Source organism: Phaenicophaeus curvirostris, chromosome Z (genome assembly GCF_032191515.1).
Source record: "Phaenicophaeus curvirostris isolate KB17595 chromosome Z, BPBGC_Pcur_1.0, whole genome shotgun sequence".
Lineage (NCBI taxonomy): Eukaryota > Metazoa > Chordata > Aves > Cuculiformes > Cuculidae > Phaenicophaeus > Phaenicophaeus curvirostris.
In genome coordinates this window covers 51,924,090-52,040,177 of record NC_091431.1, presented here as the reverse complement: position 1 = coordinate 52,040,177, position 116,088 = coordinate 51,924,090, and the positions used below count along the sequence as shown (strand labels likewise).

Sequence of the window (116,088 nt, the reverse complement as noted above, 5' to 3'; positions counted from 1 at the left end):
TCTCCCCACAGAGATACTGTTTCACACTGTCTACACTGTCTCCCTTATTTAGCATTACAGCTGTATTCCTCTAGGGGTCAAAGTGCACTGTTCTACACGATTGCTCTCAGTGTCTGCACACCTAGGTCTCCTAAGAAGGCCAGAGCAGGAGCAGGAAAGAGGGAAATGTTGCTTCTCAGTGGGTGTTTGTGCTGTGGCAAAGTGACATGTCTGCCTCCCCTGGTTTAGATATGTCCAATGACCATGTGAAGCACCTCCGTGGAGCCTCTGAAGGAAAACTATTTCAGAAAGGCTAGTTTCCCCATGCTGCCTCTGCAGTGAATGTATGCTTCTTTAAAGCAGAACGTGAACTTCACTCCATGTTATGAATTCAATTCATGGCAGGATTACCTTTTGTCCATAAGCATGAGCAAGAATCTAGAGAAATAACCTTCCCTGAACTTATGTGAACGTGAAGAAAAATTCACAAAAGCTAACAACACTGAACCAAGCTGTGTTCCTGCCAGGCTTTAGGAAGTACCCAAAAAGTTTTGTTAGTGTAAATGCCACAGAACCACACACTAACCTTTGCTTATTTTGCTCTTATCAGATATCCCAGAGGTGATATCTTAAAGTAATAAAAAAGGACCCTTCAAGAAATTGCATGTGAGTGTGCCTAAGCTGTTACAGTTCTAGTCCTTTCAACGTAACTAACCAAGATCAAGGCAATGAATGCATATTCTGGAATGTACTGCATTTTGTGTAGAGAATGTGGTGATATGCATACTCCTCTTTCCGAGTCTATATCCACAATTTTTCACAATCATCACAAAGGTTGAACTAAAATGAAACATTTGCTCTGTATACCTTTTGACACTAATTTCTTGTACCATAATGGATCTGTTTCTTTGTACTGAGGTTAAATGGATCTAAACTTGGACACAATCCCAATGGTTTATTGTACTAATAAAATTAAAGAAAACCAACACAGAAATAATAATAGGAGTACATGCATCAATAAGGAAATACATTTACAGAGAAGTGGTGTGGCTGACTTGACAGGATGTTAGTTTGGGCCTCAGAACACAAGGGCATATTAATAGACATGCTGGTTTCTGATGACCTTGGACAGGGTTATTCATTCTGTGATTTTTTTTCCCCCAGTCTATTTCTTACATAGGGTAGTGATATTTAATGTAAAAATCTGAAATTTCTTAACCTCTAAGGTAAGAATCTCATTTAATAAATGTTATTAGAAAACATAACTTAATTATGTCAGGATTTATAATTGGAAGCAAACATGCTGCTTCAGCTTTCTTCTTAGTTTCCATGGGACATTAGTAAGGATTACAGAAAACATCAAGTTTTATCTTTTTATGTTTTTAGTCTAATCCACTGTATGCTGACATCTTGAAGCTGAATTTTTTTTTTTACTTCTCATGCCTAATGAATATTATAAAAAATATGTATTTTTTCTTCCCAAAAGGAACTATTGCCCCTTTCTGCTTCCATAATAACCCAGTTATTGAAACCTTAGCCCACTTAAGACAGCAGTGAAATTTCAGTTTAACAGGCTAGTTTTCTCTGTAAGACTGTCTTGCTCTGGAGGGAGAAGGAAAATAAAAAGTCGTCAAAGTCTTTGAGTTCTCAGAAAACTATGGAATATTTTTAAATATAAAATGAATTGAATCAACTTTTTCTTATAAAGTAACACCAGTTTCTGTGTGAAAAAAACCTTGAAGATTGTTCATAAGCGGCTTAGTTATTTTAAAATTTAGTTTGAAGAATTTTGTTATCTCAGCAAGTTTTTTCTCTTGTAGGACACCATCCTTCATGCTATCATTTCAGGCCATAAGAAATATCCACTTTGGAAAAAAGTATAAATACAGTCCAATTCACCATGACTGAAATCTGTGCTTATAATCTTCATCATCTCCTGCTGAAAATCTTGAGGGTGGTGGGAAAAATGGGACTGGAAGAGGAGAAACATTATTTTAAGTGATACTTCAAGGTGAGGAACAATTACAACTAACTGCAAAACTGCCATTCTCCTCTCACATTTTAGTACTGGAGTTATTTTTTGGCCCTCCTGCTGAGCACTGAAAGATGTACCAGAGATTCTTTTTGTGTCCTTTCGTGCTCCTTTGTGTCAACCAATGCTAGGATGCTTACAAGTTTATTTGTTTAATAATTCATCCATGAGCTGCTTTTTCCATTCCCACAGGCTGAACAACCAGCTGAACAGATATGTACCTAGTTTCTTTTACTCTTTCCTTCTCTCTTATTTGACAATGGACAGTGGAGATTGCTCCTTTCTTTTTTTTTAATGGAACTGGCAGCCTGTCCTTGTTTCCTGTCGTAAAAAAGATGCCTCTAACCCTTTGTCATATTCAAACCCTTTTCTTTGTCAAAGGACAAATAATTTGGAAAGGACTACCTAATTTTCACAATTATTGAGATGCTTCTTACTCATATATAAGATATAATGCAGCAGGAATCTAGCTTTAAAGGCTTTGTTTTCTGTAAGAACGTTCACCCATTCCTCTGGAATTTATACGTGTTCCATCTTCTGCCCTGGCCTAGGGTTGTTGCTCTTGCCTTATAGGTAGCTACTCCCTGGTGGCTTTCTAGTGTGGCAACATGCACTTCAGTGCTTTCCTCTAAATGTAGCTCTGTATCACCTTTTCTCTCTCACACATCCTGGAAAGTCCATCATACATGAAACTTTCAGTCAAATCCATCCTGACTCTGTTCAGTTCAAAATCTGCACTACACACCTTGGATTCCAGAAGATGATCAGTTTCTAGTACCCCTAGTAAGAAAGTAGAATTCTATGAATGCATAGAATTCTGTGAATTCATAGAATTTCATCGATTTTTATGATTCAATGAAAGACTTTCCTTGCACCTATTAAAATCCTATCTATTCCAGCTGATTCTCAGCCTGCTATGCTCAAAATACGAAGTTACTCCAAATTAATTACTGTTTCAACTCTTTTCTTTTGTATCAGAATGATTTTTTCAGATGCCTCTGTTGTGTCATACTTAAAAGTAACAGCTTCACAAATTTATTATTTCCTTTGCATCCAGGCTGTCTTTGGTTACCTAAGCATGACTGGAACAAACTTTCTGCTTTCAACTAATGTTAGTCACACAAGATAAGAAGGGAGAAAAAGCTAAGGAACTTCAAGTGATGGGGCTATAGAGTCAATACGAGGACTGAGGAGAGCATCACCTCAGAGTTTCTGCCATGCTAAGGCAGGATTTGAAGGCTAGTAACAAGTAGTGTACCTTGGGGTTCAATACTGGGTCCAATATTTTTCAACACCTTCATTAATTGGATCATGGGGCAGAGTGTACCCTTAGGAATTTTCCTGGTAACACAAAACTGAGAGGAGGGGCTGATACACCAGAGGTCAGGCTGCCGTCCAGACAGACATTGGCGTGCTGGAGAAATGGGCTGAAAGGAACATCATCACATTCAACTACTGGAATTGTAAGGTCTTGCTCCTGGGAAGGAAGCAGCATATGCAGGGGGCTGACTAACTGGAAAGCAGCTTTTCAGAAAAGGATCTCAGGGTCCTGATAGATGCTAAGTGCAGACTGGGCCAGCAGTGTCCCTTGGTGGCCAAGAAGGTCAAAAGTCTCCTGGTCTGCATTAGGATGAGTGTTGCCAGCAGGCTGAGGGAGGAAGGAGGTGGGACTGCCCACCGAAGAGAAGACTTAAGGGAGATCTCATCAAAGTGTATAAATGTCTGGAGAAATGTGTGAAGAAAACAGACCTGGGCTTTTGCCACTGGTGCCCAGTGACAAGAGGCAATGAGCACAAGTGGAAACACAGGAGGTTCTTCCTGAATATCACAAAACAGTTTTTTACTGTGAGGGTGAAGGAGCACTAGCACAGGATGCCCAGAGAGCTGTTGGAGTCTCTGTCCTTGGAGATCTTCAAAAGCCACCTGGACATTGTCCTGGGCCACCATCTCTAGGCAGCCCTGGTTGAGCAGGGGGGCTGGACAAGATGATCTCCAGAAGTCCTTTCCAAGCCCTGAGGCTTTCTCATGGCAGACAAGGGGTGAGTCCTTCTCCCTGACAGCCCCTAGAGGAGCCCTTGGCACCAAGGAGGTCACCAGGGTTCGCTGATGGCATTACTGGGCTGCCCATTGGCAGTTTGTCAGGCAGCCCTGGAGACCCTCTGATGTCACTGGCAGGCATCTGTCCTGGCACTTTCAGTCCAGGGCTCCTGCAAATGCACGCACAGAGTGTGTAAGCTCTGTTGAGACTGTGGCCCTCCACCTGGAACAGTACTTCTCTGCAAAGCCATGGCTAGCAGGGGTGCTGCTGGCTGTGGGCACCACTGAAGACTCTCCCAGCCAGTTCCTCTGCCTTCCTTGCCTGCCTCCTTCAGGTAGCTAGAGTTATGCTGTTTGTCTGAGAGAGGAAAAAGGGGCTGGAGAGTCTTGGAACAGGGGCAGTGTCCCTGGGAGGAGCCAAGAGGGACAGGCAGGTGGGGTGAGGAGAGCTGCCCTTGGGACTGGTATCCCATGGGGCTGCTTGTGATGCCACTTCTCAGCCTGCAAGGAGACCGTTCGGGAGGCCCTTTTTCTCCTCTCCCAATGCTTTCTGGGGCATTCTTTGCTTTTCTGTCCCTAGCACCACAACAACTCTGAACATCTCTTTTGGCAGGACATGGCATCCAGTGTTTCGGAGGCTCTGGAGCCAAGTGGCTCTGCCATGATGGCTGTCACCAGCCAGCTGCAGCAGGCAAGGCAATGGGAGGCAGATGACCCATGCTCCATATGCCTGGGTGAGATTAGCAACACAGCCTACATCGATGGATGCTTCCACACCTTCTGCTTCAGCTGCATTCTGCAGTGGGCTGACAGACGTGCTGCATGCCCTCTCTGCCAGCAGCCTTTCAGCCACATCCTGCACACGGTGAGGGCAGATGATGACTACCAGGAGCATGTGGTCAACTCATCTGCTTGCCAGCAGGGGACCACAACCATGGAGCCGGTGCGCAACCACCCGCAGACAGCGCCTACCAACAATGAGCCTGCATCTGGGAGAAGGGAACGTATAGGAAGGCACCCAGAAGCACAGGGTGACACAGCTCCAGAGCACTCTAACGCCTCTGCCTCACAGCAGCACTAGGCCAGGCTGACGGATAGAACCACTCTCCACTAAAACCTGCTGGTGCTGCATCCATGGCAGGCTGTTTTCACGGAAATCCAATAAAGATCCAGAAGCTTTTGGGGTGTGTTTCTTTCAAAACCCAATGCATAAACCATTGCAGGGAATGTTTTCCAGCAGGGTTGCAACAATGTAGGAAAGCAAAAGGGGGAGAATTTCTTGGAGTGTGCTATGAACTTTAATGCTGCAACAGAGCTCTGTTCACTCATGCTCTCCACTCCCCTTTCAAGGCACTGGGCCAGGACTCTCCAAGGTCCTTCACCATCCGCCAACTTGCCTATCCTGAAGACTTGTTAAGGCCAGGTGCCATGGATAGAGGCCATGCTGACGGTCACCTGCTGGGGTCTCTACACCCAAACAGCCTCTCTCATCTTCCAGTCACAGTCTTCCAGGCCTCTTTCTCTGACACCTGGCAATAGCAGCTCAGATCCTCCATCCCCAAGCCCAATGGCCTTCTCATTGGCTGCTTCCCAAAAGCCATTGCAGAGGCTTGTCTGTTGATCAGCATGCAGTGGTTTGGTCTCAGTCAGGAAAGCAAAGCTCTAAGTCTGGAGCATCACAGGATTTTGATGGCAATCCAAAGGCAGACTGCCATGCAAGCAAAGCATGCTTGTGCCATGGGCTGAAAGGCACTGCTTCCCCCACATCTGGTAGGACACATCCCCACCTGCTGCCTTTGAACCTTCCTCCAGAAACCCTGGCACGAGACTTGCACATTTCCACAAGCCCCTGAACAATGGCTCAGTGGCCCAGTAGAAACCTCTAATGATTTGTGTCCTCCAAGGATCCATACTGGGACCAATAGTGTTTAATCAATGGCATAGACCGTAGGATTGAGTGCGCACCCAGCAGGTTTGCAGGTGACAGGCTGAGGAGTGCAGTTGATAGGCTAGAGGAAAGGGATGCAATCCAGTACAACCTAGACAGGCTCTGGGAGTGGGTCCATGGAAACTTCATGAATTTCAATAAGGCAAAGCACAAGGTCCTGCACCTGGGTTAGGGCAGTCCCCAAATATCAATACATTCTTGGTGATTAATGGGTTGAGAAGAGCCCTGATGAGGAGGACGTGAAGGAAACTGGTGGTATGAGCCAGCAATGTGTGCTCGCAGTCCAGCAAGCCAATTGTATCCTGGACTGCAGAAGCATCATCTCCAGCAGGTCAGGTGAGGTAATTCTCAACCTCTGCTTGGCTCTGGTGAAAGCCTCACCTGGAGCCCTGAATCCATCTCTGGGGTCTTCAGTATGAGAAAGACATGGGCTTGTTAGAGCAGGTCCAGAGGAGGGTGACAAAAATCATCAGTGGGCTGGGACACATCCCAGTGTTCCACTTTCGAGCATTTCCCAAGAAACTCTGGCACGAGCCTTGCAATCCACAGACCTTTCATCACAACTTTTGGGCACCCCCAAGAACATCTCTGACAAGAGGAAAGGGTCAGAGAGCTGGGACTTCTTCCTGAGCCCCTTTATATGGGTCACAGAATCACACAAACACAGTATATTTGAGGTTGGATGCAACCTCTGGAGGTCATCTTGTCCAACCCGTGTGTCCAGGATCTCATCTATGTGTACCAATACCAGATGGGAGGGATAAAAGAAGACAGAAACAGCCTTTTCTCACTGGTACTCAGTAACCAGACTAGAGGCAAAGGACACAAATTGAAATACTGAAGCATTTATGTCAAGATAGGAAGAAACATTTTCACAGTGAGGGTGGTGACACTGTTGCGCAGCTGTCAGCTGCTTATGTCCATGTGTATTCAAAGTCTGTACGCAAAAGACAAAGTTCAAATTTGTAGAAAATACTTTGATTATAGCTATTATTTTTTCACTACATTTAAGATGCTAGCCTTTCTTTTAAGCTGAAATAGAAGGAAAAGGAAGAGATGTTCACTTAGATTGAACAATCTATTACATAAGCGTATAAAATGTTGCCACACATTCTTCTCATACATGACATTTCTTTAGTGTCCTCTACAAAGCAGGTTCTGAGAAGCTGTATTTCATGTACTGGCAGCACTGAGCTTTGGTGCCTCTCACAGGGAAGACATGTGAAGCAGAGCTCATTGGTGATTTGACTCCTGCCATGGGAGAAAAGCTGCAGCACTGTGTAGCTGTAGGGCAATATGTGCAGTATAGCAAGGTCTTATGTTTCCCCAATGTAGTTGTGTCCTTTCTGCTTTGATGTACTTGACACTAGGATTGCACACAGCAGGTAAGGAAAAGGTTGATGTTTGTAATGTATGACTGACAGTATGAATCATAACAAAAATTCCTAGTTCTAAGAAAGCAACATGCCCTTCAGAAAGTATAGAGATAGATAGACAGACAGACAGACAGATAGATAAACAAACTTGTTTTCACAGAATTCTGTTTAGAAGCTTTCCAGTACAACTTAAGGTTTACCTATGTTACCCCCGCTATATCCTTGCTTATTGTCCATAAAGATCTCGGGTCTTCCACAATTAGGAAAGGATGATGAAAGAGGGCTGCAGAGCTCAGCGCTCTGTTACTCCTGATACCACAAGGTCCAGAGAACTCAGGGGCAGTGGTTTGCTGAAAGCTATTGAGCTAGCAGGAACATTTTGGCTAAAATTTACCAAGCAATAAATCCCATTCCCTTTACGTCAGTTCCCATACAGAGGTCAAAACTAATGCCAGTGTTCTTCTTTACTAATACTGTAACCTATCTGAGAATGCTGCCCTTATGAGAAATTGCTCTTATATTTGGGGGCATAGGGGCAGCTGGTATGTTTTGCTTACGCAAAGGCGAATCAAAGCTACAGTAAGGGGCTATGAACAGCAAAAAGGAAAATAATATACTTCTAGCAGACAAGAGGTAAAATCGTGTAAACTGTAATTATATGCTTTCTATATAATTTCCAAATGTTCAGAGAGGTGAAGAGATGTAGGAAATAACATCCTGATACATTGTTTGTTAGATGCCAGTAAAGGAGTACTGGTGGGGGCAGTGCTTTTTCTGTGCATATTTACACGCTGTCAAGTATATAGATAAATGGTAACTTTGGATGGCAGAAGCATCTATCAGTGATGTACCTGCTCAGCAACTGAGGCAATGAAAGAGCTGAGTGCTGGCCCTCAGAAATTACACAGGCCTGAGTACTACAAACAGGTAAGCACATACGATGCCTTCCCATCATACATACTGGACAGTTAACGTAGCAGTGTATGTGCAGTGCGAGGGCATTAAAGCATTAAGTAAGTTCGTGGACTTACCTATTTCTCATCCCTAAGGACCACTGAAGGATAGATCTATTCTGTAAGCCAGATTTCTTTGCATGGCTTGTCCTTGAAAAGGAGCTAAAAGACTTATTAGATGGGAACATCCTACCTCAGAAGGCCCAAAAGCTAGATAATTGCCAAAGAAACATGAAGTCAGCAAAAACCTATGGAAACTACAGAAAAGGTAAATACGGCAGTGAGAGATTGTAACCACTGACTCAATTCAGGACCAAAGAGGCTCCCCCACCGTCCTCAGCCTTAAGGAGTGTGCATGCTAATTTACATAGCAAATAAAGCTAATTCAGACATGTTTAACCAATAGCAAATTATGTGCTATAGTATAACCAATGAGAGTAATTTTGGGTAGGTTTTTGCTAATCATATGACAAGATAGATACCTTGTAGTCCCTTCACGTGGCATGGTAGCTCTGCAGAACCCCACCTAGCATCCACTTCTGCACAGACAGGGGTTGAATGAGTACCTCAACTCCGTGTGCTTTGATTAGCATTTTGCACACCACGTAAAGAAACCCAATTTTGGGACAACAGTCCTGCAGCAGAACTGTGAGGGCAGGGGTGGTAGAACAGGAGGTCACAGCACATGTCATTGCAAGGCATGTAGCAGGAGTTTTATATTTCCTGCTATGAAAAGTACACAGATCTATATTGTGCAGGTAATTAATGTGCCAGTTCTGACAATCAGATTTCTCCTCCTAGCTCAGATTTTGTTTTTTTCCTTTAATTTCTCAAAGTGCTTGCCGTGGTCCTCCTTGAAAGGCAAAAATGAGACTTACACAGGAAGGCTTCCTGAGGCTTGTGCTGTTCCTATGAGGGGTTCTTCCTTATGGTGTCTCTCAGGGTGCCACAACCTGTGCTCACTCTACATCGAATCACAGAATCATAGAACAGTTTAGGTGGAAAGGGAGCTTTAAAGATCATCCAGTACAACATCCCTGCAATAAGCCAGGACATCTTCTACTAGATCAGGTTGCTCAGAGCCCCATCCAACCTAGCCTTGAGTGTGTACAGGGATGGAGCTTCTACCACCTTGCTAGGCAACCTGTTCCAGTGCCTCACCTCCCTCGTCATTTCTTCACCCTATCTAGTCTGAATCTACCTTCCTTTAGTTCAAAACCATTACCCCTTGTCCTACCACAACAGACCCTACTGAAAAGTCTGTCCCCATCATTCTTATAAGCACCCTTTAAGTACTGAAAGGCTGCAATAAGGTCTCCCCAGGGCCTTCTTTTCTCCAAGCAGAAAACCTCCAACTCTCTCAGCTTTCCTTACAGGAGAGGGGTTCCACCCCTCTGACCATTTTTGTGGTCCTCCTCTGGATGTGTTCCAACACGTCTTTCCAGTGCTGAGGGCCCCAGAGCTGGATGCAGGGCTCCAGAGCTGGATGCAGTACTCCAGCTGGGATCTCACCGGAGCATAGCAGAGGGGCAGAATCACCTCTCTCAGCCCACTGGCTGTGCTTCTTTTTGTGCAGCCTGGAATACTGTTGGCCCTCTGGGCTGCAAGTGCCCTAGTAAAGGTTGTTCAACCTGCCCTGTCCTGGTGGTTTGCACTGATGTTGAACCCTTCTTTTTGGGTTCACAGACAAAACAGGGTCTAAATGTCTGGCTGTACACAGGCCCAGGAAGAAGCATGCAGCCTTTGGGGAGTGCATCTGGCTGGCAAACAGTCTCCAGCAGTGTTCCTCAGGACTCAGTTCTAGGGCCAGTTCTCTGCAATGTATTCATGCATTATCTGGATGCAGGAGTTGAATGCACCAATAGGAAGTTTACCAAATCATCTGGGATCTGGGGGTGCTGCTAAGCAGCAGGCTCAACACCGGTCAGCAGTGCTCTGGCAGCCGTGAGAGCAAATGGCAGCCTGAGGTGCATCAGACACAGCACACCCAGCTAGTCAAGAGAGGGGATTGTCCGGCTGTATTCATGTTGGTGATGCCTCATCTTGAGTACTGTGTGCAGTTCTGAGTCCCACAGTTTAAAAAAGATGTGAAGGTCCTTGAAGGCCTCCAGAGGTGGGCAAAAATCTGGTGAAAGGGCTGGAAGCACATTCTGTAAAGAGCATCTCAGGTCTCTGGGTTTGTCTAGTTTGGTGAGAAAGAGGCTGAGGGGACATCTTACTGCTCTTTACAGGTTTCTGAGAAGGGGAAACAGAGGGGGAGATACATGTCCCCTGATGGTAGAATCCAATGGTAGAATGCATGGGAATGGTACAAAACTGCAGCAAGGGAAGTTTAAAACTAACATTAGGAAGCATTTCTTTACCAAGAGATGATCAGACCCTGGGACAGGCTTCCTATAGAGGTGGCCAATGCCCAAAGCCCGTCAGTGTTTAAGAGACATTTGGACAATGCCCTCAATAAGAAGCTTTGACTTTGCGTCAGCCTTGAAGCGGTGAGGCCATTTGACTTGATGACCATTGTAGGTCCCTTCCATCTGAAACAGTCTATTCTGTTCTGTTCTGTCTGTGGGTCACAGTGCAGTCTCTGAGCAGCGATGCCCTGCCCTGTCCTTCCAGGATTCCACCGCCAAAGGAGGGGCAGGTTGGCCAGGGCAGCACTGAGGGCTGCCTTGGCTGCCCATTCTGAACAACAGAAGAAGAGGCAAAGTTGCTGAAAGGGCAGTATGAGGTATTTGGACCAATCAGGAGAGAGAGGAAATGGATTTGTCCTTGAACTGATTGAAAGCGATGTAAGGGTGGTAGTGGCCTTGCTGCTGGTGGCAGCAGGCATGGACATGGGGCTGTTACAGAGCTTGTTAATGTCATTCGATGAACAGAATCAAGATAGTAAAAATACATCGAAAAGTCAAAGGGAATGATAAAACACAGAAGAAAATGGGAATACAGATGGAGGAGAAAGGTAACATCCCAGTCTGATTTCACCATTTCACTGACTTGTAAGATAGAAAACTGTAATGCCTTTACATAAATCCTAGACATGATAAAAACTATGCCAAACCATGCCAACAGAATTCAAATGGAAAGCTAGTTGTTCAGGGTTAGAAATGATAGGAATGAGGTTGCCTGTGTAATTTTAATTCAGCTGCTTTGTGTGTATGCATTACACTCACTTTAAGTATCCTTCAGTCTGCTGAAACAGAAATCCTATTAACAACCCTTGACAGCTAGTATTCCCAAACCCTCAAGTCTTCCAGAAGATGGAAGAGTGCTCATGCCAGCTTCAGAGTCATCTTCAGCTAGAATTACACAGGTATTGTAACAAGGTGGAGGTAGGTTCCCCAGAACAGACTTCATCTACTGTAACTATAAAATTAACCTCTCATTTCATTTCTCTTCCTCTTCCACTGCAAAACTGCTTCTCTGGCTCTTCTTAGAGCCTTCATAGTACAAGCCTTTTGTTCCAGGCAGGTAGAGCCAAGATTTCACTAGGATATATGTACGTTCCAAGCAATGCAATAAACAAGGCTTCTTAGAGGGAGATCTTCCAAGCAGATCCATCTGATTCATTGAATGAAGTAGGAATTCTGTGCAAAAAGTACACACACAAATAAATTACAGAGTTTGCCTGCGCAACCTCAGTTGTGGAATTTCTAACCCTTGAGAGCCTAACAATTCAACTTTTCAGTGCAATCTCTGAATGTCCTTAAAAAGTCTGAACCATAAAAGACAAATCCCACCTTGTGGCATCATATGGTCCCACACAGGCCACTGGCAGGATGGAGTCATGTTGTTTCTAGACTATTCAGAATAACCAGTACAATTTACAGTTTAGCGCTGTTACACAGAGGGCACTGGACGGGAGTGAATTGCAAACGCAGCCTGTGGGTTCCACTGCTGTGTTTTGACAGCAGAGGAATGACTCACTGGGTCCTTTACCTGCATCTGGAGAAAACACCTGTCCTGCTGAACACTCTGCCCATCCAGTTTCACCCATCAGATCTGAACAATTCTATCACACCTCATTTCACCCTCTCCTCTTTTGACTTCTCAGGTCTGTATTATCTTTGACTTGTCAATTTCTGCTCCTAAACATCAGGCTTTACAGTTCACTGACCTACCAGTCTGGAGCCTCCCTTCTACCTTCCTGCTTAGATTTTCCCCATTCTAGTTTTTAATTCAATCACTTTCCCTGCCTGATAACCCTTTTCAAGCTTCTCTCACTGGATTGTAGCTCTGGATCTTTGTCAGATCTCTGTTTCATTCTTGGTCTTTTTGATTGCCATTCCTTTGCCTACCATTCCTCTCTCTGGTCCTTAATCATGGTTTCCACTTGGACTTGTGACTGTTTTCCCATAATGTGAGGTGCTGGTCGGAGTTTTGACCAAGGCTGTCCAAGGTTGAAAGTAGTGTTTTCTCTTAAGCCCGAACTGCAGAATGGCACTGCAGCAATCTTTAAAGATTTAAAGGTAAATTCCCCAGCACGTGTGAAAAGTCTTCTTTTTGTTTCAAAATTTAGCCTTTTGTAAATCTGACCAATCTGCCAGAGGAATGGAAGAAGACTAAAAATGAATAAAACAAAACAAAAATTCAGGAAGTTTACAGCCAAGCTTCAATTTTCTGCTTCACAGCGTGAAGATGTTAGTGTTTCTCAAATCTTAGTCAGACTTTTCTCATGTGGAGAAAATCTTTGTATATGCTAGGACTCCCATTCTCAGCAGCAGCTGAAGTCCAGATGCATGGAAAATCTGTGGAAATAGTTGGAAATTCTGGATGTTCTGGATGGTAAGATTTACAGAAATACAGCATAATTTTCTAAAATATGCCTCTTTCAAAGTTTCAGAAAAACTCATCTCTGAGAAGGAAAACTCAGGCAGACAATGAAGTAGTTTCTTCAAATATTCACAGATTCTATTGTTAGAACATCTACAAGAACTTCTAAAAAATAAGTAGAAAGAAGAACTGCTAAAACCAGAAACTAGTTATTCTAAGACAATCTTGTATTCACTAGTGAATGAGTACTTCATACACTACAAGATTTCGTATCCTGAGAAATAAAAATATTAACTGATTGTTTCAAAGACAGGAGGAACAGATATAGGAATCGCAGGTGATATTTGGAATTTGTTAGATCTGCTAGCAATTGGCTTGGTCTGATTTGTCAGGAGTGATCAAAAAGAAAAATGCCATATGATTTCTATGACTTACTCTTCCTGAAAACACAGACCATATTGCCTATAATGTAAACATGACTGAAAGAACTTTTTTATCAGTATGTGTTTTCGCAGATGTGTTCCACAAAGAACACACTAGAAAAGAAGACTCATAGCTTTCAAGTACAGTTTTGCCAAGAAATGAATTCTTTTGGAGAGGTGACAGATCTACAACACCATTATTGCTACATTTCCAAACTCATAAGTGAAAAATACTCTGTTTTTTACAATATTTCCAGTACCTACAGCTGAAACTGCAAAAATATCTGCAAGGGTTTGGGGAAGCAAAGCTGAGGGATTTATCTAGATAAACTTGAAGTAATTAGACAAAAATGACAAACTGACATAATCAGTCTACTGTCATAAACCATGCATTCTGTATAGTCAGAAAAAACATTAGAGGAAATAACAGCTGCTGATAAACCTGACTAAGAAATAGAAGCATTACTCAGGGCTTGATATCTTTAAAAAATTTCTGTAGGGGTGTAGTGCCACAGAGCTGTGTAGGAGATGTGCGATCTATTTCTGGTAGTAAGACAATGAAACATTGGAAGTGGGTGTTGGAAAACTAGCATTCACTGGCAACAGGACAGAGTTAGAAATATTGGACCATAAGGCATCTCAGGGAATTATGTCATACAGTTGCTTTCAAAAACAAATCTAGTCTTAGTTTGAGAGTACCACATTTAGTTGAATATAAGGCAACATGTATATTTCTTCATCTATTCCAAGAGAAAAAACAGTGAATGTAAATTCCTCCAGAATCTCTCCCAGGCCCACCTAATATGACAGTGAAGATTTTCCAGTACTGATAAAAATGCAGACAGAAACCTTGAGCTCAGAGAAGAGAACCCCGGTTACTGTCTTCCCCTCTTTTCTCTACTTAATTTATAAATTAAATGCAGATCCTGCAAGGGAAAGTGATGGAGAAGTGATCCCACTCACTGAAAGAAGCATGTGTGTGGGGAGGGAAATTTGTGATTAGACAGGAGAAAAGAGGGCAAGGAAAAGGCATAAAGGAGTAGGAGGAAGGAAGAGACACAAAATAGCAGCAATGCATGAGAAGTCAGGGGAGTGTGAGGTGCTGGCTCCCTCATCTTCAAAGGGAATAAACATACTTGGTTTCCTTAGGGATTTTGGAATTTACATTCATCTGGTATTAAACCAAACAGAAGCTAATGTAAGAAAGCAGCAGGAGTGCCCCAGCCTAGAGCCCTGGAGGAAGCAGTGTCTGCAGGCTGTGAACTGTTAGTGGAAGGATGTCTTTATCCTTCCAGCTACCTTCACCTCCTCCCACATGCAGGCAGTGACGGTTGCCATCTCCGATCACTTTTCAATCATTGTTTCTTTTGCACCTAGTCCTTGTCTTGGAAGGCTACTCTTGAAGCTACCAGCTCTTTGAAGATCAACAGACTTTGCAATGCCAGGAAAAAATACTTTTAGTGAGTTCATACTGATTTATTCTTTAGGCCTTGAGTAGCTCATTTTGCTCCCTTGCTTGTGTTAACCTCATCCAAAATATTTGGAGAGCATAATTTTATGTTATGTTGGATTTTAGTTTGATAAACTAAACAAACCGATTTTTATTTTTCTACTCTAAAATAACAGCTCTGATGTACCCTAAACATCCTTAGAGTTTCTCTCTGGTTTTGGTGCAGCTAGAATTCCTTTTTCTTGAGCTGAACAAGGACTTGCAGTTCAAGTCTTCTCAGTGCTTCATGCACAGAAATGGGGTTTCCCTGCCTCTTACAAGCATGTTTTTCTTTTCCGTGCAAATGTTAGCTCCTAACTGATGTGTGGTCAGCCTGTAAAGATCTGGTTTTGCATAGAGAAAACAGAGGTTCCATGGAAGGTTAGGCAAAAATGCAGACCCCTGTGGTGCTTCTTGCTTTTCCAGCTCTGTTCTGCTGCTCTTTCAGGGCTTTGGCCAGGCCAGTCGCCGTGTTGATACTCAGCAGGCTTGATATACAGACAGCACAGCCATCTGGGCTTTTTTTTCATCTACAGGTATCCCACTGGGAAGTTCAAGCCAGCACTCCCTTCAGAAGTATTGATACTGCTGCCAGGTTTACAGGTGTTGCCCCAGCTGGTTGGCCATTCAGTGTCAGAACAGGCTTCGGCAGCTCAGTCACTGGCATGAATGCATGTGCCAGGAATACGCTACTTCAGAGCATCAAACATCAGTCTTTCTCCTGCACAACCTTGTGCTTTGCCCTACGTGAAGCCATCCACATCTTGTTTGATTGTGGCGTTGCTTGGTATCTTTGTGGAGTAAGAGATACTGACCTGCTGATATTTTCCATCAGGCAGAGTGCTCTACGGCTCAACACTGCCTCCACCAGAGTGCTCTAGGCAAAGAAATTTAAAAGTAGCAGGGGAAATCAATACAATCAACTAGAGTTCAGCCTTTTGTCACCGCTATTAAATTTCTCCATGTTATATAACTACAGTCTTCAAGAAGAGATGATTGCACATTGTTTCTCCTGTTAATGTCTGTGATTTGATCGCCTAGCTTGCTTTCTTTGTATCTGCACGTACAGTTCAGCCTTAGCTGATGGATGTCACCATGTTTTTGTATCATATTTTAATTTGAGGATTGGCAAGACAGAGAAGTGATTTCAGTAAGCTTGGCAAGCGTAAACAAAGGCTTTTTTTCCACAGGACAAATGATGTTAACTCAACCAAATCAACCTGGAAACTGATCAAAATTATAAAAGGGTATAATTGAGACAAAACTTAAGGATTAGAGGAAGCTCTGACAGATCTGGAGAAGAAGTAACAATAAATATGGAAGGGAAATAATCAATTATGTGAAGCTTCTACACTATATGTAGTAATCAGCAAACACTGTTTAAATGAACAATTTAGAACAACAAAAAGAAAATGAACTGTGAGATTTACTTGTAGTGATGCATTCTCTGCCCCTACAGCTCTGTTCCCCCACCTGGAATCTTTTCTGTCCCAGTACTTATGTTTTATTATTTTTAGAGGAGCATGAAATATATAAGGCTCTTCACTAGTCAGAAAAGGCACTCCTGTTATCCCACACAGGGTTGTTCTGGAGATAGCAGGGTTTCTTTGCCCCTGAATATTTTCACACCTCTGATTCTCAAGTGAACACGCAATTCTTTCCTACAGGGCTCAGTGTGCTTCTTTTGTATTTTTAATTTTTATCTTCAGTCTTGGGGATTTCTGATTTTGCACCCATACCCATACAGTGGGAAAACATACTTCATGTGAGCCAAATATGTGAACAAGTTGAAAGGCAGAGACAGATGGAGCCATCTCTGTGATATCTAAACAAAATGCTTCGGATATAATGAAATAATGAAGCATTTGCATTAGTGTGAGCTTGAGCTGAAAGAACAAAACTGATGCAACTGAGTTACTCATATTTGGATTTAGAGCCTTAGTTTCTTTGCTCCTGACCTGCCATTACCATGTGCAAAATGTCATGTGGGATTTTCAGAAGCTATTGAACCTGGGCTCCTAGCTACTTGACATAGAGGGATATATTTATGAGCTGTGTGATTTTAACATTTACCTAGCCTGAATTATTTTTTATTTTGGTCTCTTTTGTTCTTATCACTCTAATTATATGGAAGAACGAACTGTTGTGGATCTTTACCTTTCCCCCATCAACACTCGGGACTGCTTCAATCACTTTTAGTGATCAAAGCCTGTGCATCTAATTTGATTTTTAGTGAAATACACCTTGTGCCTCATATGTTTCAGAGTTGGTATGTGAAATCCAGCCAAGAAATGACAGTGGCAGTCCAGAGATATAATGCAGCCCTGTCATAAGCATGCATGTGCTGAGCACTGCCCACAACAAACCTCAGGCTGTTGCCACTCAGTGTGAATGTATCTCTCTGGAGACATCAGATTGTTAGATAGATCTTTTCACTGTCTTTCATTTTAGACATTCTCTGGCATATGCTTGGTCCCAGGCAGTAGAGATCTTCTGAGAAGACGATTAACCTTTTGTGAGAGCAACATCTGTGGACATATCATCGTTGGTTCTGTAATGTTTTACGATGACATGGCATCCAGTGGTAAAACTTGGGTCTTATGTTGCGATTGACATCTCGTACCTTATCAGTAAACTCCATCTTAACACTCGCAATAGTTTCATATGCCTTTGGTGGCTACAACATCGCTTGTGCAGGAAAAGACTGATGCTGTAAAGAAGCAAAACTCAATAATCAATGCCAATTTGATTATTAAGCAGGTATTCCTTTAATAAATGGCACCAGGGTACACACTAGGTAATCCACCTAATGTGTCCCACTATTGAGACTAGTTATGTGACTTTTATACTGGTTAAACTTGCACAAATTCTGGGAAATACTGGTTAAACATACATATCTACATAGATTCCTGGAAACATGTTACATGTCCATCGTTTTTCCGGGGACTTATTATCATGGTTTATCACCCACTCTCATACGCATATGACAGTTTCTTTGTCTCTTCAGAAGCCTCTGATGGTCTTTATCTCATCTCCTTCCTCACTACGTCCTCATGGTGAGCTCAGGTCTGTCCTTTGTTCCTGCTGCCTTCGATACTTGATTTGCCCCTTGTTTCAATTACTACGCAACCTGAACTCCTGTCACAGTCACGTTCTTTCTAACTGCCAGCCGGCCAAGACTTTATTCGTATTATTCTCGTTATTGTTTAGGGCAATTCATTCCCTTAACACCGTGATTTATTCCTTCCTCCAAGACCAGGAAGATGCTGAAAGCGGTCCCAGAGGCGGCAAGGAGCTGGAACGCACGTTACCCGCGAGGTATCCAGCGCCGCCGGCACCGCCTAGGGGCGGTGAGCACGCGGGGAGCTCACAGAGGCGTCCGCGGGGCCCGCGCCGGGGCAGGGCGCCAGGCGGTGCCCGGTGTCCGCGGGACAAGCCGCCGTCGGCCCCGTCGACGGGCTCCGCGGGCAGCGGCGGGACTGACAGGGGCCGCCGCCCGGAGCTCCCGCGCCGCCCCCGCCGCTCCCCCCCGCGGCAGCGGCGCTTCCGGGCCGCTCTGACATCATCCCCCGCACCCGCGGTGGCGTCAGCGCCGGCAGCGGCCCGTGACGTCGGTGCGTAGGGGAGCGCGGTGACGTGCACTATTTAAAGGTCCCCCGGGCGGAGGATGGAGGCAGAGCGAGCCCGTGCGGCGTGGAGCGGGGCCGGCGCGGGCGGGGGGCTGTAGGGCTGTAGGGCTCGGCGCGGCGCGGCGCGGCTCTTCCCCTCCCGCGGGAGGAGCGGGACGGCGGCGCGGGCTGCGCCTGCCCACCGCGAGGGGACGGGCGGGCGGTGGCGGAGCTGTGAGCGGGGGGTGTGAGCGGGCGGCGGCCGCGGCTCGGGGGCGCCGGAGCAGCTCGCTCGCTCCCTCCCTCCGTAGAGCGGCGGGGGCCGAGCCGCAGAGAGGAGCCCCTCCCGCCGGCAGCGACCGACCCGCCGCGCCCCGGCGCGATGCGCTCGCCGCAGCAGAAGGCGTGACGGCGAGGAGCGGAGCCGCCGCGGGAAGGAGGAGCGGCGCCCCGCGTCTCCGCAGCCGGGGGCGGGCGGGCGCGTCGCGGGAGCGCGGTGCCCGCCGCCTCGCGCCGGGAGCCCCGATGCCGGTGCCGCGGATCGCTCTGCCGCCTCGGGAGAATGCGCCGGTGCCCGCCGCGCTGCCGGCAGGGCTGCTAGGGGGAGCGGCGGCGCGGAGCCCCCGCCCGCTCCGCCACTGAAACCGCTCGCCTCCCGGCGACAAGCGCCGCAGCCGCCGCCGCCGTCGCCGCCGCCGAGCGAAGGAGGCGAGCGCCGTCGCCCCGCAGAGCCGTCCGCTCCCGGAGCCGCCGCCGCCGCCGCCCGCCCGGGGGCCGGAGCCGCTGCCGGCGGGGGGCCGGCGGGCATGGGAGCCCGTCCCGCGGGGGGCGCTCCCTAAGGGCGCGGGCGGCCCCGCTCCCTCCGGGCCTGCGCGGCGAGCCCGGCGCAGCCGCCGCGGGGCTGCGGAGCCGCGAGGAGCGCCCCGGGGACGCGGCACCGGCGGCCGCCATGGGGTAAGGAGCGAGCGGGGCCGCCGGGCTGTGCGGGGCGCGGGGGCCGCTGGCGGGGGGCCGGGCGGCCCCGCGGGGGCGGAGGGCAGGGCGCTCGCTCGGAGGAGCCGCGGCGGCTGCCCGAACCCCCGGCCGCGGGGACCTGCCCCCGGCTCGCCGAGACGCCGGCGGTCGCGGGAACGGCTGCCTGCATCCCGGGGAGCCGAGGGGAAACTTAAACCGAGCCTTCGGAGGGTCGGGAACGGCGCGTGGCTTCCCCGGTAACGCGAAGAAGGCGCTGAGGGGATCCGCTTTTACAGCGGGTCCGCCCGTAAATCGGGGTGTGAGCTTGAGGTTTTCATCTTTAAAATGAATGGGGTCACGTCTAGATTAGGCGATAATCAAGGGATGGTGGCTACCCGTGAAAACTTTCCGCAGTTGTACCATTAGTGATTTGTACAGCGAGATGAAGAAATAAACCCTGGTACCGGCCTGATAGCCTCTGAATGGAACGGGAGCTCGTCCATGTTCACAAGCAGCAGAAATCTGGTGTGATTTGGTTAACTGCAAAGCCAAGGCAGCCTTCTAACGCATTAGCAGGGAGCTGGTTTCCTAATACTAAAAACGCATAAAAGCTCCAAATGATGTCTTTTGTTATTTTGGTCATTCAGGAATTCGAATGTGAAATTGATGTATTAATATGGAAGTTAAAAATGCCCCTTTTCTCAAACCATTAAGGACAATTGGAATTCTCTTAATTCATTAGCTTCCTTGCATGTAGTGATAATAGGTGCATCCTTGGCTCTGTCCTAGTCGCTGGGGTTCATGATACAAGATGTAGGAAGAAATTAGTTATTTTTCCGTTGTCTTCACTTCCATTAAAAACAAAAAAAAAGGCAGAAGAAAAAATCCCAAGCTTGCAATCATCTAAAGTGTTTTTAAAACCTGCCGAAAGGCAAAATGATGCTATGAATTTTTGGGGATGTATTCATAAAACTGTTAAGCAGGCACAGAATTATGCAGGTTTTTACATTCCAGTTTCTGTACAATCACAATTCTGTTTGTAGATACGTCAGGTAAGTGCATAATGGTACAAATACAGATCTGTTGAAGAGAGGTAAACGTTCTTTCCCCAAAATTAAATTGAGGATTTCTGAAAATAAAAACCAGACTTAAACAAGAAAAGACTCTCCCATTTCATCAACACCAGTGCTGCTGGTGTTTCAGTATTGCAGCTTCTTAACAAATAGTACAAATGCATGTCTGTAGAGGCAGTTGAAATAATCCTAAATACTGAAGTTGTAGGTATGGTGATTTGAGTAGTATTTTGGCACATTGAGGTCAAGAAGGCACAACTTTCTGACAAAGATTTTGAAGCTTCTTTAGACACTACACATTGAGATATTGCAGTATAGAGTTCCTTTGCAGACCATTTTCTAACAAGTTGGACAAAAATGTAGGTCTGTGGTACTGATAAGCTCTGTGCTCTCTAAATGTGAACAAACACATGCAAGCGAGGGCCAACCCCAGCTCTGCAGTTACATATCACATATTTGATAGTATTCAGACTAGAGGTCTATATTCAGTAGCTCTTTTCTGTTAGCATCTTAATGAAGCTGAACATGGATTTAGGTGTATTTCTAGACACTACAGTTGTAAAAATAGTCTTCTCATACTCTACTGAGGTCTTAAAATCGAGTACCCTGGAAACAGCTTGCAAAATGGTTGATAAACAGTGTACCTGGTCTGTGTATGATAGCATTTAATAGCTACAGCTATCCTGCGTAAGCTTGTACAGGGAGCTTGTAGTACCTGCCTGGTGGAGAATTTACCTGTTCTAATGGTCAGAACACAGAAATCTTGAGATGGGAGAGAGGAACTGGCTTGCCAAACCAGCAGTGGCTTTCTAAGTTTCATTTGTTATAGTCACTGTTCTGCCAGTGTAGTTCAGCCTACTCAGTGCATTGATCAGGCAAGCCAGGTAATGATGTGCTGTGTGCATCGTGGGTGCCGAGCTGCTGGTGACTGGTGTCTGGACCAGTGCTGCTATTAGGTACTTGTTTTGAGGCAGTTGAACCTAGAGGGTGGACTTTGGGTGCGGTAGTTTAGCAGATGCTCTTCTTCAGTGCTGTATTCTGTATGTCTGTGGGTGTTTCTCACCTACAACAGAAGGTAAATGAACTGGGCTCTGAGGATTGTGTAGGCCAGGCACGTAGGATGTCCACTCTTGCTTCTCTGCCTGTCAGTCTGTCTCTCCTCTCTTAGTTCCTTGTCCCTGTTGCATAAAGACAAGTTCTGATTAACAGTTATTGATGGCTAATACAACTTTCTTCAGGCCCTTCTATTGGGTTGACCACGCAGAATAAGCTTTACTTAATAGGAAAACATGGATTTTTGTGTAAATGCATGTTTTGTCCTAGTTCATAACATGTCTCTCTTGTATTACAAGTATTGAGAAAGACAGAATTTGTCAGTATTATGCCACCTTCTTTGAGCAGGGGTTTGATTACATTAAAAAATCCTCAAGAAATAGATCTTAAGTAAACACACTGAGGATGTGTATCGGTAGCCTAGACTAGTGTATACTTTGACCAGGTAAATTCCATCTTCAAATTTCAAACCGTTGCCATTTTTTTACTGGTCACTGGTACTGCTTTTACTTCCAACTGTGGGCAAGGGAGTTGGAAGTTTGCATTTGTAATCTGTGAGAGAGTCATTGCTTAGGCTGAGGTGAATGCACTTAATGCTAGACACAGTATGGAAGCAGCACAACCATGAATTCTGGTAGGGGTGAGAAGCTGCTGTCCTGTTAATCTGTTGGATTAATTCCTGGTTTATTAGTGGGTAGTCTCACTGTAACCACTTTCCTTTATGGCATTCTGTGCTGAGGACAGTTATCCAAATTTATCTTACTAGCTTTTTCCTTCCTTCTTGCTGTATGGTAAGGAACTACAAGGCGAAAGTTTCTGTAAGATGTGCTTGTGTGTGTGTCATGTCATGTTAATCAAGGTGTCTTTATAAAGACTTCAGCTTTTGTTGGACTATATTTAGTATGCTATCTTCATAAATGTCGTTATGATATGTGTCAGTTAAATATGGCAGAATACGGGGATTGTTAAGTTGGCTGGAGAATATTATGGAAGCTGAATATTTTAGAATTTGATAGGAACGGTTGGACTCGATGATCCGGTGGGTCTCTTCCAACCTGGTTGTTCTGTGATTCTGTGTGATTCTGTGAATGTACTTTAGCATTGTAGTTGCCTAGAAATAAACATTTTATTTTAATTTTTGGCCGTTGGGAGTAGGTTAATGTGCTTAGGGGGCAGGGTCCCATTCTGGAGAGAGGAGGCTATAGCTGCAGAAGAACTGACAGATTGTGCTAATTCTAAACTGTAAAATGTAATAAATTTTATGAAGCCCATTTGAGGCTTTAAAGTCTAAAAATATGCAAAAGTCTGTAGTGTTTGAACATGTAGGGTAGACAAGGCTTGCTATGGAAACCGGTTTAGGTCTGCTGCCTGTTGACTTCCTTTTGTACGTGTTTCCATGCTACATACTTGTCCTTAAACTTCAGTTTCTTTTCTGTAGCTGGGTAACAAGATGTGAACACTACAAAGCTGGTAGGAGACAGAAGCCGTGTTGATGGTTGAATTTGTCCTGAGTCAGGTACCCTATCCTTTTCCCTTCCACAGGGCTTAATGATAGCTCTCCCAAACCTTCATGTTAGAAACAGTTCCATTTGCTGTAGTCCTCTGACGCAGAAATATTGAAGATAATGGAACCGAAGGCATGGTTTCTTGGCAGTAATTCAGTGTTACTGCAATTCCTGGTTGTCCAGCTGTCTTGGGGGGTAAAATGAGATCCTTACTGTGTGAAAGCAATGGCAGCAAAGTAGTTATGCTGTCTTCTGTGGAGAGTGTAACAGAAACAAATAAACACCACTGGCTATAGATAACACGCACAAAACCTGATTATCTAAACCAAAATAAATCAGTAAAATAAGTACCTAAACAGATGGACTGTATATAAATCGGCCCGAAATGGTTAATGAACTACTGTGTCAGGCAGCAAAGTGCGAAGACCTCTACCACGCTTGAATTATCTTCTCTCACAGTAGTTTTATGACCATGAAATAAGCATGAGAAATCTAAACCGGCTCTTCTGGCCTGACAACACATAAACAAGCATCCCGAACACAGAATCACAGAATTGTTTAGGCTGGAAAAAAACTTTTGAGATCATCAAGTCCATGCCGACCCGGTGAAGGTATCTGTAATGCCTTAAGGTTGTGATTGACCAGTTTCAGTATTTCCATGCATTTTAAAGATTATGTAGTTCTGCTGAAAAAAACCCCAAACATTTCAGTCCTTTATATTGATCATGGTGAGATTACTTTTATTCTCCGTGTCTCAATGAAAACATGAGATGAATGTTTCTTGTGCATGTTCTTGTGATTTTTCTCTTCCCGAACAGTACTTGCCCTACCACAATTCCCATTATCTTTGCAGAACTAATAACCAGATGTCAAGACAATACTTGAGGAAATAGGCAATCTCAAAGCCATAGAGATTGCAATAGCCTGAAATACTGCGACAGACCAGTGGTTCTAAACAGTGAAGGCAATGACACTTAACTGACAGTAAAGTGTTTCTGCTTGCTAGTTAGTAAAAGTAATAAGTAGAACTCTAGTATCACTTTTATGGGAATTTTATGAGAAAACATTTATTCTTTACGATTGTCTCTTAAGACTGTAATTTGATTTAAAGCTCTTAGCTGATCAGCCTTTAAATCACAGCTTTCCAAATCCAGGTCTGTGTGTTAGTGTACTACACAGAAGAGCATTATCATGTGATGTAACACTAATTTACTAGTAATTTCTCATCAATATAGGTGCTTGAGATACCATTTCAGCTAAGCCTATGGTTTTCCAGTGTATTTCAGATCAGTGACCATCTAACAATGCAAACACTTCTTACAGGTTAGAAACTTTGTTCTTCTACTCTTTTGGATATCTTTAATTTTGAAACTGTTGAGGCCTAAAATTACCAAGAGCTTATGTCTCTGCTGGTCCAGGAGTTACAGTTTAAGAGGTGGCTAGCAGGAGAGCAAGTGTGTTGTGGACGTAAACACTGAGGTTGAGATCAGGTCTGTAATGGACTCACTTGAGTGTGTGTGCTTGTGTATATATGTATATGTGTATATGCACACAAACATTAAGTGGCTTGTGTTTTAACACTGTATCCTTTGTGTCTGAGGCAGTCCTGCCCTGGAGAAAAACCTCAGGCTTCCCAGTTTGTGGTTATAGTCTTCATAACAAGAAACTGTAATAGAAGGACAAAGTATTCTGTGTTACTTACGATAGAAACAAAAATCAGAGTATTCAGTCCATATCTCTCTTTTAAGATACTACATCAGGTTGAAATGTTCATTTAAAAGCTCTACTTAGGTGAAAGCCTTATGTAAAAATATTTACAGAAGCATGCTTTCGAGTTCAGGGTTTCATGCTGTCCTCCCTATGAGGCTTTTTTTCAGATTTATTCCATCTTAAGGTGCAATGGGTAGGGAAGCATTGCAGTATGAAAAATCCTCTTTTAGGTCTAGTTTCAATAATAGGTTTCTTTTCCCCATTCTGTTGCGAGTTATTGTAGTTTTTATTTTTTTCCAAGACTGGGCCATGTAAGATCCACCAAAATTAGAGGGGAGAGGATCCTAGAGGGAGCTGTGGTTATGTAGTTCGTGGGCCTCGCACCATGCAGTGTTGGGCTCAGTTGTATTTACACAGAGCCCTGGTAGTGGTGTTAGTATTGTCTGCTCCATTCTGCAAAGTAATGGAACTGTGTTTGACTACTGTATTGATTTTCTGGAACTGCATCACAAATATGCTTCTGGCAACACGCGACATTCTGACATGCTTCTCTGGTGGCAAGTAATGGTGAAGTCATTGTTAAAAAAATTAGTCTCAGCAGACACTGAGCATGCAGTAGACAATGCTGGATTGCCAGATACAAGCTTATATTGACATTTCCAGGGTCTAGTCATGATTTTTTTTTTTTAGCTACAGATATGAACTTAGCTAACTTAAGCAATGCATGTCAATTGTTCTGACTAATGGCTTTTAGCTGAATAAAGAGGGAAGAACCTGAAATATGTATTTCCTCTGAGGTTTTTCTTCTTCCTTCACATACACGCAAATAATTCACAGGCACTGTTGGGTCCATGTTTGTGGCTGTATCCTTTGTCAACGTCTTTGATTGTTAAGCTTTCTCAGAACTTGCCACCAAAATATGGGAAAAAGGAAAGACCGGGGCTGCTTTTGCCTGTTTTCTGCTGTGGGACAAACATTTGTGCAGTGTGGCACACCGGTCCTGTAACCTGGCAGATAGGGGTTGGCACAAGGGAAGTGTCGTTACACCTGGGTTAGATCTACCTTTAGCTACAGTGTTGTCTGTTTCTTTTGGTGGGAAGTAGTCAAAAAGACCAAGACTCAGAGTTGTCCCTGTCTCAGTCTGCTCCTCTGTTTTGAAGATGAAGTCTGGAAAGGGTTTTTTGAGGCTGTCCAGTAGGTTAAGTCTTGGCTTGTTGAGAAATGGCATTTTTTTCCCTTTCAATAGAGTCTTTCATAGTAAAAATCATAGCAGGTAATGTTGTGGTTTAGAATTTGGTCTTTTTAAAGTGCTTTTAAATGATTTGTTCTGTAAATAGTGTACTGTAGTCTTGAATCCGTAGTTAATCTTGAAGCTATTCTTGTAACAGGACATATAATGAGACCTTCCTTGAGTTTTGAAAACTGAAGAATGAGCTCTAAGTGGTCAACACTTTACAGTGAAGTGTTGGTGAAATAAATCATCTTTGACACATATTCTCATAATTTCTGCTCCTTGTGCCTGTTCATTTCCAACAGTGTGCTAGCCTTGGCTTGTCTGTACAAAAATCTAAAAGAATGTACACTGTAATATTGCAGAAACCAGTGTATTCTCCAACAAATGACTTACTGTGGAGTGTGCAGCCATGTCACGGATTCTTAGGCTTGAAGTGTTTTCCATGCCAACAAAAATAAGCATATGGGGTAGTATATACCACGTAGCTCTGTTGTCAAATCATTGCATGCAGTAAACTGAGGTCCTAAACAGCTCTTTGGCCAATTGGCTTTGGAACTGGAACACTGGTGCTTTTGTACTAGTTGTGCCTTTCACTGACTTGCGTGTGAGTAAGAGACTTAACCTGCAGTCAGACTGGAACAATTTATTTTGGATTAACTTACTTTCAGCTTCTGTATACTGATTTCAATGTGCTTTTTCAACATCTGAGTATATGTCACTCCCATGTCAATATTTACTGTTGTTCTTTCACAAACATAGAAGGATTTTCCGTATCGGCTTTAGCAAGCCTACTGCACAGGCATCCAGAACTCTGTGTCTTGATATAGGTAGGAACTGGGTTCCCACCAGGGAATGACAGGTAGTACTTGGGAATAGGTGGTGCCCTGCTGTTTTGAGTCCTAGGTAGGCTTGGTTCTGCAGAAACATGGCACAGTGCAGATGGCAGTGTGTCTGGCTATGCACAATAGTAAAACTCCCAGGAACTTTGGGAAATTTTCTTGAAAAAGGCACAGGCTCTCAAGCACATGATTAAGTAACTGCCCATTTTGATACAGTTTCGGTGAAACTTGACCATCGAACTCTGGATTCCCTAAGATGCCTCACATCTGAATGCAAATGCTACCCATGCCTCTGACAACATATCTTTATGGGCTGCTCAAGATCTGAGGTAGTTTTTTACTGATTATTATGTACTTAGTGACCTTAAATGTGAGATAGGTATTTTAAAAGAAATTCCCTGTCTCTGTCCACATTAGTTATGAATCTTTAAAATCTGGTTGAAACAAATGCTAGAGTAGATCTTTTATTGAAGCTGACTGAAGGATGTTATAGGGACCTTTTCTGAAACATCTGTGACTTACTTTTATCGTTAGCAGAAGTTGAGAAATAATACTGTACTGGAGGGAAGTTCTTAGACAAAAGCAAGCAATCTCCTACTTTCCCAATTGTTCTTACAAAGAACAGTTTTACTTAACATGAAAATACATTTTAAAAGTCCTTCTCATCTGCTTCTTAGTAACAACCTTAAATCCTTGATTTAAAGAATACTGTTGCTCCTGAGTGCTCAGAGATGGGCGTGGCAGTCTTCAAATTGCTTGCACGAACTCAGCCTTTACAGATGGGATCCAAGTCTAGGTCTTGTAAAGGTTACCTTCTGTTCCACCTTGTTGCTTGTCTTGTTGTTTTCCTGCTTCTGCCACTGGCTATTGTTTCTGTAAAACTTCAGACTGTGCTGATTCAGAGGACTTTGTTGTCACTTCAAGCAACACGTGTAGGATGTTGCATGTGCTTCTGGGTAAAGAAACACTGGGGTGTGACTTCCTAGATTTAGTATCTATTCTGATATTTATGTCAAGAGTGGGTGAAGGAGGCTTCTATTTCTTGGTACATGCATAGGTTTTGAGTGTGTTTAACCCTACCAGTTCTTTCAGGTACCATGTAAGGAAAAGTATTCCTTTTTATAAAAGGGGTCATGTTGAAATAAGTAGCTAGCTTTTAACAAGCAGTTAGAAGACCATGTTCCTGGTCTTTGATTAGACTCTTCCCAGATTGTGCAGAAGTGTATGGTGTGTGCTTTGTTTGTCAAAATGCTAAGCAATTTCTTGAGATCTGATTTAGTTTTATATAACTACAATAAGTAAAACAATTTCCGTCTGGGTAAAGCCCTGATCTTACCTTCTGTCTTGGGATTAGAACTACAGTCATTGTAGGTGCCTTTCTGGAGGATAAGGAACGTGAAGTAATGTGTCTTTACATTATTTGGGTAGCAATACCCAAGGCTAGTGCTGATGCAGCCATTGCGTTTCCAGCATGATTGTCTTCCCTATGAGCTGCTCATCAATGAGACAGCCTACTCCAGGTATGACTGATCCTCTCCAGTTGCTGGGGCCCATCGCCATAGCACAACACTTGGTACAGTCCCATGGGTGACACTTATTGTGCAGACCTGTGTATCCATTCCCATGTCGGCCTCTGTAATGGGCTATGCAGGACACCATTTGCTCTGTGAACGATGTGTGGTCATGCTGATATATTTAAAAATGGATTGTGCTCTGTATGCTTGTTGTGAATCTCACCATTATGGTGGGAAGTTGCCTGAGAGTGCAAGGCATGTCACTGGGGGAAACATTATTTGGAGCTGTCCCAGGAGTACCTTCAGTGATTTGATGAGCAGACTGCTCTGGAAGCCCATCACAGAATCACAGAATAACCAGGTTGGAAGAGACCCACCGGATCACCGAGTCCAACCGTTCCTACCAAACACTAAACCATATCCCTCAGCACAGTAGTTGGTGTGTCAGAGACAGTAGTTGGGTGTCCTGCCTTAGAAGGAGTTTCAGAACATGTTTGGTCTATGTCTCGTGTGAAAAATCAGAAAAACAGATCTGTCACTGCCTGTTACAGCTCAATACAAATGCAACCACTGCTTCCAGAATTCAATAGTGTTTACTAGGCTGTAAGTTATCAGAAGGGAGGGACTTGCTGGCATGGCAATGGCATGCTCAAAGTGAATTAAAGAGGCTTTATAGTTCCTGCAGTGCTCAGTGGGATGATTCAAATTGATTTGTTACTTACGAATATAAAATTAATTTGTTTACCTTTCTAAGAGTCTAATTAAGTTCCTTGATACAAATGAAGTAATCCAAGTCTTATCTTGTGATGTGGGCCAGTGATTCTTTTTGAAACTTAGCATGTAGCTGTAGAAGTCTGGATGGGATTGCAAATTGTTTGAAGATAGTTGATGGAGATAGTGATGAAATGCATGTTTTTTCAGCCTGGTTCGTTCTGCCTACTCCATATGTCAGTTGTGATACTTCCACTGGTGCTGGTGGAAGCATCACTTGGGCTTGATGTGCCCGTGTTCAACGTGCAGGTTGTGCTAATGATTTATTTTGGGGAATTTATTTCTGAGAGTTAAGCATAAAAGCTCTCAAAACTGACTGCCAACTGATGACTTCTTAACATTAAATAAGGGGTTTGTGGGTTTTAAGCTGGAAGAGAAAGGGATGACAAGGGCCAGGCCCATTAAGGTAAGAAGCATTTTCACATGTAGAAGATGTCAGCCACCCCTGACATCTGCTGGAAAAGTAGCACCACAAGCAGTAGACAATCCAAGAGGCTCCTAGAGTGCATTGAAGATAACTTTTTAACCCAGGTAGTAGACACCCCTGCCCAAAGTGGGTGCAATACTGGACCTGATGGTCACCAGTGCAAGGGAGCTCATCAGTGACATCAAGATTGGAGGCAGCCTGGGATGCAGGAATCACACACTTGTGGATTTCAAGGTCCAGAAGGATATGGGACAGGTGAAGAGTATAGTCAGGACACTGTATTTCAGGAAAACAAAATTCCAGCTCTTCAAGGAGTTAATCAACAGGACCCCTTGGGAAATAGTTCAAAGGGACAAGAACAGAGCTGGCAAATATTTAACGATGATTTCCATAGAGCATAGGAGTGCTCAGTTCTCAGATGCAGGAAATCAGGCAGGGAGGGGAAGAGACCAGCATGGCTGAGTCAAGACCTGCTGGTCAAACTGAAGAGTGAGAGGAAGCTGCACAGGCAGTGCAGGCAGGGGTAAGGGACCTGGGAAGAGTCTAGGGACACTGCCCAGTTGTTGTAGTGGAGTCAGGAAGGCCAAGGTGCAGGGAGATTTTTTGAGACAGCCAGTGTGACTTCATCAAGGGTGAGTCCTGCCAGACCAACCTAGTGTCTTTCTGTGATGGAGTGACCACGTCACAGGAATAGCAATGTATGTGATCTGTCGGGACTTCGGTAAAGCCTTTTATACAGTCCCTTACAACATCCTACTCTCTAAATTGGAGAGAGATGGATTTGATGGGTGGACTGCTCTATGGATAAGGAATTAGTTGGATGGTTGCATTCAGAGAGTAGCGGTCAATGGCTCTATGTTCAGATGGAGATCCATGACAAGTGGTGTCCCTCAGGTCCATACTGGGACCAGTGCTGTTTAATATCTTCATCAACGATACAGACAGTGAGATCGAGTGTACCTTCAGCAAGTTTGCAGATAACACTAACCTGAGTGATGCAGTTGACACACCAGAAGGATGGGATGTCATCTAGAGGGACGTGGACAACGATGAGACTTGGTAAAATTGCACAAAATGACACTGAAAGTTAACTTAGGAAATACTGTGTTTACCTTGTTTGTTGAATTCTGCTGTGTTTTGTGGAACTGAGGCTAATGTAGGATTCCCACTCTTACTTTAGTGCTGCGTGACTGGGTGTTCTAGTGCCGAGCCTCTGTTCTTGATTCCTTCTTGATGCACTAGCTGCACACAGTGACACTTGTCAGTGCTGCTGAAGGATTTCATTACAGCAAGTAAATTGATCTAACCAAACTTCAGAACAGAGGGTGCTGATTTTTTGGAAATCTTATGCTTTCATTTCAGGACAAAGCAAGGAGTTTCAATCTGTCAGTTGTTTGAATGTACAGCTCTGGGTGGCACTTATACAGCTGCTGCCTTATGACCCTGATATCCCACTAAACAGTAAGATTAACATCAAGCAGTCTTCATGTGGCTGCAGGGCACTGTTTTTCCCCATCAACAGCACCTCAGCAACAGCACCTCAGTGGCCCCATCCGATTTGGCTTAATTTTCACTTTGTTTATTCAGCATCAGTCAGTCTAATTAGTAATTTGTGAGTGGCATTAACAGCCCTTCTCACAAACTGAAAATTGTTTTGCAAAGAAAGCTTCTGAACTTTATCTCTCTAAGAGTCCATGAACTAATTTGAGTCTGTCTTTGAAACGTGACAAGGGAAACATGCCAGATTAGAATAGTTTTGCATTCTGGAGATTGCAGTAGATTGAAAAGCACGTCTCATCTGGAGCCTTCCTCCTCCTGGCTTACCAGCACTGTGGACACCAAAAGCAACTTTGTACTCTTGCCCTCTCTGCTTCTGTATTTGAAGAGCGGTGTTTGTTCTGCTGGTACAGGGCTTTTCTTTCTTTCTTTTATCTTCTTTTCTTTTTTCACCCCCTGCCCGTTCCCCCTAAAAATTGTAGGTCTTGTAGTGGTTCAGAGAATTATGGAACTACTCAGGAACTACTGTTCCTGAGGTCCATGTCTAGAAAGTGTCTATTTATTTAAACTCCAGAAAACTGGTGGTGTTAACTGCATTCCTGACTTGGCTCCTGTGTCATACAGAAACTTTTATTCATTGATACAAATAATCATAAGTAGACAGTTTTTCTACTAACGAAAGTCCGTAATCACTGACCTGATTAGTTCTGTCTACTCATAGGTGTTAAAGTAAGCCTACCTTGTATAAAACTATATTCTTTGCATCTAGCCGTATGCATATGTGTTTTGCATATACTTCTTAGCCAATAGTTAAGTGTTTTTGTTTGTTTGTTTGTTTTAAAAAAAAAGCCTAGGTTTTTAAGGTATGCAGATAGAGTGCAACTGTCCCCCCTCCTGTCTGAATAGCTCTCAAATGTCAACTAGTCTTTGTAGGGACATTGAAATTTCAAAGATAATAGATTTCTGAGAATTTTATGGAAGCAAAGGTCCAGGTCAAAAAGACTTCTAGTTGAGAGAGCAAAAGCTTGACTTCTGAGTCACAGGAGTCTCTTGGGTCAAATATTCTGCCTGAAGATGCTGTAAAGTTTCAGGTGGAAGCTTCCTTTCATTGAACACTGAAGGTCCAGCTGTGAGTTAGAATTTTCTTTAAGACCAAATTTTGTTAATTCTACTATTTATACAGATACTTTGAACAAACAAACAAACAAACTTGATAAAGAAGAAAAGGGATTGCTGTCATTATCAACAGCTCCTTATGGAATGAACAGTGCAGGACTATGTGATAAATTGTCTTTTCAGCATGAATGGTGTGGGTGTGAAATTGGATGAATATGAAGTTCTCTGTCACATTTCCACTGGAATGGATACCATGGTATTTCTGTTAGGTCCAATTGTCTGCCTTCATTATAAGTAATACCAGTGCTCTGAAGTCTTGTCCTGTGGGCTGTTTTCCAGGGCCTTTTATATGAACCATCACAGAATCATTTCCGATATTAAAAATCCCTTACAGCTTGGACAGTATCTTTGACTATGTTGTAATCTTCCATTCACTGTATTAAAGCTGCTAAGTAAATTTGAATTCTAAAACCAGCTATGAACTCAGTTTACTCAACATTAATGTTACTGTTGCGCACTGCAGTTTTGAGAGGGGAGACAAGTAATGTTTTTTTTCTATCTTTTGTTAGAAGCTGTTTCGTTGATTCAGTGATGGGTTTGCCATTATCTTCTAAAGTTATTGGACATATAGGGAACTTTAAAAATCTAGTGTTCAAATAATTCTGTATTTTCAAAGTCTGATCTGCAGTTTAATAGGATTGGAATTACTTCAAACCACGTTCTGTATTTCTACCATCTTTGAAACTTCTTTGTATGACTAGAGCGGAAACATGGATAAAGAAGCATGGATACTGTAGTGTGCACAGAGGTGCAGGCTAGGGGGCAGAGACTACAGTGGGTTGTGAACCTTTCCTCCCTCTAAACAGGCGGTACTGGGCATCAAATTGTCTTTTGTAGATTTATAAAAATTAATCTTAAAAACATAGTCTAAAACTTTCCCTTGGAAAAACTATGTATTGAAACTGGCCAAGCTGATTAAGCCAGCAGGCCTGGCATCTGTCTTACGGTATATCAGCAAGGCTTGTGTCCTGATAACCCATGACAAAACTCTGATTTCATAGAAATGTAAATGTGAGCAGATCACTAAATGTGTTTCTTCTGAATTCCTGTACCTTATGTCCATTAAGTACTGTGAAACGCTTTGGTTGTGAAAAAACAGATCATTGAAAATCTAACTTGCAGCATATAATATTTCTAGCAAAGGTAAATGTATTTTCACTTACCTTTCATTAAACCTGTAAGGTTTCTAGACCATTTTTTTTCCCTTCAGATTCTGAAAAATTGCTGGTGTTATTTATGATAGTATGATAACTCTGAAGCAGTTAATGGCCTAATACTAAAAGATCATTGTTAAATGGGAACAAAACAGTTAAGAAAAAAAGCTTGAAGGGACTGCTCCATGCAGTATTATGTAGCTATACAACATATTGTATAACTCGTTAAATTTTATAGGTAGTAGGTATTAATATCTGACTGAGCACAAAAAACTTAGTAAGGTTTTTAGGAACAACTTCCTCAGCTTTTGCTGACCTTGATTAAGTTTGACTCAAACTCAAAACAAAATGGCAAAAGCAGGTTTAAGTATGTAAGTGTAAAACTAGGGAAACCACTGGTGGTATGGGAGAGATTTCAGTTTGGTTGCTTGATTGTAACTTCCACTAGTTTTGTTATCTCAAAGATCTTTTGGGACATTAAAGTTGTTGTATGTAAATACTATAGAAGTAAAATGTTAAGGTGTACTCTTTTCACAAGTATGCTGAGTATGTTTTGTCAATTATTTTATAATTATTTTTATTTCAAGGTGGCCATTGTGAGTCTTTTTCTATCCAGAAAAAAAGACATTATTTCAGAACTGTCTCCATGCAACAGGAAGTCAATGTTATGCAATACTGTACCACAAGCTACCATATTCAGTATTTATCAGACTTAACAGCAATTTTAGGAATAAGGAAAATTCTCTGGTTTTCCATAGCTTTGAATTGTGTTTGCAGAGCTTGTTCACTCAGAGTCCCATTGGCCATGTTTTGATGTCATAGTTGACTATAGCTGCACTTTTACTCAACTCTCCTCATTTATTTTTAGGGATCTCTCCTCAGGCTGCTTAGACTAACAAAGCTTACTACAGCTTTACGAACAAGATAGGGAGAGTATTTTTTAATACTGTAGCAGGTCATTGGGAGAAAGCAGTAGTCTTGATATGCTGTCATTTTGAAAAAACAAGAAGGTCTTTGTCCAATTCTAAGTCTGAGGATAATTAGCAGATGCCTAAGAGATTATGCAGGGGATTCATGCCTAATATGAGGAGAAATTACATTGGGTGGCAAATCTTACAGAGGCTCAGGACTCAACTCTGTGCAAAATTACCACCTGCACAAACGTGTGCGATGACCACTGCGAGAGCTTGCAGGGACTGCCAGGGGCTGCCTGTGACTGTGATGGGCTGAGGGCAGCATGCTTTTTGTCCAGTCTTTGTTGTGGATAGGGAACTTGGAGTGTGGTTGTACTCCAGTTCTGAGCACAGGGCTATTGGATGCATAGGACATCATCTTCCTCTGAAACTCTGAGACCAAAATCTGAAGGGTGAGATCTTGCTGTCTTTGCAGCTTGCAAATGTGATGAAAAGGACTTCCAAGACACATTTTGTTTCAACTTGTCTCATGAACAGTCTTGTGTGTGGACTCCATGTGCATCAAAGCCAGCTTGGATAACAGACTTTGGAGTTTTTAAGACCCTTATCAGGGGAAAAGAAATTGGTGAAATGTTTGACATAAATATTTGTTCTCATTGATTTCCCATTACTTGATAGATACTTTAGAGCTATCAAAGCTGAACTGAGTAGGAGGACCCTGTCCTGCTGGACATGCTTATTGATCTCCTTTTGTCGTACTGGTTGGGGGAAATAGCTCTGCTTAGACCTAAAACTTGTAGTGTATTTGGACGATTTGAGGATCCAAGAGGCTGTTATATAAAGATGACACCTCTGCTTAGGTCTTTTTTCTTTTTATCTCCAAGCCTAATCCTGGTCTGCTCTCGTGTCTGCACAGGGCAGACCCTGACCCCATCCCACATGGTGTAGCAACCCTCCCTACCAAAACCCTATCAATGTAGCCCACTGGAGATGGGGGAAGGAGGAGGGTGTCTAATTAAAAAAAAAAAAAAAAGCATTATTAACACACCATAAGGGGAGACAAGTAGAACATCAACTGATGTTGTAGAATTTCATACCTGCTTTTCAGTGACCTTATTGTTTTTGCACTAACAGATATGGCAGAATCCCAGCCTTGAAGTTGTGGATATTATTGCAATGAAAATAACTTTGGAGTTGTTATAAGCAACAGTGTGGGAAATAAATAAAGGAACAGAGGTCTTCAGTACTAGTTTTGGCATGATCTGAAAGTACCAGACATACCAAAGAACATATGCTTTTTCTAAAAAAAAAAAAAAAAAAAAAAGGCAAATATTGATTATGGATTAGCAAGGAAAGTTCTTTCTAGCCTTCTGTACTAACTTAAGCTTCTTTTGTGAAAGCTTTAGTTAGTCTAATATATGGAAAAATGAAAACTGAAGTTCTTGTATTCAATAGTCTGCATTTTTTTGAAGAAGATAATGTTAAGATGTCAGAATGGAAAGAGTGGTTGAAAACACTGTTGATTCAACTGTAAGGACACAAGTTTTTCTCCTAAGCCAGGGACTAATCGTGTGTTGGTGAACAGATTTCTGTATCAGTGATGAAAAATTCCGATGTGAGTCTGCCTGCTTGAGTGGTACTTCTCATGTTTTTTTAGTCCTCACATTGCTACTTAAGTCCAGGAGGACTTGGCACTTATTTCTTTTTAGTCTGTGTTTGACCATTGTAATGTTGCAGTCCATGCTGATGAAGAACAGCAGTGTATTATCCTTAATGTTTCTGCCATGCCTGAGGAGACATTTTTAGTAGTCAGAGGATGTTATTATGGTATTCTTGTTAGTTTCAGCATCAGGATATTTCTGGAGAAATGAAATACTTCTTTTCCTAAGTAGTGATGAGTTCTCTTCTTAGTTCCTATTGGTGTCTTTAATTAATACTAAATACTTTGTGGTAATGAAAGAATTGCAAGAGAGAGATGAAAGAGGAAGTAAAAGGAGAGGAAAGAACTGTCAATGAATTTTACAGATTTTTTTTTTTGTTTTTTAAAACTGTTCTCTTTTTCCTATCTCAACACTATATAGGCAAAAGTAGGTTTTAAATTCTTATATATAAAAATATATATTATCTATTATCTATCATAAAATATGATTTTAGTATAGAGTAATAGGACACTTAGTAGGGGGAAAATTAAACTATTCTCCATTTAACTAATACTCCTATAACTAGCATTACTTCAGCTGACTTAATTGAAACTTTGAGATTGGGAGGGCATCATGTCCTGTGCGGACAGTGGAAGAACAAAAAGTTTGAGTAAAGATTGATCAGCTGAAATTACAAATCTTGTGTATGTTTTTCTTACTGCCTTTTGTTTGTTTCTGAAAGTTTTAGCAAATCTAAAATTTAAGTAGCTCTGTCATATGTTGCTACAAATGGGAACGTATGACCTAATTGTACAGCAGCTTTGAAGGACTTCAGTGGCATATCAGTAACTGATTCTGTAACACATTTAGTCCTGTAGACATAAGGTGTATAATTTCCATTTGCTTGAAGAAATAATTGTTATAAATGTTCATCATCAAGTGTCAAAAAGTTGTTCTAATTCAAGAGACATCTGAAGTTTAGCGTCTTTGTTAGAAAAAAATCCTAATTACCCCAGTCATCTGGCAAAATCATGATTTATCCAGCTAGTTCAATGGAGATATACTTTTTTTTCCACAGAATGTGGACAGCTTGTCATTCAGCAGAGCTGTAGCTCTGGTTAAAACATGGAAAGAAAAGACTGTAACTCTAGCTTTATCAGAAGTGATTAAAAAGAGTGAGTCTGCTTCATTTATGCTGTTCCATACCCCTCTGTAATGCCTGTGCCAGACCCGCACACGTGCCCTGCAAAGTGCGCTGGTTTGTCTTTGAGCAACATTGTGGAGCAATCTGCAGGAATATGCAGGACACCTCATCAAACAAATTAAGGATATTTAGCTGGGGCTGTGAGGGAATTTTTGCTGACACTGCCAGAGAGCAGCAGCTCAGGGCTGAAAAATCGGTCTTTTACTGACACTCCCATTTGCTTTAGTTGTGTAGGTTTTGCCTGCCTTTCATGTATTAAAACCCTAACCCGTGGAAAGTCCCAGTTGTGTGATACACTGTATTGTGGCAGAACTGAATATCAGGCTGGTCAAATATGTATTCATTAACCACACATCTACAATTAGGATTCAGCTCCTCTTTTGTCTTTTTAGTTAATGTGCACAGAACCTTTATTTTCTCCTTTCTGTGTCAATCTTCATCCAAATAATTGTCAGACTCCTAAGATTTTAATTTTGATGGGCTCTTTAACTTTCCAGAGTTAGAAAACTGGTTGTGTTATGGCAGTATGTATTGCGTTACATTTGGATATGCTTAATTTGGAGGTAAATGCAAAATATATTTGATAGTGAAGATAAGAAATAAAGTTTGATTGAAGAAGTAATTGTAGATATTCAAAAGAGTGATAAGAATTAATGTTAAAGATTCTGTTAAACAAAAGGTCTGTAACAGTCACCTTTGTATAACTTTTGTGTGCAAGGGGTTGGGATCAGGAAAATGGCTACCCAACGTCTTCTAGCTTGGTGATTTCTGGCAGATGAGCTTCAATGAGCTTTAACTCTTAGCTGAGTAAAATAGTTCTGCTGCTGAAGGCAGCTGGTCTCAGCTGCTCTTGCTGCCAAGCAGTAGAGATATTTCCGAGAGTTCACATGTACCCCTTTGTAGGGAGGCCAGATTAAACCCCTTTGACTATAAACTCTCAAAATCCATTTTTTTTCTTCATTTGCTTTATTTTGGGCAGAAAAAAGTATTAAAAATACGCCTCTTGAAATGAGGGCAGGGACAAAGTTTCTTCGCATCCTGGAAGCGGGGATCAAAAACCTGGTGTTAAATCAAACTATCTTTGGAACTTAATGGCAACATTCCCTGAAGAGTACAGCAATGTGTTTGTCACTAAAATGTAGCTAACTTTAAACTGACGACCATCTTAATGATATGAAAGTATTTCTAGATTTTTGTGCAATAGTATATGTCCTAGTAATGGTCATGGGGAAAATCAGTTGTAAATTTTGGAATACATTAGATTGTTGGTTTGGGGTTTTTTTCTTCTTTACATAATTTTTTTTTTACTAGGCAGTTAACTTTGAACCCTGTGTCTTACACATATTTAGTGTTGCTGTGGAAATATTCAGGTGTGAAGCTTCAAGGAGTGAGGATTTCACAACACATGTTACTGGCCCTAATTAATGTTAGTTTTCAAGTAATTGCATTGAATCAGCCAGTTCAATTTCAGATTATGGCCTAAAATTTATTAGAATAGTCAGAGTAGTAAAAGATTTTTTTGAGAAAATGGGGATTCACATTTGGCAGTGTGTGGTGTAATGAGATGAAGTTACACATGTATTAATGCCAGTTAGTTTAAAAGGACAGATGGAGAGTGAGGGCTAGGGAGGTGTTGGGACAGGGCTGAATCTATCTTAAAGATGTCTGTCGTTATCTGACTGTGCCGCTGGGTGCTGAATTTTGCCTCAGAAGGTTTGCATTTTGCTTGCATGTGCATATTAATGCACTTATCTGCTCTATGCAGTAGCACATACATAAGTTCTTAGGAAAAAAATTATCATGCAAAGTGGAATGCGTACATCCCAGTGGGCACAACTGACAGATAACTTGTGTGCAGCAATATTATGTACAAATTAGATTCATGACTTTTATGCTCTGTCCTTCAGGGAACAACCCATCTTCAGCACCCGTGCTCACGTCTTCCAGATTGACCCAAACACTAAGAAGAACTGGGTTCCCACCAGCAAGCATGCTGTTACTGTGTCCTACTTCTATGACAGCACAAGAAATGTCTACAGGATAATCAGTTTGGATGGCTCAAAGGTAAGTTTTAATACAGAAAACTTGCTTGCTTCATCATTTTTTAATTTATTTTCTAGTCTGGTGTCCTTCATGTGTCTTCTCAGCTACTTTTGTCATTATCTAAGTAACATTACTGACACATTAAAGTGGTGACATTGCTTCCTTATGTGTTTTAAATGCTGCATTACCAGTTTTAAATGTTTCTTTGTAAATGTAGTTTCCCATGCAATCATATTTACTTTGATAAATCTGTTACTAAATACAAGTGATGACCTGTTACTTAGGTAATATTATGAGCAGGCTAAAAAGACACCCCCTGTCAGATGCACTAAAAAGTACAAATAGGGTTACAATAGCCTGTTTTCCTGTCCACATTCAATGATCTATCAATATCATTGACTTCAGTATTATGAGGGACATCTGTTCAGTGCTTGTAATCCCTTAGTAAATCCTTTATTACGTAATCTTCCAATTTTTGCTGTAGAGAATGTGAGGATTCCCTCCAAATAAAGCTGTCTGTGGTAAGCTTTTATCAAAACTCAGTTGATTTGAGTGTGGTTTTTAGGGGGTGTTGTTCTCTTTTTTTTTCTTTTTTAGTTTGTTGGGTTTTTTTGTTTTAATTAGGTAGGATGGTGTGTTGAGCTGCTGTTGCCAGAGACCTTGTCTAAGACATTTATTTGATGTAGAGAAAATACTTGACTGTTCCTTAGGTTCTACCCCAGGTGGATATGAAAACAGTAACTTCACAGACGACATATGAGAAAACTCTGAAATGAGAACATTAATGACATAGAGTGTAATCAAATGTTGTAATCCTTTCAAGATACTTTAATTTGCAGTTCTGAAGGGGAATCAGAACTGAAATACTGTGTTAGTCTACAGCAGTATTCACAGAGATCTTGTGGCTGTCTATTGAAAGCTGAAAACCTTTACTCTCTTTTTTTTTCTTTTTTTTTTCTTTTTTCAAATCCAGAGTATTGATATTTGAAATGAGGAAGGAGAATTTCTGTCTTAACAAAATGTGCAGAAATAGATCTCATCTTCAAAAATCTCTATATGATACTGCCTCATGTGATTGAGACTGGTATCAAAGCCTACCGCAGTCTTTCCAAATTTAAGTCTTACTTAGTTTCTTCCCTTCTCAACCTTACTTATAATTAAATACCTTTTTTGTGACCATTTATAAATAAAGACTTTGGGATTGGAACTAGACGCTATAGGAAATCAAGGCTACCGGTTGTTATCTGGAGCGTTTTAACTGATCTGCGCAGTTTACAAAATCCTTATTCTGGTATCCATTGGGGTTCTTCTGCCTTTTTCTAAAGCTGCATCTCCTGCAAAGTGGCTGCTGTGTTCTATTGTCTATCTGTTGTTTGTCTATTTATTTGTTCTTTTGTCTACTGCAGCATTTCTTTTACATTTGTAATATTATTGGCAAGGTATATTGATAATGCAATCTGTCACTTTTATTTACTTTCTCTATGACTGCTGCAATCCTAATAATATTTTCACCCGGCTGTTAGATGTCTGGACTAAGATCTAGCATCACAATCCTGATTAGTAAAGAGTCATTGTTTTAGGCATTGCAGCTGCTCTGAAACACCCACTGATGAATAGCAGGGGACCCATGGAAAAATGTTAAGGACGTTTTCAGCATAATTCCTGGAGAATTTTTTAATTTTTAATTAAAACCCCATATTTTTCAGCATGTCTGCATAGATACAATATAGTATGTACAAAGGGCGAAATATAAAGCTTTCTTAAGTTTGGAGTGCATCTAGATGGTGTGTCTGCTGTGTAACATATAACTGGGTATCAGTAACACTGCTGGCATCTGAGCTTGTGATACTGGATATTGTTGACTGATCAGACAGAAATGTTAAATTTGCAAAGGAGAAAAAGCTAAGCAATTTAGTTCTCCCATTTTAAGTTTTGAAAATGAAACTCAATAAAGGTGATTTTGTGTTTTTTTTTTTAAAAAAACCCCAAATTTTACATGGAAAATATCTCAAATACATGTAATGCCAGTGGCCAAACCACTTGTTGAACCATACTGGTTTTGAAGCTGTCATGCCCCTCCCTTGGAGGGAATAGATACAAACAGGTTTTATTAAATACCTAGGTTTTGGTGGGGTTTACAGCATCCTGTATGTTTGTACGGTGGGTAGAATGGCATGTGGCCACTCAGTTGCAATCGCTCAGATGCTCAATAGTAAGTCAGTAATTAAAGGCAACTCACAGGTGTGTTCATTTAGATTGCAGTAAGGAAAAATTGAGAGAGGTATTCTTTAGATTTGAGTGATATTTCTTTTCTGCTCCCTTTCCTCTCTTTAGCTCTATGGGTTTCAGTAGGATCCCTGGAAAAGGTTGTTTGAAAGTCATTGAATCGTTCTTGAAAACTAACAGACATTTTTTAGACATGATCTTCACTCAGTTCTGAGGGATCCTGTTGTACGTGGCGAATTCCCAGTTACTTTTGTTTGTAGGAGTCTTTGGTGTATTTTGAGAGAGAGCGTTTTTTTCCTTGTTCCATATCAATGGGTCTGTGAGCAGACTCAGCCAAGATGGGTCCTATAGAAGCAAGTTCTGCTTATTTTTAATGTACTCTTTGTAATGTTGTTTTCTGAAACTGCAGTCTTCCCTTACGATACCTTGCACGTGAAACACTGCAGCCCCTTCTAACTTGACTCCAGAAAAAGTTGTAGAGCTTCAAGGTGTTCAGTGCACAGCCCTTATTTTATAGTTCCATGCAGTATCTAGATCCCTGTTGACCACGGCAGGGACATCCTGATGCAAATAATCTGATAGAATTTGAGGCTGGTTTCCATGACCTCTTGAATAAATATCTTTAATGCGACATTTTTCTCCTACCATTCTAGGAATCAAGAGAACCTGAAAAATAAGATTTCTTAATGCAATATAACATGACAACATTCAGCAGTTGTTGCTAAGGCTTTTGATTCTCATTAATTATATAATAATTTCACAGCTCCTTTGAAAATGTGTTTTAGTACTTCTTTCTCCTAGGTGATGGAAAGAAGCCTCCATTATTTCTCCAGTAACACTGCAAATAGACACTAGGGTTTTTCCCAGAATCCTGCTGTCTTTTCTGTTCAGTCTGACAGTCGCTGAGAGAAGAAAGGAGAGCAGATAGTGTGGATCCTGCAGTACTACTTAACTCTGTTAATTTTTCCACAGATGGAAGATAGGAAAACACCCTAATAATTTGAAACAAGAGAAGGCTCTGGGAAAGAGTGGTTTTCCAGTCCGTAGGTTCCATGAGCCTTGTATATATTATTTCAGAGTTGTCTCCCTTGAGTATTACTGTAATAGATGATCTTTACATTTTAATGACTGTTGTAAAATAAACAAGTTGCAGGTGAAAATTATAACCTGTTTAATGCTAAATCCAGGTTTTAAATAAGGCCTGTAAGCACAGGTGTTCAGTGATATTCCTTTGAAGATGTTAAATAGTACTATTTGTCTTAATTACTGTTGCTATCAATTTTAGCACAAGATAAAATCATATTTGACCACTGCTGTATATCTTGCAGCTGTTGGGTTTGTAGTCAGTAAAATGAACAGCTAAGATGCATGCCCTATTTTCTCATAACTGAACTAATATGAAAGGAAAACATGAAAGGTATTTTATTTTTCTAACAAAATCAAAAGATAACAAAGTCAGCTTTCTTCAAAAGCTAAATGTCTGCCTGTCAGATTGACTCTGTTCTGGTTTTAAGACATCTTTGTACGTTTATACCAAAAACATTCTTAAAAGTTGATGAACTATTTGACACTTGTTATACAGGTAGCTCTACAGTGAAATCTGGTGTAGAGAAGAGCAGTTAAAACAGTACCTATCTGAGCAGACAAGACAGGCTTAGTTGTAAATTCTAACTTAAAAGATACAGGTTTTTTTTGAGGTGAAGGTATGAAGGATTCATATCTAATGTTTTCCAGAAGTAGTGAACACTGACTATATCTGTAGCATGCTCTTATATTTCACTTTTTAAAAGCATAATTAATTTAGCACATGAGAGATCTAATGTATTAAAATACTGCTTTTAATTCAGAGAGGATTGAAAGCCTAGATTTCCTTGTAAAGTTGATAAATCTAACAAGAGGACTCTTCTTACAATACTGGGATCTGAGTGTGGACTTCCCAGTGAGAAACTCGCTGTCTTTGGACTGTCCACTGGAGCAGAGTTTCCTTATTTTCCTCTGCTGGAAAATAAAGGGAAAACTCACAGCAACTTTTTAATACAATTTTTTTTTTTTTAAAGTTTCTTTCCTACCTTTCTCCTTTGCAAGGACGCAGTTTGACTTTCACTGTAACTGAGCCTAAATGCAGCCTACCGTCAAAACTGTGATCCAGGCAGCCAGTTCTGGATTGTTAGATGGTCAGCTGGACCAGTGAGTTGTCTCAGCTAAAAACTGGTTGATTTCTCCTCTGGTTTAGTTTGCAACCAGATATGCCACTGCAGCAAATGCCAGTCCTTTGGCCTTTAAACCTGCCTGTTGATTGGAGATTGTAAGTCCTTGTCCTCAGTCTTCTGCACTGAGGAATTTACATCCAGAACATAATATGCACTCTTCAGATCTGTGCTGTAAGTTCAAATTAATCACGCAATGGATGATCTAGGGCTTAAGCAAGCTAGGCAACATAGATATAGCTTGGGTTGGGATCAAGACTCTTCTACATTGTCCGAATAATATTTAATTTTGAACATACCCTATTGACAGCTTCCACAGTAAGTGATACTGATTAAGTGAACTTGCATAGCTCTGTTCTGGGCTTCCACCAGGTTATTTCAAAAGTGGACTTCCAAGCACTAACAGTGTACAAGAAGATAAGAGACGTACAAAAAATGTGCTCCAGAACACCTCCTTTTCAAGAAGTCCACCTCCCTGTCTCACGTTACCTTTCTATCCTGTGTGAAATGAACTGCCTTTTCCTATGAGGTCAGTTGGAGACCATAGTGTAAATGCAAGCTTCCCAGCATTACTTGGTCTCCGAAGTTTATGCCTAAAGAAGGGAGAATGGTGTTTGAATTACCAGTGACTTCACTGACCAGCTTCTCTTATACAAAAATCTGAGGAGACGTTTTGTGGACAATTAATGCTGGAAGTGGTTCTCTTGGTTCTCTAGTCTCTTAGTCACACAGCAAATCCTGTCCTTGACCTGGTGATGCTTGTTGGTTGAAATGTAAGATTTCAAGCATTTAAAAATTTTCCAGAAGTTGTTCACAATGGTAGCCAAAACTTACATTTTGAGGCAAAGGTTATCAGAACTGCCTGTTTTAAAGCCTCAGCTACATCCAGATTCGCTTTTCTAATTTAATGTGCGTATAGTGGAGCTGCCAAAGCCACTGCAGAAGATGCCAGTTTTCTTAAATCTGTGCTGCAATATCTTTGCTTGTCTTTGTACATGTTGCAATACAATGTGTTCTGCACTTTATTGCAGTACTCCTCTGCCACTTCATCTGAGAATCACCGCAAGCACATGGGAACCGTCTGTGGGCTGTGTTGGCCCCTGTGCTCTAAATTTTACAAATTACCCTGTAGAATTCAGAGAAAATACTATGTTGACTGCAGCTAAGCTCCAGTGCTACATAGATCTCAGCAAAAGTGAAGGTTGCTACGTAAATTGTATAGCTACTCATTTTAATATTCACCCAGAAGGCCATCTCACCAAGTAGTATAGACTGATTTTGACTTCTGGAAGATCTCAGACTTGAGAGAGTAGTAGTCTCTCTGATGCTGAAGTTTCTCACTGTCACCATCCTGAGAAAGCAGTGTCGCTCTCTATATGTCTGTACAGTTCCTACTATTCAAAGAATAAAATAAAGATTTTGTTGTTTATGACAGAGAAGATGGTTTGAACCCTGTGAATTTTGCTGTTCTAGGATTCCTGTGTAATCACTGGCTTTGGCCTGGTAAGGGTAAGGCAGGGTCTGTGGTCTCGTGGAAGCAGGAAGCATGCTCACTGTTGTTCAAAAGATTCCCAGCTTGCTACTTCAAGATAATTGCAGTAGGACACATACTGACAATAACCTTTGGAGCGTAGTGACTGGCATGTAAGAAATATTCTTGCTATATTTTTCTGCTCACAGTGTGTGCTATCTTCTGGGAAGTCTTAAGGATGTTCTCTTCCATGTGGGTATTACAAAGTACCAGTGATTCATGAAAAGAGCTGTGAATTAGTTAATAAATGTGGCTGAAACTCTTAGTAGCACCAAACGAATGAGAAAGTGTGCCAGCATTTCACTTCAAATACACATGTCTTTGGGTTTATAGTTAGTCTTGATCATGTTGGCTGGCTATAGATTGTACTAACCATTAGTTTTTTTAGTTAAATGGAACCCATTGGTGTCATTCTAAGACTTTATCCCAACATACTTTATGTCAGCTGGGTAGTTCCACACCACAGATTGAGAATATGTTATGCAAACTGCAAAGTGATGGAAATATTGTTGGAATCCATGGTAGAACTTTAGTTGCTTCTAGTGGGACCAGTATCTCACCCAATAGTTGCCATTTTTGCTTACATTAGCAGAAGTTGTACGCTGGAGGTTGTGCTTCTTCCATCCTGTATGTATTGACAACCAGAGAAGAAAAATTATTTTAACAGTAGCTCTTTTTCTGTAGCTGGTATATGACTGCATGCTTGGCTGTGTGTAAAGGAAAAACAGAATCTTGTAGTACAGAAACTTTAAAAAAAAGGTGTGCTTCTCATTTTACTGTATGTTTTCCAGTGAGAATCACGTTGGCTGTGGGGAGTGGGGGAAATGCAACAGTGAAGCTTACAGTTGAGCTTGAGTGGTGTTGCCTTCCAGGACAAAGAAATAAGTTGATACAAAAAAGGTCTTTGCTAGTTCTTCTATGCTGACCTCAGTAGCCTGTACAGATCCTTTAATGGACTTTTTTTAGACCTTCTAACGAATAAATGACAGCCTGCAATTGCAAACAGGTGCCACCCCAGCTTTTACTCCTTTTACAGAATGCATGTGAAAATATGCTTTCATAATTATAGCTGTGATTGAATTATAAGAAGTGTTCCCTAGTTCCCATTGTGTGTCTCATTCATTGTACACAGATACCTGTTTTTTACAGCTATTACTTTTTTTCAGGCAATAATAAATAGCACCATTACCCCCAACATGACATTTACTAAAACGTCTCAGAAGTTTGGCCAGTGGGCAGACAGCAGGGCAAATACAGTCTATGGCTTGGGATTTTCATCTGAACACCACCTTTCAAAAGTGAGTATGACTAGTGGCAAGTATTTAGTTAATTAAGTGGCTTAGGGGTATTTGATTTCTGCTCATTGTGTCTTACCTGAGCGTGCACTACTGTTGTTACTTACAAATAATTCACAAAAAATATTCTTTATTGGTAATGTAAAAAGTCGAGGTGAAATGTGACACCTGCCAATTTTCTTTTAACTGTTGGATGAAATGGGGATTATTTAAGCTATCACTGTGTATGTTGTTAACACTTACTAGTTTGTTTTCTTTTTTTAAGTTCTTCTTCTGTTACTGCTTTTCATGATAGAATTTAAAGGAATAGACAATTTAGTGTTCCGTATGTATTTAGATCTCCTAGAAAAAAATTTTGGTAGTCTTCAGACACATTTTTGTCATTGAAGCCACATGTAGTGCATCAAATTTCAGGTACTTTAATATCTGCAGGCTTAAAGGAAAGCTAGTGGGAAATACAGTCGGTGTAAAAGAAAACTCTGTTTTTCTGTTTACAAAAGTTTAAATGTTTACTAAAGAAACTTTGTGCTGTATGTGAGGATTTTTTTCTAGTCTACATTTGCAGGAGGGAAGTACACCTTATTCTGAGGAAAGCAGTAGCTCCTGTTTCTCAAAGTGATGATGTTATTCCTCTGAGAACCATTTCTACAGTATTTCAACAGTATTTGTATTGATACTGCTCTGATAGATGACCCCAGGAACCTCTACAAGCAGGTGTAATTTTTCGCCAGATGACGAATTTCAGTTCAGTTTGAGAATGTCCTTATCTTAAGCAGGGAATTTTAATTTTTGAAGAATACAAAAGATATGGAAACCCACATACAATAAAAGAGATGTATAGTGCATGTTTAAGGAGTAGTAATTGGCTTGTTGCTTAAAAAAACCCAATCATACCAGCCCTTTTAAGAAAGTAATTGTCGTTATCCATAAGCATGGGCCTGGTAGACCATGCAAATGAGAATCAGTACATGTGCTTTATTTGAACAAGTGTTAGGCTTGTAAGATTTCCTCTTTTCATAGTCAGAGAGCTGTCATTTCCACAGAATGACACAAACACAAAATTCTGAGTGATACTAATATTGTATGTGCGTTCCTGCACCTATCGGTGACCTTAGAAACTTTGTCACTGATGTGTATGTCCTAGAAGGCACTTACCAATATGGTAATAACTTTTCTTACCATTTCAATGAATTTAGCATAAATGCTAATTTAGTTTAATCTCTCAGACACTAGCTTGTTTTCCTTAATCACAGAATGCTTCTTTGGAGGCGGAGTATCACTCTGTAGTCATGCGCACTCTGTGTTTGCCTGACTTTAAACACTAGGTTATCCTTGCCAGTGAAAATATTTTTTGGGTTTTGTCTGTCCTTTCCTTGACTCTTTTCTTGCTTCACCCCTGTGGTACTTACTGGCTTCTTAATGACAGTTGTTTCAATCCCATTCTTGCCCTGCCCTCAAATGGATGTCTTAAGAGTTTTAAGTATGCCCTTGCTTAAAACTTTACATTGCTGTTGAAAAAATAATCTGGAAAGCTACAGTAAGTGTTTTGTCTTAAGCACATGTTTAATTGGCAATTATGCAGATTGTGCATTTTACAAAGAATACGCAGATCTTTTTGAGAAAAATACCAGGTCACAGACCTTTTCTGAAGTTTATGGTGACGAATCTTCAGGACCTTTTCAGCAAACTGTTCCTATTGTATTATATCTTAATTATCAAACTGTTATTCATGTGATTTGAAATTTTTGGTAGTTGCTACAAAAATTCATAACGGTAAAACTTTTTGTGTTATTTTGAAATTAAAAAAAATCTTTAATGGCGAAAGGAAACTTTTCTTTACATTAGAGTCTGTTCAGTCACTGACTTTGGTAGGTACCTTGGTCTTGGAATCAGAAAAGCTGAATTAGAAACTCTGAATCTCCTATGTAGCTTTACAGAAATCATATTTAGATTTTCTTTCTTGTCTTTTCTCTCTGCTCAGATTGCTAACTCTCACTGCCCTACACTGGCATTGTAGCTGGGTTTACCAGACCACTCTTCAGTACACGTAGCAGTGTAGGACATGAAATCTAATTTAGGTCTCAAGATACTACTAGATATTAGTAATAGAGCTAACAGATAAACTGTGTTAATGGATTTGTTCAGAAACAGGTTGCTTCTTGAAGTTGGCTTAAAAACTGGCTCTGGAACTTCTTCTCTGTATTTGATTTATGAAAGTCCTTAAGTGAACAGCCCAGTGGTATGTCATTTGTATTGTGGTGGTGACTCTGGACCCCGGTGAAATAGTTCATGTTGAAGGGAGCAAAAGACAGCCTGCAACCACGAAAGACTTGATGCATTCTGTGACTGATTTCAACAGATTAATGAAGCAAATAATCAGATCAGATAGAGTAAGCTGCAGATCATTGCCTGCTTAGCTTATAGTAAATGTTTTGTCTTTTGGACTATTTGTTTTTCTTTATGTGCCTTTGTCCTCCTAAACTAATTACTAGGGTAGAGTGCAACAGTGGTAACCTCTTTCTGTACTGTTATTATTACTGAGAATTAACAGAGTGGAATGTCTCATAGTTAGATGCTTAGAATATTGATCTTCCAGAGAACCTTTCATTTTCTACATGAGATGTCATCTTTGTTACTCAGGGATTTTATCAAGCAATTGTTATTATCTGTCACCTGACTCTCTCAAGGAATTCTAGCATGTATGTGAAAATTTCCATTACATTAGTTTTATTGGCTCTTTCTTATAATGTTATCTATTTATCTCTCTGTTATATATTTTTACAGTTTCAACCACAATGATACAGAAGATCGTATTTACTGTCTTGTATGTCTTCAGCCACTTATTCTAATCTTCAGCATCATGTTTTCCATTTACTAATCCTCTGGTCTTAAACATGACTTAAATATTAGGTTACCCATCAGATTTGAGGTCCATATGCAAGTCTTAAATAAATGTCATCCAATTTTGGTGATCTGTTGCCAGTTTTATTATCTGTTGTAAGGTGCTTTTTGTTGCTGGATTAGATTTTCAGGGTGAGATCATTTGTTTCCTATATTCGGAAATGTATACTTTTAAATAACCTGACAGTTGAAATATAGGATGCAAGTAGAGAGAAATGTTTTTTCCTCAAATACTAATAGCCTACAGGGTGAAGAAGTTTAAGGGCAGTAAGCTTTTTTAGATATTGCATAGCATGTGAAGTTCTGATTGAAAACAGTTCAGGAGACTGTGTCCCACAAAGGGCAGTGTTCATCCTTTCTAAATACCTGCAGTGCAAAACAATTTCTTTGTATGCTGCTGCTGAAGAGATTTAGAAGCTGTGAAGCTTCCAGTGTTTTTGCAGAATAATTTTGGTCTTAAGCTGATCATATTAAGATAATGTTATGTATAAAAGCAGTAGGAAACAGAAACAAATGCTAGACTACTACAGCAATTAGTATAGTGTCAAGCTGAGATTTATGAAGCCAAATTTTTCTCTACTCAGAGAAACGAGGATCTATTCTTAATAAATAGATTTAATCTTTCGAGTTCAAGGCTGTATGTGTTTTTGGCTGTTTTCTGGAAAAGGTACATGTAGTGTAGAAATAAAGCTTCAAACGGCAGTTCGATGTGCCATTCTTGAATTTAGTGTTCAGTGTATGCAAGTGTTTAGTTCAATAAATTTGTTCTTTCACTTGATTGATGTCAGTGAACAGTCTAGGAATGAACTTAACTCAATATTCCCACTGCTGCCTCCCTAATTAGCTACTGAAATTAGACATGCTATTAAAATTTGGGAATAAATCAGTATTGTTTCTGTCATTAAAGAATGAAGCCCATTGAAAGCTCTAGGCTAACAGTGGCCACAATAAGCTTCAGAACCAGATCAGGAGGAAAGTAAAACTTGAAAGCAGCTATGTGAGGCAGCATGTCAATACTATTAGGCATCTCTGAGGTGAGATTTTTTTAACACTATCAGCAACAGATCAAACTTCGTTGCATCTGCCTCATAGTTTTCCTGACATATAAGCTGTGCGCAATGTGTCTGAAAGGTATATCACTGTAACTTGAATGAGTATTTAATAAGGAGAGAAATTGAAAAACTATACTGACAGAATTTGACTTTGTAAAATGTTAAGTGCAGCATTCTCTTCTGCATGTAATGTATTACTTCACGCCTACTCTTTCTCTTTTTCCTTTTTTTTTAAACATATGTATCTTCAGTTTGCTGAAAAATTTCAGGAATTCAAAGAAGCTGCACGACTAGCAAAGGAAAAATCCCAAGAAAAGATGGAGCTAACAAGTACACCCTCTCAAGTGAGTCATTGTGATTTCAAGCCTAGTACTTAATCCGTGCTACTTTTTTTATTGTATCTTACACACACATGTTGTATTAAAACTGAATGTGGTACTTTCCAGTTGCCCCGAATCCTCTCAGCAGTCAGCTATAAGTCTTAAAAGTACATTTAACATACACTACAGAAGTGTCAAAGGGACTTGTTCTAAACTAAAATTGGTCTTTTGCTTTTTCCTGTTCCTTTACCAGAAACTGCATGAATGTGGTGAGCAGTTATGTGAGTAAATCTGTAGTAAACTACTTCCGTGTTTTTGCTTATTCTATCTGTGAAACTTGCAGTGATGGACTATGAAGGATGTTTATGGAAGAATCATTCCAACAAAAATTTCACAACACGAAACCAGCAAACTATTCTTACTTATTTCCTACTATTTAGTATTCACCTGTGAAATGTGGTGAAGGGAGTTGGCAGGTTCATGTACTGGTTTTGGAGTTTTATTAGTTAGCCGTAATGTAAAAGAAGAGTTTGTAAAAGGTATCTCAAAGCATGGGCTAGGTTAATATAGGCCTAACAGGAGGATAAACTAATATAGTCACATTTACATGAGTCATGTCTAAAATTAATTTACTTAAAAATGAATACTTTGAATTTGCTTTGAAAAAATAAAATGCACGAGGCTTTTATGCCCCTCCACTCCTGCCCTACCCACCTCCTCCACCACCACTTTCGTAGCAGATCTTTGGGTAGCTGTTTGCTTTGTTTCAAACAGTAGTGCAGACAAAGGTAATTCCTTCTCTTGGAGAATGAAGCAGGTTTAAAACTACAGCAGCGGTTCCTGATTTGAGTAGGATTAATGCTGCTGAATTTTTTCTGGGGATTCTTCATTCATTGAATCCCTTGGGTGGTCTGCATCTGCAATATGCTCCTGGTCTTTGATGGTACAAGGATGGCAGGCAGTTTGCAACATGCTTTATGAACAGTTTTATTGCCACCAGAAAGCTACATCTGATGTCCTTCCAAGAGAAGTCAGTGGAAACCACAAAAACATACACAATGAACCAGCCTCATGTTGTTTTCTCAGTAGGCATTTTTCCCAAGTGCTAGGTTGGCTTTTGCTATTAACAGGAAGCTGCTTGCTCTACTGTAACAAGATAAAAATAAGGCAGTCCTTTTTCATTAGGTTTCTTGACTGTCTCTAAATTACTGATAAATTCAATAAACAAACACAGAGATAACGGAAGTAGGTATTTCAGTATTATAACCTAATATACACTTGGCTTGTCCTGTCAAGTGACAGGGGACAAGACAAGGGGGAATGGCCTCAAGCTGCACCAGGGGAGGTTCAGGCTGGACATCAGAAATACATTTTTCACGGAAGGGGTCATGGGGCACTGGAACAGGCTGCCCAGGGAGGTGGTTGAGTCACCATCCCTGGAGGTGTTTAAAAGATGGGTGGATGAGGTGCTGAGTGGCACGACTTAGTGTTTAATAGGAATGGTTGGACTCAATGATCCTGTGGGTATTTTCCAGCGTTGTGATTCTGTGGCCTTAGAAATAGTGAAATGCTTCAGCCAGGCCTCTAGTTACTCAATATTACAGGCAAAACAATTACTCTGCTTCTCTTTTAACATGTTGATTAATAGTCTGGACTCAGAAATTAAATCTGATGCTGTTGAATGGGGTGACTTATTACTTCGTTTGGATGTAAGTTTTAACTACTTACTCAGGAACAAGATTCTTTCCTCTAGCAGCTGCCCAGAGTTCAAGCTTTCTCTTAAACTATATGAGCTGTTAATATTGTTCATTTCCCCATACAGATTTCCTTTTATACTTGGAACCTAACATTTTATACTGTAGGCAGTTACAGAAATGTTACCTTGAGCGATTCTATAATGCATGTTGAGAGCTGCAATTTAATTACTGTACACTTAGGAATAATTTCATATTCAGGCCTTACTTTTCATCTCTTGGCTTTTTGCTGTGTTGTTAAGTTAGCGTGTTATTCTGAAAGATACAGTGTGAGTGCTGACACATCAGCATAATGGTCTTCACATTTTTAATGCTTCTCATTAGTTCCTTAGAGAGAAGGGAGTTGAATCAGGAACTTCAGAGTTTGGATCAGATGAGAAATGATGGCTTCATGGCAAAATGCTTCACTTCCATGGTGCTGAGGCTCATTCAAAGGGATGTATGACTAGGGGGAAGATGGGTGCTTACCAGTGGGTAGGGAAGGTGGGACCCTAGAGGCATTTGAAGGAGCGTTTGTCTTTTTCTTCATCTGCTAAAGTGGCTGCAAGGCAAATAAATCAAGCATTGCCTTTATCAGCCATTTTACAGCTCTTCATTCATTTTATATACTGATCCTTTGCAGAAAAGAAGGAGATATATTCAGTAGCCAGTAACATCTTCATAGGAACCTGATTTTTTTAGGAAGCTTTTAACGGGAAAGGAATTGGGAGGTAATGTGTGAGTAGTGAGCTCTATAATTGTAACCCCTTTAACTATAAATGTCAATCCCTCTGCTCTCTTGAACTTGGAGATAGCTTCCTGCATTAAATTAATAATATGTGGGAAGATACTGCATATCGAACCTGGAAAATATACCTGTCAGTCTTAAATAAGATGTTATATTTCTCTTAGTACTGCTTTAAAAAAATGCCATCATTATTTATCAGTTAATTAAACTACCAAATGTGGCACATTGCCCACCCTCTCTGCTACATGATTCTGAAAGACGAAATGTAAATGTTCTTTTTTATGCAGTCAGTATGTTCCTACAGATTGAATCTTTATTAAAATATCTCTAGAACTAGTGTAACAGAATCCTGCACAAGTTATTTGCTGTTTACTGTTGTTTGATGTAACCCTGTAAATGCTACCTATATGTGTGAATTTCAGTTCTGAATGTCCTGTGAAAGCTTGTTGTGAAACTAAAGAGATATGGAAAACAAGGGTAACAACAGAAATAAGTCAGAAATAGAATATGTATTTGTGGTTCAAGTACTTACCAGAGTTACCCACCTTACAATTAAGAACAATCTTATCTAAAGTCCAGTGAAGTTATAGGCTGCTTCTCTAAGTCTAAGCTTTAGCAAAGTGTTAGTACTAGGCTAGGCATTTCCATCAGAAAAGTGCCTCAATGACCTGGAAATAGTAGTTCAGTTTTTAATATTTGTTTTTTTATATGCTGTTTCATCTAATGGCAAGTATTCTTTGGCTTTTTTGTGTGTGAGTGAAACACATAGTAGAAAGTAAACAATATCATAGAATCACTAGGTTGGAAAACACCTCCAGGAGCATTGAGTCCAACCATTCCTATCAAACACTAAACCATGTCCCCGTGTACCTCATCTACCCGTAATCTCCAGTGATAGTGACTCAACCACCTCCCTGGGCAGCCTGTTACAGTGCCCCATGACCCTTTCCGTGAAAAACTCTTCCCTGATGTCCAGCCTGAACCTCCCCTGGCAGAGCTTCAGGCTATTGCCCCTTGTCCTTCATAGGAACCTCTTCTCCCTGTCATGTCGGAGAAGAGGCCAGCTGCTCCTTTCAGGTAGTTGTAGAGAGCAATGAGGTCTCCCCTCAGCCTCCTCTTCTCCAGGCTAAACAACCCCAGCTCTCTCACCCGCTCCTCGTAAGACCTGTTCTCCAGCCACTTCACCAGCTTTGTTGCTCTTCTCTGGACTCGTTCCAGAGCCTCAACAGCCTTCTTGTGATGAGGGGCCCAGAACTGAAGACAGGATTCGAGGAGCGGTCTCACCAGTGCTGAGTGCAGAGGGAGAATAACCTCCCTGGACCTGCTGGTCACACCGTTTCTGATACAAGCCAAGATGCCATTGGCCTTCTTGGCCACCTGGGCACACTGCTGGCTCATGTTCAGTCGCTGTCAACCAACACCCCCAGGTCTCTCTCCTCCAGGCAGCTTTCTAGACAGACTTCTCCTAGTCTGTAGCACTGCACAGGGTTGTTGTGCCCTGAGTGCAGGACCCGGCATTTGGCCTTGTTAAACCTCATCCCATTGGTCTCAGCCCAGTGGTCCAGCCTGTTCAGATCCCTTTGGAGCCTCCCTACCCTCCAGCAGATCGACACTTCCACCCAGCTTTGTGTCGTCTGCAAACTTGCTAAGGGTGCACGCAATGCCTTCATCCAGGTCATTGATAAAGACATTGAACAGGGCTGGACCCAGCACTGAGCCCTGGGGAACCCCACTTGTCACTGGCCTCCAGCTGGAGGTAACTCCATTTCCCACCACTCTCTGGGCCCGGCCATCCAACTGGTTTTCCACCCAGGAGAGTGTGCGCTTGTCCAGGCCAGAGGCTGACAATAAATAGTTCAATTTGCAATTACTTAATGGTAGGAGTTCCTTTTTCTGTAAGCTATGCTGCTGCTAATTTTATACTTGGCATTCTTACTATTTCTTTAATACTGCCTATTCTCCTTTTATTTACCAGCAGGCATTTTAATATACCAGAGTAGCAGATAATATATAAAATGACTATTTGCCTTGACTGTAAAAAGAACTTAACTTGTCCAGAGGAAGAAAGTTGCCTGAATCAACAAATTACAAGAGAGATGCTACTTTGTTATGTGCAGGTCCCTCTGAGTGCATGGTGCTTTCTTGAAATTAAGAGGAAAGCATTGTTTCTGTGTCAGAGAAGTTGTGCTTTTGACCCATCTCTATTAAGATGGATCATATAATAATACATACTTTATCTAGTATCCCAGGAGACTTCAATCTAGAAACAGGTAATTTGTTTTGGTATTTCTGAGGCTGTCGGTGCAAGTAGGTACTCCATCTGGTGTCCCTTTAACTCCAGCTTAGGTAATAAGGCTTGGCAATGCTCTTGTTTATAGAAAACTAAAATACTGGATGTCCTGTTGTGTCATCTCCTATTCCCCTGACCCATGTTTTAATAGAGGGAATTATTTTGCTGATGTTATAAACTTATGGATCTTCTGTGTTGTGTTTTGCATTATAAGCTTGCCTATGCACTGAAAGAGCAACATTTCAATCTTGAGTTCACTAAGCTGCGTGAAGCAATAGCCTGAAAACAGTTTTCTCTCCACCCTCCTCCAAACTGATAAGATTCAAGTACAGAACCAAATCACAGTGGTATGTGCTGTTTGCAGTCTCAGTTCATCAGTCTTAAAACCAACTGGAGTCTGAACCTCAGTTCTTTTTCTCTAAGCAAGAATCTGTCCTCAGGTATTTACTGCTAGGGCTGGTCCTCAGGAATCCCAGACCTTGGAGGAAAGAGAGAAAGTATATGGAAAGGAATCCTTTGGTTGAGGAGGATCAGGTTAGAGATAATTTAGGCAAACGTGACACCCATGAATCCATGGGGCCTGATGGGATGTGCCTGCAAGTGCTGAGAGAGCTAGTGGGTGTTATTGGTAAGCTGCTTCCCTTTATCTTTGAAAAATCATGGAGAACAGAGAGGACTGGAGAAAAGCCAATGTCACTCCAGTCTTCAGAAGGGGCAAGAAGGAGGACCCAGGATGGTACAGCCTCACCTCCATCCCTGAAAGGTAGTGGAATAACTCATCCTGGATGTTATCACGAAGCATCTAGAGGAAAAGAAGGTTATCGGGAGTGGTCAGCATGGATTCACCAAGAGGATATCATGCTTGACCAATCTGATAGCCTTCTCTGATGGCATAACTTGCTGGTTAGATGAGGGGAGAGAAATGGATGTTGTCTATCTCAGCTCCAGAAAGACTTTTGACATTATCTGTTGTAACATCTTCATAGGTAAGCTTAGGAAGTGTGGATTAAATGAGTGGATGGTAAGGTGTATTGAGAACTGGATGGATGGTAGAGCTTGAAGGGTTATAATCAGTGGTGCAGAGTCTAGATGGAAGCCTGTGGCCCAAGGGTTGTCAGTGCTCAGACCAGTCGTGTTCAACTTATTCATCAGTGGCCTGGATGAGGGAACAGAATGTGTCCTCAGCAAATTTGCCTATAACTCAAACTGGGAGGAGTGACTGATATGCTGGAAGGCTGTGCTGCCATTCACCGAGACCTGGACAGGCTGGAGAGTTCATAGGATTGTAGAATCACAGCGTGTCCTGAGTTGGCAGGACCCACAAGGATCGTAAGAGTCCAACTCTTGTCCATGCATGTGACAACCCTGAAATACACACCTTGTGGCTGAAGGCATTGTTCAAATGCTTCCTGTATATAGTCAGGCCTGGTGCCATGAGTACTTCCCTGGGGAGCATGTTCTAGTGTTCTACTACCCTCTGAGCGAATAACATGTTCCTAATACCCAGCCTAAACCTCCCGTGGCCCATCTTCCTGCCATTTCCCTGGGATAGGCAGAGATTTGAGCAAAGAGATATCTAATGAAGTTCAACAAAGGCAAGCGTAGGGGTCTATACCTAGGGAGTAATAACCCTATGCACCAGTACAGGTGAGCGATTGATCAGCTGGGAAGCAGCTCTGTGGAGAAGGACCTGGGAGCCCCTGTAGGCACCAAGTTATCCATGAACCAGTGAGGTTCCCTTGTAGCCAGGAAAACCAGTGGTGTCCTGGGGTGCATTAAAGAGAATCTGGCCAGCAAGTCGAGGGAGGTTATCCTCCCTCTCTACCCTAGTGAGGCCACTTCTGGAGTTTTGTGTCCAGTTCTGGACTCCCCATCTCAAGAAAGACAGGGAACTTCTGGAGAGAGTCCAGCAGAGGGCCACAAAGATGATCAGTGGACTGGAGCATCTTTTATGACTAGCAGCTGTGTGAGCTCTGTCTGTTTAGCCTGGAGAAGACTGAGAAAGGGATATTATCAATGCTCATAATTATTATAAAGGGTGGGAGTCAAGAGGATGGGTCCAAATTCTTTTCAGTGGTGCCCAGTGAGAGGACAAGGGGGAACAAGCACAAATTGGAGGACATGAGATTCCACCTTACCATGAAGAAAAAACTCTTTATTGTGAAGGTGATTGAGCACTGGAACACGCTGCCCAGGGAGATTGTGGAGTCTCCTCTGGAGATATTCAAAACCTGCCTGGATGTATTGCTGCGCAACTTGCTTCAGGTGAACCTGCTTTAGCAGGGGGATTGGACTAGATGATGCCCAGAGGTTCCTTCCAGCTGTGATTCTGTGATTTCTTTTGACCTCAGTCATTTCAAATTAAGACCTTTGGTAATTTCTGAAGTTGTGTGGTAATTTACACAAAATAGTCTTGTTTGCCATTCTGATATCCTCCTATGCAGATAATTAGGAGTACCTATTGCCTGAAAAGTCTTGGAATCACAGTATTTTTTAGTGCAAGGAGTGGGTTAGTTTTAGAAAAATAGTCATGGCTTATCATCTGTTGGCTTTTTCTCTGCAGGAGTACAAAATTTACTTTCAAGCTTGTGAAAGAAGAAACTTTATGGGGTCTCATGTGAATGTCTGTACTGGAACCAATATTTTGCGTGTTATGGTATCTGAGTCAGTAGCTGGCAGACTTATGCCATGGCCAATCAGTACTGAACAGGGAAGCACTATGAAGAACAGTAATACTGGGGAAGCGTACGGAATACTTAATGAAAAAGCAATATAATAATTAATAAGAAAACTAGCTGAAATTGCTTTGATTTATGATGTTAGAATCACCCATTCCTCCTTTTCTTCTGTTCCATATTTAGTTACCACTAAAAGACAAGTGAAGTCTACTTGTTTTACCTTAAGCATTCTTTTGTGAGTGCGTGCATTTTGTTTATAAGATTTTGAAATTTATGACGTCTTTTGATGAATTCCACTCTGTTACACTTAGTTTATGTAATGTAGGCACTGTCATTTTTATACCACTAAGCATCCCCAGAGTTTTGTGTTCTCATTAGCAGGGCCAGAGTTCATTTAGACACTGCAGATCTCTGACAAACTCTTTAATAGCAAAATATACCTGAGTTAGACTCTCATATTTACTTATTGTGTAGAAAATCACTAATCCTCAGTCCATTTGTAAGTTCAGGACTGGTGAGTGACTTAAACTTCAGTATCCTCCAGAAACCTATGTCTGATAAAACAATGGTTTTATACCACAGGAGAACTGTTAATCCTTTCTTCTGAAATGCAAGAAATATCTATTTGTAGCTGTCATGAGTACAAGTGATAGATTGAGAGGAAATGACCCCAAGTTGCACCACGGGAGGTTTAGTTTGGATATTAGAAAAAATGTCTTTACCAAAAGAGTGACAAGCAGTGAAACAGGCTGCCCAGGGAAGTGGTGGTGTCTCCTTTCCTGGAGGTGTTAAAAAAACAGGTAGACGTGGCACTTCATGACATGGCTTAGTAGACACAGTGTTGTAGGACTGATGATTGAACTGGATGATCTCAGAGATCTTATCCAACCTTAGTGATTCTATGATTCTACTTACAGGAATTGTAATTTTCAATTTAAGCACTGTTTTTTCCATGTAGTGTCTATGCAATTTTATGTTAGAACTAAGCAAATCTGCTCTTCCCCTAGAAAGGAAATGTGAAAATCTCTTTAAAAATGACAGCAATTTCTTCCCCAGCTCTCTGAAGTCTGGAGCACATGAGTGAGGCTAAAATGGTGTGGAATAAAAACTTTATTACACATAAACATTTCACTAAATGTTTCTAAAATTCTTTTACTCTCTCTTAATATAAAATGGGAACATATTGTTTGTAAACACTTGTAAAAATTTAGTTCAGTGTAAGTGGCTTTTCCTGTTGTCATTGGTGCTTTATTCATAGCCATTTTTATTATAGTTGGCTGCACATAAATTATCTATCAAGCAGGGGTAGTTGTCAGTGTGTGAGAGCACTGATTAACCCATATTATTGCTGGAAGAAATACATACTACAGTCTGATGCTTCTCTTGTGCATACAAAATCAGCCCCTCATGAATTTGCAGGCAGTGAACCTTTAGGTGTTGCATAGACTGATGTTTGTCTGCATTCATTTTTGTCACTTGAATTACATTCACATGACAAGTCTATGAAAGTGCTCTACTGAAAAATAAGCCTAAATGGAATTCAAGCATTTGTTTTTCTTCTACTGAAAAAAATAATATGCATTCACACTTAAAACATTTTATTAAGTAGGCTCTGGCTTTGCGCGCCTAATAGTAGCTGTAGGAATTCTAGCTTACAGATACAAGGCATCCAGGTTTTGTAGAGTGTGCTATATATTTTTTAGAATATCTAAGGTGGTCTGGGAAGAGGAGGAAATAAAAAAGAAACTCTGGGTGCCATAAAGGCATTCATTTAATGTCAGTGAAAACTGTTTATCAAATCAGAGGATAATAATAGACAAAATGATATAACTAATATAAAATAATTAATTTGCCTGATGAGCTTGCTGTGTCTGTTCTCCTTTCACACTTAATTTCAATTCAGTTTCAGTTCAGTAAAATTGTTCTGTAAAAATCAAGATCTAATTTTGACTTTTAAAGTGTTAACACTTAGGATAATGGTTTTGAGTATAAAATATCAAGAGTCTTCCTGAAAGTAGGTGACAATTTGCGTTCATATCATAGAAAATTATATTCTAAATTAGAGTTTGTATCTGTGGAATTAAATCAGTGTAAGTTAATGAATTCTGCTTTTTAATCAGTAAGAATTTAATAAGAAGGTACAGAATGGACATGCTGGTACCTATGCATTGTATATTTTGATGACTACTAAATGTAACAGAACTTGAAGTCAGTATTAAAAAGTTGTATCACTCACTAATTTGAGTGGTTGACAAAGACACATATCTCTCACTATGCAGAAATATGGCAGGAAAAAAAGCAATATTTTGACAATTGTTGCACTTCAAATGCTTGGTGTAATTTAAAGTGAAATGACAACATTGAACAACAGTATTTTTAGTTGAGGGACACCAGAAACATGTGGAAGGTGATGATGGCCACCAGAGCTTTCTTTTTTCGAAAGAACTGAATTTTTCCACCTAGTTAATTCTCAAAGTCAAGAACAATGTTTCCTGTAGATGGAGGATGAGATTCGGTATTGGCTTTCACAAAACCTTATCCTTGTAAACTATTGAAGGCTACAAGTGGAAGTTAAGAATTAAATCATAATCTTGAAAGGTCATGGCTATCTTCATATACGTTGCAATTCCTTCTGAGATTGCTGTTCTTCTGCTTCCTATGCAGAGCATCAAAGAGCTGGAAAGAGAAGCTGCCAGCATCCCAGAGGCTCTGCTTGTGCTTTAGTTTAATATTTTAATGACATTAAATAGCAGCTTTATCTGTTCCCTGTGCAGATCGTAGAAGGCTGTGTGACCATAGGAGGTGCTTAGCTTTTGGAAATGCTGTAATTCATTTCTTCCTCTGCTGTATAGACACACCTCCATGACATCCATTGAACTTTATTTGTGAAAGTCTTCTGCCTTAGAGTTAAATGTTACCAATTGATTACTAAAAGTCTAATAAGACATTTTAAAATTGAGATGAGCTACTTAGTTTGTATGACTCACTTATCTCCTGCAAAAATCATTACTTGACAAAGAATGTAATAGGCAAGAAAACAGTAAAATTAAACTGCGTGTAGGGACTGAAAAGCCTATCATGCTCTGCCTAAGGATGTAGGCTGCAAGGGTGTACTTTATATGAAAAAGAAGTGCCTCTCAGTGACTAGAAATCAGCAAATGCTTTTTGTTGGCCAGGACACCAACATACATGTTGGTGTGATCAAGGATTAAAACCAGTCCAATGCCTTCTTGTGGGAGGCAGCCATTACGTTTTTCACGTGTCCAGTTACATAGCAGTAGCAGAAGCTGCCTGAATGTCGCTCAAGTATTCACCTTTCCAGATAATACCGCGGTCAGCAAGAGCTAGGGCAGCCTAATGTGCCAACAAATGTTCTACAACAACTGCAGAATAAGTGTTCTTTAAAGATGGCTCATAGGAGAAACTGAACACACCACCAGCAGCCCTTACGCTGTTTGCTCTAGTTAATAAACAACAGGAAAGATAGTTTTTGAAACAAGTATTAGAATTGTTTGTTTCACCATGTTATAATATAAACTAAGAGACGAGAATCCTGGTTCTCAATAGGCACCCACTGTGTAGCAGGATGAGGGCTGAATCTAATACCTGGTAAGAGACAAAGGTCTGTAATAGACAGGAGGCAGGATACTTGCAAATAATACGTGTATCAGTTGTGTTTTGTACAAGATAGTTTGAATCTTAAGTAATATACTTCTAAATTAAATTCACATGATGAAATATGACCACGATGGGTGCTGGAAATCTGAGCCTCACATTAATGCTACCTAATATTTGTGTATTATTTAACAATTGATGTTAGTGCTTATATGTATGTAGTCTTCCTGACCAGGTCAGTTTGTGATTTTAACGTATTTTTTCTTTTACTTAAGGAGTCAGCTGGAGGGGATATTCAGTCTCCTTTAACGCCAGAAAGTATTAATGGGACAGATGATGAGAGAGTGACGCCAGAAGTGACGCAGAACTCAGAACCAAGGGCTGAACCAACCCAGAACGCATTGCCATTTACCCATAGGTACAGATTCCATTCCCACATCCTGATTAAGTGATACCTGTCTCCTTCCTCGTTAAAGGGACCTTCTTCTGTATTGTGTGAAACAAAAAACAGCCCTCCACCCCCCTCAAGAACTGGACTAGCTTTCAGATTTGCAATCTTTGTTTTAAGAAAAAAATGTGTATGAGAAAATCTCTTGGACAAAGAATTTGGGGAACATTACTTGTAGCTTAATCAGCTTAATACCAGCCCTTGAACCTGGTAGGTGCAGGTGTCCCTTTAACAGGAAGTATTATTTCAATGTCTGAAATCTTAGTAAAATTAACTGCTTCACAGAATATTCCAATCAAATTATTTTTGCATACATTCTTTAAATGACTGATAGGACTCGATGTCAACCTTTCATTGACGAGCTATTGGAAGAAAAGAGACTCTAACAACACTTCTGGATTATAAAGTTTAAAGCAGCCTTTTGTTGAACGATTCTCTGACAGTTGAAAACACTTTGTCAACTTCTGTCAAAATATGAGAGAAGTGTAGTTCTAATTCAGGCTGAATTATAATTCATTGCACTAGGAATGCTGTGCTCTGTTCTTTAGGAAAGTTAGGACTTTTTATTTAGTGATACAAATAATAAATTAAGATGGATATATCTTACCTGTTAGAAACGATTGCATAGGGCTTACTCTCAATAAAATCATAATGTCTTGAGACCATGGAAGGTAACTGAAACAGAGCTACAAAGGACAGAGCTGCAAAGATTAGATTTATTTTTTTAAACGTTGTCTTATTCAGTTTAAATAGAGTTTAAGAGCTCTTGATCAAAGGGGGATACTAGGGCATCAGATACGTAATGCAATTCAAAATTAGCAGAGATAGAATTGACATTGAGGAGGACTTCTCAGTTTTTGTAAGAAAATAATATTAAGCGTATCTGGAAAAAATAGTTCTTTTGCACTGATTTTTTTAACAGAGTGATCGTGTTTATTTTTATACTTCATCTGCCACCAGTTCATCCATTATATGCTTTATAAGAAATGTTGCTTTATAAGAATGCTATGTGCATGTTGAAAGACTATTACAATTGTTGCACATCTATCAGTGTTCTGTAATGACTTAATTTTAACTGTTCACGTGTTGGAATTCTCTATCAATATTTTTGTGAAAAGGAGTTGTGATAAAGGCCACACATGAGTAGTGTTATTTGTTTTTTCAAAAAAATTATAACTGCAAGATCTCCCTTGTTGTTCTGCATATGTTAATATGTGTTCTGGTATGCTGATATAGTAACTATGCGTTAAGCATGACTGAAAATACATTTTGGAACTACTCAGTTGTAATTTTTGATAGTGTGGAATAGAGGTTACAAAACTTTTACATGCTTTGCATTTCTCTATCTACTTCATGTATGCAGTGTGCGTGCCTGGTTTTAGTTTTTTGTCCTGTTAAATACCACTAGCTATAATTCATCTTCCAATAATAACTCTGCATTGTAACACTCACTTCCCAAGATGATACTCAAAAGACCAAAGTTTTGTCTTGCTAATATTAGCTTGAACTTTATTAGTAACCTATTACTGGAGAAAATCCAAATTTTTAAAATCCGTTGAAATAAATTGCATTTTAAATAAAAGAAGTATTATAAATAAATAAAAATACATGAAACACGTGTGAAAGAGGTGGAGAGTGAAGCTTCCAGGTTTGTGTTAGTCTTGGTTAAATGGACATGTTTTTGTAAAGGTGTTTCGTAATAATAAATTGTCAACTAGGTAGCCATATCTAGTTTCTTGTGCTGTCTGAAAGGGTGCTCACTGCAGGCAGTCTGCTTACCCCTATTAAAAGAAAAAAAACCAAACAAACCTTAAATGACAATCAATGGAAACTCCCTGGGTTTTTAATGCATCGTGGGTACAGAAAGGTTTTGTACTTCTTGTTCTCTGCCCTTCTGATGGTGCTGTGTTCATGGCACTCTGTGGGTGGTGGAGAGGAGCTGATGAACTGAGCCCTTTCCTTGTGCACCCTGGTGACTACTGGTGATCGCTGAGCCTCTTCCTCCTGCAACCTGTGTTTCAGCAAATATGAAACTTAGCCAGTGCTTCTCAGTGAGCAAAGTGATACCAGGAGGGCATTTGAGTGTTGTCTTGTGCGTGGCAATGCATTTTACTTATTTGCCTTTACTCCAGGAGCTATTGATCAGTTGATAGGTGTTTTCCAAAAAGGCATTGTGGTCTTTGATCCAATAAATTCAGGTGTAGGGAACATGAGAGTCAGTGGGGCTGGCTATTCTTCGCTGAAATAACACCACCAGAGCATTTATTTATTTCTGTGTCTGGGAAAGCTATATTCTGCTCTTGCATTGGCAATACATTCTTGCCTTGTGAAGAACTGAACGCAGTAGTCCTCAGTGTGGGCTGGATCACAGGAAGGGCACATGTGCAGTTGCATGGCTGGAGCCGAGACAGCCGTGGGGCATCTGTTGGAGCTTTGTAGGCAGAATGATGCGCTACAGAACTGCAGAGCAAGGGTGGCTGGTGAGGCAGGAGCTGCATTACTGCAGGGAGGGTCAGCAAGCTCAGCTGAGCGCAAGTGCCTCTGCAGCAGAAGACAAGGGCAAATATTTGAATGGCTAGTGCTGTCAAAACGCTGATATAGGAAAGGAGTTTTCATGTCTTTTTATGAACTAGAAGGGTCTGACGGGACTTGAAAGGGTCAGAATTTGCAGATGTGGAGGTCATACTTCAGTCTGCACCTTACCACTTGTCATTTTTAGTTTGCATACCTGAAAAATGTTTGATTTGATTTTATTATAACACATCCCCTCTGGCCAAATATATACTCTTCTACAACCATTCTTCTCTGAGCTTTTTTCTGTCATAGTGTAAGTATTTGGGGCCTGTTATTTCAGCAATGTGAGTATAGACTACATTGGTATTTACAGTTATTTTCTGACCTCCAAAACCTGAAAACCAGCATTGCTTAAGTCACCAGTTTTGTTATTAGAACTCCAAGTTTCTTATCATTTCAGTAAGTAATTTTAAGTTTGAAATTAATACTCTCCAGTATTTATCTAAAATGCCATTCATATCTCATAAGCATAACAGATCAGAAATCTAGTTGATTCAGTTTATCCTCATCTGGAAAGTTGTTATGCTATTCGCAAATAGCATAACTCTAGTCAGCTGTTTGAGAGATAAGAATATTAAACAGTTAAGAAACTTGCACAGAAAATAAACTCTTTTAATTAAGCTTCTTGCTTTTTTTTTAAATACCTATGGTGGTTAATGTTGAATTATGAAGTAGCATTACTTGGGAGCTTCCACATCCTATAATATACTATAGCCTGAGAACTGCTGTCATGAGTAAATATTGCTAGAACAAATGAAAGTAAAATGCAGCCTAAGCCTAGCATTAAAATTCTTTAAAATCCTGATTGAGGCACTGATCAGTCCTTTTCGGAATGATAGCTTGTCCAGGATGTTTTCTTTCTAACAGAAGCTAATTAATCAGATCTAATATTTAAAATAATTGACTGAAAAAACTATATATTTGCATTCTTAAATAAATCTTCATTCCCTTAGGTGTCTTGCTTAAAAATAATTTCCACATTCTTTCAGATTAATTTTTTTTTCCAACTGAAAACTGTTGATCGTAAAATGGGGTTTGGCGAGAAAAACAGTTACTGAAAATTTCAACTACTTCTGATGTGACTGGATTTTAAATATAAGTTTTAATCCTGATGGTCCATGGTATACAATTCCTGTTCATCTGGCTGAGCCCAAAGAAATGCTTTTCCAAGCTTATTCAATCCTAGAATATAATTCATGTCTTAAACCCGAATAGTTTATCTGACAGGCTGTGCAACTGCTGCTTGGGCCTTCTTGGTAACTGGTGAACTTGCTCTTTCACCCTTGAAGAGAATACATTTGTTTATAACAAGCTTTATTCCATTTTTGGTACCTTATGAAGCTAACCAAACACACTTTCAGAAACAAAGTGTAAGAGGATTCTTCTGGGACAAATCGTGAAAATCTTCAATTTTCTGCCAACCGTGACTTGAATGTGTTACCTCGGGTTTTTTTGTAATACATAAGCTTGGAATTTCTATTACTTCATGTTTTGATCAGACAATATGTATGTGTGTTTGTTGCTTGTTCATTTAAATTCCTATTTTTGTGTTCAAACAAGTTTTTAATAGGGAATTTGACTCATTACCTTAGTGAAAATGGACTTAATTAAAATGATATTTATATTTTAGATATGTTACTGTCTAGATAGTTTACCAGTTAATCATGCTGCATGTAAATCCAATGTTGTACAACAAAGAAAAAACCCAAAGTCTCTAGCAAGCTCCTGTTCCTTCACTGAGTTTTCATTAAAAGTTGTTTGCAGAAATCTGTTTAGTAGATTTTCACTTTGTGTATTAAAACTACTCACTTCCACAAACTTAAATATTTTGGTTATAGGTACTTTATAGGTGAACTTTTAAGTTGGCTTTAAGGAAAAATTTGGAGTTAATAATTTTAGTGGTGTTTTCTTATTTGAATTTATACTCAAATCCTAGTAATTGGATGTTCTTTATAGGGCTATGCATAACTTCCTTACCAGGTACTCCAGGGTGTGGATGGGTGTGTATTACTTTCTTGTAAAAAAAAAAAAAAAAATTCTTGATTGTGAATATTATTTAACCTGGTCATAGGATGATTTCTTGTTGTGAGGAAGCTCAGGAGCTTTATAATCCAAGCTCCTGCCCAAAGAAGGTCAGCTGTGAGATCAGACCAGGCTGCTCTAAGCTTTATCAGTTGGGTTTTGAAAACCTTCTAGAACAGACTGATAAAGCAGGCTTTTTGGAAAGGTTTCTTGATAACATAAAAGGCAGTAACTGCCCTCACATTGCACAGTAATATAATGAACTGTGACATTTTAGAGCACACCAGTGGAACTCTGGTAAATTCAATTACTCTGTTGAGAAAAGATTATTATTTCTTGAGGCACACTCAGAGAAGAAACTCAGAGGTGCAGCATTCCTGCTGCCAGTGTAAGCAAAGAACTGGTTAATATAGCAACTTAGACATAAGTCTTGACCTCGCCTCAGCCAATGTTTTTTTGATGTTGTGAAGGTCATAGCTGTACTGTTCTTCAGCCTCTTGTGCTCCACAGGCAAGAGACCGGTGGTCTCTGGAAGAAGCAGACTGGGAGAGGTTGCTCTCCCCTCCCTCACTGACTCAATTACTGCTGCTTTCTGCACTTCTGCCTAAGCTGCTGGGATCCAGCTCAAGTAGGCTGTCCTTCAAAATAGAACTTCTTGCTAGGAATTTATTAGTTTGAAAGGAAAATCTTACCTTGCCTTTGTGTAATTTTTTTCATGTCTGTGACTTTCCAGATTGTGACAATTTCTGAACACTATTTAAGGAATCTTTGGAGTATGTAGTAAACCATTACAGGGTTTTAAACCAGTTACATGTCAAACAGACCATAATACTGCTCATCCTGCAGCATTTTCATAAGATATTTCTAGTAGTGGAAGAAGAGGTGAAGGGACTTACACATGCTCTTGGAAGAATGGTCATGGTGAATGTGTTACTCAGCTCTCCAAAATGAAGGAACTCTGCAGCTAGTTGAGTTGCATTTTAATGACTGGGGGAATGGATGAGAGCCAAAACTGAAAACAGTCTAAGACTTAAGAGAGTAATTTCACCATCTCCCTTGTGCACCTAAGCATGTTCTAGTGCGGAGCATGTGAATTACCTATTTCCTGCTGTTTATTTAGCAAGAGCTCTAAGGGGTGATTCAGTCAACGTGAACTGGATGCTTGAAATTAGATGATATAAATACCATCCTCAGGGAGAATTGAGCACTCTTGAAATTATGTGTCAAGCACATTCTTAGAAAAAGAATATAATCCTTGTGCAATTCATATTTTTTAAAAACAAGCAAACAAACAAGAAAAAACAAAATTGTACTACTTGTACTAGATAATACTTTCCCCTTTAATCACATACAAAGGAGAGGGGAAAAAACCCAGCCTAAAAAAAATGTCTCACTGTTAGAATGAACTTTCATTTTCTAAAATGCATCCATTGTGTTCAACCTATCCAAAGTATGGATGACATTAAAATATTGTTTGTTAGTACTTCAACAACTGTTAACATTGGCTCTGTGAACTGAGAGACAATTAACACCTAATCAGAGTCTGTAGGGGGTGAGGTGTTGGTTTTTTGGTTGTTTGGTTTGTTGTCGTTTTTTTTGTTGTGTCCATTAATTCACAATCCTTAATTTTGTTAGGTGTTTTCAAGAATACAGTCTTCTGAAATGTGTTGTTCAATTTAGGAGTTTATTCTTAGCACAAAGTGAGTTTTTTTTGTTATTTTTAGCCATTGGTGGAAGAGATATTCTTTTTACTCTAGATTTTCCTAGTAGTTTACTTGATGATGAACCTTTTCTGTTGTGCATTTTGAAACGAGCGTATATGCTTGTTTAAATTTGTGAGCAGTGTCTGTGAAGTTTTTTTATGGTATGAATTGTACATATATTATTTATAATTTGCTGTTTTGTGAGTTGTAAACTCAAACATGCAATCATCTTTTCAAGAAGAACTAAAATAATAGTTATAATGGATCTTAAAAAGACAGTTGATACCTTATGTTTTTTTCACTCCTGTAATATTCCCATCAGTGGTTTTGATATTGTTTAGTGCCATCATAGGAAACCTTTCAACCAGTAAGCTGTAAACTAAAGTTTACCTGGACACTGTGAGGGAGTCTGAGGTGTTGTCTTTAATACACAGAGATATCTCTGGATAAATTTTGCTGAAATTAGGTCAGCATTTCCAACTATAACCTTTGTCTTTTCAAAGATATTTTTCAAAACTGAGAAGTGTCATTAGTATCAAGGAGAACAGTCACCAAAGAAATGGTATAGGTCTTAACGCCCTACTCTCTGGAAAACAACACAATGAGAAATAATCACTTTGTGGAATTGCTTCTTATTTTCAAATCATTTTCGAAACTACAGTTATCATGCGTGTTTCAATTGGAAGCCTCAGTGCATACTTAACCATTTTCCAGCTACCTATTAAAACAGAAACAGAAAGCCAGCAACAGCTGAAGTCACCAGGCAGAAAATACCCATGTAGCTAGTGACCCCCTGAGTCTCAAATGAATCTTTGAACAGTCATGGCCCCTGAAAAGAGAAGCCTTTTTGTAAAAAAGAAAGCAGAGGGGATGTTTTGCAGGACAAATGTGTCTTGCATGATGTTGGATTACTCACTTAACTGTCTCCTCCTCGTTGGTTGTTGTCACAGTTTCGCCCCAGCCCAGCTTGATTGGTAGCTAAGCATGACCAGTTATACTCCCAATTCCACACTCTTCAAACCTTTGGGGAGGAAGAAAGGGAAATGAGAGAAAGGGACTTGTGGACTGGAAGTTAAAACTAAAACAGCTTTAATGAAACAACACTAATAAGAAAGATACTATTAATAAAGAAATAATAACAGGTATACAAATATGTGAAATATTCCCCAGCACTCCATGACTACATCACCACAGATGCTACAGAGCAGGCATGGGGGCGAGGTCCTGGCAGACTCAGCAGCAGGAGGGACCTTGACGCAGGAGGTAGATTCAGGAACGCATGAATCCAGGATCAGGGGCAAAAAGACAGATGAGGTCCATATTGGACACCATCCATTGAAGATGAGAGAATGACCTTCGCGATCCCTCACTTTTATACTCAGTATGACTTATATGGGTTGGAATAAGCTGTCGTTTAGTTTTGGGTCACCTGTCCTGTCTGCTTCTCTATGCAGTTGCAAACCATTCCTCCCCTCCCCGCCTTTCACACACACCAACTCTGCGATGGCCGTAGGAATAAGTATAAGCAATATCCTGTCTGCATAAAAGTGTCCCATGTTACAAATTCTAGAGAGAAACACTGTCTGAAAAAAGTACAGTTCACTTTCAGAAATGAAGTTACTCAGACAAGGTTTAGCTGAAAAGTTACAAAACTGGTTCTACTTTAACTTGAACCACAACAGTTAGGAAAGTGGATGCGTGAAAGTATTTCGTAACCAAGATTATGTGTACCATTCATGCCCATACCTTCACCTTGGGATTAATTCTTGATGAGGAGGTGGGGAACTTTCTTCAGAGCCTTGAATTTGACTATTTGTAACAAGACTTTACTATGGCAGACTGTTCTGCAGGTAAGGGTGTTGCACACATCTGCGCGCATATATGCATTGCCTCTTCAAAGGCGCCTCTTAAAATCGTACTGCAACTGCCACTCCAAAGTATATGTTAGAAGATAAAGGCTCCATGTGGCTGGTGTGTAGCTGCTTCATTTCAAGGACAAATCTTAGTCCACTTATCTTTACCAACAGAAAATATAACAGTTATGCAACCATCTATATGGGTAGGAAAGTGCTAAGGAAACTTTTCCAGACTTCTTAATTTACTTTTTCTGTCTCTGAATGGACTTTTAAGTATAATCTGTTTCTATGAATCTGGAGAATAATGTAGACTTGGGTTTCAGGGTACATAGCAATTATTGATAAGGTTACACAGTTCTAGAGAAAGTAAATTAAAGAGAATAGAAGATTTGTGACCTTCAGATCACTGTTAAGTATATTGCAGAACAATCTCCATCACTATCTTATTTTGATTCTTGTGTATTTTAGTAATCTCAAGCTTCACTTATTGTTAACTTTGGATTATTTTGTAAAATCAATATGTAGAACATGGATGAACTAGTGTAACATAACAGTTATTGTAGATGTGGTAGAATGCCTCTGTCATGTCCCTTAGAAGTAAATGAAATTGAAGTGACACTGAATAATTTTGAGTTTGAAGTCCGTAAGCTAAAAAATGGCTTTAAAAAGCCTCAGAAATCAAGACAAACTTGGCTTTTTGTTAGTTTTGGTGTATTAAAATATGTTATTATTCATACCGATAATATATGCATGAACTACAGCCTTACTCTTTTAAAGCCCATATTAACCTGCCCCAGAAAGCCATACTTTCTTGAATATTTATGAACTTTGTGTCTTAGTCAAGAAACATCTCCAGTTGTTCAGTTGCTCAAGTGCTTGTGTATCTTCTCCCAGTTTTTTTATGAGAGTGATGGGGCACCAAAACAGGTTGCTTAGAGCAGTTGTGGATACTTGGAGTGTTCAAGGTCGGATTGGATGGGGCTTTGAGCAGCACCTTGCAGTGAAAGATGCCCCTGGCCATGGGAGGGAGGCGCGACTAAATGGTCTTCAAGGTTCCTTCCAACCCAAACCATTCTATGATTCTGTACCAGGAATTAGCTTCTTGCTTTACGGAGAAGACAGGAAACAAAAAAACCCCAAACCCAACCCCATCATCTCCATCAAAACAACAAGAAAAGCCCAAACCCTTCAGTTACTGGCTCTTTTTCAAAAGTAGACTTTGTATTTCCAAGTTATTTGACCCCTCTACCCTGCACCAGGTATAGTGTCTGTCTTGCCGGCTTCTCTGCTCTTCTGAAAGATCTGTGTTGCTGCGCGTCATCTGTCTGCTTTATTCCAAAAGAAGGGTTACATGTTAAGATTTTAAAGCAGTAGGGCCCAACCCAGTAGAATACTTGAGGGAAGTATTTTTAAAAAGAGGGGGGAAAAAAAGTAAAAAAATCTGTAACTCAGTACATTTTAGGGAAGGTGAGGCTCCATTGAATGCATGTGATTGGTAACTGTTTAGTCTTTCTCTTACTGATATCAACAAGTTAGCTGAAAAGTTAGAAAACTGTTAGACTTCTGTGTTATCTCAGGTGTGGGTCATGAGATACATGGACTTCTCATATGAGGAGATGCACATGTTTATCTATACAGATATCCACTTCTGAAATCTATTCTGTGTTGTTATGGTTTCACTGCCATCTGGAAGGCCTGATCATAAACATAAAACTATGATGGCAACATTAATAACTGAACAACTACTATTATTGAAGCAGTACAGAGCTCATTTTTCTTGAACTTCCAAGCAGAATATAAATGTGGCTTCATCCTTTTACAACTTGTATTGTATATCAATTTGCTGTATTTTTGTATTCTCTTCAGTCTTTTCTGTATTGCTCACTTCTTAACTGCCCCCTCCCCTTGGAGAAGAGGTACACTTTAAACAGGAATTGGTCTGGCTAGAACCATCTTCTGCAAATGATTAAGCTTAAGAACCTGTCATTAATTCTATTCCTGCGGTCATTTAAAAGGATACAATTACATATGTGGTAGGGGAATTTACACTACATCTGACCTGAATTACAAGATGCCAAGCATCTTAAGTCGTGGAGTGTTTCCACTTTAAGTCTTGGTGAATTACTAATTGTGGGTTCACCAAGCGAGCCCTTGGATCTACAGGTTTTGCCGTTTATAAAGTGCCTAGGTGGTGTTAAACCTACATGAACTAAAAAATTGACTAATTTTTAATCAATTAGATAGCTTTCTTCTAGGGGATTGACCATGAAAGTCAGAGCCAATGATAGCTGGCAAGAAGTACTTATATTTTCTTTTCATTTTGAAAAGATGAGATAGATGTGCTGCTATACCAAATTCTGCTTGGGTTAAAACGAAATGGAGATGGATTGTGAGTTTAGGAGGTTGCTGCAACTCCTATTCCTTTGCTACCTCTCTGATATTGTAGTTAAAGCTTCAGTATTAGCAAATGTAATAATCAACTGTACCTTGAGCAGTTGGTATGGACTCCTCCAGTGGTTACACAGAAAGGAGAATTGAATAGAACTGCTTTAACCCTTCTGTCCCATGGAATATTTTTTACTGCCAGGCATGTGTGGCTTAGGGACAAACTGCGCTGTGCCTGTTGAGTTCTCTGCTTCAGAGCCAAAATACAGTTGTTTGCATGGTGCAGAGAAATCGTGGTGAACTTGATGAAGCCACTTGCTGTCTTTATTGACAGTGTTCAGCCAAATGGATTACCTCTGCCCACTTCATGAAAGAATGCATATTTAAAAACTGCAGTCTGACTGAGCAGAGAAAAGCAGTTCAGAAACTCTTTATATTAAAAATACACAGCATGAGTACTAACAGTATATTTTTTCAAGGAATTGTTTCATCTTTAAATGAATCTCTTTTATAAAAAGAGAGCTTTCATCAAAGTTTGGGGTTTTTTTCCTAGCATTTTCTGGAATAGAGTTGATTGAAATTCATAAACTGTGTAACAGTGCATTCTTTGAGGGATGATTTTGCATCCCTGCGAGAGATGTAGGACCAGGGACCAGGAGTTCTTAATTTTCACATGAAGTAAAAAAGCATGTTTTCAAGGCTAATTTGAAAGATCCACTCTATTTTACTAATACAATACTTTTTGGAGTGTGTAGGTTTGTCAGATTAATCAAGATTGATAAAGATTTCTCCCTTATACAGAGGTAGGCATAACAAGTAAATTTAGATAAGGCAGTACTTCCTTTGGAGAATGCAGTGGCCTGGGTCCTGTGGGGGAATCAGCAAATTCTGCCACATCCATGTGACACTGAGGTCAAACATTTATTCCTGAGGAGCTTCTGCAATGCCTGATGCATTTCCTCCTTGATAGACACTTCAGACTAGTCATATGCAGTGCCATCTAAGGATACTTGACCTCTCTTAGCTCTTAAACATCTAAACCTGGGGCAGATGAGTTTCATCCACTAAGCCTTCTTTACCTGCTCCAGCCTTAAATTATACCTCCTGACAATGTTATGATCCACAGTTGTGTTTCCTGTTTTCTAACGGAAGTAACACAGTGTTCTGTTCCTGTCATTGTTGTCACCTTGCCGTGGCTCCATGGTGGGCAGTTTCATTCACTGTCCCTACTATCCCGATCATGGTTTCCATCCAGATAGCATAAGCCCCTGGAAGACTAGTGTAAAGCTCATTGATCAAGTAAAAATCCAGAGTTGTTTATTGTAAACCGTTTCAGAATGTGTTTGAATGCACAAACAGTATTCAGGCTCCACCTGAACCAGCTGTGTTATTGAACAGAATTGTGTCATGCTGATTATTTTCTGTCACATTGTAGTAGGCAGACCCCGGCACTGGAAGTTTGATAGTATCCACCTACTTTCTGCAGGCATGGGTAGAGGTTAGGGGCAAGCCCACATAAACACATTAGTCGAACATTTGGCTGTCAAAAAAATGAAGTACTTAATGTATTCTCTTCTTGAGGTCAGTGTTAGTTTGAAGAATAAAACGGGGAAATTAACATTTCCTGTTGTTTTCCATCAGCTTTATGCTTTAGGGAAGCTTTCTATACCTAGAGAATCACATCTTGTGAGTTCCTTTAATATCGCTGTAGATGCCAGTGACATTTTGTAGTACAGGCAGAGAATGACTTGTGTTGATCAGTTTTGATCATATAACAGGGGGCTCTGCTGAGATGAATTTAAGTTGCTGAATAGTACTTTGGTGAGTTGTGGACAACTGGCAATTCATAAGCATAATCAAAGTGTTTCACAGTGACACCAAACAGCCATCAAATTTAGTCTGTAATGAATTGGGTTGGCGCCAGTCAGCGATGAACTAGAATAAGAGGAGTTTTTTTAATCAGTTCTAAAGCCATTTGGCAAATGAGAGAAGCTGGAACTGGCTGAAGGTGATGAAATAAAATGTCTGGAATGTCTAGGATGGTGTTTTCTCAACTACGTAATAATAAAACATTACCTGTGGTCCATTTGTTGTGCTGAACTTTATTTGTAGGGTTGTTGCCTTTGCAAATCTTACTCTGTAGCACTGTGGTGTAATAATGTTCTGACTTGATGTCATGAAATGCATAGGGCTCCACTTCAAAATGAAAGTTAGAGTAGTGGAAGCTATTCCTCTGGGAGACTGCAGCCACATAGGAAATTTGAGAAGTAATTTTATTTAAGCAACACAGCTCAGACAAAAAAGCCCTGAACAAACCAAAACCCTAAAACTGAATTGACTGAATTGTAGTAAGTTACCCAACTCTGTAGTTTTCCAAAAGAAGGAAAATAAAAGTTGTTTTCCCCTCACTGTGGTGAAAATAGATACAGAAGTAAGTTATAAGCTCATTGTCTGAAGCCAAATGCTTTTTCATGTAGGCAATACGTTCAGATTATGTTGGTCTGAATTTTAAAAGTTAAAATTTCTAACTGATCACTGTGCATGACTCACTTGCTTGTTCACTTTATTTAGGAAATACTCTGAAATTTAAAATTAAAGTAATTACATGACAACACTGATTGCATAGCACCTTCTTCCTACACTCTCCAGAGATTTTAGTATTCTTGCTTAATTGTGCTTTATCACTTCAGGGATAGTTTGTGTTGGGTTTACATTCAGCACAGTAGGAGGTTTGGGAAAACTGCCTTATTAATGTCTTCACATCACACTGTTTGCCTTACCCTTTTCCTAGTCTAGGTGCTTTGTCAGGGAAGGTGAAATAGAGCTCTCGATATTAGAAAAAAGACATGCTGAAACAGTGCTGTGGCACATAGGTATGGCATTGTCAAAGGATGGGAGCCCAGAATTGCTCTGCTGTCTGTGAATTCACAACCAGTAAACCTCATGTGCAAACTTCAAACTCTTGGCATCCCTGTTGGGTCCGTGACGAGTTAGTAAAACGGGGGAGGGAGAGAAGTGGGAAGCCAAAATTGATATTCTTTGAAATTCATGTTGCATGAATTAAGTGTTGAATTGGTAAGAAAGGATCTATAATTTATTATATTTTTAACTTCCATCTGAGTTTTTGAGCCAGATTATTTGGTCTATGCATTATTCTGAAAAGAAGCTGAAGGGAGCTTAAGATCGCTTAGTCTAGATATGGCAAATAAGAACTAGCAACTACTAGCAAATTGAGGAAAGTGCCATGTTAGTTTTTTTCCTTAAAAATTAGGATATTTTACAATAGAGGTGGGAGAGACACTTGTATACGGACTGTTTTCTCTGGGTGTTAACCTGTAGTTCATAGAAAAAGTGTGAATAGCAGAGCATTCTCATGTATTAAAATGAATCTTTTTTTCATCCATTTGATCTCTTTTTAGTAAATTTTACTCTAAGATCAACATAGTGCAAGAAATTTAGTCTTTTATTGAATTCAGGTTTGGTTTTAAACAAGGCAAATTTAATACTTTTGTTCTCTTAAAAGCTGGGACGAAAAAACCCCCACGAGTGGTGGTATCCACTTGTAAGTGTTACAACTCACTAGCAAGTTGTTTTCTTCAAGCCTATACAGTCAATAAATGTTTAACTGTGATCATATAGTTCGTGCGACTTATTGCTTGTTCTTCCGAGTACTTCTGGCTGCTCCATAGATGGTTTAGTTTGGCTCTCATGTAGGCTATTAACTCTTAAGTAATTGTATGGCTATCACAGGAGATAAATGAAACTTAATTAAATTTGCCATGCTGTCATGTAGCCTCTGTTCCTGTAGTGGAATAAAATTATTTTGTCATCAGCATGTAACTGATAGATCATCTCCTGCACTAGCTGTGCAATTAATGCATGTCGTATTTGGATAAGCAAAGTAGCAATTGTCATATTTTCATAAGCAAAGTGGCAATTGTTATGCAAAAAATTAATTGCAACAGTAGTTAGTATTTGATTTTGTAAGATAACCTAATGCATTAGCTGAATGGAGGACAATTAGACATAATTCACAATCTGTATGCAACTGCCTAATCACATACAAGTATTTCTGTAGGTCACTCTATAACATGTCTTTCTATTGCTGATAGTGGAGTTCTGAGGCCCTGCAGCTGTAATAACTGTTCTGCTGCGTTCAGTGCTTGCTGTGAAAGTAAGACAAGAACCAGCATTAGAGAGTCTTAGAGGCTAAGCTCTCCGGTAGTGTCACTAACAGAAGGTTCAGCTAAGATCTAAAATAGGCACTTGCAAATCTTTAACATTCAGCCACGCGTAACAGCTGTTGTCTTCAGCAGAGGCAGAACACACTGCCATTGTTAAAGCTGTGACAGTACCTAGATACACAGGCAGAGACTGTTGCTGAGGATCTCCACTCCTTGCTTGTAGTGTGTGTGAAATTTACAGGGTTGGGAGAAGACCCTTTAGCCATCTCACTGCTCTGTGTGTGGCTGCATTTGCTCAGAACATACCTCATACTGTCTTCACTCTTTAGTTGGAAGCTGAGAATCTCAGCTGAGTTCCACAGAATCAACCTGTAGCATCAAAAGCCTCATGGTCCCCATCTATATGTCTAAATAAAATAGACCTTGGCACCGAGGGCTGCGGGCTGAACCATTTCCACATCACTCGATGCTGGATCTTTTCTATGCCCATGCAATGTCCTCAAGCTCTAAGACAAAGTTACTATTGTACAGGATACTACTCCGGTTCCACGTACCTGCAATGATTTGAGGGCTGCGTTGCCACCCACTAGAGTGTTGTTCTTGCAACAAAAGGATGGATATGCATTGTGTGCCTGAAGTGTTTCAGATGGGCACGAAGAAGTTGCAGGTCGCATAAAGCCTTTAAAGACTCTAGAAATGGAAGGGCACTAAACCTGACTGTGTGCAAACTGTGTGTGGGATCTGTCTGCCCTGCTGACATGGACCAGGGCAGTTTGCAGAGTGTGATAACTCCCCACCCGATATGAACTTCAGAAGCTCAGGGCTTCCTGGCCCTGTATTACTCAGTGGTAGAGGTGTGGTCTCTGGGTAAGAGTTGGTCTTTCTCCTTAACTACCATAACATTTTTGTGGTGAAGCTAGGGAATTCTCTCAATCCCACTGAGATGTAATTGAGACCACAGCTCTGTCAAACTCTCAAAATCAGAATCACACTCAATAAATAAGAGCTCATGTGAGAGAAGTGTAGGGTAGTCAGGTACTCCCTTGTCTGTGTTACATTGCTGGCAGTGCAGGTTGGTTCAGTCCACACACAAATTGTTCTTAGTGGTAGAATTTTTGAAAGAAACAGAGGGTTTTGTCTAGCCAGGAGCTGCAGCAAAATTGGTCTCCACTAAAGCAAAATGTGAATTTACAGTTAAGGCTCTAAATTCTTCTGTGTTCAAAAGAGTTCCAGAATGACAGCAGTCATAATTCGGAGCATTTTAGTGTCATGGTCACCGTGTCGTGGTGTCTGAGTTGCCAATAACCACTTCATCTAATTGCTTTCCTAAAAAATATCAAGTGCCATGGGAGCCCAATTCAATTTCGCTTTCTTTGCAGCCAAATACCTAGTCATTTTAGAAAAAGTTGCTTCAGTTTCTAAGTAACTTAGGTTGCTTTTGAAAATACAATTTTGGTGGAGTATTTGAAGTTTTCAGCACCATAACAATGAGAAGAAATTATGCTTAGTATTTATTGCACAAAAAGTCTTATTTAATATCAGTTGTGAAAAATGAGATACATTACAGACACAAGAGTAAGCTAGCTCCAGTGATACCAATAACAAGCTCAGTACAGGAGCAAGGGCATTTTTTGTTTTTACTTTTTCAGAGCGTGTGATATAATTCTAGGTCTGCAAGGTCTTTCAGGCATGAGAATAAAATACTTGCAGTGATACTGATAAGCAATTTCAGTAAGGGGACAAGGGCAATCTTTTAAAATTTTTCAGAGTATGTGATAAATGTTAGGTCTACAAGGTTTTAATGTTAGCTAAATGCTAGTAAAAAAAAGCTGGAAGTGAATTAGCTATGCTCACTCTTGCAAAAAACTAAAAGTTGTAAGGCACAGTTACTGATTTTGGTTTGTACTCTATGGCCTTCATGATATAACCTAGTGTCTCTTCACTGTGTAAAAATAAAGGACTAAAACAAAAATGAAATCTTCTTAGAAGAATAAAAATAAAAGTTGCACTTCTTCAGAGAAAGCAGGGATTTTCTTATTGCTACTGTGATGATTGAGGTTAAATACAGGTCTTTTGCATTGTGACACAGTGTTCAAAAGGCATGCATAAAGCTGTTCTTAACAGTGTAAGTTTAGTGAGAAATAGGGTTTAAATGTCACCTGTGTAAACACATCCAATATACACTTGCAGACAATACAAGAAGCTTGGAAACATCATTGTTTCTTGTGGAGAAGAGTGAGTGACTCTTTTTTTGTCCCCACTGGAACTTGGATCAGAACTGGGATCCAAGTCCTTGATTAATAAGGATCATAGCTGAAGCATTAATTTTATGTTAATATCCAGTCTTTTGCGTCCCATGGAGTGCCTTTCAAAAGCTGTTCTGTTGCTATTGATCTTAGCATTTCAATAGCAGTGAACACTACCATACTTGGGCATTTTTCTCTCAGGCTTTGTTGTCTTATGCAGAAATACTGTGCTGGTTACCATAGAGAATATTTCTGTGAAATTTTCCTTCCTTAAAAAGAATTTAATATCTAGATAAGCTTCTGTATTGAAAGGTAATCTGTGCTGTGATGGTTTCTGTGGGCGCTGTGGTGAGTGAAGGCTGTATTACAAAATATAGAACATGGATTTAGGTGGTGTATCTAAATAGTCATCAGTCTGCATTGAATAGTGATCTGCTATATAGTAGAAAGAGTGTACTTCCCCAGTGAGTTGATAAAGCATAGCACAAGAGATGCCTAAGAACAGAACTGCCTGTAGCAGAGCTGGAGAACCAACTCATTTTCTGTCTGTGGGCTTCAAGGGTACTTGGGATAATTCAGAATCCAAGAGCATGGTCAAACTAAAAGGCTAAATGAAAGTGGATGACCATATATGAAATACCTTAAAAGAGAAATCTGTAATAGCTCCATAAGCACCCCTCTGCTTAAATTTGCAGAAAAACCTCCTGTGCTTTTGTCTTCTACACTGATATAGAAATTGGGAGTTCATGCATATACCGTTCCTTTGAGTTGAACAAAGAGTTGTGCAAAAACCTCCCAAACAATATATGCTAGAGTGGGATAAACCTCAACATTTGTAGAACATAATAAATTCTTAGAAAAGCCATACTCTCACATGCTCATTTCAGCCATTCAGCTGCCTTTCTCATTTTCCAGTAGGTGTGTGTGTCTTTTTTCTGAGTTTCTTCAATTATAGTACAATATGTTTTGAGGGCACTCTTCAGCTTTTTTGCTGTGATTGAATTTGTCATTTAACCAATCTAAAGAGCTGATTCACAACTATGTTTCCCTGGTTTTGTGCTGATGTAACTCCATTGAGATCATATAGATATTCCTTATCCCAAAGGGAAGAACAGGTCTTTCATGCTCTGTTAATGTTCCTTCCTCTCTCCCCAGGGGAGCTATCCTTCTTTGCTAAAAAATCTTTCGAATACCCTAATTAAGGATAAGGATCTCTTTGAATATTAATTAGTTTTTCATTGGCCTCACTCAAAATATTTGACTCAAAGCAATTTGCTGGTAATTTTCTCTTGATTATAAGTTTGAGAGGATTTACCCTTTTTAAATAAATTCCAGTTTATCAAATAAGACTTCTTTTGTATATGTCCAGTTAATCACAACTAGAGATAAGACAATAAGCAATAGCTGTAAAGAGGCAATTTTGTTTTGTTTCTTAAATTTTCTTCGTACAAAAGCTGTAATTCCTACCATAGCTTTCCCTTTTTTTTTGCTGGCCTTTAATTATTTAACTATACGGTAGATGTATGTGTCCCTCATGCACATAAATTTGAAGTCTTTTGAGTTGCTCTCTACTGGGCCTGTACAAGCAGACAGCTTTGTACACAGTCTAATGGCAGGATAATTCAAAAATTTTCTCTCTGGCCTCTTTCTGGAATAGTGGGATAGGACCTGATACGCTCCACTGCTCTTTCTTCAGCATCCATCTCATTCTAGGACTCCTAATTCGGTATAAATAAATAAATATTAAAAAACCCCGCAACCCCAAAACAACTTTCTATTTCAAATTTTGCTTTGAATTTTCCAGAGGGAGAAATTTCTGCCTCATTACCAAGGGCATATGGTACCTTGAACTAGTGGAAAGGCAAACTCTAAACCCATTGTACTTATATTCTTGGTATCATGAAGTAATTTTACATATTTAATAGATGGCCTCAGAAGATGCCTTTTAAAACAGGAAAAAGGGTGGCATTCCCAAAATGCCTTTTTAAAAGTCTCGTAATTCAGGATACGAGGTGGGGAGATTATATCTCATTCTCAGTGTGGACGAGAGGAGGATTCTTGTGAGATTTTATGAACACCTTGAGGAATGCTGCACTCATCATCTGTGCTAGCAGAGCCAACATTCCCATCTAATAAGACTGTAACATCATTCCAATGTAGGCAATAGCAAGAGTAGCTTGTTGCTGAGATCTCACCCTTCCAGCCTGAGACCCCTGCATTATCTGAAGCTTATTTCATATGGAGGATTTCATAAGGATCTTGTGGAGAATTCCTTCCCAAATGCACCAAGAAGTTCTACATAAACCCAAACCCTTGTCTTACACTCCAAAGAGAAGAAGCTACATTATTTGAGTTTACTAGAGCTCCCAGATGCTACTGTAACAGCATCAAATGTTTCACAATCTGGCTTTGCTTCCTTCAGTGTAAAGAGCTGCTCCATAAGGCTGCAAGGCTGTAAGGAAGGATCACCCGTTGTTGCTAGTGCAGCTCATGTTTTGTTACCAGCCAGTTGACTTTCCTCTCCCACTGGCTGGTAACACTCACTCCACCAGACTCTTGGGCTGCTTCCAACACATGCCACTACTTATAATCTGGGCAGCAGACTCTGCTCTGTTCATATTTTTCCATTCTTATGGATGTAGTTACCATACCAGGTGCCAAATTTTGTAGTGGAAGTACTTCATTCTCTGCTCAGCTGACTTCCTCCTCATTTCTGCTATCCCAAGACATCACTGCTCACCACACATCTGCACTGCAGATCACAATGATATCTGAAGAATTTACATGCTTTTGAGTATCTGTAGCTCTTTGAAACCATGACTACACTATAGTAAGAAATCAATTTTTAAAATCAATTCACTTTACACAATGAATCCAATGTTAAAACCCATAAAATATGAATTAAACAGAATTCAGCATACATTTTATTTCTAGAAACTAAAATAAAGCTTCAGCCATATTTTATAGTGTTGGTAGTGCATACAACTCAGCAAACAATGAATAAGCAATACTGATTCAAAAAGAAAAAAAATGTCTCTTGATTGGAACTGCTTTTGTTTCTTTGTTTCATGAAAACATCTCTCAAAATAACTTCATTCTGAATGCAACTCATTAATATGTGCTCCCTGCCCCCTGCCTTGGCAAGCCTTCTCCAACTGGCTGAATGTGGTGACTGGAGCTTTTCGGATTATTTTTTCTTAAGTGACCTACTTTGCAGAGAAAGATAATCATGCGTTTATAGCCTCTGGCCCTCTATTCAGGTCACAGATGGACAGACAGCAGAAATATTCCTCAGTGACTTACTGGTGTTGTAACTAATCCCCAGTGAGAAAGGAGATTGGCCAGATGTTAGTTGGTCAGTATTACTTAAAGTATGGAATATCATTGGCCCTTGCTTTAATTTTCAGGGGGTTGTCACAATTTGGCTGTATAACAGCCAGCAGTTGTTTGAGGAATGCTTTGTGGTTGTGTTCGAGTTACTGCATGCCATAGATGTTGAATATCTGACTTTGAATTCTTTGCATTTGTGGTGAGACACCATGCTGCTCTGTGTTCTGACTATGGACGTGTTTGATGCTACACAGGTAGCAGATACCATGGCTGGCACCAAAAATAGGAGATTTTGGAGAGTTTCGACCTTTTGCTGACTAACAAGTGCTTAGGATCCTATGAACACTTGTCATTGTAGAGATAATTTCCTGTACAATCAGCCCTAAACCTCTTATATGAAGGCATTTTTTTGTATAGCATGGTAAATTTTGCCAATAAAACTCATATTTTGCTATTATCCATTAAAGGTCCATCCTCCCTATTGTTTTTGGCACTAATATACTGAGATATGCAAAACAGCTTGTTCTCTTACTTTCAGATGTTCAGAAGTTTCACAATGGAAATGACCAGGCTTTATCCTCTATTAGGATATTTTTAGATGTTTGATAGAGCTTTTCACACCGAGGAACAGGCAAGAGGCAGGACTGTTATGGATGCCACTTTATTTGAAGGCCCATCTTGAAACTTTGAGTATGCCAGGGAGTCAATGGTGTTAATTCTGACAGGTATGAAGAAATAACTAATAAAATGGTGACACCTCCAGCAAAGAGATGACTTTCAGAACAAACCAAAACATGTATGCAGATAGCATTGTTTCACCACTGGACTGCAAGATGTTTATGCCTGTTTATTCCTCTGTCCTCCAATGCATGCACACAGCTTTGCTCTTTGCATCACAGTGCAAAATTGAGAGGTGTTCTGGTAGGTGTTGCATTGCAGTTTGGATCACTTTGAGCACTGAGTAATTGTTTGTATTTCACAAGCGTTCTAGAGCACAAGTATTCTCAGAACACATGAGGAATGATTTTAGTTTGTCAAGAAACTATTTGAAAAAAGTAAGTCAGCACTGACAGGATTGATTATATTTTAATCATACTAAGATTTTATAAAACAAAAAATTTACATTATTGGTTCTGCGTTTCCTGGTATGATATTCATCACGTGGTTGTCTTTATGTCAGAGAATGAGGAGTTTTGTAAAAAGAAACAGTGTAAGTCTAAATAGTTGGGATATTATTGTGTATCATCAGATACAAATCTAGAATAATTTAAGTAATATGTTTCTATTTTATGGAGCCATAATACAATCTGTAGAAGATACAGTAGAAATTATTTGTAGAAAAAAAGCCCATATGTGCTACAAACAAAAAACATGCGTGTTATAGTGGACGTGTTCATGCCCACTCTGTAGATTTCTGCGGGATAAAATGTACAATCGACAAATAATACTGGTGCATTCCTGCTGAAAACAACCAATTAGGGAATATCCAACTCTGAAGAAATCTTCCAGCTTTTGAACTAGCATAGCAACAGCAGTAATGGAAAAAGCATGCTTCGTGTTTAATGCTGACATTCTAGTATACAAGCAATAACTTAGAGCTCTGGATTGTTTTCTTGGCAATGTAGTAAGGACACTGGGCAAAGGTGAAGGTGAAGCATGCCGCAAATCCCCCTTGCGTTATTTCTCAGGAGTATCTGAGAGTCTGTCTTCTGGGTTCTTCCTGGCCTAGAAGTTCGCCTGGTATCATTGTGGGTATACAAATGATTACATTGGAAAAAAAGTCCATTCACTTCCCTGTTTGCTTATTAAACTAGGATATTTGTGGTCAAACGGTTCTTGTCATATAATTGTCCCAGATACAAAACTTTTGGTCTGCTGTATTACATCAGTGTAAAATCTTGTATGTGTATTTCTGTGAGAAAAGATGAGGAGTAAGGCATACTTCATTGTGTCATACACACACGATTTGTTACTACCAAGTAGAGCTACTCACTTGCATGAAATGGCTGGAGTGGATATTTGTTTGCCAGATCAGTATAACAAGAAGGAGTTACAAATATGACAATGAAGTAGATTTTTTTTAGGATATCTTTTTCAGAATTTGTTGATCTGCTATAAGTGAAAAGTAAATCTGATTAGAGAGAGGCAAAAGGTTGCCCTCATTTTTTAATATGTGAGTCAGTGTTCACTGATGAAGTAACACTATCATTATTTCAGCTCAGTCATTTAAGATGTAAAATTTCCAGTGGTGAACTTCTGAATAGTTGAATAGGTCATGACATACTAGAACAATTTGAAAGAACCTGTGTTCCTCTTCAGAAGGAACTTACATTCCTGTTAAGGGTATGAAGCAGCATATTTGGAAGGAAATGCTGAAGTGTGGAAGAAACAGACATCATGTTTTAGTGAAGCAGTAGATGTGTTCTGGATTGATAATGAATGTACTTTGGTGGCCGGGTAATTTTGAGTGCCTAAGGAGTATTCATAGGAGTCATAATGCTTTTGAAATATGCTTTGGTGGGATGGGCTGCACGTATGCATGAAATAGAAGAAAGAAACTGTGGACAAAATTATGTCAGAATGTTTTACTGCTCATAGGTACAAGGTTCAAATAAACCTATAAACTTACATGCAAATAGTAACAATTTAGAATGACATTGAGCATATTAAAATATATTTATGATAATAGTAAGATTATAGTATTTCCTCATAAGTAATCACAAACCTATATACAAAATAATTTTGGCCAGAGTTACTGATCTTTGGTTTTCAATGGTGCCTTTAATAGTAAGCCAATTAGATGAACTATTTTCTTTATGTATTTTCCATGTAGGTATGCACTTCATATACCGTTAGCATTATGCAAGTAAGCATTAATGAGCTATTTGCATGTTAACATATTCACCTGATGTGTCTGAGATGCTTTTCCTTGCATACTGATTTTAAAGATAGGGTCTGTGGATGATGACAAACTAATTACCTGTGAAAATTGAAGCCTAGTGCTTGCTCAGAGGATAATTAAACTGTAAGCAGGGATCGTTCCTCCATGGGCTACTTTAGTAAACCCCCAACGTTGGCATGCTCTTTGCAATAAAGCGTGATCTTTACTGATATTACTGAGGAAAAGCATATTAATAGTAGTACGGTGTTGAAATTCAAGGTCTTTGAGTTTTCAAGTCCAAATTAAATATGGTATTTAATAAAGAAAGTATATTTCAAGGATAGAGCATTTGCACTAAGACTGCTAAGGTGTAGTTCTGAAGCCCTGCATTAGCTCTCTTTACTCAAGTTGGTGACAAATCTTTTTCTACAATATATTCATAAAGTAGTAGATCAAAAAGCACTTTCATTCAACACGTATGTATTAAAATAGTGACTAACCATATATATTCTAGAATTACAGTGTTGCTTTTGGGAAGCTGATGTGGATTTCATAATCCTTAGCATTTTATTTTAAAAAATCCCTAGTAAACTGGGAGAGTAGGTGTTGTTTGACAATAATGGCATATATATATTGCGAATTTTTAGTTTTGATAATCTGAACATTTGGAGTCTCATTTGGACATGTAGTCATAGGATTTTTGCATAATTCTATTTTTCCTGGATATTTAAAAAACTTTACATTTTATGAAAAAAGGGGTGCTTACCATTTTCATTCTGTCTATGCAGTTCGACAATCAGCAAGCATTGGGAGGCGGAACTGGCCACACTGAAGGGTAATAATGCTAAGCTCACAGCAGCCCTGCTGGAGTCCACTGCCAATGTAAAACAATGGAAACAACAACTTGCTGCGTATCAGGAGGAAGCAGAACGCCTTCATAAGCGGGTAAGTGAAGGCAAATAGCCAGGATCCTTGAGGTACTGACTGTATTTGCTCATTTTCAAGTAAAACAAATAAGTTTATCGCTGGGGCTTTAGGCTGATCTTTGAGACAGAAATTAATGATTATTTTGAAGTATACATTTCCATTGGGAAATTCTTTCCTTTGTACCACTCCTTTTTCTGGAAGGGATATTGTTGCAGGAAGGTTTATCTAACCTTATGACATTTGTCAGTTTTCACTCTTCTATTTGAAGCCATCACATCTGTTTGCAGACCGCCAAAGCATTGCACTTAAGTTCTTCTTGCATTTAAGCTTACACAAACTTGACATCAAATCTGTAAGTTAAAGAAACGGAAACACTGCTGTATATATGTTCCACTTATAACAAACATGAACAGCTTCCTCTCGTTCTTGCACTGAAAGAAAACTGAACATAGTTTTGAGATTGGTACAGACAGTTAGGGATATGCTCCTGCTTCCATACAGGAGGGGCTAGGTCCTATTCCCTTAACAGTAATTATTGCAGGGATCATTTGGTAAACCAGAAATTAATGCTCAATAGGGGATGAAGTGACAGTGTTTGAGACAGGAATAAAACATGGAAGGTTGAAGGCTGCATTGTAAAAACAAGTGTACAATATTTTCATTTCTCTTTTCACATTCAACTCTTTACATACTGTATAATCTATTCAACTTTATCCATATGAATTTGTCATCGTAGCTTAAGACACATTTTTGTGCAAAGTGAAGGCAAGATTTCACAGAATCACAGAATCACAGAATAACCAGGTTGGAAGAGACCCACCGGATCATTGAGTCCAACCGTTCCCATCAAACACTAAACCATATCCCTCAGCACCTTGTCCACCCGTGCCTTAAACACCTCCAGGGAAGGTGACTCAACCACCTCCCTGAGCAGCCTGTTCCAGTGCCCAATGACCCTTTCTGTAAACAATTTTTTCCTAACGTCTAGCCTAAACCTCCCCTGGCGGAGCTTGAGGCCATTCCTTCTTGTCCTGTCCCCTGTCACTTGGAAGAAGAGGCCAGCACCCTCCTCTCTACAACCTCTTTTCAGGTAGTTGTAGAGAGCAATGAGGTCTCCCCTCAGCCTCCTCTTCTCCAGGCTAAACAACCCCAGCTCTCTCAGCCGCTCCTCATAAGGCCTGTTCTCCAGCCCCTTCACCAGCTTTGTTGCTCTTCTCTGGACTCGTTCCAGAGCCTCAACATCCTTCTTATGGTGAGGGGCCCAGAACTGAACACAGGATTCAAGGAGCGGTCTCACCAGTGCCGAGTACAGAGGGAGGATAACCTCCCTGGACCTGCTGGTCACGCCGTTTCTGATACAAGCCAAGATGCCATTGGCCTTCTTGGCCACCTGGGCACACTGCTGGCTCATATTCAGTCGGCTGTCAACCAACACGCCCAGGTCCCTCTCCTCCAGGCAGATTTCTAGACAGACTTCTCCTGGTCTGTAGCTCTGCACAGGGTTGTTGTGCCCCAAGTGCAGGACCCGGCATTTGGCCTTGTTAAACCTCATCCCATTGGACTCTGCCCAGCGGTCCAGCCTGTCCAGATCCCTTTGCAGAGCCTCCCTACCCTCCAGCAGATCGACACTTCCACCCAGCTTAGTGTCACCCGCAAACTTGCTAAGGGTGCACTCGATGCCTTCATCCAGATCATTGATAAAGACATTGAACAGGGCTGGACCCAGCACCGAGCCCTGGGGAGCCCCACTTGTCACTGGCCTCCAGCTGGATTTCACACCATTTCCCACCACTCTCTGGGCCCGGCCATCCAACCAGTTTTCCACCCAGGAGAGTGTGCGCCTGTCCAGGCCAGAGGCTGACAGTTTCTCAAGCAGAACGCTGTGAGAAACTGTGTCAAAGGCTTTGCTGAAGTCCAGGAAGATACATCCACAGCCTTTCCCTCATCCAGCAGCCGAGTCACTTTGTCATAGAAGGCGATCAGGTGAGTTTGGCAAGACCTGCCTTTTGTGAACCCGTGTTGACTGGGCCTGATCACCCGGATCTCTTGCATGTGCTTCATGGTAGCGCTCAAGATCACCTGCTCCATGACTTTCCCTGGCACTGAGGTCAGACTGACAGGCCTGTAGTTTCCTGGGTCCTGCCTGCGACCCTTTTTGTAGATGGGCACAACATCAGCCAGCCTCCAGTCCAGTGAGACTTCCCCAGTCTTCCAGGACTGTTGGAAGATGATGGAAAGGGGTTAGTACGCGTATGGAGGAGAGATGTGTTTGATGAAGTTGTATTGCTCTTGTTAATGTCAGTTAACTTAGAAACAAGGAGATGTACTTAGTTAAGAAAACAAAACCAAACAAAAGCATTGTTTTCTTGCCTGAAGAAAAAAGTATTAAGAATATGCTGACAGGGAGGGAAAGGTCAAATAGCAAACAAGGCAGACATTATAATTTGGTTTTGTATTATAATTTGTATTTTTATATTTTCATATACTCACCTATATGAAATAACATATGGCATATGCAGTTAGCCAGATCCTGTAGATTGTGAAGGACCTTTCAGACCTGGCTGGACCTGTCCAGTTGGAAGCTGTTAATAGTCACAAGAACAAGACTTATATTCATCTGAGGAGGAAGAAATTCAGCTACATGTAACCTGGGAATGCAGAAGAGTAGCAAGAATGCCCTGGAGGCTGAGAAACATGGGGAAATGGCAGGTTGTTGGGGCTGTCCTATACCTAGACTGACTTGCAGGCAAGGACCCTGAAGTTGTAGCCAAACGATCTGGTAGGGAAGAAAGACAGTTTCTGAGGGACTGTAACTGTGTGTGCTGTAGATGGGTGGACAAAATGCATGAAGTGTGACTTGTGCTTATTGTAAAGTGGTTTCAGTTCAAGAAATTGGCAGTTGCTGACAAAACTGCTTTGCTTCAGAAATTTTCCAGTCGGGCATAAGATTGTTATGTATGTTTGTACAAAGGGAGTTTGTCTGTCATCTTCTTTAAAATGCTTTTTTGGAAGGGTGGGAGTTATAACCTGTGCTCAGAGTTTGTGAGTAGGTGACAACAGTAATTGTTGATAAAATTATTTAATGAAATTATTTAAATTACAACCTTTATTAAAATTATTCAGCTGGATTTGACCACCAGATAGGCTTTACAGTGAAGAACTCATTGATAAAACATGGACACTGGGAGGTAGTATTCTTCCTAATAAAATTTATTTATTGCAAAGCTGAGATAATACGGTCATTACGTAAGAAAGAGACGAAAAGTGTCACATAAGAAGAGCAGCTGCATTTGTTGTGGAGAGATCTAACCAGACAAGACAGGCTAAGATCCTGTTTCTTGATGTTACTCTCAATCTTAGTTAAATATTATTTAAAATTTGTTTTTGGATAATACAGTCAGTGAATATAGGAATATTTAGCATGTCACTTTGCTTTTATATGGTACTGCAATTAAAAAAAAGTAGTAACTAGGTCTTCGTAGATGATGACTTTTTATAACCTTTGCCCAGCAAATTTCCTGCAATTATATTGTATTTCTGAGGGAATGCAAAATCTTTTAACATGGGCTCATCTACACTATGTTCTTTTGATCACTGTTTACATACCTTTATTAGATGTTTCTACGATCTGTGGTCTCAGGACTTGTTGATATTTCATGCAGAATATAGGAATTCTCTTTGCCTGTGTCTCTGAGCTTGCCTGTAGGTTATGACAGGGTAGTTAGTTCATCAAGAATACTGTCTTCTCTTGGAATTGCTTTTGTAAAGACATAGATTTGATTAACTCAATAAATTGAACTTTCTAGGTAGAGCTGGCAAATCATGTTATGGAGAAAATAAATGATCTCAATCTATTATCCCTACAGTGTGATACAAGAGCTCTTCTGGAGACTGGTCTTCCAAATTGAAGTAGTGCCCTATTTCAAAAAGAATACACAAGTCAGATGCCTCTGTCACAGGAAAATTGATTTCAAGGAGAGAGAAAAATTTGGAAATTAATTTGTATGTTTAGTTGTAATGCAGTTGTTTTCCATGGAAAAGTTAGCATTTTAAAAATTAGTTTCAGTTATTATTTGCCATGTCTGATTACATATAAGATTTCCTCTTCTACCAGTTCAGCTTTTCATATTAATCTGCACTTATTTGCTCTCTCTGAGGCCTTTATCTTCCTTCTTCCATTTGTTATCTGCTTTAATGCCTAGACTGAGATGAAAGAGAATACAGATTCAGTGTGGCTCAGTGCAAAGTTCTCAATAAATTGAAGTTTTGTGCTCTTTTCTGATATATTATGAGCTTAAGTCAGAAATACCGTACTTCGATATTTTGTCAGACTTTATGTTTTTTGCATGTTTGGTAAATGAGTTTATGGATTTTTCCCTCTCAAATACAAAGAGATAGTAATTCTGAGAAGATGTGATGCCCAGTCAAGGGCTTAACTTGGAGCTGTCATCCTTCTCTAATCTTCTCAGAAGCAACTCAACAACAAGGATTTCCTTTAAACAGTGTTGAGGAGCACTCCTGCACACCTTGCATAGCTTTTTGATGCCAAAAGGGATCCATGAATTTAGAATAGCTCAGTAATGGAAAGAAAACACCTGAGGTGAGCTTCTTTAGACAAATAGAATAGCATTGGTACTAACTTCAATCCTAATACGAGAAAAGGTAAAGGACTCAATGGTGATATGAATTATAGAAAGTAACCCAAAGTTCTGTCTTTGTCATGTTAAAAATGAAAATGGTGATTTTTTTTTTCTTCCATGTTAACTGCTAAAGTAAATCATCCTGTGACACTGGGCAATAGCACAGAGTAATAGCATCAGTGCATAATAATAAGAGCTGCAGTCCTTGAAGATAATTCATCTGCAGTAAAAGAAACCTAAGATAAAAAGAGATGAAGGGAAATGATCAAGCTCTTGGGTATTCCTGAAAGAACAGAGAAATAAAGTCTTGAACTCTAGCTTGTTATTTTACCAGGATTTCCTAGGTAATAAGATAAAATTAGCCTATTATGTTCTGGTTCTTTTATTCAATGAATGAAATAAATATGAGGGCATCTTATGGAGTCATCAAAATCACTGACGAATAATGGACCCTGATTTCACTACTGTTAAAAGAGATTTTAAAGTGGTTTTAAAAAAAAAATGCATGAGCATACAGAAATAAAACCGTGGTCATTTTACTGGGCTATTTCTGTGCTACTTAAAGAAAACAACAATTAATAAAAGCTGTTATTAAAAATCCACGAGAAGTATGGAACACTACATTAGCCACCTGCTTAGATTATGGTTGTTCTAACTGTGAAAGTCGAGTTTTTACAAGGCATGGGAACATAGTCACTTTTATTTCTGGAATTACAATCTTGCCTTAAAAAAGAGTTTTTGTTTCAGAGCAGGCTGTAATTATCTGCCTAAGGTCCATTTCCGTCTTCAAGTGGAACTAGTTTCTAATATAAAGAAATCCAGAGTAATATTTTTAAAATCTGTGACAAACTATTGCAGGGACTGATCGCCTTCTTTGCATTAGGGGATACCAAAGGAAAAGTGCAAGCATTTTACTTCAGGGGAAATGTGTTTTTTTCTCAGATGTGCATTTTTGCTCCTTCATGATCCATTTCAGCTATCATAAGTTACATATTATTTTTTAAATGGTAGATGTTGCCAGTGACGTTAGACTATGAGAGTGTTTCCTGGGACAGGATTTTGGAAAACCAGTATGAACTCTCAGCTCCCTTTCTGCATGTGATTCCTAATACATATAATCTACCTCTAGCCTTTATCAAGAATCAACTCTTGGTTAATAATTGCAGTTTACTAAAAAGACAGTCTTTTTTCAGACAGAGCACATGAATCAAGGAATGTGGCAGACTGAGCAGGACTGGATCAATGGTTGTATTCAATGACCTTAAAGGTATTCTCCAACCTAAACCGTTCTGTGATTCTGTTCCAGAAATCAAAATGTGACTACAGTTTTTTTTTAAAGTACAATGAACTGAAGGCAATCACAGTAGAGTTTGTTCATTCCCATCTTCATCCTTCGAAAAAAACTAAGAAACCTATTAAGATCCATTTATCTGCAAGTTTTAAAAAGTGTTCTTTGTGGAGGTATGCTACAATTTTTTTATGTAGTCAAAGTTTTATAGAATGAAATATACCCTATATTTCCAAAACTCTGCTGGAGAATGAGGAAACTACTGGGTTTAAGTCCTCAGGATTAAAGGATGATGTATCTGTATGGTGTTTGCTGTTGCATATACTTCATGAGCTGGCCAGATAGCTGGGAAAAGTATTTGATAATTAGATTGCAGAGAAAGGGATGTCCCCTAAAGTTAGTATTAATATCATCAGTTGCAAATAATAGTGCATGACTGAAGCTAAAAGCGTTGATTTTAGTAAACTTCTTATGTTTTGAAATATTCCTACTGCAGTTTCATTACTTTCTTCACAAAAGTCAAGCAGATGATGAATTATTCCTCTTTCATCTCTGTAGGAATGAATAACTGGAAAACATTTTGATATTTCCATGGCTTGAGGCATCAGTGCCCACAGAGAAAAATGTGTCCTTTTCAGCGAAATCTTTAATTGTTTTCTCTGTTGAAAAAAGTAATATATTGTTGGTAATGCACAGAACTCCCTCCTGCCCCCAGGTTATCATTTTATTTATGGGTAGATCTTGGAAAACTACAATAATTAATTTGCTGTCAGAAGTGATGTATATGAATAATACTATGGTGTGCTTTTTGTTCTTTCAGCAGCAACATTGGAAAGCAATTTTTCTTGTTTTCTGCATTTTCACGTTTCTTAGCACCAAAAATCTTCCCAGAGTGTTTTATTATTGGAAGTTATACTGGAATTAGTTTATGGCCAGCTTGTTGCATGCTGTCTTGCATCTAACTGTCCATCATCAAGAACTGAGAAGCTTTTGTGTAAATTATGTTCAAACTTTATGCAGTTATTCCTAGTTTTGCTGAGCCATGCAGCATCATTTGTCTTCTTGTTGAAAGTGAAAGGCTCTTTTTTCTTTGTAGGAGAGTTGTCCTGAATTATTAATGGAATAGTATTGTCACAGACACAGTTAAGATCCATTTAGGGATGTAACTCAACCAGCTAAAAATACATAATTAATAGTTAAATCCAGTCTTGCCTATGTGCACTGTAGCCGGGGCTAGTAGACCTTGGATACTGCATTCTATTGTAAACAGAAGAGATAAGAGTGCCTTGAGATAACAACTTAATATTGTCAGGTATACAAAACAGGCTACAGCTACACTGAAAATATGTTATAATCTGCCTTTCTTTGCATTTCTGTAGCAATTGAGGTAATTTCTACATGAAGTTTAGAAGGAGTTTCATGATCTGTTGGCACTGAATTTAATATGTTGAATAAAAACTATTGTTGTTTTAGATCAGAAGTGTACAAATTTGGCTGAAGTGTTTTAGAAAAATTTATCAACCTGCAGCAAACATAGTGCAGATGCATTCAGTCAGTAATTGCCTGGGGAGGATGACCACTCAAAATATTCTGTCGTTCCACTATTTTGCGTTTATCTAACTGAAGTCTTTACTTGTGAAGTAGTTAATATGTGTTGGAATTAACTGCACTCTCCTAACTTGGTTTCTTCGTAATTTCATTTAATCTGTTTTCTTCAAGATATTTGTCAGTCTTCTGAAGCTTTAGGCAGTCGCTGTCCTATGCTCACATCCAGGCTGTTATTCCTTGTGTTCGTGCCTCAAAGCCTCACTCCTCCAGTCTTCCCAGCATCCCAGCATGCTGCAATGAAAACTTCTGCCTGGCATCCTCCTCTATTTATAGACTGTTGACTCTAGATTAGAATTTCCAGAAAATACTAGAAAAGCCTCCGCTGAGAAGGCCTAGGGTCTAACAGAACGAGTTGTCTTGCTGTTTTATTTCAGCTGATGCATTTCTCACTGAAGTATGCAGTTACATGTAATGCCAGCTGTACACTAGAAGCATTAGCTCATTAAATAGTCACTAAAAAGTCCTTTCAGAATTTTTTCCCTGTCTGCCATCCTTACCTGGGTAATAAACACAAAATGAAGAAGCAGAGGCTAAGAACAATACTTCTCTTCTTTTTTAGTCCAAAATACAAAGACACGGTGTTGACTTTTTTTTCAGTGCAGTCTTGCAATAGCACAATAGAAGAACCTTGTTTAATCAGTTATTGTTCAAAGACTGTTCTTTCAGTCTGAATTCTGTACTTTAAACAAGGCTTACTCACAGGTACATTGCTCAGTTTTGCTCTGCAAAGGCTTCAATGATTGATTGAGCCTCGCTCTTTAACATGAAATGCTGAATGAGGACGTGTCCCTGAAAATAGGTGTGGGAGGGTCAGACTAAAGCATTTTATCTTCCTTTTATGTCCGCTTCTATACATAATGCATAAACAGTTATTTTTAATGATTTTTGGACCACTGGTCATGAAAAGAATAAATTTGTTTTGAAACAAGGAAATAGAGCAAGTAAATGCTATCCAGAATTTTGCCTAGAGCTTTATCTTTTGTTACTTCTGTTTTCTGCATATTCTTTATATTGCATCATTTTCCAGTCCATCTTACTCTACAGATTTTTTTGAAGGGTTGCAGTATGATTTTCTTTTTTATAGGTGCATTCAAGAAGATAACATCGTGAAATAATTGACATCTTTTCAGATCACTATAGGAATGGGTATTTAAATAAGATTGCAATTAAATTTACCCCATTTTTAAAAATTGATCTGCTTTTTTCCAACTTACTGATTTTTCAACAAACAGTTAATAAAACAGTTGCACAGTGTATTATTTTCTTGCATAAGCAGTAAGAGATACATGTTTGCACAGAGAAAAGCTGGAGCAGCTTAAGACATCACAGCCCTTTTAGTGCTAGTAATTAATTACCCGTCCGAGAGCACTTGCCTCTTTTGGCAAGGTTTTTGAGAGCAGTGCCTGCAAAATTAGCTGTGTTTGCTTAAGCAGTCTCAATAGGTGTCTTCAGTTAGTATAGACCAGAGTGTAGTGGTGAGCATTCATGTGAGCCATGCAGCTGGCAGGGCTGTTGCGTAAGGTATTTTCGGCCAGTGACAATACACACAGCCAAGAGCAGTAATCTTTCATCTGCTGCAGTTCAATCCACCTGCCTCTTTCAATTCCAAGCATGCATCCTTTCTGTGTGTACCTGCCCAGAGGAAAACCATGCAGAGAACAGTGGGGGTCAAAACACTTCCTTAGTCACAGGATGAGACACCTCTGAATACTCGCTTCTGTGGTACTAGGTGCCAGGAAAGAGCTGTTAGGGGAACTAGGCTTTATTCCATCTCTCCAATTGAGACTCTTACTCTTTGAATAAAAGAGTATCCACTTGGCAAGAGCCAGTGGGTATTGCTGAATTACAAGACAAATTGACCTTATTGGAGGTTACCACAAAAAAATTCCAGTCTTTCACATTGGGTGGAAGAGGGCTGGACCCTGGGTTCTCTTAACAACCCTGGCCCTGGGTTCACAGGGGCTTTCACCTCCAATTCAAGACTCAGCTCAGCAGAAAAGCTTGGAAATGTTTCAGAAGTTAAACATAAGAAGTGGTGAAAGTGAGTGATGAAGTGACATTAACTGTTGCAGCAATACCTAGGAATGATGTACAGCTCTGCATAAACCTGCAATGTCATAAATACATGAACCTGCATCAAACTGTGGCAGCACTGATAGATAGTGAAGGGTTCTTGACGGGGCAAGACCCTGAGCAACCAAATGTGACTTCAGTATTAGCCCTGTTTTGAGTGGGAGGCCTCGACCAGGTGACCACCAGAGTCCACTTCCAACCTAAATGACCCTGTGCCTCAATGATTCTTGCTGTACCTAGATGTTAGTTCAGACATTGTGGAGGTAGAAGTTTATCCTGGTTGTTGTTTTCCAATTCCACTTGTTTGTGTTTGTGTAATTGTAGTGGTGAATACCATAGCAGTCACAACTGGTAGCAGTTGCAAGGTATCTAAATAGATCTATTTTTGTGTAAAAGAAGCAAATTGAAAAAAAATTACCTCACACTTCAGTTGTATTGCTTAGTAGCATATAAGATGGAACAAACTGCTATTACTTTTTGCCATAAGCACTGGTATTTCTTTCGGGACAATTTCAGTAAATAAGATCTTTGGGTTGGGGTTTTGTGTTACCAACCTATATCCTTATCCCTCATTCCCCTTAACCCTTCCAAGAATTTCCTGTAATTTCAGTTCTCTTCATTTATAAAGCTGATATGCAAAAATGTCTAATCATGATTTTCCAGTAGAAGAAACTAGAATCATCAAAGTTGTTGCAGAGGGGGAGTTCATGCCCTTTGATACAGAAGTAAGTTGGTAGAGACTTTGTTTTAATTTTCTTCTGTTTCATCTTGGCTTTCCTTTGACTTCTTTCTGCACTCAGTATTCTACCTTTTAAGCCTATGTATAGTTCATAGTCTGAAATTACTGGCATCACATGGCATCACTACCTAGACTACATTGTTGCTGGAGAGCACTAACCTTGATACCTCGAAATGTTCAAGAAACAAAATCTCCCTGAAGAGTGCCTGCCGTCCGTGTAAGGGCTACTACTCCAAGAAAGTTAAATGGAGACCTAAAGGTTTCATTGTAGAATTGTGTAGCACTTTGTTCAAAGGAGTTTTTGGGCCAGATTTGAGGAAGATATTCATTTTAATATTCAAAGAATCACACAGAATCACTAGGTTGGAAAAGACCCACAGGATCATCGAGTCCAACCATTCCTATAATCACTAAACCATGCCCCTCAGCACCTCATCGACCCATCTTTTAAACACCTCCAGAGATGATGACTCAACCACCTCTCTGGGCAGCCTGTTCCAGTGCCCAATGACCCTTTCTGTGGAAAACCTTTTCCTGATGTCCAGGTTGAACCTCCCCTGGCAGAGCTTGAGGCTATTCCCTCTTGTCCTGCCCCCTGTCACCTAGGAGAAGAGGCCAGCTCCCTCCTCTCCACAACCTCCTTTCAGGTAGTTGTAGAGAGCAATAAGGTCTCCCCTCAGACTCCTCCAGGCTAAACAACCCCAGCTCTCTCAGCCGCTCCTCGTAAGACTTGTTCCCCAGCCCCTTTACCAGCTTCGTTGGCTCTTCTCTGGACTCACTCCAGAGCTTCAACATCCTTCTTGTGGTGAGGGGCCCAGAACTGAACACAGGATTCAAGGAGCGGTCTCACCAGTGCCGAGTACGGAGGAAAAATAACCTCCCTGGACCTGCTGGTCACGCCGTTTCTGATACAAGCCAAGATGCCATTTGCCTTCTTGGCCACCTGGACACACTGCTGGCTCATGTTCAGTCGGCTGTCAACCAACACACCCAGGTCCTTCTCCTCCAGGCAGCTTTCTAGGCAGACTTCTCCTAGTCTGTAGCACTGCATTTTACATGTATTTTAACAGTTTGTTATTTAAAAAGAGGTTTTAATGAACACATCCACACAGATATGCAGTGTGAGAGTTCTCTAATATTTTTGGTCTGTGATTTGAGAGATATAAGAGCTAAGACTTTTCTGCATAGACCCTAGTTGTATGGATATTATTTTGTTGGTTCAGGAGCTATTTTTTGTCAACTGTTTATCTGTGAGTGGCAGGATATTAAAATCTCTTCAATTGAAAAATAAAATAAAAAGGACATTCCACTGTCAGATATCTTAACTTATCCAAGGGCAGATGGAGGGTGTTTGTTTTCTGCTAATAAAGAGGAACTGTGCAAATCCGAATTGTGCCATTAGCTGTTGGCTTTGTGACTGAGAGATGAGATGTGAATCTACAGGAAGTAAGAAGTTGGCAGCTGTGCATTGGTGGCTGAGTGTCTACTAATATTTTGTTGATGCCTAGTCAAAAATTGAGGCTGTGAAATGTTAATTGGCTTGCTAGGAAGTGGGTGAGCTTTGTGGCTTAGTTGATGAAGATGGTGCAACATTAAAAAGTGTCAGATGGAGAGGTTAGTTAGACAGCCAGATCTGTGCTTAATTGTCTGGCCATTACTGTTTCTGAAATGGCAATTCAGCTTCTTTCATAAAATTTTCAATAATTAGTAAGTATAAAGTTTAATTAATGTTCTTTTCAGCCTGCAACATACTAAATTTATTGTTTCCAAGAAGTCATAGCAACCATTTTACGCTAAACTATTCAGAAAGGAATTTTTTGTTAACTTCGGAAGAACACCTTCACCGTTTTAATTGGTGTAAGTCACCCTTAGCTACAGGTGTATTTCAAATGCAGCGATTGATGCAAAGAACTAATAGTACCTTGAATTTGTTGAAATTAATTCTGTATGTGTTCCTTCTACTTATTTCAACAGGTGACTGAGCTAGAGTGTGTGAGCAGTCAAGCCAATGCAGTCCACACACATAAAACAGAATTAAACCAGACAATACAGGAGTTAGAGTCTACGCTGAAGAAAAAAGAAGAGGTATTTGCTAAAATTTATTCTGGGCTTTTTTATTATGTCATTTCTGAAAGCTTTCAATTTTAAGCTTTTGATGGCTGGTAATACTTTATTATTTCCTATAGATGTTAGGAAGTAAAGATGTTTTCAGCTTCTTTGAAATTATTACTATTTTTCCATGTATGTAATTACATCAGTCCAATATAGAGCTGGGTATCTGAACAACAACAAAAAATGTTGTTTTCCTCTTTGCTTTTACCAAGTATGTCTGCAAAAGTAAGTCGTAAGAGGTTTCCACAGATCATTCATCTCACTGATGCAGTTCTAATTTACTTAGAAAGGAAGCTGTTGTAAGCATGCTTTTGTTTTTCTGGAGAGGAGGGTTTGGAACAAGTGATAGAGCAATGCCTTTTCAGACCAATCTGTTTTTCAGGCTGTGTTAATATAGCTGACTTCTATGATCTGTAAGATCAACTCTTTTCTTAAACATATGCCAAGCCCCTGGCCTGAAACTTGATGATATTTATCGTGCCGTCTGTCTTGGTCTGGACCTGCAGCAGGAAAATAAACGGAATTGGAGCAATACCAGAATTAGCATGGGTTCTAGAGGAAAGCAGATTTGTACTGCAGAATGATCAAGAAGTGCTTTTATGGATGGGAAAAAGGAGGTAGAAGGACCTGTGTATGAAGGATTATTTGCCGTTTTTAAAACCAGATCCCTTGAACCCTCCGTGAAAGATGCAGTGGGCACTGGTGCCTGTGTTTGGAGAGGCAGCGTGTCTTGCAGGGTCTTACCTCCAGCAGGGCAGTTGTTACATGTTTCCAAGAAGGGTGCAGGGGAAGCATGGTAGTTACAGAATATCCTCCCAAAATGGAACAAAGCCTTTTCCAAACTCCTTGGTACCTAAGAGATTAGCCCATGGTAATGTTTCCCAATTTGGTGCCCATTCAACTTTGAATTATGCTAAATTGTTGGCTGCAAAAAGGTCTTTCCAAAAGAAATTCTGGGAGGTGAATATGCCCTTCTAGGGAAAAGTACTTAAGAGTTTTGATAGTTTTTTATTTCATTAACTGTTTCTATTGTCTCCTGAAAGAAAGCTAAGAAAAGGCTTCTCTTCCACTCATTATTTTGTCTTTATTTGTTATTTTTTATACCTTATTACTTTCTTCTTGCTAAATTAAAGACACTGTTTCTTTTAGAATTTCTTTTTACAGAAATCAATGGTCAAAGCAGGCAATTTTTTGATGCTCAGCCCTGCTGGTAGTCACGTAACAAGCACTTCACGGATTAAAATTGTTTTTTTTCTTTTGAAAAAATGAAGAGGGATAAATTCTAATAGAACTAAAAGTATAAAATTGTTTTTGCAGTTACAAGGACCCCTAATTTTCCAGGAAAAGAATTATTTCACATCTTTTATGTGAGAGATGAAAACTTGGACTTCTATACAAAAGAAAATGCTTATCTAAATTGCTTCACAATGGAATTGCTGTTTTGGGATTTTGACTCAGGATTATTGAGAGCAGGCCTTAAACTTCTTGTGTATTATGGTCAATAGCCAACTACTACTACTACTGGTATTATTGCAATGGTTTTCTCAGGAAAAGAAGAGGAAGCCAGCTTGCCTGCATTGAGACCAAGCCAGGTAACGTTGCCAGCAAGGTTCTTTTTTCTCCCTTAGGAAATAGAAGGATTGAAACAAGAAATTGAAAATGCCAGAGAGCTCCAGGCACAGAGGGATTCTCTGACCCAAAAGTTACAGGTGAGCTATGGTGCATCATCTTAATTTAGAGAGAAGGGAAAAAGTGATCATCAAGCAAGAAGTTCACATCAGCAACTAGTGCTATATAAACTGGAGGTGCCAGATAAAGATCTAAGTTAGGCTGCATTGCAAAGCAGTGAGTTGGGATGATCTTTAAGGATTTGTATCAGAATTTCCACCTTGTGTAAGCTGCAGTTTTTACTTGAGGGAACAGACCCAAATTTAATTTACAGTTCCATAGGTTACTCTCAAGCTAGCGGATGTCCTTCATTGATACATATCTTGGGCAGTTCTGTCCTCATTTTCACTGCAGTGTCTTCCCACAGGTCTTGTGTGCACCTGAAACAGTCAGGCTATGTGTCGTCAGATTGTGATGAGTTTGTATTCAGCTTTTAAACGTGCTCTGAGAAAGTGAAGGTTAAAGTGTTTGTGTGTAGTACAAACTTTAAAACCACACTTTGACATTGTCTTTTATTTCTTTAGAATCATTATGTTTCTGTTGTTGTTTTCTGGGTTCTTTCTTTACTGCACTTAAAGTCAAATACTTCAGCCTACCAGAATCAGTGTACCCTCAGTATGCTCTCCCTTGCTATATCTGAGCTCCTGATTATCTGTCACTGGGCTGACTGGCAAGCATATACTCTCCTACCTTGTGAAATCTGCATTTGGAATGAGGCTAGCCCAAAGCTTAGGTGGGCTAAGCTCTGAGTTCAAACTTCAGAGCTTTAATAAGACTGGCAGCTGAGGCATTAAATAGCTCCTAATCTGAAGTGCTGAAGGGTAACCCTCATTGTTCTGGGGCTTGACCTAAATCATGCTGAAAGCAAGCCCCATCAGACTAGCCACAGCTTAAAAATCGTTAAGCAGGTATTGTTTGAAATGCATTTCATGAAGTGGAACTTCCTTGACTCTCATTTTAACCTACAGAATAAACCACATGAGAGCAAAATGAGTTGAGTGGTTTTCCCCCATTCTTAAATCAAAGTATTTGGAAAAATTATGCTATTACTTTAAAAATTGTTTTGAATACACCTGAACTTGCCTGTCCCATTCTTCCAAAAAATGGTTGCTGGCTTAGGGTAAAAATAATGGGAGTTTTCAGCTGAAAAGGCACTCATCTGAGATACTTAAATGGAAGCGTATAATGGAAGTTGGAAACAGTTCTAGCAGTAGCACATGATCATTTCAGTATAAAATTATATTAAAAGTAATAGTGAGCCAGGCATCGGCTATCTTTAGCAAACAAAATTATGAGAGACTAGTAAGAGATAAAAGATTAGAAAATGATAAGTTTTTATTAAATTCTGTACTTTATAAAGTGAGTATTTATATCTTTAGTAATCAAATGGATATGTTGTGCATGTATATCCCTACATCACAGGTGATCAGTTTCTGCAAATATTTCTGTAAGTTTTATTCAAGTAATTTTAAAGCTCGCGTGAGATTACATTAAAAGTTGTCTTACTTAAGGTTAAAGCTTAGTAGTGACCTGATGCAGTGCATCTAAAAGATCTTGAGTCTTTGCTTTGCTATAATTGTCCTGCTTTGTTTATACTGGTCTCCTCTGAGCCTCTTCACCCTCCATCTGTGACATCAGTGAAGCGGTGTTTTCTTCTGTAGCTCCAGACTAACCATCTCACATCTCACATCTGTTCACTGGTTGACTCATCATCTGTTTTCCGGGTGAAAACCCCTTTCCCAGGGTCTGTATCTGGTCATCTCACTCTTTTTTCTTCTGCTTTGGTTTTTCCCTCTTATGCTTGCAAATGTCTTGTTACATAATATGCTCAGAACTGTTTTGGCATGTAGCCTGTACGAAAAATGCTGTACAATGAATTTACTGTATCAAGGAGTACTGCATTTCTGACACACTCATATCAGGGATTGAATTAGAAATCCATCACTGGCAAATTCCACTGATATCACTGCAGTGGGTAAGTATCAGGGACCTTGTTACTTTATAGTTTCATTAGCAATGTAGAGAAGACGTATCAATGACTCATGATCAGTGTGACTCTCACAGTAAGTCAGGATATCTTCATTACTATGGCTTATTCCTAAATATAGATGTTGTGTATGGTCTGAATATTTTATTCAGATCTTTGCACCAAATTTGATGAAAGATTATTACATTGCAAACAACAAAGACAAAAGAAAACAATGTATGAGAAATTATTTTGTCCACTGTTGAGAAGAGCTTGAAGAAACAGTGTAAAATACAAATTGCAAAGGCCATGAATGTATCCGAAGAGTCATTTTATTGTTAGATGAGATTAACTGCAAATAAAATGAAATGACACAACTAGAGGGCCAGATTGTTACATGGACACATGCCCCCTACATCCAATCATGAAGCAACAGTTTTGAGGTAAAGGTAAACTGATTTGTAATAGGAAACTGCATATGTGCTGGACCTGAATTTGTAATGCAGTACTATTGCAAAAATAATTAATACCAATCTAGGGTAAATATTTGTAAGGATCAAATGTAAAATTCAGGAAGTAGCATTTTCCAGAAATTGCAGAAAAACAGCTCCTGGCATATTTCAGTTAGTTCTAGTTCTTTAAGTATATTAAGCATAAGTTATGGAAAATAAAACAGGAGGAAGTGTGGGAGAAAGTGTATGTGAGGAAATGTTTGGGAAGATAACTATATGGATTGGGAAAGTGATGTCAAGAATGGAATACAAATAAAATATGCAAACTGGTACTTCAAACGAAAGAAGGCAGCTGCTCTGATTTGAAGATTTACAGGGCAAGGACTAGCAGTGGAGGGTTAACCTTTTGCTGGATGCAGATGGAATTTTCTACGTGTAACATCAAGCTTTCAGCTTTAGCTGGGTGCTCCCACCCTAACAGCTCATAGCACAACAATTTTGCAGTTTAAGGGCATCCGAGGAGGGCCTGAAAGATGACCTACAGTGCTAGATACAGGCCAGTGGGATGCTCTTCACACTCAGATATCATGAAATAAAATCATGCACGAATCAATGGATTTGTTCCAGAGCAGTCCCTTTCATTGGTGGCTTGCCTGCTATAGAAAGTAATTATCACTGTGGCAAGAGTAGCAATAAGGACACTTCTGAGAGCACATGCATTTGGTGAGTAGAAGGGGAACAGCAACAGGAGAAGTAGGACATGTGAGCAAATGTGTAAAAACAACGGTCAGTTTTGTGTGATCTAAAGAAAAGACTGTATCATTCCTGCAGAGGACTTGGCCTCAGAGGGTCTAGAACCTGTGCAGTCACTACACCAGTTAGTACTCATCAGTACTCTGTTTGGAGGGAAGGAGTAGGCTTAATGAAGGAGAGCCCTCAGAAGGTGTGGGTGGCTTATAATCAGTTAGCTTTTTTGTTTATAGCAGCAGGGGAATAGCAAGTCACTACATAAGCAAGTATGTGTTTTAATTTACATTGTTGCCACAAATACTTTTTCCAGTTAGCTTCCTTTAGTGCTTTGGCAACCATATCATTCGGTGTTACACAAATTAGAATCATAGAATCATAGAATAGTTTGGGTTGGAAGGAACCTTAAAGATCATCTAGTTCCAAACCCCTGCCATGGGCAGGGACATTCCACTAGATCAGGTTACCCAAGGCCCCATCCAACCTGGTCTTAAAAACCTCCAGGGATGGAGCAAATTAAACTAATTCTTCTCTTGGTCCTGGCAGCAGGGCATAATTCCTGCTTTCAGCTGTGCTGTTCAAGACGCATGTCTATAACTCTGTAATTTTTAACTTACCCATTTACAAATAAGATATAAGGCAGGTTTTCCAGTTCAACTTGGACATAACCTTTGGCTCCACAAGCAGCCACAATTACGAGGAGGTCAGGTTCCTGAGGCGCTGCCTTCTTCACCTGCGTGCACCACTGCTGGGTGTCCCAGAACTCTCCCTCAGTGCAGAGACTGGGAGCCAAAACTGGGCACTGGGCACGCACTGGGCACATCACACCATCCCTCCTCTGACTGGGGATGCAGCGGCTGATTGATGCTGCCACCAGTCCCCTCATGGGTGCAAAAGTGTCCTGGGCCACGGACTTTGGCTTGGGGCTGTCATTTTATACCTTAGACTTGACTGCCCAAATAAACATCCTGTATGAGTTAGGTTGTTTCTTGTGGTCAGCTCAGATCTCTCCAAAGTAAACATGAATATATTTGTTAGCTTTGAGGGAGACCAGAGAGTCATAACAAAACCAGTGGGAGAGTAGGAGGGCAGAAAGGGGGATCGCTCATGCTGGGAGTAGAGACTGCAGCCAAATCTCTTTCCCTGTGGCTGTGTGACACACAGGTTGCTGTCAAATCTCAGGCCCATTGAAGCTTTGTGACACAAAGCTGCTGTAAAGGGCAGCAATGTTGAAAAAATGAAAATATATGTAAATATGAATTTACTATGGACTTTTCTAGAGAATGGCCATGAAGGCTGTATGGTGCACTAAATACACTGTCCCTATGCTGCCTTGGAAAGTTTTTTGTAACTGAAATTATGAAATCTACCATGAATTTATGAAACATGCAATGAATGGGACATATACCAATATGCTATCCCACACCCATAGTTAATTTGATAGAAGAAAGGGCACCTGGTGTGTATGAGGCTGAGCAGCCATGTGAGCACCCTCCCCTGCCAGGCACAAGCCGGGGGCAGGCACCTTCTCTCCCTTGTGAATGAGATCTCAGCTTGCTCAGGGTGAGGTCCCCTCAGCTGTGTGTAACATGCTGCTGCTTCATCTTTCCCCCTGCCATATGGGAGCAGCTTGTCTGTGGAGCATGAATCGCTCGCGTGCTTCCCCTACTACTACAGATGTGCCACTGTGGGACTTGCGTGTGGGTGCTCCAGGGCACCCTGCCAGGCTAGACATCCAGCTGGCACGTGATGGTTTAACATCCTTACAGTTCGTGTCACTTTGACATCAGTCTTGCTAGTTCATTTCCCTCTTAATTTTCAGGGTGAAAAGGCCTGTAATGTGGGACAGGGGTAAAGTAGCACTCCTCCATCCATAAAGCAGTGTTCTGGATGTGCTTCTGTAGGAGACCTTTAATGGGGTCTGTGTCCTTGAGCAATTCATACAGTCTACATCAGGGAATACTCAAACTTCAGTAAGCCTTTGAGAAGATGTTTCCAGTAGATGGAACATTTCCGAATGATAGAAGCAATAACTCACCTGAATAAGTACATCACATTGGTTGTTCACTGACTAAATTTTATCTTTCTTAAAAAGTATCTGTCCTTCAGCTGAATTACTGAAAGATGGAGGAAATGGTAGTAAATATGCAACCGTAGTAACAATTTGAATTCTGGGTTTGGCTTAATAGAAACTGCAAAGGGTCACGAATTGTTTTTAAAACCAGTTGACCAAAATAGCTCTCGCATACCAGCAGGAGGCTAGACTGCTCTCTGTTTGCAGACAACACATTAACATGTTATGTGTTTTCTCTGAAGGAAGTAGAAATTCGAAACAAAGACCTGGAAGGCCAGCTGTCTGATCTAGAGCAACGTCTGGAGAAAAGTCAGAATGAGCAAGAAGCTTTTCGCAATAACTTGAAGACGCTTTTAGAAATTCTTGATGGAAAAATATTTGAACTAACTGAGTTACGAGATAACTTGGCCAAGCTAATAGAATGCAGCTAAAGAAATGGGATTTCAGTGCCAATCAGCTTAAAGATGCACTGTCTCTCTTCATAGGACTGTGTTGGGCTCTGCATCCAAGTTGCACAAAATTAGAAAATGCTCCTCTGAGAGGGCTTATTTTAAATTTGAGTCGTATTTCAATGTACAATTTAGAAGTCAGCTTGTAGCTTGAAGAAAAAAAACAAACAAAAAAACTTGAATTACAAATTACCTCCTTGTACATTATTGGCCATAGATAACTTGAAAGAAACTAACAGTAATTGAATGCAATCCTTTTCTAATTATCAGTGATAGAAGAATTAGCAGTGTCCCAGGTCACATTCCCTTTTTGTGATAGACACAATATAGGTTATCTGCTGTTTTATTTATTGAATATATTTAATTGCTGTATTTTGTGCAAGAACTTAGTGATGACAGCCCTTTATTTTGTTGTTCTTAATAATTTCTCAGGATACTTTGCACTGTAGAAAAGCAGTGCCGTTACCAGTTTATTCTTGCCAGGACTGAGAGAGAGTTTGCATCTTTAATTGAAAAAAGTTACTATAACTGCTTGTATAAAGTTCTTCCTTTTGGGGATCTTTCGCTTCATTGGTTGGTTGTTTTTTGGGTTTTTTTAATATATATATATATATACTGGAAGATACCGTATTTCTTTATGGAGCTTACTCTGGTGTTCTACAGTATTGTCCAATGTAAGGTTTACTTTTTCATATGAATTCCATGTAATTACAGTGAGATACTATCTTCCACTTAACTCTGTTTTGAGGCCAACCATTGATGGAAGGTGAGTCCCCCAAGGGGAAAAAAAAAAAAGGCAAAAAAGCCTGGGGGATTTGAAATGTAAAATTTGACATGCACACATAACAACGAATAGCCAGTCATTTGTTTCTGGCCTTGATACATATATCTGATGTGTATGTTCAATTAACCGTTAACCTGTTCTGCAGGAGACTTTTCAGAATGTTACATGAATTTCAGGTTTTACGAGTAATGGCTTATGGGGAGCACTGTTTTATCACAGATTGCTTTAATGGCATACAGCTATCACAAGGGATTACCGCACAGTGAACTTGTCTGGCTAAGAAAGCTATTTCTAGAAGTTTTGTTGTCAGAACAAATTGAAATGGAGACATGTTTACTCTTTTATGGGTCTTCATATCACATCTTTATTGAAACTACACCAGGCAATATTCTGAGCTGTTAACTAAATGCTAAAAAACAGGAAATTTAATTCAATTATCCTCAATGATCAGGTTTTAAAGTTGTTTTGATGTAATTTTAACGGACTTTTGGCAAACACATTTCTTTATATAATATATTTATTTAAAAACACCCAACCTTTTTGAAAGGTAAGCCAAGTGTCATGTGTCTTGCATCAAACTACATTCTTGCCATAATTTGCTTGTAGTGTTGAAGAGAGCTTTTTTAAAATGTATGAATGAGTGTCAGACTTCAGAGTCAAAAGATGCACGGACCTGTGTTTGCTCCCCAGATTGATTTGAATGTTAAACATAAAATCTAGCTGCTTATTAAATTTGTACAATGCAATTTTCTCCACTTAGAGACTGCTATTCAAAACTAGAAAAGATAAGCTTGTTTTTGTGTGTGTACTGTGTGTATATACCATATAATACACACAGGTTCTCATTTGTATTAGAAATACATGCTTTATTTCTAAATACCTTTTTTTTCCTTTACCAGTGATTTATCAGGTCTCCCCTGACTAGTCAGGAAAATGGTTTAGGTCAAATGCTAAACTGTCATGTATTATATAGTATGTAATGTACACAATGTTTACGTTTTCTCCATATTTTTAGGGTATTTTCTCACTTATTTTATTTATTAAAGGGGTGGGGGGAGCTTGGTTCAGCGTGATACTGTTTGAAAACTTTGTGGTGAACTACATATTTTTCATTTGTTGGATTTTAGATGATGGTGTGTATATCTTCATCACGTCCAGATGAGCAGATACGACTAGTTTTTAACTTACTTGGGGATGTTTGGGCCTGATTCTCCTGTCACTTAAGCTGCTGTAAACCAAATGTCCTTGATGTGATGTCAGCAACATTCAGCTGACATAACATCTGTGGAAGTGCAAGGAGAGTCTGGCCTTTTAATGCTCAGTGGACGTAATAATGATGAAGAAAAATAAAAACACAAGAAATTGATGATGGAATAAATGTAATATTATTTTTAATGATACTATTATTGACATTTTTAAAGATACTATGTCATATACATGTCGGAAAATAGTGGACAGAAATATTTCCACTTAAATTTTGTGAATATGTGTGGTACATGAGTATTTCTATGTATACGTACACACACATATGTATATACAGAACATGAAAAAATTTAGATGTGCACATTTTTAATATTTTCCTATTGAAATTAAATTTAAGATTGGAAATTGATATTTGAGAATTTCTTTTCTCATAGAGTAGATATGCTTCATTTCTTTTTTTTTAAGTAATACAATTACTGCACCTTTGAATTCCCAAATAGTTGCCAAACGTAAATATGGGATAAGGTGGACCGACGTGCACATATAAATAAAATCCTATTGCTAAGACTACTTTTAATGTTTATGTACAGTAGGTGAGTGTTTAGAAATTGTGACCTAAAGTTTGTACTTAGGTGGCTATACCTACTGTAGGCTCTCCACTTCTGTTTTAAGATAATAGTTTGCCTGTTTGAAACTTTACTTTCCCAGAGACAGGTATGCATTATACCTATCTTTGATGAAACCATGGGAATATGTATATGAGAAAAGTGTTGAGTACTTTACCCTGAAAACACAAAGACAAACTTGCACTGGAGGGGAGAGCAGTCACATTGTGTATAACTTGTTATATGGCAACTAGAGTCTTGTAAAAAAAAAAAAAAAAAGCAAAAAGAATTACCAAAAAACCTAACAGAAATACTCAACAAAAACAAACCAACATCAACAACAAAAACAAAAATAAAAACTTCAGTTTTTTATTTTGAAATACACTTGCTGTTCTCTGGAGAATGTACTTCTACTCTTTCTTTTTTTCTTAAATCTTTTTCAAGTATGTGCAAGTGATAGCAGCAGCTACCTTAATCTTTCAGGTGCTACTGGATTTTGCATTAGCATGTTATGTTGTGAAATCCTGACTTTGACATAAAAGATATTTGTAAGTATATCCCCATCTGGATAGTTAGATTTTGGAGTGTCTTGTTCATAATCCATATGCCTCCATGATCCAGAAATTGCATTTTTCTATGTGGACAAAGTAAAAAGTGTGAATTAATCTGCCTGTTAAAGACTGGGAATTCTTTTTCCTGGCTAATATACCCAGGAAAGAGAAGAACAAAATGAATTGATAATGCAGAAATGCTGTTATAAGGTCTCTAAGAAAATACATTTTCAGGTAAAATATAAATAAATAAAGGGCTAAACCAGACATAACACAAATAAGTATCATTTAATGCTATCGGTGGCATTCCCAGGCTAATTCCTTTAAAGAAAACCCTCCAAGAATGAACAACGCATCAATTAAAGATTAATATTTTGGAATGTGTCTTTTCAGTTGTCAATTGTGAGAGGTTTCTGATTTCTGCTCATTTTTCTACCAGTTAGGGATTAACTTCAGGTTTACCTCCAATAAGAGGCTAAACCTCGATTTGTTCTATTATCTTTTATATTCTGTATTGAAGTGGCTACTGAACAGTGCTCTGTGAACAAACACATTTCTGAAGTCAGAATCAAAATCTTTTTCAGAAATTCCATGTGGAGAGAGGAATGTAAAACTGTTGCAGACCTTAATTCTCTCTGGAACTGGGGATATCAGTAAAAGCACCTAATTTGGAAAAGCACTTAATTTGTGTGATTGCAGAAATCTTGGATCTTGAGGCCAAAGACAAGTCTGATTAGAGATTAGGCCTAGATATCATAAGACAACATAAAGAAAAAGATCATCGAGAAACTCTGGCCCAACACATGTAGTTCAGTCTCAGTAACTGGACATGCCAGCTAAGTGCACAGCTATATAATGATTTTTTTCAGGAAATGGACTTGCCTCTGCAAAGCGATGTTCAAATTGTCCTGTTTACATTTTCTTAGTAATGCTGCACATGCACACTACCTCTGAATGGTGCTAAGCAGAGAAAGTATCACAGATTAACAGATGCTTTTAAATCTCTATTTCTGCTTAGTGGCATTAGTTCCTTGTTTTACTCTACTTCTTCGGAGAAGTAGCCTTAGTTTTCCCCACTAGGTTAAATGTTTGGGTACAATGAACAGAAATTTATGTTGGATCTTGGAGTCAGTTCAACTCATGTCCACCGTTCTGGCCAGGCAATGTAGCCAGAAAGCAGGTGCAACTGTTTACATCACAATACCTGCAGTACCTATAGATGCTATAGATAGACGTGGTGTTTCAAACCATAAAGGGTCTTGTAACTTGCCCATCACAACCTCTCAGGGACCTATAGCTGCCAGTATTGACTCTGCACTGCTTGCAGCTCATCCTAGGACCAAAGAAACATTAAGTGTAATTGATACCTACTTTCTCCCTCATTGCTGGGTCTTGCACAAGAAAAGGTCATCCACAGCAGTACATCTGGTGGTTTGTGTCATTTTCAGATGCAAGCATGGGAAGGAAGAGTAACCATCAAAGACATTTTAGGGGGTGGAGTGGGAGGAGGGAGTCAAAAAGATTTCCATGCATAGAATTGCTAGCTGTAAAAATAGGTGAGAGTTGTTTGCATAGCAAAGGACACGCCACCCAAACAAAAAAGTTCAGCAGCAACAGGAAGTTCATTAGAAAGGATCTTGCTGTCCTTCAGTGAGCACATCTGGCTTGTCCCAAAACCCTGCTCTGATGCAGTAGGCTTCTCAAGGTCAGCATTAGGTGTGCATTTCATGAACACAGCTTCAGTCTTTCATCTTCACAACTCTGTAGGTTTGGTATTGGTGTTAGTCATCAGGAGTGAGTGGCTGGTGACACACCTTACTTTTTCCTTCCATCAGTGCCTGTCACCTGTGGAGCTTGTGTAACAAAGTTCTGAGCTGGGTTTGGGGTTTTTTCTTTTGACTTCGAAGTACTTTAAGAACTTACCCATCCCTGCTCTGGGGATTCTCATCTGCTTTCATCCAAGTCTCATCTCACTGCATGGATCCAGCAGTGTATCAGCCACTTTTGCTTCCACTACATTGAGAATAGAAACCTAGAAGTTTTCTTGGAAGAGAACTTGCATTTCTGTGATTGTGGCAATTCTTGAAGAAATTTTTCACAGTAGATCAAGAAGGAGGCAGAGTCCAGGACCTTCACAGACAATACGTGGATCCAGATGCTAGGGGAAAGGAAGAGCTACACTGACAAGGTATGTTTAAGTATAATCTGCATATATGGATTTCCTTCTTTTGATTTAAATACAGTCATGCAGATATTTGCAAGCTTAAGATTTGCAGAGAGGGGAACAAGACCTTTGAAATTCTTTGAGTCTGGATTGTATTATATTAAATGACGATGGGAATGTTCTCTAAAAACAAAACAAATGGGAAGCAAAATAACCTTGTACTTCCCTGCAAGATATCACAGCCTTTTCCTGTGGACAGAAATGTAAAAATCAAACCTACTTATTGTGCATCTATATATACTGTTGTTCTTATAATTCCAGCAGTGCTGTTTCTCAGGAACCTGCAGCAGTGGGAACCAGAAAACTACCAGTGAAAGTTACAGCTCTCTCTTTGACTTTCACTTAGCGAGAGGAGCCAGGATATTAATGTGTTGTTAGGCAAGTCAAGTAGTATCTAGTCTGAGCATCCTGCACTGAGTTCTCTCCTGTCAGCCTCCCAACTACAGCCTGCTAGCTGCGTGGACACTAGCTCAAACTTGGCTGCACTTGCTGTTTGTCCCAGAAGCAATCCCAGAGGGTTTGTTGTCCTTTGTTCAGAAGCTGCTGGTTCAAACTGTAACCACATCATTACCACTCAAGCTTTTTATTGCTCCAGAGCATTCTGTGCATTTGGAGATTTAGTTGCAAGGGGAGAAATTAGAGGGGAAATTTCATTCTGCACATCTGAAAGAAGCAGAATAATGTGCTGATTTAATATACGGACCTTTTCCCCAGCTCATCACAAGAAAAAGAAATCTTTATTTGGATTGGTTATTGTTATAATTTGAACCTACAAGTCAGAACCTTTTCATCCTATATTTCTTGTATTTTTCTTTTTTCTGTCTGTTTGTTGTTTTTTTCCTGAATGACATGGGAGCAGCCAAGCACATGTTTACAGTAAATATAACACGGTCTAAACTGCTTATGGAATGAGACACATAAGCATCCAGTGTCCTGCTTATCAAGCAGGCACACCAGCAGCCCAAACTAAAAAAAAAATCAAAAACCACAACACCTGAAAGTCACCTGCAAGTATGAAGTTGGTGTCTGTTGTGCACAAACATCTCAGCCTCAGCAAAGGAGTCAACCAGCCAAAGCAGCCAAGAGAAGAGGCAATGAAGCAGCACTGGGGACTTTATAAACAAGCATTACTGAAGCATGCTAGGAGGAAGTATTCTGAGTCAAAGCTGATTTTGGCCAAAGCAGTGAGCAGTGCAAGTATCTTCAGAAGACAGGAGTTTGTATGTGGTTTTCTAATGAGAACTATATTGCAGGAATAGAAGATTCCTACAAGGTGTCCCACTCAAGTCAAAATACAGTAATGTGTCAGGATTAGCAGGCTGTTTTTGAAAGAAACTAGGCTGATTTTCCTGCTAAAATAAAGGGATCATATACTAGGCGGAAAAGATTCCTACCAAGCCAGAGGATTTCTATCAGCTAAGACAGGAGACAGATCTTTTGCAAAGCAATTAAAGCAACCTTTGGAAACCTCCCCGAGTGAAGCAGTACAAAGATGAGAGCAGATTGCTGTGCAGCAGTTACAATGTGCCCAAGTCAGGCTGTCGAGTCTCCTGTAAGACTTACAGTCTAGACTGGCCAGACAAGGAGACGGCAAACTGCTGAAGGCACAGAGGTTTTTAAAAGAGTTGGGACACTTTGGCCAAACCGCTGTAATGAAGCTGTAACAAAGACATATGTATATAAATTAAAATCCAGAAGGAACCAGGGCCTTAGAGAGCGTGGAAGTCAGCCCCAACACACCAGGGATCCTTGTTTTTTTCAAACATGCAATTGCTTCTGTAACCCTGGCAGAGAGGAAGGTTACTTATGACATAAAGGCAAGCCGATTAACCAGCCACTGAGGCTGGTTTTACAGTTCAGGAGGAGCTACTAGGTGGCTGCAGAAGTCACCATTATATTTTAAGTCTCTCTTTTGGCATGTATCACCAGAAAAGGAAGCTGCCACCTGAGGAAGTCATTAGCTGACCTCTATGACGCCCATAAGCATAGCTTTGTGCCTTATATTGGCTAAAAGATAAGAGTGGGGCTACTTGGAAAATAGTTAGCTTGTAGCAGTGGTGTGTCAAGGAATCAGCTGGAAGGTCTTAATAGGAATAAATGAATCAATTCTGATTTTCTGCATTTCAGTATATTAGAATTTTTTAAAGCAAATCTCATAACTTACTATTGCAATAACATGTTGATGGGTTAGCAGAGACCATCGTGTCCTCTGGGGAAACAGCTAGGGTCCTCTCACTGGGTGAGCTCCAAAAGGAGCAGGAGCTAAATTTTGCATTCACTCACTTAAACAAGATGGTACCAAAAGTACCAAACACTTTCTTCTGCAAAAGCATCTCTGAAACCTTGAGCATCCTCAGAGCCATGTATCTGGCTCTTAAAAAGCAGGAAGACTTTAGATCTGTCAGGCAGCTGATGTCTGGGAGCAGAACTCAGGTTTATCCCTGATGGCTGACAGTACCTGACAAGTGCTGGCTGGGACACAGAGTTTCTGTTTGAAGTTTCTTACTGCAAATTGAGACTAAAAGCTGAAGACTTTAAGGAAGACATTTCCTGTGAAATGGGACATAGAATTGACTTGGCACTGTAACTGCTTTTGAGTATTTTAATGTTTCAGATGTAATACATGTTAGTTTGTACACAAATCGAAGCATAGCATGTCCTTGTAGGCAACCTGCGGCTCATGTTCTCGCTTTGAACACAGCCTGACTAGACACTTCATTAGTTTTTTTTAAGAAAGGAGAGTGTAGATTTTCATTTCCTGACTAGAGAAGTGCTTTATCAATCAAGCATGGTTACTACTGCTACCTTTGTCTGAGGACGAGTCCCACACTTCTCCCAACTTTTTCCAGAATGTATTAAATGAGTAGATGTGGTCCAAGCGTCACTCGTTAGCATGTATCTTTTCTTGATCCTGTCTGCTGGCCACAGGCACTGGAGAAACAGCCCACGAATGGCCAGACCTTGCAAAGACTGGCAGGCTGACCCACCAAGCATGGTTTGATTTAAAGCTGCTTGACAAAGCAAGGTGGGGTGGGGGATGGTATGACACAGGTGGAAATAATTGCTTCATACAGTGGTAGTGGACAGGAGAAGTAATGACTTTATGTTTCAGCTTAGCTTGATATTGAGAGGCCTTCAACCAGTTGGCACTGCAATGGATCCCTTGGAGAGGCTGTTATCTTCTACCAGTAGAAATCTTCAGCAAACTATTATGGGAATAACACAGGTATATGTGCTCCAGCAGCAAAAGGACAGGATGTGTAATTTCATTGGTTTTTTTTAATATTATAACTTATATTATTTAATGCAAATTCAAAAATGTTTTTTAAAAACTTGTTATTAGAAACCAGGAGCACCGTGCACTGGCATCTTTGTTAAACTGTTTTTAGCAAGACCCTGTCCACTCCAGCAGTCGTTTTACTCACAGCAAGTGAGTATGGGAGGCAGGGGAAATGGCCATCACTTTATGATGCTTTATATGAAGTTAATTCATAAAACTTCTGTTGTGTTGTTTAAATTGTGCAGTTAACATGCATGGCAGTTTGAGCATGCACTGATGACTTTGTATGCTAAGAGCTCAGTTAACATTCATACTGAAATTTAATGGGATTAAAATAAAGTACTAAGGAAGAAAAAGCATAGTTAATACAAATGCTTTGTATGAATTGCATGATTCTTCAATTTTTGTTATTCCTGTGACTTTTAAACAGTAATATAGAAAGGGACTACAATGCAAAACAGAGAAGTTGTTTAAGACAAAAGAAGGATGCGAACAGTGAATTTTGTTTGAAAGACCATGAATGTGCTTGGCTTCATATAAGAAATCTGGGTCAGAGCAAGATGCCTCAGAGAAGTGAAGTCTATTGTCTTCCATGGTGAGGAGAGAAAGAGAAGGTAATACACATAATTTGTCTGTGGCAGAAGCGCCTCCAAAAAAATCCCACAGACGTCACACAAATACAGTAGGAACAAAGGGATAAGGCAGCAGATACAAGGAGTGATCTTGAATGTGATTTTTGTTTTCCCGCAGTTTTGGTTGATTACTGCGGAGAGCATGAACTCCAGAACTAACAGAGAAGCAGCAACTGTAAAAGCACTAAAAAGAATCTCTGCCTGTTCCTGTTGAGGCATTTCAATGGAGATGTGCCATCTTTGAAATGATGACAGTCTGGACAGTCAGCATGACAGTGGTGAATACTTGCATAAAAGTTTAGAGAAAGTAAGAGAGACTAAGACTCTCAGGGCGAAGGGGGAAAGGGCAGGCACCTCTGTGGGAAAAAGTCAGGTCTGCAGTCCTGCAGGATGGAGAGCCAGACAGAAACTTGCAGAATCATTTTCTGGAATAGTTTTCTGTGGTAGTGCATTTTGTGTCAGCAACGAGATGCTTTTAAAAATTAAATGGCTGACGTGATACATCTGAAGTTTACAGAG

General features: G+C 40.0%; 1 protein-coding gene across 1 annotated transcript; it reads left to right on the top strand.

Moving 5' to 3' along the window:
* Positions 1 to 19,367: 19,367 nt before the first annotated feature.
* On the top strand, positions 19,368 to 107,602 carry HOMER1 (homer scaffold protein 1). Its single transcript, XM_069881218.1, has 9 exons — positions 19,368 to 19,568; positions 39,187 to 39,343; positions 46,453 to 46,584; positions 50,786 to 50,878; positions 62,194 to 62,336; positions 86,336 to 86,492; positions 98,797 to 98,907; positions 100,563 to 100,643; positions 106,084 to 107,602. Exons 1-9 carry the CDS (start codon positions 19,564 to 19,566, stop codon positions 106,270 to 106,272), a joined length of 1,068 nt encoding a protein of 355 aa, XP_069737319.1. The 5' UTR covers positions 19,368 to 19,563; the 3' UTR covers positions 106,273 to 107,602.
* The last annotated feature ends 8,486 nt before the right edge of the window (positions 107,603 to 116,088 follow it).

Coding starts and splice junctions, on each gene's coding strand:
- HOMER1 (XM_069881218.1), top strand. Junction 46,585..50,785: donor CTGAACACCACCTTTCAAAA/GTGAGTATGACT, acceptor ATGTATCTTCAG/TTTGCTGAAAAATTTCAGGA. Junction 62,337..86,335: donor GCATTGCCATTTACCCATAG/GTACAGATTCCA, acceptor CTGTCTATGCAG/TTCGACAATCAGCAAGCATT.